The 144,179-nt window shown below is 38.9% G+C and overlaps 2 protein-coding genes across 2 annotated transcripts; one reads left to right on the top strand and one right to left on the bottom strand.

The window, feature by feature from the left end:
* Positions 1-28,094: 28,094 nt before the first annotated feature.
* Positions 28,095-51,257, top strand: BMP3 (bone morphogenetic protein 3). Its single transcript, XM_053463209.1, has 3 exons — positions 28,095-28,823; positions 45,592-46,466; positions 50,441-51,257. Exons 1-3 carry the CDS (start codon positions 28,550-28,552, stop codon positions 50,630-50,632), a joined length of 1,341 nt encoding a protein of 446 aa, XP_053319184.1. The 5' UTR covers positions 28,095-28,549; the 3' UTR covers positions 50,633-51,257.
* A 7,969-nt stretch (positions 51,258-59,226) lies between these two features.
* On the bottom strand, positions 59,227-116,205 carry PRKG2 (protein kinase cGMP-dependent 2). Its single transcript, XM_053463236.1, has 19 exons — positions 116,084-116,205; positions 111,954-112,505; positions 101,718-101,884; positions 99,869-99,982; positions 97,765-97,870; positions 97,171-97,234; positions 91,467-91,544; positions 82,229-82,323; positions 79,638-79,703; positions 79,422-79,520; positions 79,105-79,249; positions 78,308-78,444; positions 77,595-77,684; positions 72,457-72,598; positions 65,174-65,337; positions 64,194-64,316; positions 63,081-63,143; positions 62,451-62,517; positions 59,227-59,681 (listed from the first exon to the last, which is right to left on the bottom strand). The coding sequence occupies exons 2-19, from the start codon at positions 112,490-112,492 to the stop codon at positions 59,586-59,588; spliced, it is 2,355 nt and encodes a 784-aa protein (XP_053319211.1). The 5' UTR covers positions 112,493-112,505; positions 116,084-116,205; the 3' UTR covers positions 59,227-59,585.
* Positions 116,206-144,179: the final 27,974 nt, after the last annotated feature.

Below are 144,179 nucleotides of genomic sequence, written 5' to 3'. Positions count from 1 at the left end.
GAGCACACCCTTAAGGCCCAGGACCAAGACATGCCCCTCTCACCCTTACCTGCTCTACCCAGCTATCCCCCGTCACTGCATGCCGTCCAAAAGCTTCGCAATTGCGGAGTAGGCCAAAGCCGCGTCCTAAATTTCCAGCAAAACCCAATCCAGTAAGTAGCTTGTTCCGCACAGGGGAGGAGTAGACACCTGCAGCACTGTAAAAACCCCTCCAACTGTGAACACTTTGCTCCAGTGTTCCAGAACTTTGGTTCTAGAATCTAGAATCTTGTCCCTGACATCCTTGGACAGATCTTTGGTCTTGGTCATGGTGGAGAGTTTGGAATCTGATTGATTGATTCTGTGAACAGGTGTCTTTTATACAGGTAACAAACTGAGATTAGGGGCACTCCCATTAAGAGAGTGCTCCTAATCTCAGCTCATTACCTGTGTAAAAGACACCTGGGAGCAAGACTTCTTGATAATGGATAGGGGATCAAATACTTATTTCACAAAGTAAAATGCAAATCAATTTATAATTTATAATGTGCCATTCTGGATTGTTTGTTGTTATTCTGCCTCTCACTGTTCAAATAAACCTACCATTAAAATTATAGACTGATCATGTCTTTGTCAGTGGGCAAACGTACAAAATCAGCAGGGGATCAAATAATTTTTTCCTTTACTATATATATATATTTTTTTTTTTCTCATTGCCTTTTGGTTATAATACCATAATATATATTTACGATAGTAAATGGTATTTTAAAATCCCCACTAACTAAAATATATATTCTAAGTCCCTTTAATACCGCATCTACTCGATGATAAAACGACCCCCCAAAATCTGAATATTAATTTAGGAAAAAAGAAAAAGCCTGAATATAAGAGGACCCTATAGGAAAAAAGTTTTACCAGTAAATGTTCATTCATGTAAACTATGTAAACTATTTTTTTTAATAAAAGCTATGATTGATAAAAATATTTTGTTTCTTTTCCTTTTATTTTGCAACCGTCCCCCCCCAGTTATGCACATCTGCCCCCAGGCTTGCCCCAGAAATGCCTTATACCCCCTATATGCCACTGTGCCCCATGATATGCCTTTTAACCCTCTATATCCCACTGTGCCCCATGATATGCCTTTTGACCCCCTATGTGACTCCAGAAATGCTTTATACCCCTATATGCCACTCTGGCATTTAGGGGGTTAAAAGGCATATTATGGGACAGAGTGGCATATAGGGAGGTATAAGGCATTTCAGGAGTCAGAGTGGCATTAAGGGGGTTAAAAGGCATTTCATAGAGCACTCTGCCTACAGAAATGCCTTATGCCCCCCATTTAACCCCCCCCCCAAACTTACCAGTGCTTCTGACTCCCGTTGTGTTGTCCGGGCAGCAGGTAGATGTCTACGCGATTCGCGTAGGCAACTTCCGCTGCAGCCGGAAGGAGGTGCGGCTGGCAGCGGGGGTTCTCTGCGTCCATCGCGCATACACCCTCCGACTGTCAGAGAGAATTCCCCGCACAGGTCTCTGATCTCTGACAGCCGGAGAAGGTCTGCGCGATGGATGCAGACAAACCCCGCTGCTAACCGCACCTCCTTCCGGCTGCAGTGGAAGTTGTCTACGCGAATCTACACGCTGTTGTCTACACGCTGCCCCGGCTACACACCAGGGACTCAGAAGCACCGGTAAATTGGGGGGGCATAAGACAGGAGGATCCAGGTCCCCTGCAGCGCTGCGGGGGATCTGGATCTTAGTCTCATAGTTAGACCTATTTGAGGTCTGATTATAAGACAACACGATTATAAGACGAGGGGTATTTTTCAGAGCATTTGCATCTGGAAAATACCTTGTCTTATAATCGAGCAAATACGGTAATATAGCAATAAAGTAAAGCAAGAACAACCTTCTGTTCATTTTCACTTTTTAATAATCATACATTACATGAATTATGATGCTGTTAATATCATTATTTGGATTATAGAAATAAATACTTTTTTTCTACATCTGGTCAGCTCAGACTGAGGGACAATTGTAATTATACAGAAATGTAACTAAATTTATGCGTTCTAAAAAATATAAATAACAATAACAAAAGTGTTGTCAGATTCCATTATGATTTAATCTCTAATGTGTCACTTCATCTTCAATCAAATATACGATGGGATCATATCTGCATGAATGTAAAACAAATATAGAGAAGATACTGTGGTGTAAAACTTTTGCAGTCTTCACTAAAGTCTCTTTTTTATCCAATGTGTAGAAAACCTTTTTTGAAGATTTCTGCACACAAACAAGAGTAGAGAAGAAAAATTGAATGGTTTAATTGCTGCAGATGAACAGGCCACTATCACGTCTATTCCCACAAGGGTAAGGTGATGCAACAGATCCTAAAGATTCCCCATTGAAAAGATAAACTCCATTGCATTACATTACTATTTAACTACTATATGTATGTATGTCAATACTTTTCACTGAGGGAAAACTATTGAGTATCTTGCTTTTCAAATAACTGTGAAACCTACAGATGATATTGGCTTCTTTTTCATTAAAAAATAAACACAGCTGAGGTAAACACTGTTGAGTTCATTGAGGAGAATAACCTGTGCTGGTCAGGTAAATGGCTGAAGAGTAAGTCATGCTTTGCTCTGGTATTTCTAAAGCAGGCCTCTACAAATCCCAGGCGCCAGGTCGCCATGGCGGCTGAGAATTTTCTACTGGCACCTAGGTCAGGGGCGTCCAACGTGCGGCCCTGCTCACGGCAACCGGCAACAGACTTGCTCCAAAAGGGTGGAGCTTCCCCTGCAGGAGCCAGCACCAATAGAGAGACAGGGTGAGGGACTATCTTGCCATCTACCACCTCTCTCATTCTCCCAGCCACTCCCCCGAGTCTTGACACGATCTAGATAGGAGTGAGTTGTGATGTGTGGTGGCTGGGTGTGATAGGAGTGAGTTGTGATGTGTGGTGGCTGGGTGTGATAGGAGTGAGTTGTGATGTGTGGTGGCTGGGTGTGATAGGAGTGGGTTGGGATGTGTGGTGGCCGGGTGTGATAGGAGTGGGTTGGGATGTGTGGTGGCTGGGTGTATTGTCTATTAGATGTGCTGGCTGGGGGTCGTAGGAGTGGTGTGTGATTGGAATGAGGTATGATTAGAGTGAGGTGTGATAGGTGTGCTGTAAGTGAGGTTCGGCAGGTCAATGTACAAAAGAGAGCTTTACTAGGGCTGCAACTAACGATTATTTTCATAATCGATTAGTTGGCTGATTTTTTTCGATTAATCAGATAACAAAATGATTTTTTTTGCTTATTTAAAATAATTTAACGAATAAATTGGGTGAAAAACAAAGAGCAGAATAAAAAAAACTTTTTTGAAAATACATTTCATGTTTTTATGCACATCTGGGCCCAAGCTTGCCACACTGCCTCCTAGATATGCCTTATACCTCCTATAATTGCCACTCTGCCCCCCCCAGATATGCCTTATACCAGGGCTCGACAAATCCCAGGCACCAGGTCGCAAAGTGAGGCCTGCCGGACTTCAATGTGCGGCCCGCGTGAGCAAGGCCGGACTGGCCCTGCTCACAGTGCAGCACGGTGTGTGCAAGGCGATCGCCTAAGAAAATTAAAGCGGCCGACGTGCACACACGGTGGTCATACCACCTCACCTCGCGGCCACACCACGTGAACTGCAGACCCGTGCTGCTGAGTGGCAGTGCCTCAGTGAGGCTCTTCGTCCCGTCCCTTTCAAGACGTGACGCTCAAGAGGGCGGGGCTCACAGAGGAGTTCCTCGGGACGAGGAGAGGATCGTCACATTGGAAGGGAGCGGAGGAAAAAGAAAAGCGAAAATGTAAGTATTTTAAAAAAATAGGGGTTCAAGGAAAGTTGACCTATATTTAAGGGACATCATTAATTTTTGTCTTTGAAAATAAAACTTTGTTAGTTTAAAAAAATAAATTCCTGGCTCCTAACTTTTTTAGCTAGCAAAACAAATGTGTCAAGCCCTGTTCTAAAGTACTAATAAGGTTTGCAGCATTACAGGAAGACTCTTGTTTCCATGTATTGGTTTGCATGCTTATTGCAGTCTGTTTTGTATGTACTACAATACAATTCTTAAATATGTGCGCATTTCTGGACATATCCGTCCGTCACATATGAACATTGTTACTACTACTGGGTTCTCTGTCAAGTCCACTTTACTCTAGATCCAAATTCCCTTCTAAGATACCAAAGTAACTAATAATTACTATTAGATAATTATCTGAATGTGATACTTTTGTGGGTTTTTCAACAGGCACCCCAAATAGCACCTTTTTATTTTAACTTTATATTCCAAAGATATAAGAATAACATGACTGTAACTACATATTGAAGTTCCCCCTTGTTTTATTCAGAAATGCAACAAAATTCTCTGACATTTTAAGATGCTTTTGGCTTTATAAAGAAGGGTTACAGACCATGTCACTATTACACCACAGGTTATGAATTCAGTATAAAGTTACAGGAAGATCACCTTTCCTGGTGGTAATATATCCATCAGTGCCACAGCTTAAAGTGTGCAGGTCAAGTGGCTAAAGTCATGAACCTTCTAACCAGCACAGAGCTCCAGGTCATGAAATAATGTCATTCCACTGCATGTGTCATTAAGTAGACAAGTGCTGACAATAGCAAAATAATTCACACTTCAAAAAAGAGTATATATTGTTTTTACATTTGATTTTTTTGTTTTTCATTTAATATTATTTAAACTAACACATAACATGCAATTCTCTTACTTACCCAGAACAGCAAAGTAAAACTTGGTTTGATTCTTCTTTCAACTCATTGTACACTTTTCTGAATTGCACTCAATTTTGTAAGCTGACAACAACATTTTATTTTGCTTTAAAATCCTCTGTTGAAAGACTTAAAGTACTACGGTGTATGATGAGGCCTATGAATGTTTTATACACAGCTGAACATTACACACATAAAGAGCAGTTGCAAAACCTGAATAAGATATGTGAATCCACCTAGGTTAGAATATATGCATTTTATTTTATTTTGTAATATAAAATATTATATATATATATATATATATATATATATATATACACATCCATAAAAGGAAAGTATCATTTAAATGTGTGACACATTTAGCACAGATTTCTTGGCTGCCTTAATCCATTTGTGACACATTTTAACTAGATGTGTATATACTTAAGTCTTTTTTCAACTTTAGTTTATATTACTTCATTTTTTTCTATCCTCTTTAGTTTATATATGTGGGTGGGACTCTTCACATGGAAATTAACCAAAGGAAAAAACAACTTGTTATGATTCCTGATTCCACACTGTTTTGTAATAGGATCTACATGGTCAATGCAGAAAATCGTCTTATCTATGCAGTCAGCAATTCTTTGACCATCTGACCATCACCCTCTGTTTAATTTCTGGACTCACAGTGGATACTTGCTGGCATTGTACCAAATAAAAGATTATCAATGCATGATAAATAAACAGCTGTGATTTAAAGAACCATGCAATATATGCATGGATTGAAATAAACGGTTTTCTTTTCTTCCTGCAGTGATAATTTTATAAGAACTAAGTAGGAACTCAATTAACCCCTTAATGACAAAGCCCGTACATGTACGGGCTCAAAATGCATTGTTTTCAATAGGTTTAGGGACCGCCCATTGTCCTTAAGGGGTTAAAACAGCTTTGTAGCAAAAAACATGCTCAGTGCTCACAATGAAATCCTATTTGCTTTACATTAACCAAATGAGATGGCAAGCCACCACCAAAAAAAACACCAGATGAAATGTTCTACACTACACGGAATTCAGCATTTTCTTTGTTCATAGGAGTGTTTTAAGTTGTTAATGAAATAAAGAACCATTTGTTTTTTTGTCAATAATTTTTAAATACATTGGAACATGTGAAAGGAAAAGCATGTTTCCATTCTTTTTTTCATTCCTGCAAATTTTCATGTGTTATTTCCCTAATGTTAACCTTCATCTGTATTTTCTTTAAACTGTAACACTCCCCTAAATGTTGACACGTTGCCAACAATAGTTTCTCTTGTATTTTCAATTGTAACACTGATACTACATTTATACAGCCGTTTTTATTTGTTAATTATTGCATTTATATTTTATTTTGGATCAAATATTTTTCTTACTGCAATTCACAAGTTAAACTAGTTTTTTTCTGTTACCAAAATAAAGGACATTTGCCCTTGGATTTCCTCTCATCATACTTTGACTTTGCCACCCAACTGGATGGATTGAAGCGCCTTTCAGAGGAGTTAGACAAAGGTAAGTAGTGGTCAATAAAATGACCATGAGAAATATGAGACAGAAAGGTCAAAGGTCAAACTACATTGGACAGGTGGTGGGAGGAAACTGAACAGTTCTGTTGTATATTGCATATATCACTAACACATAACTAAAAGAAAGATAAGCCCATATATATATATATGCAGAAATATACCGAAAGTAGTTATGGACAGTTTTAGGGCCTTTCAACTTAAGTCATTTATGGAATTAAACTTAAACAGACAGTGGTCTGTTCACCTTATTTGTATGCAACAAGATGGGGCTAATAATAGTGTTCCTTCCTTGGTTGGTTCTAGTATAGACTTATAGGAAATGGTTTAGAAGGAATGGTATATGAGTTTAGAAGAGAGAGAGTGAGGACTCAATAGTAGTGTTGGGATCTATCTTATTTCAGCTACCCTAGTGCGTCTGAGCAGCAGTACTGAGATACGACTACTACAGCAACACAGGAACACTTTGCAGGGTGCAAAAGCTAACCAAACTATGCCCCACCTGGGGTGTAGCCTTCTGGAACGAAATGCCCCTGGGTTATGGAAAGTGTCTGAATCAACATCATATTCCAGTGCTTTATTTGAAGCTGTGCTTAAAGACCATGAGGGCTGCAGTCTCTGTCATAAGCTCGGACAGAGTTGCTGGCCACTGTACTAAGAACATACTGTAGTATGGGCCAAGGGCCAAATAAATATTAAGGAGAGCCCATACTAGAGGAGGAGGGGTTAAGCTGTAAGTAGAGTGATGGGGAATTCTAAAGGTGAGTTAGGGATCATAGAGAGAGGGAGACATATGCTTGTGAATAAGAGCAGGGTAAAAACTGAACAAAAGTACTGTGAATGACCAAGATACTAGATATACAATGCAGTATTTGAGAAATATAAATAAAAATATGATAGCAATATATATATATATATATATATACATATATACTGTATATATATGTGTGTGTGTGTATGTATGGTATAAATAGAGAGAGAGTCATTTACAGCAAATACAAATTATTTTCAGCTTGCCCCTGTATTATTACACTATAACCCCTATATTATTACACTGTAATTTAAACAGTTGAATCTCCTTTGCATGTATTCAGATAGAATCCCTGAAGTTTAGGATAATTGCAGTCTATGTGACCTTTAAACCTATAGCCTAGCCTGACCCTTTAAGCTAAGGTTAAGATCAGGAGTGTTAAAAATCCAATACCTCAGGCCACATGCATGATGGTTTTTTAGGATAACACTTACTTTGTCATACACAAGGCTGTGCAGCTGTTTGTTTGTTGCTAATTAACAAATTCCTAGAGCTCTAGCTGAGTTTTAGACCTTAAATTGTATTCATTTTCCATGTTTTGAGCTTACAGGCATGTAGTCAGTTCTCCTAAAAGTACCACTCTCTACTACCAAAACATTTAGAAAATGAGTTCGTGAAAAATGAAAAGGAAACATTATTCCAAAATCCACATAACATGAGGTTGATATGGGGGAAAAGCACAGCAATAAAAATCCCAGGCTGTGAAAACTACAATCTCTGGATACTTAACACCTTAAAATAATGACAAAACAAAAAGTCCCATGAGTCTGTTAGCTAAAAATATATACCTTAAATTGGTAACATCTCTGCAACGTAACGTTAGTGATTACATTATGCGACAGGAGTTTATAAGAATAATAAGCCACAATAAACATTGGGTGATAGATAATTGGGGAGTGAACTGGCATTATTATAATGCCAAGGCAAAATGCAAGAAGATATTTATCCGCCTCTCTGTATTTCTGCATAAACACTTTTTGAGAAGCTGCAGGCATGTTTTATAGTCACCAGTTATTTTACAAGTGCACTTGGGGCCTTTGTTGTTAAATTCAGAAATCTCAAAGATGAAAACCTAAGGATAGATCCCCAGCGCAGGATTTACTGTTCAAATGGACATTAAAGGAAGAAAATAGTCAGAAGCCTATTAATAGGAAGTACTGTAGAGGACTTACATATCACTAAACTAAACTGAGGCTGTCAAAGATACTCGTAGTTTACAAAAAAATAACTGATACTTAAATTTAAATGTCTAGTTACCTGCAGGGTGAAGCCATGCCTATTAATATACATGTTATGAACAACTCCTGAACAAGTTTGGTTTAGATGGGTACTCTTAAAAAAAAGAAATGGTAGGATAAATTAGCCAGCCAGTGGGTTATATAATTCTTTGCTATGTGCTGAAAAGTAAGCCAATGCAGGTCCAATGCTAGAGGTCGGTGTGCTGGCTGCAGTAGGGCATGAGCTAACCTGGTCCATCTCACCAAGTCTGATCAAGAAGCCTGTTCCATAGACAGGGGCCCTTGAGAGAATTGTTCTTGTAGTCATTGACATCAAGCAGTGAATATATGAACTTACAAAACACACCATAAATTATGCTAATGTGTTTTATTGCAAAAATTACATCAGTGATATTATTAATATTATCTTTTATTTATATAGTGCCAACATATACATGCCTTACATAATGAATTGTCAACCCAATTTTACTAATCTAAAATAGATTACAGATACAGTGTTTAAAAATTGAGTTGAATAGATATCAACATTAGTTTGTATGTTAGCTTTCTTTAATAAGCCAGACAATTTATACTGTTAGTAATACCTGTTCTAGAGTATGGCCAGCAATATTTTCAGAATGATCCTTTTCCTAGAGGTGTTGTAGACATAACCTTGGGTTCCTAGACGAAATGTTGGGTTCCTAGAGAAACCTTATTTGGCCTATTTGCATATTTACCAGAAAGAGAATGGTAAAGTTACCAATTATTCCGTTATATTGGTTAATGTTGCAGATATAATTAAAATACACATATAATGAATAGGTTATATCACAGACAGAAAAATAATTAGCATTACAGATACATGTAACCCATTGTATCTACAATGTCAAAGTTAACATATTATACTTTAGTTGTAACTTTCATATAAATGATTTTAAAAATGTATACATCAATAATTTATAAGTATTAGATTTCTGCCCTGAAACATTTTTCTCTTTTCTGTGAAAATCTTACTTAGTGGACCCCTTTCTAAGAAGACTTTTTTCTAAGTGTCTGTTTGCCCTGGAGTACAACTGATGTTCCTTTGTTTGACAGTTTTATATAGAGACAAAGTGCATCAGGAAGAATCTCTCTTTTGCCATGTTTAACCTTAGGAATACAGAGTAGTTGCTAAGATGAATGAGTCTCATTGTTCTATCTGTCTACGGGGTGTCTGAGTGAGAGAGGTGGGGGGGAGCCAATGCAGTGCAGGGAGCTGTTCTCAGCTGAAAAAGAAAACAAAAGCACAGGTGCAGAATTTATTGAACTACTGCAGGTGCAGGCCTTTATACCATATACAGTATTTACAAAGAGGAAAAAAAACACTTCTTCAGGCATTGCTTTAAAGTCAGATGGATGAATAGCTTCATCTTACCAAAGCAATGCTCCCAATTTGTTGATATCTTTCTTTCTGTCTCTGAGAGATTTTTTTCCATCCCATTCAGCTGGTGGTCTCTTTTTTTTTCATTCTTTATAAGAAAGGGTGTTTTCTAGATACTTATGGAATTGAAAGTATGAAATAAAAAATAAAATTACATTTTCCTCCGCTTGCATCATTTTGAAAACAAATCCCTCCCCTCTAAATAAAGTTATTTAATGTTTAGCAGGTTCTAAAACCTGAAAAAAAGTATAGTACTTAATAAAATATCTATTTTTAAAAGATGTTATGTAAGTGAGAGCTTGTTTATATCGTTGTTGTCTTACTTTCCTGCTGTATTCAGGATATTTATTATCCAAACAAATATTAGTTCTACGAACCTGCTTAAAAGACCCAAGTCACAATCACCTTTTCTATCTATAAAACTCCCTTTATAATCCCATATTTAATTCTTAATTTGTATTATGCCCTTTGCCATGGACATACATTTCTACGTGGGAGGTGTCTACATCATTTGTCATAAGCAATAACTGCCCTCGTTAGTATGTTAAGATCATAGAGCAGATAGGTCATTTTCTTCTTTTCTATGATGGTGAAATCACATAAAATAACATTTAATAAGCTTTAACAGTTCATATGGTCATCTATCAGTGCTTGCTAGTGTATCACCTGACCATTTGTTTTTCTTTCAAAAATTCTTCACAAATATAAAATGTTTACATGAGAAAATACTTATTTGGGCATTTAGCATGATATTTTATTTACTTGGCGTGCTGAGATTTAATCATGCACAAACGTATTCATGTTCAATTTATTACAGCACAAAATAAATAATAAAATGTTAATTAATAATAATCAGATACTAATTTGTTTTATTCCATACATAGGGTCTGCTGTATACCAGCTTTGTTAACTCAGCCTTTTATACTTACAAAATCAATAATATGTATACAGTAGAGAAGAGGAACAGCTATCTGGACAGTCTACTTCCACAGCTATATGCTAAAATAAGGAGGAGAACATTTTTAATAGAACATACAATTACTCTTCATAACACCCATATAACTATGAAGCCTGGATTTATAAGTTAGGCAGAATAAATATTACAGATCGTGAAGCAGGTCAAATAGAAAAAATGAAATTTTGCAGTCCTATGTCCAATTGTTCATAGTTGTCCAAAGTGTGTTATAGAAATTCTTCTCTTAAATATTCATCAACTTCCTTACGTAAGCACAGTTTTCAACTGCAGCATTTTTTAAATATAGGAATAATATATTTTACAATGCTAACTATTTATGTCTCCAATTATAGAACTGAAATCCCTACAGGAAATGATTGCAGCAAAATTATTTATATATTTGTGCAAATTTGTGCCTACTCTGAGAGCTAAACAGCCAATCAGCGAGAAGGATATTCCTCAACATGCTACTTTTACTGTGGTAATGTGTGTTTTACAGCATGAGGGTTGTGTATATTTGCATATATTCTGGCTATGCTTCAAAAAGCTTTGAAGTTTATTATTACAACCATATTACATAAAACACATGTACACCGTTTTATTTTGTGATATGTCGAATCATGTGTCGGAAGTGTAGATTTCGGGTCCACTTGAAGTCTAGACTGTTATTTCTGTGGAAACACAACAGGTACACTTCAAAAGGGATTTGTTTAATTAAGTTCTGGAATGAAGACATGATGTTTCTTCTTTTAAATTAAGTTTCCTCCTGACACAAGATGTAAGTAGCTACTAGTAAACAGCAATTTTAAATGGACTACAAGATTCCTGTATGAACATGTTTACATTTGCACAATTACACTTTAAAACACTATAACAACACAAATCCCTCTTGCACCCTGCCAGACTGATACATCCTGCTTTTATTATGGCTACACAAATAGCCCTAGACATATTATGGTTCAGCACAGCATTCACTGTCAAAGCATAACTTTTTTTACTCTTAATTTTGTAAATTAAGGCCTTAGATGTTTTACAGATGAAGCAAAACCTTTCAAGACCTGTCATCTCTGAACCTGTGTCCATCAAAAAAAGGTTCTTGATTAAATGTAGAGGGGAACTGAGTCGTGTGCATTGACGTGTAAAAATAAATGGTGCCTTTAAAATGTGCTATTACGTTTAATACATAAACATCAGCTTTTGGGACGGTTTGGGTGTGTGTGAGATAAGCTATCTGTTTTTACAATGTAAGTTCATTTACATAGTAAATCAAAGGCTCCAACCGAGATCGGATAGTCTCCAGGGGGTAAGACAGCTGATCAGAAGGTGCTGTATTTGCACATAGATGTGTGTATATTTTCTCATAGACTATCTCCTCCATAACTGGCTTATACAGCAACTCTCTGGAAAGAAGGGTTGGGTGAACCACTTTCTGGGAGGTACACAGGATTCTGGGATAACTCGTTACTCAAGTGTTTGTGTATGTTATGTGTTTTATAACCTGTAACAGTTTCCAAATTCAATATCAATTTACATTTTTCTATACACTTGTGTTTGTGCTTTATTAGTCACACATTCCCTTAAGAAAAACCCTGTAAGATGGTCATAATTTCGTAGACGTACACACCTTTAGTAATGTATCTAGTGTACACAAAATCATTCCTGTGTTACTATAATAAAGGCATAATGGGAAGAGAATAAGCACTGCTGGGTTATAAGTAAGTCAGATGTTGAATTGGATAAAAACACTACTTTTATTAGTATCCACCAAAATCCAACCCTGATATATACAGTAATCTTAATCGAGATGTGTACCAATGCTTCTTAGTTCTGAGGATGCCTAAAAAATCATGCTTTCTGATTCATGCAGAATCCTCCATATCAACTGCACCTCTCAGCTATCTGTCTGAACACATCTCCTAGCACGATATGCTACAGCGCTGGTTTGATGAACATGTATGAAGAAGTGGGGATAGTGCTCCGGCCCAAACAACCACCCCTTACCAACCCACCAACCACTTACCCAATAATACACAACTGTAGACAACTGTATATGGATGAAACAGGCCACAGCTTTATTATAAAAACACAAACCATACTGTGTTAGCCTATTTTCAAGAGTAAGCACACTTATAAACAATAAATATTTACACAGAAAAACACCCCAAAACTAACACAGTAATAATAAATTAATTCCCTGTTTCCATACTTGAAACCACTGAGGTACTCACACCCCCCCTTGTCCAACACAACAAACCACTCCCTGTGCTGCCATCTACTAGTGCTAACCACCAGCCGACCATAAGCTCGGTGGGCACAACCAAGGTCATTGACCTTACCACAAAAGGTTAGGGGAGGATAGAGACGCGCCTTTCATCCTTAACAACACCTCCCGTATCCACCAACACCAATTCCTGACCGGCAAGCACACGCCACCCACTTGCTGTGACAAAGAAAAGAAGTGAGAACAGGGAAATGACATAAGAAAAAACAAGGGGAGGGAGGTGACTGCTAGACGGTTAACAAAATGGCAATGACTTAGGTCACCCAAAGTTCACCCCTATATCCCCTCTGAATGCACGCCCCACCCTGCCATGCACCCACCAATCCCTACGCACTCACCCACACTCGTATATGCAGGGCCGGCCCAAGGCAAAATGCCGCCTGGGGCGAATTTTAAAATGCCACCCCCCCCTAGCTACCCTTCCTCTCCCTCCGTCCCTGCCGCCCCCCCATTATCTACCCTACCCCCCTTGTACTTACCTTTCAGCAGTCCTGCGGCGAGTCTCCCTGTTCGGTCTCGGTGCCGGCTTGTAATGTTGAGCGCCGGAAATCTTGCGGCACTCAGCATTACAAGCCGGCACCGAGACCGAACAGGGAGACTCGCCGCAGAGGAGAGAGAGAGGGGCGCCGAGCGGGTACTGACAGCTTGGTAAGCGAAAACCACTCGGCGCCCCTTTCTCTCTCTTGCGCTTTAAAAAAAAAAAAAGGGCTTGGGGCGGCGAAGTGCCGCCCCTTCAAAAGTGCCGCCTGGAGCGGTTGCCCCACTCGGCTCCATTGTCGGGCCGGCCCTGCATATATGTGCCCTGCACATTAAGCTATGCTAATTCCCAGGGGCCTTCCCTGATGGGGGTCTAACCTATGTGCGCGTGCACATTATGCTTATGACTTTTCTGTTTGTCTGTTGATATCTGTATTTAAAAGAATGTTTAAGATACTGATATAAACCAGACGCAATAAAAAAAGCAAGCTGTGATTTACAGGCCCTTTTTACATATGTCACTGTTAGGCTGATGCCTGGAGAAAACATTTTATTTACGAAGATATTATCTCATCTCAAACTTCCTACAGCAACAGCACAGGGAAAGAAAAAGGCTGGAGCTATTGGAGATGCAGATGTCTGTACTGTAGACCACAAGTAAAAAGTTTACAGGGAGTGGATAGCAACTGAGAACTTAAGGAGTGGTTGTGGCCCATAAAATTATACCACATGCTTAACAACCAGTGTTTCCTATTGAAACAATTATTGTGTAAAAATAAAATGGTCACCAAAGTCAGTTTTAAATCATGGGCCTTATGTGCAGAAACATTACAAAATTGTAGAACCCGTAATAATATTAATTCTGACACTAGCATCTTACACCTTTAACTAAATGTACTTAAAACCCTGTCACTGAAGCACATGTTTCCTTTCCCATTTGGAAGCAAGTCTGCATAGGTGCAAATAATTTAATTTTCCTCTTTAAACATCTGTCAGATTGAACGAAACAGGAGAACAACGTCTCCTTGTAAAAACACGAAAAAGAAAAAAGAAACCATGGCTCAATACATGGTTTGTTCGTGATATGACATTGTGACAGCCAAGGGAAAAATCAGTAAAGGTCAACAGGACATCAAAACTGTGGAAATTTCCAGCAAAAGCAGTTAAGACAGTTAATGATTACTACAGGGGCCTTGAGAGAGTAAGAGTATATTTCAGTGTGTGTTTAAATGACGAGAGGGCACATGAATAAAAGTGAGCAGTGAAAGGTGCATGTATGATTGAATAAGGAAATATCCTACAATTTCAGAATTACTTTTATCACAGTTGTGTATTATTAAACATATCCTAAAAGGGACACTGTTGCAATCGCACCTTTTGCCATGGCTAAATTAATTTATTAATTAATAACTATGTATGTATAAATGGTGCATTTTGTTTGTAGGTGTTTTTATTTTGGAGATATTTACATGAAAAGTTCAGCCTCTGGCTGGGCCAGAGTTGTGTCATACCTGGGTTGACAAGCAGCTAGAGCAACTAATCTGAATCCTGAATGATAATCCCTATATTGTGGGTGAATAACACAGCCTTCTACCTACAATGCCCAGCATTTCTGAGTCTGACACAACAGAAAATTGGAGGTCTATAGGGCAGTAAATTCATTCATACAATGTTCTTGCAGCCTGTTCACTAATGAAATAAGGAACATAATAATAATATTTAAGTAGCGAATTTAATACCTATAGTATTGTTGAGTCTTTTTGAGAATACATTTGGGCGATATCATTTCTGAACTGCAATTTAAAATGACAAGTCATCTAATGTTAGTTTTTAAACCTAAACAACACAAACCATTCTCCTTTACCAGAGGAGTGTTAATATCACTACAGCACACCTTGGACACACAGGACTCTCCTTTCAAATTGTGGACAGTGGGCAGGTAAATAATGCATATTGCACATTCTTGTTTGATGAGAAATTAGATTACCCCTCCATGACCATTTTCACTTAGGTTTCCTAAAAAAAAATAAAACCAATCTCAACAAATATCAGAACATGCGGATGATTGTCCTAGCACAGAAAATCTGAGAAATAATCCCTTGAATTCCTTGAAAAACAATTATAAACATTATGATATACCGGTAATTATTATTAGAAATATAAATACCGGTATATATATCCTGATCTCCAACATTTTGCAACAGATTATTACATTTGAATGTAAGAACGATACAGTCATTCATATGATAACGTTATTCTCATAATTTAAACCCAGGCTGGGTACTGGAAGGATAAAACAGATACACATAAATCCTGTCTGTACCTCCTAGTGAGAGTGCCTTCTGAAAACATACAAGAGGCTTCTGTCTCGCAGCTATTCATGCAAGGTTACAGGTGCAGCTTATCCTTGCCCATCTTTAACCCCTTAATGACAAAGCCTGTACATGTACGGGCTCAAAATGCATTGTTTCCAATGGGTTTAGGGACCGCCCATTGTCCTTAAGGGGTTAACAATCTCTGAGGCAGTGAGAAAATTGTTTACAAGATGTAATACTCCACAGCACCACATAATAACATTTAAAAAAAACAATACGGGCCATCAAAAGTACTTGATTTTTTGTATCAGTTACTATTATGGTCTATTTATTTGGAAATCAATATATGGTATATATCACACAAATATGATATATTTTAGTGGTAGGTAGTTTAACCCTGAAGCTCTTATTCATTTCTGAATATAAGTGCTAGATAATAATAAATAGATAAAATCAAAAGATGTTTTGGGTCAAGAAAGTTTTCCATGATAAAAAGTTTAAAAGGGGTCTATTACCTTTTGTAGGTTTTTAAGTAGATTAATGTATGAAAACTACCTATAGTCTGTGCTTTTGTAAATCAGTTAAGTTTAGAGTTACTTGGGTTAAGTGCGAGGGATTTACCTAAGGGAAACTGGTATCCATGGTAAAAAAAAATACTAAAACCAGATAACCCATTAAGTTCCTATTCTGAGGTCCATATTCTTCCAAAAATGAATGTACCAAAAAACAAAATAAAAAAATTTGTCTGAATCATTTTTGGCGCTCATTAGTTTTCCAACTTGTGATGTAAGATTTACTGGTTTGTAGCTGTCTGTGTCTTCTCTGGTACCTTTTTTTATGAAGTGATACTACAATTGCCGAATACACAGTTCTGACACTACTGCTGTCAATAGTTAAATAAGTCTGCTAAAAGTTTTGCAACGACACTCTGAAGTTCTTTTAATTATTTTGGCTTTATTGAATCGGTTATACATTTGGCTATATTGCATGGATATTTCAGTTTTTACTTTGGAGAGTAAAACTTCTTACGCTCACACGCTTTACATGTTTCCCTATTAATGACTATTAATGCATGTTTCATTCACTAATGAGCACAGGCATACTTAGTATGTAGCAATAAAGGAAGAAATAAATAAAAACCTAAAAACTAGATCCATCTCATTATTAGACAGTTTGCTTGTTTAGCACCGAGTAAAACAAAATGCTATAAATATTTTGTTATATTCAATATTGTTATAACATTTACATAGAGCAAAAATAAGGCTTTTAGCTAATGTTGGTTTCAAGGTGTTATTTCCACTAATGGATAAAGCCGATCCTTACATTACAAGGATTTCAACTGTTCAGGCACATCGAGGATGACACCACGCTGCACACCTCGGGGGTCAGTCATTCCCCCGTTCCTCCAGTAAAGTGAGGAGGTGTATGCGAAGGCTCCTCCATTTTGCAGAAGCGCTTCAGGAGGCCTAGAGCTGATAGCAGTGGGAAGTGGACAAAGAAAGAAGACAGAAGACTAAGAAGAGGCAAGAGAAAAAGTGGAACTGCAGAAAGTGATTTGTGGAGAAAGTAGGGAGACTTTGAGAGAGAGTGTGTGAGAGTGAAAGAGAGTGTGAGATAGCATGAGCGAGAGTAAAAGAGAATGTGTGAGTGAGTAAAGGAGAATATGAGAGAGTGTAAGAGAGCATGATTGAATGTAAAAGAGAATGAGTGAGGGTGAGTGACAACAAAACCAAAAGACAACAAAAGGGCAGAAATTGACATTTGGACCAAAAACTAAACAAAAAATTGCCTGAATTGTTTTTGGCCCATATATATATAGTCGATATAAATAGTTTTGCACTCCAACTAAAGTGTGGGTGCATTGGAGTGTTCTATCTAAATAGTTATATTTTTGCAATACTACACTATATTTGTTTTTTGTTTACCTTTCTTTTTTATGCTTATATCCTTACTACACTACAGTATATATAATTGGGTAAAATATTGTTTGTTGATATGTTATAAAGTATTTGTGATTGAGGGAAACACATAGATATTGGTGCTGCTCTTATATGTTAGAGGCACTGGTGTATTTCACGTTAATATCAACTTATCACACATATAAAAAACCTAAAAGGCAAATATTTCAAACATAATTGATCTTTAAAAGCCAACATGAAATTTCACTGTCTAAACTGTAGTCTAGACTATTCTTATCTCTCAGCAGTCCAACCTACTTGTTAGCAGGATGATTACAAGCATGGCTGTCTAGTTACCATTGCAGCGTTTTATCTCAATGATTAATCTGTGGGAATCTGTCAACTTGTACAAGTACTTAGTAAGTACTAATAACATCTCACATTGACCTACTGTCTCATTTATCATAGCTTCAAACCTATACAAGGTTACATATTTAAAAGTAGCACCAAAAAAGTCTGATTAACAATTTAATTAAGTGCATCTTTTTTTATCTGTAGAATAAACATTGTAAAATAATTAGATTGCATGCCTGACACATTCTGGAAATAACTAATGTTCACATTAGAGCTTGGTGGTGGATTGAGGGCAGCCTTTTGATCTGTGCTTGTTTACAAATCCCGCTCCTTGCCTGATTGTCCCATTCCCCCCTCATACCTATTTGTGGCAAACCCAGCCATTGTACGGCTAGCCCTTTCCCGCCTGGATCCTGCCTCTAGGCCAGTATATGTGGGAAGTTCCCAGCTACTACTACATTTTTTTTCTTTACATGTAATTTAGTTTGTTATGTTTTATCTCCCAAACCCACTACAAAAATCATTAATCAGTTTGACTTTATTGCGCTGACATAAACTAGAGTAAGTGTAACTTAATTTATTTTGTGTAAGATGTACACAATAATCAGATATGGGTATGTTATTATCCATTAGCACTAGTACTAGCACTTCAGTGACACAAATGGTCTACCAAATGGTAGGATACTTAAATCTTGTGAAATAGAATATGCCTGACATGTTTTATTGTTACAAATTCATAAAGTGTAACAAATCATAAATCAAGGATTCAGTCATGTTACCATTTTTGTTGTTGTTCTCTGTTTTACGTATTCCACAGTGTGCCAGCCTGCCAGCACATGTAGCGCTCTCAGCGAGCAATGTTTTTCACCTGTGTACCAACTTATGCCTGGAAGTCACGGTACAGTCAAAATGTAGACATATTCCCGATTGGTCACTCGCACAGTATCTCCACCTTTTATGTGCCTTTTGGCTATTTTGTTTAAATGTCTCTGTCCCGCCATAACTTGCTGCCCCATTCTGATTGATTGTTGTTCTGCTGATTGGCAAGAGATATTGGCAGACAATTTTATTTAGGTTTCTATGTTTGTTTCACCTGGTAACATTGTCCTTAATCCCCAATAAGTTTTTTGCTGCTTCCTGACTGGCATCATTTTTGTGACGTGGTTTTTAGGAAACATTCTGCGTAGGAGCCACTCTGAGTGGCTATGCATCTGTATAGCCACTACAGATTGGCTCAGAGGAAGGTGGCAACACAGGTCAGAGACCCACCAGTCTAACTGGCTAGCATTTTCATGTTACATTTTAACATGCTCTTAGTGGTCGCTTATAGAACTGCAAGTAAAAGATCTGCTACGTACAATATGTGGACACCTCACCATCACACCTGTATGAGCTTGTAGGACATGCCACTACAAAACCATGGGCATTAATATGGAGTTGGCCCCCTTTTTGCAGCTATAACAGCCTCCGCTCATATGGGAATGCTTTCCACAAGGTTTTGGAGTGTTTCCCTTCCAGTCGAAAGAGAGTTGAGAATTTGTGAGGTTAGCCATTGATGTTGGACAAGAAGGCCTGGCTCGTAATTAGTGTTCCAATTTATCCCAAAGGTGTTAAGTGGGGTTAAGGTCAGGGCTCTGTGCAGTGCCTCCACAGCAAACTTGTTAAACCATGTTTTTATGGGTGTTGCTTTGTGCACAGGGGCATAGTCATCCTGGGAACAGGTAAGGGCCTTCCACAAAGTTGGAGGCATACTATTGTCTATAATGTCTTTGTATGCTGTAACACTAACATTACCCTTCACTGGAACTAAGGGATCTAGCCCAAACCCTGAAAAACAAACTTTGCATTCCGGTAGGTATTATTTATCTGGCATCTACGGAACACCGATTGGTCTATCAGACTTCCAGATAGTGAAGTGTGATTCATCACTCCACAGTACACATTTCCACTGCTCCAGAGTCCAATGGCAGTGTGATTTGCAGCACTCCAGCCGACATAGTGATCTTAGGTTTTTGTGCAACTGTGCGGCCATGAGGACAGGTGATTGAGCGGGGCCACTCTGTGAGTGTGTAAAATCTACCACTTTGTGGCTGAGCTGTTGTTAGTCCTAGACGCTTCCACTTCACAAATAGTAGGATCAGGGCAGAAATATCACAGATTTGTGGCAAAGGGGTCATCCTATGACAGTGCCACATTTAAAGTAATTTAGCTCTTTAGAATAACTCATTCTACTGTAAATGTCTGTCCATGGAGATGGCATGTGTTTAATTGTATATACCTGTTAGCAATGAGTGTGGCTGAAACACCTAAATTAAATAATTAGGAGGGGGTGTCGATATATTTTGGTACTACTAGCAACTCCCTTGTCCCCACCCCCTGTCACGGATGCACTGTCACACATATTTTTACACACTCACATTTGCACAAACGTGCACACACTCACTAAAACACACTTACACCATCATGCTAACACACACCTACACACTCATGCTGTCAGGACTCGTGTAAGCAGGTCCGGTAGGAGCCCAGTTGCAGGGGATACCTGAGCCTCTGTCTGTACCCCATGATGCATGATACCGGACAGGATGGTACAGACAGGCTTAGAGAAAACACACACACACAAAAGGCTAGATATTTAGGAAACAATCTATATTGGAGTGTGCTGGTTGATCTGGTAATACAAACAGGACTGGTTTACACACAGCAGAACAAGACACGAACAGGATAAGGGCCATATTTAATACACAGGTTGGAAAGTCTCTTAACAGGGCACTGTGGCAGGGAACACAGCTGAATTCTTATGAGGAACGTTGTGGCTGGATGGCGCCTTAGACACGTATAGGGAACAGGGACCTCAGACTCAGATCTATAGCTGACCTGGCTGGGGGACTGGAGACCCTCACACAGGGCACATGGCAGGAAGCCCTCAAGCAATAAGTAGTGATAAAAAAACGAGCCAAGTCGGTAACAGAAGGACACAGTCAACACGCCATATCAGGTATCCAGGAGAATGGTCACAGGCAAGCTGGGTCAGTAACAGAAGGACGCAATTACAAAGCCAAATCAGATATCCAGGAGAATGGTCACAAACAAGCCGAATCAGAACCGGAAGATCAGTAGGATACACTCCAATGCAAATGCCCTGACTGGAAGGCAGAGCAGGTATATAAGGGCAGGGCTAACACTAACATGGCTCAGCTGTCCAATATAATTAGTATTCTATTAATTCTAGTAATTAGTTCCCTGAGAGGGAAGAGTGACAACTAGTGGCTGCAGGTAAGCATGACGGTAGGTATAATTATCACATAGTCAAGACTGGCAGGGTGGAATCCTGACACACGCAAAGACATACACACCTACATATACATATTCATGCTTCATCACATACTTACACATATACATCCATGCTCACACACTTACAGATTCATGCACACACACACTTATATATGCACTCTCATTCTTACATGCACACAGCCATTCATAGATACATACTGCCTTTTTTACCCACTCACTCGCCCCCTAACCTCACTTGCAGCTTTCTTCAGTGTGCAAGCAGCTTCGCTTTTACTTCAGGGTAACATGACCATGCTACCTTCCTATCTTCCAAGTAGGTACAGATTTGTTCACTATCAAGGGTCAGTCCAACCCTGCTTCTACTTCATAAAAGTAAACTAATTTAAATTATGATTTTTAAATATTCAATTATTTACCTGAAGAAACTACTGTTCCCCCTCAATCGTCCTGGTTTTGCCCCACTTTATGGCCAAATACATTTCCTTCAAGCCAAGGAGCTAGTGGGCCAGGGAAAGAGGCAAAAACCATACATTGGGGAGACTGTGTGAAATTCCTCCATGCATTTGCTAAGAGTGAAGGTGACAATTTAAAAGGGACACAGCAATCATATGCATATCCCTAAAAACCTACTGAATCCAATTATAAAACATTTAGGTTGATACAACAAGCCTTTGATTATGTCATGCCATCAAGTATTATTAATTGTATTCACTTAAACAAGCTTTCTTTAATTATATATTTTAACACATTAGCACAGACAATAGCTTATTATAAATAATATAAAATGTAAAGTAATTATGTAAACAATGTATTTTTCATATGTTCTAGATATGCCATTGGATTTTATTAAGGATTATAGCAACCCTTAAGTCCTTCCCATTACCCTAGAGCAGTGCACTTTAAGAAATTTTTAAATGTTCAAATTGCTCTGTTGCGACGAGAAGATTCAAACAAGAGATTTGTATAAAAATGTATAGCTGTAAGGTAATAAGCCATTAGCATTTCTATTGGATTGGGTGGATCACATAGCTTTTACTAACTTGGTGGTCTTCAAATGCTACACACAAAAAACTGGCGTATTATTAAAAATAAAAAGCAAAAAAAAAAAGCAAAAGAATGTATTCGTTTTATCTTTTGCGTGCTGTAATCATGGAACATTTATCTGTGCCAATGTTTCATAATTTATTAAATGCCCCAAGGGTGCCCACCTGTTCTCTGTTACCAAGCCTTGTTTAGCAATTCATGTCTTCCCGTAGAAACAGTATCTCTTTAAAGAATAATAACATTGAGATAGATAGATAGATAGATAGATAGATAGATAGATAGATAGATAGATAGATAGATAGATAGATAGGCAAATAGATAGACAATCCAAAACTGTAGAATTGTATCTGTAGATAAAGATAAAATTAATCTGTAGATAAATTTGTGGATTAAAACACACAAAACGTAGATCATCAATAGTGAAGGGCATACATTTATTGAAAATTGGCTTGCATGAATCTCTGGGCTGCAGAGAAGACTTTGACGTAGTTAAAAATGTGGTCTTTGCTAGTTTCTCCATAAAGGGAGCTGTGGAGCCCAATACTGAGAGGGTGGTGGATAAGTGGAGCAGCCTCCCAGTAGAAGTGTCGGAATTTAAACATGGATGAGATGCCTATAAATCATACCTTACAGTGGGGGTGCGGCCTATAATCGGGGTTTAGCGTAATTCGTATCGCCCGACGCCCGGGACAGGTGTTTTTTTTCCTTTTCTTTATCAATTAGCCCTGCTGCGGGCAAACAGCAGGGTAAGTATCCAGATTCCCAGCAGCTCTGCAGGGGACCTGGATATGCCTCTCTGGCAGCCAGTAGACGTCTGTGAGATGCAGACAACCCCTGCTGCGGCCGGCACTTCCACCGGGGTTTCTATGAAGGAGCGCCGGCGTTACATGACCTTCCTGTGTTCCACCATAGAAGCCCCAGCGGAAGTACCGACCAGCAGCGGAGGTTGTCTGAGCGCATCCCATAGACTTCCCCCGGCTGCCAGAGATGAGGATCCCCCGTAGTGCTGCAGGGGACCTGTATCCTCCTCTCTGGAGGCAGATATACACCGGCTGCCCCCACTAGGCACCAGAGAGTCTGGGGATGTATTGGTTAGTTGGGGGGGTAAGAGTGGCATATCTGGGAAGCAGAGTGGCATATCTAGGGGGGGCATAAAGCATATCAGGAGGCAGAGTGGCATATCAGGGGGGCAGAGTGGTATATCAGGGGTGCATAAAGCATATCAAGGAAGCAGAGTGGCATATCAAGGAAGCAGAGTGGCATATCTAGGATAGCAGAGTGTCATATCAGGGGGGGCATAAAGCATATCAGGGGAGCAGAGTGGCATATCAGGGGGGGCATAAAGCATATCAGGGGAGCAGAGTGGCATATCTAGAGGTGACAGAGTGGCATATCAGAGGAGCAGAGTGGCATATCAGGGGGCAGAGTGGCATATCAGGGGGCATAAAGCATATCAGGGCAGCAGAGTGTCATATCAGGGGAGCAGAGTGGCATATATGGGGGCATAAAGCATATCTAAGGGGCATAAAGCATATCTGGGGCAGAGTGTCATATCTGGGGCAGAGTGGCATACCAGGGGGGCATAAAGCATATCAAGAGGCAGAGTGTCATATCAGGGGAGCAAAGTGGCATATCTAGAGGAGAAGAGTGGCATATCAGGGGGGCATAAAGCATATCAGGAGGCAGAGTCTCATATCAGGGGGGCAGAGTGGCATATCTGGGAGCAGAGTGGCATATCTGGGGGGACAGAGTGGCATATCTGGGGGGCAGAGTTGCATATCTATAACTAAGGTGCATTATGAATTAAGGGGGACCTTAAAATGGCTATTGGCTTTCAAAATGTCTCTATATAACCTATGTGGCCTATGCTACATAATAGATACCTATAATGTTAAAATACATGTATTCCTGTTCATTAGATAAAATACTGTTTTACCATTCCACTAATGTGTATTTTTTCTTTAAATATAAATGTATCTTTAAAATAGCACCAATCTTTAAGGGTATGATGGTAGTTAGCATTAATTAATTAATGGTAATTAAAAGTATGTACTGGTGCTTTTTAGATTGATTGTGATTTTTTGTTATGTGACTCTGGTATTACTCTGGTAATAATTTGCTTATGTTTTTTTCATTATTAATAAAATAAACATTTATTATTAATGTTAAATGTATAATTTGTATATATTATAAATTTATATTTGTTATTATATAATGGTAATTACCATTAATTAATGATAATTAAAAGTATGCACTGGTGCATTTTAGATTATTGATCGAGATTTTTTTATGTGACAAATGCAATTGATAAAACATCAAAAGAGGCATCACAGATTTGTAAAAGAAAATATACTTTTAGAAAAAAGGTGAAAATGGCATATACTAATTCGAGTCAAATTGTTTCTTGATGAACATGCAGTTTTCACCTTGTTTCCAAGAAGTAGATGTAAAAAAAATTGTGGCTCTTTAAATGTTTTATTAATAGCATTTGTCACATAAAAAATTCTCAATCAATTATCTAAAAAGCACCAGTGCATACTTTTCCAGACTTTATATTGAACACTTTGATTAACTGCTTTTCATATATGTATTTGCTAAACAACTTGAAATTGTTCAAAGTGCCCTTTTTACAGTAGTATAGTATAGTAGTATAGTATAGTAGGTTGAAAAAAGACCTCAGTCCATCAAGTTCAACCTTTCACACATATCTAGTTCTAAAGTTTATCCAAAAGAAGGCAAAAAAAACCCTACTTGGGGCAATTACCAATTATGCCACAACAGGGGGAAAAAAATCAGATTACTCCCTGGATCAACTTTCTAATACGACTGTCATTTTAGCAGTTGTAGCTCTTTATGTTATGCTTAACCAGAAAAGCATCCAGACCTTTTTTTAAAAATATCCACAGAGTTAGATAATACAACATCCTTAGGCAGAGAGTTCCATATTCTTATTGTTCTTACTGTGAAGAACACTTTCCTATGCTGATGCTGAAATCTCCTTTCCTCAAGTCTCAACTGATGACCCCGTGTCTTTTGTAGAGACCTCTTGGAGAATAGATCACTAGAGACCTGTTTATACTGACCTTGTATGTATTTGTAAAGTGTGATCAGATCCCCTCTTAGACGTCTCTTTTCAAGTGAAAACAATCTCAGTTTTTCTAGTCTTTCTTCATAACTAAAATTCTCCATTGCTCTAATTAACTTTGTAGCGCGCCTCTCCAGCTCTATAACATCCTTCTTTAAAACTGGTGCCCAAAATTGCACCGCATATTCAAGGTGAGGCCTCACCATTGCTTTATGAAGAAGTAAAATTATATTTTCATCTCGTGATTTAATACTCCTCCTTATGCATGGCAATACCTTACTGGCTTTTGCAACCGCTGTATGGTCTCCAATTATAGTCCTCATTTTCTGCTTTTCCCAATGCAATGCCCTTAAGAGTGTAAGTTGCATACTTAATTTTTGGTACCTTACACTTATCTATATTGAATCTCTTCTGCCACTTATTTGTGGTCCCCTAGTTTATCCAAATCATTCTGAAGAGACGCTACATCCTGATCAGACTTTATAACCTTACCTAATTTTGTGTCATCAACAAACACAGACAAGTGACTTCCAATATCTATTTCAAGATCATTAATAATTAAGTTAAAGAGAACTGGACCCAAGACAGAACCCTGAGGCACCCCACTCACCACAGTTGTCCAGCTTGAGAATTTACCATTAACAACAACTCTTTGCACCCTGTCACTAAGCCAATTTCTAATCCAAACACAGGCATTTTCTCCAAGACCTATTTGTCCTATCTTATACAACAACCGCTGGTGTGGAACAGTGTCAAATGCTTTTGCAAAATCTAAATAGACAACATCTACAGCAACACCCTGATTTATACACTTACTCACAACATCATAAAGTGCAATTAAATGGGTCTGACATGATCTGTTCTTCACAAAACCGTGCTGACTCCGACTGATGATATAATTGTTCACAATATATTCCTATATTCCTAGATGTTAAGCTTACAGGTCTGTAGTTCCCAGGATCAGGATCAGATTTGGATCCTTTTTTAAAAACGGGAACTACATCAGCTTCCCCCCCAATCCTTTGGTACCATTCCCGACTGGAAAGAATCTTTCAAAATCAAAAACAGTGGTCTGGCTATTTCTTGACTAACTTCCGGTAGTATCCTTGGGTGTATCCCATCTGGAGCTTTGTCTACTGTAAGTTTACTTAAATGTTTAAAAACCTTATCTGGAGTCAGCCATTCCCACAATTGATTTAAAGTTTCTGTAGTGCTGAATTGCCAGTCAGCAGGTAGTGGCTCTTCTTTGTTATATACAGATGAAAAAAAGGCATTTAGTATTGCTGCCTTTCCCTGATCGTCACTAATTAATTTACCATCTCCAGATTTCAAAACACCTACATTGTCACTCCTAAATTTGTGGCATTAATGTACTTAAAAAATCTTTTTGGATTTGTTTTACTCTCCTTGGCTATCATCTTCTCATTGTTAAATTAAGCCAGTCTAATAGCCCCTTTGCAAGCTCTGTTGGCATCTTGATACTTGACATATGATGCCACTAAGCCCTCTGACTTGTACAGTTTAAATGCCAATTTCCTTTTTTTGCATTACACTTTTATTCATCCACATTGGTTTTTTGTTTCTTTATTTTTTGTGGATTTACTTCCTAATGGTACATGTGTAGAAATATATTTTTGAAGTGTGAGTTTAAATATACTCTACTTGTCTCTTAGGACAAAGAGGTCATCCCAATTAATTATCTGCAAGCATGTCCTTAACTTGTTAAAATTTGCAATAAATTTTACTTATTTATGTGTGACTGCCTGATTCTGTGTGTGTGTGAGAGAAAGACTGCCTGAGTCTGTATGTGTGTGTGAGAGAGAGAGAGAGACTGTCTGAGTCTTTGTGTGTGTGAGAGAGACTGTCTGAGTCTGTATGTGCGTGAGACTGCCTGAGTCTGTATGCGTGAGACTGCCTGAGTCTGTGTGCGTGAGACTGCCTGAGTCTCTGTGTGTGTATTTGAGACTGCCTGAGTCTGTGTGCGTGAGAGACTGCCTGAGTCTGTGTGTGTGAGAGACTGCCTGAGTTTGTGTGTGTGAGAGACTGCCTGAGTCTCTGTGTGTGTGAGAGACTGCCTGAGTCTGTGTGTGTGAGAGACTGCCTGAGTCTCTGTGTGTGTGAGAGACTGCCTGAGTATGTGTGTGTGAGAGAGAGACTGCCTGAGTATCTGTGTGTGTGAGACTGCCTGAGTCTGTGTGTGAGACTGCCTGAGTCTGTGTGTGTGTGTGTGTGAGACCGCCTGAGTCTGTGTGTTTGTGTGTGTGAGGTTTTTATTTTTTAGTAAGAAAGCTCGGAAGTGGTAACTAAAGAAGTGAATCCCACTACTGGCCAGGGGTGATTGCTAAAAATAAGCCAAATTAGCCACTTTACATAAAGACTCAATTTTCACTCACACAAACACATACACACACAAACATATATCTAGACTTCATGTCTTCAGCATGTACTGGGTGAGAATCCTTCACACTTTAGGTGTTCAGGAGGAGTAAAATGTTATAATAATAGAAAGGTTGGGCGGTATCCACTCAGCAAAGGGTGGAGTTTGAGAGGTGTGGTTGTAGGATGAATGTAAAGGACCAGCAATAAGAACACGCAGGCAATCTGCAGAGCAGGGACAAGACGGAGAGGCAGAAGAGTGAACGGCTGCACACTTGGCTAGCGCGGGCTTTGCAGGTTGGTCACACCAGGGACCCACGATTAGCTGCAATATTAAACTGGATCAACCCCAGGAATCGCTCACAGAACCACCGGCAAGCAGCGCCTCTCGGAACAGTCTGAGCGCTGGCCAGCCGCGGAGATCACAGATACCGAGGCATCGGGGCAGCCCTGACACTCAAGCAGAAGTCTTCCAAGTCCACCTGCACGCACTGCTGGGACTTTTTCAAACTTTCCTAGAGCATCTCCCTTGAATACCAATCTGGGATTTCTTAGCCATCAATTAACAAGGTTTTAAAAAAAAAAAGAAAAACTTTCTTTTCTGGTGTTGCTTTCTGAAATCTGTATTAAATTGTGAAGACTGAACTGTACATTGAGAAGGATTGACATTGTAACATTGGTGGTCCGCATACACGTTTTGCATCTCGCAATTACCCTCCTTTGGGCATATCTAGGAATGGCACGTTGTGGTACTTTGCTACTGCTGTGGGTGTGCTATAGCCTGGGTCTAGGCTTTGGAGCGCTGATGAAGGGTGGTATAGTGGGTGCCGGGGTACACCTTGGAGTAGGTGATTCTGCCGTTCTACCTCTGGGAGACACAGTCTCGGAGCATATGTTACGGCTTTATGATAAATACCGCGGTGTTGGAGGAAGAGGTAGGGAGTCTTCATCACCGCATCAGATCCCTCTCCAGGACGGGAACACAGTGAGGAGCTTCAGATCACTGAGCGGTGAGTACATCAAGCCCTTGACTGACGATAACAATAAATGGCTGTGTTTTTACGAGCCAGGGAGGAAAATGTTTTATTAGTCAGCTCCTTGACACCCTGCATAATGAATTCATTAATTCGCTTTGCGCATCAGTTATACATACTAACCCCAGTGAAATAATAGTTACCAATAGATCGCGCTTCATTTTCTGCAAAGCCAAGTAAGAGATCGAAACGAGTCTCATCACTGATGCCAATTTCTATTTTTTTTTAGCCCGAGGGTTCCCTTTTAAGATCCATACACTGCTGACATTGGACAGCATTAGATTCCGCCACATCTAGTTGCCCGTATGGTTAAAATATTAAAAGCAGCCTTTAAGCTGCTTGGCACGGTGGTTGATCAGAGACCCCATTGAGTTTAGGCGACACCCATTACGTTGGCAGTGCTGGCAGTGTATCGTGCTGTGTATATTGTGGCTGTTAACAGTCAGTAAATCATCCTAACCAGTACTTTGACACTATTTACCCTTTGGCTGCCAAAGGTCACAGCACAACAGTACTGATGCACACTGGCACTTGCAGGGCTACTTGCTCATACAGTAGGACACACAAAGTCCTCGCTTAATTGTTATTGAATGACACTAATGTAAAACTGCTAGGACTTAGTGTTTGGTATAATGAGAATGTTACATTTGGAGCAGTCAGATTTTACATTTAGGTTTCCATGGTGATTGCTCCACACTTGCACTTTACACATAACTCGTATGTTGCCAGTTTAAATAAATCTATGACGAAACTCTTAACTGCCCCAAAAAAATGTTTCAGTAGTTACATAGTTGATGATTGATCACTGTCTGTGATATATGTTTATATATAAAATTAAGTGTTAGGCAGTAGACATTAAAACACATAAAACAAACGGCAGCCAGGTAACTCTTATGTTGAGCTACAACTCCCATGATCCTCAGCATGACTTAAACTAGCATATGTGGGTTTATCCGGCCCTGCTTATTTTGGAATATCGCATAAGCAAGTATGTATATGTTAACAGCTGAAGGAATACATTTATTACTGTGGAATAAAATTCCCATTGCGTGTAGCCGGCTGTTTTATGTTCCGATCCACTGGACCTGGGGAATTAGGTGCTGCTGCTTTCTAACACCCAGCTAAATGATCCCTAATGAACTTGCTTAGATGCCTTTCCAGATGACAGTAGAAGTAGTGTCTGGCAGCTAAAAACAAAACAAACCCTATAATCCATCAATATTTAATAGATCATGTGAAAAAAGAACAATGCTGATAAATCAACAAGTGCTCTTGGATAGTATATCATTTTTCACTGTTTGTGATACGATGAGGGGTTCATTTATCCCTGGCATTGTGCCCCGGGTTACAGATGTTAGCCCGTGCACACTTTTAAACCTGTCAAAGCAATGTATGCTGTAAGTGTCATAACCCTATTTGTTTCTCTTACAATACTCACATTCACCGAATAACTGGAATGCCTGCCGGCATGTGTTTCTTATGGTAACGCAGAGATATTGCATCTTGGCAGCATATTTGGGAAAATATCAATTGATTTGTAGCTTTAGTTTAAGGTGAGGTTTCAGTTTTTTCCTTCCTATTCTCTAGATAGACGGTTATTCCGAATCTCTCATAGTAATTCTGCTAGAGTGTAACATCAATATGAGTACCAAGATATTTCGTTGATATGTCTTGTACAAGATATTTAACTCAAACTTGTTAAAAAATGTTATATATTTACTGACGTTGTAAATGCATATGCCTTTTGCTGAGGATTATTAATGGATATATAGATCAAACAAAAGCTTTTAGTTCTATAGATGAATGTCCACCCAAAATATGTATTTTTGTGTTATCGAAATTATTCTTAAGATTAAAAAACGAACAACTCAGAATATAAAATGAAAGTATATTTTTCAATATGTGTTCTAGAGTCAATGTCAATAAATAATTGAATTATTGAATTGTAATATTGAATGCACTTTGCAGCAGGTAGATAGTTTGGGAAAGTTTGCTTTCTTCCTAGATAGAATGATCTAAAAGAGCAGTGCAATGTTTTGCTCTCTGTGGATGTCAAACAGTTAATTTTGTCTCATCGCAGAGAGAAACAGGAATAGATTATTTGGGAAAAACATACTGTGAGCTGCAGGTGCAACCATTCCATATACTTTTTTCTTTCTTAACCATTTTACTGCTCAGCTGAACATGTTAGGGACATGCATGTTTTTAAATTGCATGTGATACAACGAGGAATTATGTATAAAGAGCAGATCTGATGAATCTGTAAAAGTTGTGCAGCCAGGAAGAACAGTATGTTGGTTGCTATGGAGATTGCGTCACTTTAAGCACTTTGCTTCAGATTTTCTCCCTGTGGATAAACCCCTTGTCTTCCCTGCACTAGGATTTCTTGCCACCACGCACAATGTCACAAATTGGGGTAGATTCACAATGCTCTAAATAGCTGGATACATTTCAAATTGAGAATGAAACTCCATAGTATACGATTTTAGTTTTTCCAAAAGGGAACTTTCTCTATTTTTTTTTATTTTATGATATCACTTTTTGAAGGCTTTATATCCCCTAACCTAATTATGCTTAGCCATGCAACACTTTCAATGAGAAGTAGCATAAATCCCTCAAACGACTAACAGCAGAACATGGGTAAATTGACAATTATTTTCATACATGTTTACAATGAGCATTTCTGGTGCAAAGTAGCAGTGAGCCAGTATGTCCCATTAAGGACAAAACAGCTGCCCATTAGGTTGACCACATTTTATTTCTGCCACTAAAGAACACACTATGAAGCACATGAGATTACACACACAGGTGTGTATAAATATATATGCATTAGACATGCATTTTTAACTGCATAATATGTACTTATCTCTTTGAAGTAAAGACCGTGATTGAAATATGATTTCAAAATAACAGCTGAACTGGCAGTTAGTTTTCATTCTTTAATATTAGCCCCTGCTGCCGATATATCACCAAATTATCACCAAATTCTCTTTGTCCCCTCATTCACTAAGCCATACCTCTCTTTTACTCACTCCATGTAGTTCAGGTATAGATAAAATAAACAACACATAAAACAGGATTTGCATGTATAGAGCAACTGAATAAGACATACAAACCCTATATTTGCAGGTATACATAAATAATGTATGGAAACATAGCATTCCAGGTATAGATCAACTGGAAATTACATGTAAACTCAGTACTGAAGGTATAGATCAAATAAACAACACATGGACACAGCATTGCAGGTATTGATCAACTGAATAAGACATACAGACACTGTATTTGCAGGTATGCATAAATAATGTATGGAAACATAGCATAGCACACAAACCCAGCTCTGCAGGTATAGATCAATTGATCCCTAAATTATAGGCACAGATCACAGGTTGTACACCCCAAAGGCCAGCACTGGCGTCCACACTGTCCACATAGAACCTGACCAGCACCCAAATTACACACACAGGACTTGTCATCTTTGTCAACAAAAAGCAAAGCATTAGTCAACTTTGTCCCCAAACAGTCTGGCCTGTGCCATCTTTAACCCATAAACACTCTGCCTGTGCCATCTTGGTCCCCGAGGCTCAAACACCCTGCTCGTATCATCTTTGCCTTTCACTAATTCACACTTTCATTCACATAATTCATTCACACAGTCATTTATTCTCTCACTCATTCACACAATTCATCCGCACATTAGTTCTTTCATTCTTTCACTCATTCAAACAATTCATCCACACATTAATTCTTACATTTTCTCACTCATTCACACATTGCATCCACACATTCATTCTCTCACTCATTCTCTCTTTATCTACCCCCTCTCCCCCCCTTTTCTCACTATATACCCCCCTTTTTACTATCGACCCTCTCCTCCCCTTCTCACTATATACCATCTCCACCCTTTGACGTTCACTTATCTTCCAGGAGTCCGCTGTGCGCGAGGCCTCTGTCTCCCTGCTTTGCCTGCGTGGAGACTGAGGGATGCCGAGTGAGAGGAAATCTCCAGGAATATTTCTTTTTATTTCCACAACGATTGTTATGTTTTTAGTATCCTGACTCAGAATTATAACTATGATATATTATATATTTTTTTTTGCGTTGTACTTAGAAAGCATCTAAAGAGCCATTTACCTCTTCGTCAACAAATTATTTCATCATTAACCATGAAGGAGTCTTTAAATGAGGTCCATGATGTGAGTGGGAGGAGAGTTCTTGGAAATTGTTGTTTTCTAAAATTATACATTTAAGATGCTGGTCTTAATTAGAAACCAGACATCTGTGAAGCTCTCAACCACCATCTGATGCTTTAGCAGTGATACAGTGTTAAATACGACTCATTATTTAGTAACATATTTCTGGAAAACATGGAAAAAAACATTGAATTCTTCTGATACAAAATATTTAGTCCTAAGCATCTTTCCTGTACAATGATTAACCCGCATTTTGGCACACTAGATTGTAGTTTAATCAGTACTTTGGAATAACTGCTTCCTTCATAGTGTTCTTAAAGGTAAAGTAAAGCCACTTAACAATTCCTATATAAGAAAGGGGTGGTTTGGGCATAGATATTTTCTATCTTACACTTTCTAAATTATTTTAGGTTGGAAATTCAGCCGGACTCAAGCTGTTATAATAGTTGTTTTCTTCTAAACTGAAAAACAGATAAATGCACCTGTATCCATAAAATTAGACAATTTTACATTTAAATTATATTTTTTTAATTTTACATGCATTTTAATTTAATTAATTTAAAATGTTATTTTTATTCATTCTAAATATATTTTAAGATTAAAATGCTGTTCTGTTATATATGAAAACTTACATTTCACCTCATAAAATGTTCTTCAACGTGTCGTGTCTCTTGATGGCCAGTAGCTGAAAGTGTATGCTAAGTGTGATGTTACTAGTAGATGTAGAAATTACAAGAGGTGGAAGCACAACAGTCAACACAAGCATAGTGCATCTTGGATTTAGCTATAGGTTAAATTAATCCTTCAAAGCCATCCTTAGATTAAGTAATGTTCACCTATCACTATTCTTGGGAAATAATCCAGATATAGACTTTGTGAGATTGAAAACATCTTTTGGTTTCACATATTTCATGGTTCAATTGTGGCCTGTAGAAAACTTGTGATGTTCAGTAGGCCTGGACATTAGTCCCCTCTAAGGTGAGGGGGTCTGACACTGACGCCAGTATCAGGTGAACCGGTAAAAAAATGTCAAGAGTTAAATGTTAGCACTGCAGGTGGAAGAGGTGTATCCAATAGTTAACACCTATTTGTGGAAAAGTAAATAGGGCGATGTCTACATGGAGAAATTCCTGCTGAATAGGCATGTTATTTTAACATCTAATAACTTTCTATTTTATCGGAACTTATATGTTTAGTGTAGATAACAATGAAAGTAATATTGGTGGCTCTTTTTTATGAGAATCATATGTCTTGGTACATTTTAAACATATAACCTGACTTATTGAAATTACCTATTTGACCCACCATATTCCCAAATACTGAATATGGTCCTTTTTAAGACGTTTTTGTTTCTTCACTATATCTCAGTTGATTCATAATACTAAACATGACATGTTACAAATGTGAATTGATCTGTTAACGCCTAGTGTTTTTTTAACAGTACGAGCAAAATTAATATTATAAGTGCCTCAAAAGCTTCTAGACATACTAACGATAATGTCATCCCCACAGACCAGCCCTCCACTGCATTTAACAGAAACAATTTGAGTAGCCTACGGAGGTTTTGGGGGAGGGGAAGAAGCTGTGGGTAAATGTCTCTTTAAACACATATGTTTTTAATTTTGTTCTTTAAATACACATCATCTATTTAAATTGTCTGAACGTCTTTCCTTAAGAACATAAAACTTCAGACGTTGAATATGTAACACCTGCTTTGAATCTCAACTCCCTTATCATCTTGATATGCAATACATTTTCCAGATCTCTGGACATGTTTGTATGATGGGTGGGAGTATGTCTTTAGCCAGTTCTCCAAGAACTTCATTTATAGGGAATAAAATCACTCACCCAGTTGACCTTGGAAAGAAACTAAATTTTCACCAAGAGCGATATATGAAATTGAATACTGTCACTGTTATTGTTTTATATAGCGCCATCATATTCCGCAGGGCTGTACAATGAAAACTCCTCATGCTTTGTTTTCTACGTATTCACAACTGTATATTACAAATTATTAGCCACCATTGTCATAAGTGATTTGTACTTTCTTGAATCTTGTAAGCATACCCAATAGAAAAGTTTTGAATAGCATTACAAGAATGCTTTAACCACTGTCACTAGTATACAGAAATGTACCAAGAGTCCTATATAAATAAACACTAAGTTTGTTTGCTTAACCAGTCCCAGTTGGTTAAGTACTGCTTAAACAAGCTGTACCACACTTTATAAGTTATGTTAATAATTATAGATTCCAATTACATGAGCAGGAAAACAGATTCTCTCTAGTCTCTCAGATTCTCTCTAGTCTTTTCCAGATCAGAATACTGCTTGTTACATATCTTTTTTATTGATATATGTATTACTTTAATTAATGATTCATACACACTATGCTAAAAGTTTTAATAACCACAGGCAATTTAATTTAACCTGCATTATTCCATTATTAAAATTGTGCATGTACTTATTCATCTGACATCATAGTGTTGAAACTTTATATTAGGTAGAGGACATTAAAAATCATCTTTTATGCTAAAACAGACTTTTGAATTACTTGAGTCATTTGAGATTATGGTATTTGTAGGCTTGATTGAAGTCAAATTGATTGATAAAATAATAAATATCATTATAAAATTATTATAATAAATATTGAAAAACACATGGGCGCCTCTGTAGTTCTTAGTTGATTCTAGGGCTGTTTGGACATTCGTGATGAAAGGATTTTGATCTTGTTTTGCTGGTTGTATGTCAATAGTTCTGTTCTCAGAGATAACCCTAGCATTATTATTTATTCATAAAGCAGATTTACAGCAGTTCTTTTGGGCAAGGGCGATTACTGCTGACTTCTGGGACGTGATCAAATCTAATGAGTTAGGTTTCTCTCCACTTCCACCCTAAACAATCCTGTTTGGCATTAATAGTCATTGCACAACTCTAATAAAAGTATTGCAAGATGTAGGAAGAAAAACTATTTTTCAATAACCCCAACTATTGATGTATATATCATGTATAAATATGTCATCACAGTGCTTCTAAAATTTTTATGGAAGCTAAAAATATTTCAGTAACAAAAACATACAGCATGATCTACCTTCATCTTTTAATATTATATAGGGTTTACTGTTTTAAGGTACATTGGGGCCTTAATAGTTGAACCTACCCTTTGCAATTCTATACTTATTTAGGGAGATATTGCATAATAATAACAATATTCGGAAGAACTAGTTATGTGCTGACATCTAATTTGTGTCAACAACCCAGCTGATTGTCTGGTCTATACGTATAACAAACCAAACAAACAGCCACATGCTCAGATTTTGAATTAAATAAAATTACCCTGTGTTTTCCATTGCAATACAGCTCCATATAGCCATGGACATTTAGCCTCATTGAGCATTTATTTTATAACTATTATGTAAGGGATATTTCTAAACAATCTCTACAGACAGCCGAGATGGTATATGTTTACGTTTTTATCCTGTATGACAGCACGATACAATAAAATTCTACAAACTTAAGTTGTGTCCCTTTAAAACTGCATGTGAAGTAGTTGCTATCCATCTTTCTGGCATCTAGCCCAGAATAATGTAAACAATGTTAGGTGCAAGGGTATAGCGCATGAGAAAACCACATATGGTTCTAGAATAATTGCTAGCAAATGTATAGCTCCAGAGTATCTGCCTTAACATGAAGTTAACCTTCACTTTAGGCTTGATATGTTTGAAATCATGGTTTGTCCTTAACATAGTGTGTTATCATTGGCACAATGGATATTTAGGCAAGCTATATATGTTTAATAGTGTCCCCTTTCAAGGACAGGTTTAAGGGATGTCTTTTTTTATAGATGAAACTTTATTAATGTGTATTTTTAATTGTCCTGTGGTTTTGGAACATTGGGCATATGATGCTTGCTACAGCTTTGTGGCTGGGCTTCCTGTAACATAGAGAGGGAGTAGAGTATATGACCAGTCATTAGGAGACTTAAAAGTGAGTCACTTCTGACTTTATCAGCCTAAATTATCTATATTTTAGACAATATATATTGATATATATATATATATATATATATTTTATCCATATGGTAAATAAATTGCACTGCATACCCCCTGCCATAAACATTAAGGTATTTATATCTTTACGCAAAGTAAGTGTGCACTTTTTGAATCTTCCAACAAAAAACAAATAGTACTAGGGTACCTTACTTTGTGGACGCATCAGCATTTAAAACAGGATTCAAGAGTAGGCATGAGTTACCTGCCGAATCATCTGAAAAATTTTGTTAAAGTTAAGTATAGTATTTTTTTCAAAAATAGTGGAGTTTCATGTGGCTCTCCCATCCCAGTCCTCATCACTTCAGGTTTGATGAGAAAGCCATTTGTCCCTGGAGCTATTATTTCATACTTGTTCCCTGTAGTGAGCTATAAGTAGCTGAGCAAGATCCTTACCTCACCAAGGAGTGTTTCCAGTTTTAAGGCGTACTGCACTTAAATGTCATATGCTTGTTTTGTCAAATGGAGTTGCTAATCACATGAAGTAGTGCAAAATATTATGCAAGCCATTTTCATGACAAAATTAAATACATGAAAGCAAGGAATACAGAAGACTGTATTTGTAGTTTTGTACTATAGAAAAAGGATGGAAATAGATGCTGTGTGGTCCAAGAAGTTATGATAGTCAATAAACTTGTCACTGTCCTGGACAAAATATTTCCAAATGTTGCCCCAACAGCAGAATTTGTAGTGAAGTAGTAGGAAACATGTGAATATTGTATCAGTGCATTCATAGTGGATAAAAACATCCAGATGGATAGTACTATAGTGTAGTATGTGAATAAACATCTGTGGTTGGGTCCGTAAGTGGAATTTTCATCTTAAGGAGTACCCTGATGACCATCATCACTGAAACCACTTTTTTTGCAAATTACAGGCATACCTCACATTAATGTACACAATGGGTTCCAAAACATCTATTTAAAACAAATATGTACTTAAAGCGAAGCACTACCTTTTTCACTTATTGCTTGCACTGGGTCGAACTGACGGGCTGCCGTCATGCTGTTTTGTGGTCATTCTTGAGAAGCGAGCGTACGTAAAGAGGGGAATGGTTGTGCTGCACCATGTCCTTACTCGCCAGTGTCCTTAAAATGAATGTCTTAAAGTGAGTTATGCCTGTAAAATATGTTCCACAAGCTGCACTGCAAGAGATTGTTTCTCATTAAGGGTGAGATGTGTCGGATAATTGCTCCATGTCATAAAAAAACTTGGACAACATTGTACTGCAGTGTTTTAAAAACCCCATGGGCATATTAATAACAATAAAAAAATAGATATTAGAAGCTCTGTAATATTATAACTATGGAAAACTATTGCATAACAGTACAGAACAGTTTTTCTTTCCTAATAACCCCAAGTTTACATTGTCAAGACGTCGTAGAAATCCATTCATTTCTAAATTCAGAACTAAAGCTTCCTCTGCCTAGATCCTAATCTCAATTACTATTTATCGAGTCCCTCATGAAACAGTTACCATAAGTTTTGTGATGGATAAAAGCTTATTAGACCGTGTTGCAGCTTTTTGTTTAGGTTTATCCAGTTTTCTTCCAAGAAAACAAAATCCTGTGTCTGTAGTTTGTTTACATACTCTTGAACATTAGGGATTGTACACCAGAATATAAGAGAAATGTTTTTTGCTTTGTAAATTGATTTTGACAACCTTTAAGTCAGTCTAGATAACCTGTTGCCTGTGGGCATGTAAAGCATTGCCTCGCACACACAGAGAAAAACAACAGTGTGAGCTTACCTGACCTTTTTTTCCCTTCCTTTTTTGCAGCTGTAACTTATGCCGCAAAGTGGGACTAAGCCAGACAAACAATAATTTTCTTTTCACAAATAATTGCATCTAACAAGCCTGTAAAAGATTATACATGTCTTTAAAGAGACATCCTAGCCAGGAATTCTGGAGATAAATGGTTTAAACTGTCTGTAAAATATTGTTATTGAACATCACAGGGTTGCATGTAATAATGAGGATTAGCTGAGGAGGGTCCCGGTCAATCAAAACTCAGAGTGGTTATCATATGTTCATGTTTTCAGTTAGAATTTTGTGGCTGCGTACTATGGAAATAAGTTATTGTTACAGCAAATGGCTAACGCTTGCTGGGATAAAAAAAAAAAAAAAACTCTGTCAAGAACAAAGTAAATATAAAATACCCAAATAAGACTTAGCTAATTTGTGGAACTTACTTAGACAAGAAATGCTAGCTAGCTATGTAGCTGTGATTTTTGCCAACATGCTGTTTAGTGGAGCCTGGAGCACCTGGGCCAGGGGGATGAAAAAATATGAAAAACGTGTCTGGTGCCTGTGTAGGGTGCAAATGAATTTGAGGGGAACATGGCTATGCCCACACTGGCATTCTAAATGGTCCTTCTTGTCAGTGGTGCCAACTGGTTGGCCATGCTGTTTAACCCCTTAACATCCATTGACGGGTCAGACAACTCATGCAAAAACGGTCAGGTGACGACCTAGAGGTCTCCAGACCCTCTAGAGAACTCTGGCTCCACTTGCAGGTTGAATACAGATACTGCATTCAACCATGCAAGTCAACGGAGCCCTGCTTTCTAATCACAATGTGATTAGTAAAATATTTTTTTTTAAAAAAATTTAAAAATGGGAAAAAGTTCCAGCAAAATTTTAAAAAGAAGTCCAAAAAAAAAGTTTATTATTATGAGCAAGTGCTAATTAGTGCTGTATCTTCCCAAAAATCTTCAAATGGAAAGAGTTAAAGTAAAAACATTTCAAATTAAAAAAGAATGAATGGTTGGATGGGGTGGCCCAGGCTCAAAGATAGGGCATAGGTACAGACTGACCAAAATGGGGGGGCGCACATGTGGCCTTTTAACCCCCAAACACCAGACAAACCCATGCATAGGTGGTATCACTATATTCGGGAGATGTTGCTGAATACATATTGGGGTGTTGTTTGATAGTGACGTATACCCGGAGCTATAAATTTATACCTGAAGTACAATTTGTGTGAAAAAAAATTACTACCACAAACTTTGGCAAAGGCTGGTGGTAGAATCTCATGCATGGTTTAACTGCAAAGGTTAAAATAACAGTATTTGAAATAGCTTGGGGTGTCTAGTTTTCGAAAATATATGGTTTAATGGGGTAGATTGTATTGCCCGGCTTTAAAGATACCCGAAATAGCACATGGTGCAGGATGACCAGCTTTGGGAAAAAAATGGTTTTGAAATAGCAAAACGTTACTTGTACTTATTGCCCAATAACTTGCAGGAAAAAGCAATAAAACATAAAAAAATTGGGTATTTCTAAACTCAGGACAAATAGTAGAATCTATTTAGCAGGTTTTTTCATTAGCTTTTTGGATAGATTAAAAGATTTTTCCAAAAAAGTGAGAAAAGGTTTTTTTAAAATTTTTCATCATATTTTATTTCTTTTTTTATAGGAAATTAGATAATATGATCAATAACATGGTATGGTAGAAAGCCCTTCTTGTGCTGAAATATATAATGTGTGTGGGTACACTAAATGAGTGAAGAGAAATTTACATCTAAACACGAGCACCGCAAAAGTGTTAAAACAGCCTTGGTCCCAAATGGTACAAAAAGTAAAAAACAGCCTGGTCCTTAAGTGGTTAATGAAGAAACCTTCATATTTTGTTTTGGCTTGTAGTCATTTCAGAAAATACTTTCTGAAAATGATATACAGTACTGTGCAAATGCTTTAAGCAGGTGCTGATAATCAATACTGTAAAGTAAGATTGCTTTCAAAAAATTGGATCATTGGATCATTTGACAGAATGCATAGTAAGTAAACAGAACAATTTTTTTTCAAAATTTGGTGTGATCACCCTTTACACTATGTAATCAAAAATACCTCTCCTAATTGTAGGTGTTTTAGCCACACCAATTGGGTATATAAAATCAAGAACATAGGCATGCCATCTCTATAGAGAAATGTTGACGAGTTCAGAGTGGAAGAACTTGACTGGCTTGCACAGAGCCCTGATCTTAACCTCATTGAACACCTTTGGGATGAACTAGGATGACGATTGCGAGGCAGGCCTTCTCATCCTGGATCAGTGCCTGACCTCACAATTGCTCTCACAGACGCACTCTAAAATCATGTGGTAATCCTACTCAGAAGAGTGGAGGCTGTTATAGAGCCAACTCCATATTAATGCATAGAATGAAATGTCCAACAACTTCATATAGGTAGGATAGTCAGGTGTCCGCATACTTCTCATTGTAGTGTATGTATATGTCTGTGTGTGTGTGTGTGTGTAAGTGTATATATATATATATATATATACACACACTGGCAACTTTGTACAATTTATCACAAATTAATCAAATATATCATCAGAGTAGGCTTGACAGATATGTATTTTATTTTGCTGCATGATGTCAGAGCTGCTCCTGTCTTGCCCTGATGATATCGAAGCCCAAAACAGCTGTATGTAGGTGGCATACTCATGCTAATGTACTTCCATCCCTTGGCTATGCTCAGATCTGCGTATAATCTAGCAAGTATTTGAAAAACAGGTAACTGATAAGGAATTAAGAAGTGACATACCATATGTCAGTACCGGAAGGGCTTCGCTTAAAATTCATAGGGTGTATTGGAAAATGTACACTTTTATGAGTAGAGCAGGACTTGAAATTTCCAGTCATTTTTCTATTACATTATCAGACATACTGGTATTTACATTTTAAATTTAATGTATTTTTCCACTCATTGACACTTATTGAAATCTGCTCTGTCCCGCTTTAAGGTTCTGTAAATCTGTACATCTTTTAGAATGCGTCGCCACCTACTGGCACGCATTTCATTTTCAGCTACTTAATACAGTAATTACATTGTAAAATGTACAGCGTATCCCAGGGGACAAAGTTTTCAAAGACCATATATAGTGTATGTACAGAAGGAAAATTATTTTATTTTAAGTAATATTACAGCTCATAAAATGACTTTTGTGGTTATTAGACTGGTATTTGAGCTCTAATATCAATTTACCCAACACTCCCAAATTCTAGGGCAAATTCACAAAACAATCATGTGGGGAAATAAGCCGTTATTTACAAAAATCAGAGGTAGCCAATATGTAACTTTCCAGATTGTATTGAGCTACACATTTTATTGCCTGCTGAGGTCCATGCCCCCTTACTGTGAAAAAACACAGCTGTAGTAGAAGGAAAGACACGCTATTTATCTGCATATGCTATTCATTTTGTCCACTTTAGTATCTAACAGTTAAAGTGAATCTGTACTTTTTTCTAGTCCAACATTTTACTGTTCTGTACACTAAGTAAATCTATAGGAAGTTGTTTATGGATTTTAAAATGATATAATAAAATATATAATTATATAATATAGGTTAGCATTGACAGAAACCTAATTTTGTTCCAATAAAACTTGTTTATATGCAGACCTTAGTAAAACCATTGTTGTCAGTCATGTATTGTTTTGGCTGACCTTCTCTCCCAGTCACTGTGGCTGATTTTTTTATGGTAATGCTACCTTCCTACCTAGAATTTTAACTTGTCGGGCTGGGTGATAAACAATGAGTCATTGTTTACAACAGGCGGAACAATAAGGAGCAGTTATGAAAACTGTCAAAAAGAGAGCTGGAACATGGCCTACAAAAAAATGTAATGTTTTGAAGAATAGATTTCCCTGCTTTAACCTTGCATTTTGCCTCCCGCTCTGAACCCCCAAGACTTGCTTACTCCCTGATAATCTAGTACCCCATCTAGCTAGCAATGCACTTGAAGCACTTGCTGTGTTACCCAGGGCACTCAGCTCTTGTTGCTCTGCAGCGTCAGCACAGACTTGGCAAAAAGACTAAGCTCAGTGCTCCGCAGCAGACGCACACAGACCTGCAAGTCTGTGCCGCAGCAGTAGGACTGGAGGTCACATCGGCAGATCCAGAGCCTAATCTTGTAAGGAGCACTTTTTCTATCCGCCACCACTACAATAGTGTTTTGGGTTTTTAAAGAATGGACAATTGTTTGTATCATGTGGTCTTAACATTATTAATTAAAAAGTAATAAAAGACTAATATACTAAACAAAACACTTTTTTTGAAATATGTTTTGATTTTAAGAGAAATGCCACCAATTAGCAAATTAAAAATAAAAGTTTCAAAAGCATTGATTTCTTTTTTTATTCATTATATCATTTTTTTCAGACAACTGCATATTATCTAGTTGCATATGTCATAGCTTTGTTTATCCCTTCCCGCCTTATCATACTGTCTATGGAAACAATAGAATGCCCCAATCTTAATCACACATGAGTGTGTAAGTGTTTGTGTCGGCATGAGTGTGTATGCGTACGTGTCTGTTAGTGTGAGTGTGCATGTTTAGTTTTATGAGCATATGTGTGTGTTAGCATAAGTATGTAAGTGTGTGTATTAGCACAGGTGTGTGTAAGCGTGTGTTAGGATGAGTGTGTATGTGTAAATGTGTGTGTTAGCATTGTTCTTATATGTAAGTGTGCATGTTAGCATGTGTGACCGTATTAGCATGAGGTTTTATTTGTAAATCTATATTTGTTAACATTAGTGTGTAAATGTGTGTGTTAGTTTATGCATATTTGTAGACTGTGTATGTATTTCTGTATGTTACCGAGGGGGAGGCGCAAGAGGCCAATGGGGCCACTTGGTTTTGTCTGCACCCTGTGGCAACAGGTTCCAGCTCTCCCCTCATAAGGAGTGTTTGTCTATTAGACTGGGATAAAATGACACAATGAGAACACATACAAATGGCTAATATACAGCTGAAATATAGCTGAACATTTTTGAAAATATATTTCAATGTGGTACTAGGAATAAAAAAATTATGAAGTAACTGAGGCTTTTGTTACTTAAAGATTGGAACCAATGATATTGTGATCCTAGTTTATTCACATAATGTATTTTGAAAGTCTTTTAAGATCACTAAGCAAGATAATGTTACTCTAATATGAGATGAACCCAATCCACTTAGCTGATACCCCTAGCAGCTTCTCCGGTCTCAGGGGTCTCATGTAACTCACATTATGTGACCCTTCTGTAGTAGGAGGTAAGCAGACATGTGTCAGGTTGTATGGAGAGATGTGTACGTGTATGGTGTTAGAAAGGGTGTGTGTTATTGTATGGTATTAGATTGTGTATGTGTAGAATATTAGCATGCGTGTGAGTATATGGAGTCGGCATATGTGTGTGAGTGTATGATGTTGGTATGAGCGTGTCAGCATGTGTGTAGGCTAGTGTACGGTGTTTACATGAGTGTGTGTGTGTTAGTATTTGGGGTCAGCACATACTATATGTGTGTGTTACTGCATGTTAGTTTGTGTATCAGTGTATGGTGTTAGAGTGTCAAGGTGAGACTAGGATTAGTGGTGCCAGGGAGTGGAGTAACATAGTGTGGATATGTATTTGCATGTATTTGCACATACAAAGGCAGTAGAAATGGAGTTATCATTAAAAGATGAAAATTTGGTGCCTGTTTTCTAAAAACCAAAAAAAACATTTGTCTCGAGTAACATTTTTTTATTTGACAGTTTAATAATGCCCATTTGTCTAGAAATCATTGGATATGGTGTGAAGCAAGAGGGGAGCATGTTACCGCCTTACAACATATTGAAGCTGAAGCTGATATATTCATCCACAAGAGTTTTTTAAATATATCTTTAAAATTACAGTTGTGAGGGTATGTAGGCTCTGTGACTGTTTCACATTCTTTGGTTTCTATCCAGTCAATCTGAGGACCTCAAATATACATGTGCTGAACCTTATTTATATTTTCCATGCAGTTTTTTTTTACAGCCCTCTGGTGTTGCTTGATGTTTGCGTCTATTTTACTGTAGCGTTCACAAGTGTGGGTGTAGTCACAGCCTGTAGAGGGAGGTTGGAAATACTGATAAAATGTGCTTTATTTTTGTGTTGGTGTTGTATCCAAGGAGGTTAACAAAAAAATCTTATTATTAAAAGAATACATATAAGTACACTTTGTATTAAATATAAGCAGATTATAAACAGATAGAACACATCAACTCAGGCATTCCAGGCTAAGTCCTGTGACCTATCCAATATTTTTGTTTAATTATATCACTGTATGTTAATACATGTGATAGCTGTGTCTCCTTTATAATAACATTTTGCACTTGTAAATACATGGATGGATTCCTTAGAGTTTCAAATTTCAGTTTGTATTGTTGCATAACAATTTGGAGTTATCCTCAAGAACAAAAAAATCAAATTGAATAATGATCACACATTGGGTTAAGTACTTCTCTCAAAGCTTTAACACTGATTTCTAACTTTTAAACATCTTTGATTTTTTCTTATGATCTTAGTAAGTACTATGCTCCGTTTTAGGGATTTTTAAAGTGGGACCATAAAATCAAAAACTAAATCCATTTATGTCAGTTTCAATGATGCTGATATGCAATATTTTCCAACACAGTTTTTAAAATATTTTTTTGTAATCTACCTGTCTCTGAAAGTATAGATCTTTTTTGCTAATGCCATATTGTCATTTTTATAGGTGAAGTAGAAAATCAACACATTTTCAATTTGACGTCCTTGACGACGTCAGAAAACATCCTTTCAGCTACATTACATTATTATCTTGGAGATCTGTTAAACACCAGCCATCAGTGTCCCCATTCACTATTTTGCCTTCAACATGGGCATATGAAACCAGAGATATCCCTGGAGCTAACTGTGTGGAGTTTTACATCATTGGAAAACCAGACCAGAAACCTTGGACATTTCCTCATCAATGTATCTACACTATACCGGGACACTTGGCAATGGAAAGATATCACTCCTGTTCTACGTGATGCAAAGCACCATGGTGAGCTTCTTATTGGAATCAACATAACAACAGATATGCCAAGACAGAGGCAGATCTTAGGTCTAAAACCCTACATCTTGGTTTACGCTAATGACTCAGCTATTTCAGAGCCAGATAGTGTTGTTTCTAGCTTACATGGCAAACGAAATCATCTTACCCGTAAACAACATCAAGGGGCAGAATTAGTGGAGCACAGAAGAAGACGATCCACGGATGTTCTTTTGCCCTTACAAAATAATGAGCTCCCAGGAGCAGAGTATCAATACAACGAAGATGAAGAATTATGGGAAGAAAAGAAACCCTACAAAAAAGTAAGACCGTCTGAAAAAGGCAAAAATAAGAAGAAGCTGAGGAAGGGTGGACGACAGAAAAGCCAAACACTTCAGTTTGATGAACAGACTCTTAAAAAAGCTAGGAAGAAGCAGTGGAATGAACCACAGAACTGTGCGCGACGCTATCTCAAGGTAGATTTTGCTGACATCGGCTGGAGCGAATGGATTATTTCCCCTAAATCCTTTGATGCCTATTACTGCTCAGGTGCATGCCAGTTCCCAATGCCAAAGGTACGGTAAATATTTTAATAGTATTTTTAAACTGACTTTTATATCTGTATATATTTTCATGCAGTGCTGGGCAGAAAGGGGAACATTTTTTATGAACTGTATAGGGCTTTTTTTTAATCAATAAAATATCCCAGCTGTTTTATTAAGAAGCCCTCTGAAGCTGTAAATAAGTAATATTTTTATGCCTGGTCTGTAAGTGTAGTTGTTAAAATAGTGAGATTTGGGGAGGGGGGATGTTTTATGTATAGGAAATTCTTGTACAGTATCCAAACATGAATGCTTTTCTTGGTTGTAAAGTCTGACCTTTTATTTATTCACTTTCTACAGATTTTTTCTTTACCCAGTATTTCACATTTTTGTGCCCAATAAACTTATTGATCACTTTTTTTAAGTTATCAACTTGTGGGGATTTGAAGCAATACTTGAAACTCTGGTATTAAATGTATAATAACACGCAACAAAGTACATCATAGAATTAGCTGCAAATTAGTTACATGGTTTTTGCATCTGGAATGCAAAAAAGACACTACCACTTACACCTATCATCCATAACATCATGACCACCTGCTGCCAAAACATCCCTGACCCGTCGAGGCATGGGCTTCTCTAGACCTCTGAAGGTGTGCTGTGGTATTTGACACCAAGATGTCAGCAGAAGATCTTTTAAATCCCGTAAATTGCAAGGTGGGGCCTCCATGGATGTATCCTGGTGCCCTGTGTTCTTTAGGTAAGCGATACGCACGCACCTGGCCATCCATGTGATGTAAAAGAAAATGTGATTCTTTAGACCCGGCCACCTTCTTCTATTCCTCCATGGCCCAGTTCTTACATGCTTACATGCCCATTGTAGGCAATGGACAGGGGTCAGCATGGGCACCCTGACTGGTCTGCAGCTACACAGCCCCATACACAACAAATTGTGATGCACTGTGTGTTCTGACACCTTTCTATCAGAACCAGCATAAACTTTTTCAGCAATTTGATCTACAGTAGCTCGTCTGTTGAATTTAACCACACGGGTCAACTTTCATCCCCCATGTGGAATCAATGAGCCTTGGCCACCCATGATTCTGTCATCGGTTCACTTCTTTTACTTCCATGAGCCGCTTTTGATAGGTACTGATCACTGCAGACCGGGAACACCCCACAAGAGCTGTAGTTTTGGAGATGTTCTGACCCAGTCATCTAGCCATCACAATTCGGCTCAGATCTTTACGCTTGCCCATTTTTGCTGCTTCTAACACATCAGCTTTGGGGATGAAATGTCCACTTGTTGTCGAATATATCCCACCTGCTGACACGTGCCATGATAACAAGAGTGTCAGTGTTATTCACTTAACCTGTCAGTGGTCATAATGTTATGGCTGATCGGTGTATGTCTTTATAATATCAGTAAAGTACAGTCAGCAACTAATTCCCAACAGCCTGCTACAGTTGTTATTATGACACATAACAGAGGGGGGTACAGTGCCCAGGCATTGGTTGCCAAAACTTGCAGAAATCATTCAAGTTGAAAAAAGCTGTCCTAGTGCCCATTAGTTTTCAGATCCGGATCACTATGTGACCTTTATCGAGGAGAACAATCAGAGTGATACATTTTTTTGCCTGTCCTCCACTCCATGATTCATACTTCTACTTTGTGTATGGCTTTTTTATCGGTATAATTGAAAATGTGAATTGGCTTCCATTCTTACTTGTGACATGGGGTTGGGTGGAATTGGATATTGCACATGTTTTTAAGAAGCAATATTAAATTCTACAGTTTACAAGGAGAGAAATTCTGGATTTAGTTTTTGCATTTTCCAAGTTAAAAATTTTGTCCACCTGTCTCTTGTGGAAATCATAGGACTCATTACAACTTGGGCTTGGTGCCTAAAATTTCATTATGGCCACTTGACATTGATTGCATATCAAATTCCTTTTTCTGGTAAATAAAGTTTTTAATCATTGAAAGAGGCAAAAACTGTTGCTAAAGTGATTAAAATGTAGCATAATGATTAATGTATATAATGGATCCATAATTATAAAAAAGTAATAGTTGTTTCACATCACTAGATGTAAGGTCAAATGTTCCCTTCCTCTGTTTGTGCCTTTGGGTATCCATCATCCCTCATCTGCTAAAACAACTAATGCTAGGTTTACTTTCTGTTGAGCTTTCAGTGCTCCTAGCCACTAATCTGCAACTCTATGCTTTCATCTGTCTAGTAATCTAACCAAACAGCTGCTGGTGCTCATATTCTTTACGCTGCCAGTATTTTGTTTGTATTTTAGCTATATCTTTTCATGAAAGACCAGACTATCGATATCTAAAACACTTACTATTGTTTGCCATCGGTTTGTATCTGCTTTCACCAAGAGTGACCAACTTCTGTTTCCTTGTATAACTGGTCATTCCCATACCTGGGAACTGTCCGTGTTTGACCCGGAGATTGCCGGGTGAGCGCTGCTCCTCCGGTTCTCTGGGTCAAGACCCGAATCCTCCGGGTCGCGGGAGCGGGTCTTGACACGCCCCGCTCCCTGCCCATTTTTTTTCTTTTAAATGGGGGGTTTTCCCGTTGCCGTCAGCGGGAACTCCCCCGACGCCAGTGGGAGCTCCCCAGAAGTCTAAAAGGGCTGGATAAGGTTTATGACTGGTGTTATATGAAAAAGAAAAACTCAGTTGCTCACTGATAAAAAATATTTAGTGAATAAGCTATAATACCCCAAGGCCATATTCTTTTGGATGCTGGTAAATAAGACATTTTAAAATTAGCCATAGGGCATTAAGTATTAATGATAAAAAAGTATTAATGATAAAAAAAATTAACCTACACCTTCCCAAGTAAAACCACTTATTAGCATTTCACCCAGATACCAATTCAGTTTCCTTTTGTTTCATTGTCAGAAGACTTAATAGCATCGAAGTTTTGAACTACGATATTTTTTTTGTTATATGTATTAAGTAGAACGATGAGTTGTATTTTGAGAAGAAACACGTTGCAAATGATTATTTTGATTTAACAATTGTATTTTGTAGAATAGACACATTGCTCCATTGCGTATTCATATAATAATAAAAAAAAAATTTAAACCAATTGCAGAGGTAATTGTTGTGGTCATCCAGTAAATTGTAAAGTGTTTTGTTTTTTTTTCTCTTGAAGTGGTGTTCATTTTTTTTTATCTACGGCAGGGGTTCTCAAACTGCGGCCCTCCAGCTGCTGCAGGACTACATCTCCCATACTCCTGAGCCAGCCCCTTAGCTGAAGGAGCATTATGGGAGATGTAGTCCTGCAGCAGCTGGAGGGCCGCAGTTTGAGAACCCCTGATCTACGGCATCTGTGGGTTTGTCAATCGGGTCACTGTTTTTATAGTGTTTATAGTAAGCCAGATGGAAATAAGTTTAGCAAAGCCAAGTTCTCATTGATGACAAATCCTTCTTGACAGTCTTGTGAGAGCAGAACATCTGCATTCACTGTTGGTATATTCAATTGTATAGATCTCACAGATCAGTGAAAATCCGTGTGATGCAAGGTGGCCTTACTTATGACAGGGCTTATTCAATAAGAGTAGCTGATTAACTTCATACACTTAATCCATATTTTCCTATTTAGTTAATTATGATAAAATTTGAAATATATTTAATTTACAAGAATTTTTTACATTATGGGACATAATTATATTTGAAACAAAAACATTTTTCATAGTAAAATGTTTTTTTTGCAAAGGACTGCTTGTATCAAGCTTCAGATGTTGTACTCTCGTGCTTTACAGTACGTAGGTATGATAGGTTTAGAGACCAGATGTGCAAATTGAGACGTTCCAATTCTTATCCAGTTTTTGTCCCCCAAATTGTACCTTACTTTGCATTTGTCCTACCCTGAAAGGCATATATACCTTTGTGTACCTGTGTAGCGTAGCTATTAAAAGTTACCATTTCTTTCATGTCTATACACCACATGAATCTTTTCTCAATGTTTTCTTACTTGCCTTTACAGTCTTTAAAGCCATCAAACCATGCAACTATCCAGAGTATTGTACGTGCGGTGGGTGTGGTCCCTGGGATTCCTGAGCCATGCTGTGTTCCAGAAAAGATGTCTTCTCTCAGTATTCTCTTTTTCGATGAAAACAAGAACGTTGTTCTGAAGGTGTACCCCAACATGACAGTGGATTCTTGTGCCTGCAGATAACAATTCATGCGACTTAACAAAAGATTGCCATATTTGCACTTTCAATATACTGTGTTAAAAGTACTTCTGGGAAAAAAAAAAAAACTATTACAATTATGAAAATCACGAGTGCTCATTATGGATCTACGCTACTAGCCAAAAATAAACTTGGATCTGTTACAACTGCTTTATACTCTACAAGAAAATTTGCTCTTAAATAAATATTCATCAATTGTTATTTTTCTTCTTCTAGAAAACTTCCAAAAACATGACTATTTTTATACTGGAGACAACATTAAATAAAGATGCCCATAGCTGTCCTGTGCCTTCTGAATTTTGCCGATGACTTGGCAATAAATCTATTCTAATCTTTTTCATATACCAGTAAATGCAGATGCATTTCCATTTCTTTGCCTTAATTGTCATAAATATCTGTTACAGATATTTTAATTTAAGTGTTGGAGCCTGTAGGTTAAATGTGGAAGAGCAAGTGATATCATCACCTACTGCCAAGCGGCTCTAAGGAATTTTTATCCGTAAAATATACAATTGTATGTTTTAGTCACAGTCTCATGGTTATTCCTTATGAGATACCTCTAGTCTTCAGGGTCTTCTGGAGTGTTAGGCCTGACAGGATATTAAGGTATATGCATAAACTATATCAGGAACATGACATAAAGAAAAATGTTTTTTTGGGGGCTAGCACTTTTTCAGGGACTGCTGTATATAAGCAGTAAATATGTTTTTTTTTACAAATATTAAAAACACTCAAAAAGCTACCTGCTCAAAAAAGATTTGTAGGGCGTATTGTCATGGTGTCATGTTGCCTGCTCATTTTTCATACTGGACAAATGTTAAAGATTTATATGTGGAAAATACATTCTATACATTTTATTTATAGGAAAAAGGTGAAGTATTATATATATAAAAACAATCACCATCTACAAAGTATGTGTTTATCGTCCTATGAAACTTAAGATAACCTGGAAAGACTTTGCTGTATTATAATCAAGTTAATAACTGTCCTCTGCATTAAATTAGTTAATTACTAATTTACTTCCTATTGCTTTCAAGAAGTGTTCCTAGTCATTGGTTGATCAACAAAAGTATTTTTTTTTCTTTTTGTCTGCTGAAAATTAGAATTGCATTCTTAATGGTAAAGTGTGTGAATCAATTACATCTAAAATTGTGAAACTGGATTATGCTTTTGAAAATGATTAATTTTACTCTGTTAAAATATGTTTGATTGACTTATCATGCTTGCAGCCTGTGTCTGCATACAATGCTATGGGAGATATTTAATGCTTTGTCAAAATAATGATTTTTGGGATTGTTTTTCAATACGTGTTTGTTGTCGCCAGGCACTGACAGATTGGATTTGGGATCCAGTGTCGTAACTTTCTATTATGATATTAAACGATATGCCTGTACTCGGTAAGGTGTACCTTAAGAAAATCAAATATGTAGTGAATGCTTGCTGACTGTCTTGATTTGGATAAGGCAGTCCTGATGTGGGCAAGGCATAGATCCAGCTGTTTGTGAACACTAGTGACAGGTTGTGGATGGGCATAATGTAGATGTGGCATGACATTACGATTTCAAGCGTTATTTCCTCATGGAATCAAAAAGATTGGATGTTAGCACACGAGTGCTATATAAAAACATCACGGAAATTGACAGTTATAAAGGAGGAGAAACTCCTTTTATTGTCTCACTCTAAGGCATACCTTGGGAGGTAGCACTACTGCAGTGCATGCTTTAAGGACAAGACCTTGTTGGAAAGCAAAAAAAACTATAAAAGGGAGTCCCAAAGTAAATACTTTGTATGTTTTGAGGCCAAAACAGAGAAAGAAATGGTCAGGAGGGAGTGAAAGATAGGGTTGTGAAATGTATTGGCTTTATTGGCCATGTAAGCCAATATAGCAGTATCACATACAAGGTCCTAGGTTATCCAGTTTTGGCCTACTACAAACCGGCTTAGTGAATACAAGCATAGGGTTGGATTCACTGTTTCCCCTCTAAATGCTTTATGCATGCTGGGGGGAACAAATCAACCTATATTTTGGTTGTAGGGAAAGACACTGATGTACTTTAACTATACATTTTCCAAGTTACCTGTAAAAGAAATCAGCTCCCAACCAAGTGTTATCCTAGTGAAAATGACCACTGCCTGGTGTCCATAAGTTATTTTCCACCAGGCTCCCAAAAGTAACATAGTTACACACAGAAGTAGGGTTTGGCTAGGGTTTGCGTGTGTGTGTGTGCTTAAGCAGTTGCTGATTGTTGTTTCACATGGTTCACATAAAACTTTCAGTGGCACAATTATGGATCAATAAACCAATAAAATAAACAATGCATGCGATGTATTCTTCATATTAGTTTTTGTACCCAATTATTTGTATATGCTTTGAAAGTGACTAAATATTACATTACTAAGTAATAAGTGGGTGATGCTAAATACCAGTCTCTCTGCCTATAGATCAAGAGACTGCCCAGGTAATCAGAAATCAGCTGTCATTCCCAAGTATGCCTGGCTACTAAACAGCTGTTAGAAGCATTGAAATTCTTGAGTGACTGATATAGCTGCTGTGGTTGGTGTACAGAAATTATGGAATTCTAAAATGTATTTATTAGTTATAATAATCTGTGGACACCATTTCATGTGTTTATTAAGTATACTAAGATGTGAAATGTAGGATGGGAGGTGGGATATCTGTTTTTATAATAAGGTACCACTGGTATGCCGAGGGCTTGCGTTTTGTGGCACATGTATTTTCTAAAAATTAGGGTTTGCAAGGATACATAATTTATTAGCTAACAAATTTTATTTTTTTGTGAAAGAAACAATACATCAAAGATAATATAGCTGCATGTGTATGTTTCAGTTCAGTTTTGTTGTAACTTATAAATCTCAGCTAGATTGATTTCATATGATTTATAATAATTTATGATCGACCTTACAGTTTTCCTGGCTTACCAATCAAATACCAGCTTATTGTCATGGGGAATGACCCATTCTGAAGCCAATCCCATAATGAAAAAATGCCTAATAATTTCCAGGATACCTGTAAGGGTAAGACTTAGTCACATTCCTGTTTTGCCTTGAGAGAGATTCAAATAATAATATTCTACAGGCGTGGATGGAACGACCAGCTGTAACACACAATCTAAGGTTATGCTTATTTTTGCAAAAATAAATGATAACATTGATTTATTATAGTATACTTTAAAATTGAGATAAAAATAATGAGTCATTGACTCTATTTGGGTAAGGGGTTAATGCATACTGCATATTTAAGTAAATATGAGGTTAACTTGTTTGGGGTCTTTACCTTTTAGGTAGGCATAATTTTATTTTAAAATATTAACATTATGTGCTGTTCTGGAGCCATATTTCATTAGTGTATTAGGGTTATGTTGCAGAGTGTCTAGTTTTTAACAAGATGTAATTAGATCATAACTTGGACACTCAGACCTGGAAAAATTAATGGAATGGACCTTACTTTAAATTGCCATATGTTAGTGTCCAATATTTTAGTTATGGCCATATGGCACCCATATTGCACCTACCTCATTAATACAGGCCTTGTAGCTGACGTGGAAGAGAGAAGAAACCTTTTTCTTTAATGTTCACGTCTGACACTTTGTGACAGGTGCCTCTTTAACATTTCACTGTTAATCAAATGTGTCTGGAGGGCTCCTCTTCCTTTTACATATAGTAGCAGGAAAGTCTGTGTCGTTAGGACGAAGGTGAGGGAGATAGGCTTTTCATGTTCAGTTATAGAGAACTAAGTGGGGAGGGTAGAGCTAAACACCACTCATCTCACCTGGAAGGAGGCTTAGTATTCATTGGCATATACAATGCTCAATATCTTGAGGTCCAACAACATGGGTGCAAGTTGGTGAATACATTGTTATATTAAAATAAGTTTATGTTAATGTTAACTAATTTAAAGATTTCCTATGGCCAAGACATACTTATTTTTAGCACTGTGAAAACCAAAGTTGTTCATTTACCATGTAAGCCTTTATCACAGAGGCACTGAGATTTTCTCTTGTTAAATACCGGTAGTTTTATTTTTTGCCAGGTTAATATAGAACATCAGAACAAATAATGATAAGCAATTAGAAATAAGTTTCTGTTAGTAAGTTTAAGCTTAAGAAACACTCTCATAACAAATACAGTTTCCTTCTCCTAAGGGAATACTTTATGTCCTAATATCATATGTTCTTATCAGTATGCATTGGATAAATGGGTTAAGCCATCTTGGTTTTTTGGGGGGTAAGATCAACAGTAAGCAGATATCCACTTGATAGTATTAGCCTCTTAGTTTATAAACTAGAAATGTTTCATAAAAACTGAAGAGTGAGTCATAAGAAGATGTACTGTGATGTACAGAAAAAGAGGAATAAATCACAGGTGTGTAGGAAGCAAATTTAAGCCTATTGGCTGCAATTTCATTTACAAGTGGGCACCGGCTGGATATATACCTTACACTCTAGCAGCATGAAGTCATTTGCCCAATTTTCCAGATGGCCAGTACGGGGAGCTTGTAGCAATAATGCCTCAACCTTCTGACAGTGTAGGTGTAAAAAAGGTAACTAACACTTACTATTAATAGAGTTCATGCTCTAAAGTACTTTTGAGCATTGGTAGAAGTAACTGTTTCATACAAGGAGAACATGAAGATAAGGTTCTGACTGCATCAGGGTGGATGTGGTTATATAACAGGAGCCTCTGTTAAAGCACTGGACGATGGGAGTGCAAAAGTGTCTTTTTTGGCAGGGATGTGCATATAAAAACTGTAATATCCACTGATTAGCAGGGGGACGAGAAACCAGGCTTGTCCAGCCAATGAAAATGCTCTGCTTTTTCCCCATTGGCTACCGAGTGTTTGTTGATATATTTCAACCTATCCCTATGTAGACCCACAGGCCTATTGTATTTTGTTTTTATAGGAATCATGCACCATACTATAACAGAAACTGAAAAAAATATAATATAGAAAATTCCAGTCAGGGCATATGTTATTTTTCTAACATAACAATTAAATTATCACTAGTTTATTGAATTTTTTTCCAAGACGACAACATTGTCAGCCTTATTTTACACTTACTATGCGTAAGGAATAACTTTCATGCTTTACATATACACACTTTAGGGCTGCATGTAACCTGAGTGCTAAATATGATGCTAACAGTGACATTTGTTATATCACGTCTGAATATTAGTGTAAAAATAATGCTGGTAATGCTACTAATGTTTAATACTTAGCTCAATTTGTTCTCTAAATATATAGACACTTTAATATGATTGCATGAAAATTATGGGATCTGTTCTCTGTTTGAAATCATCCTATTGGGCGATATGCCTCATTGACATGCCACAGCTTTCAAAGGGACAGTTGGATAGATTTCCCTTAAAACTGCATGAACTAATGTAGAACGCTTGGGTATGATGTCATATTCGAGAGCTCTTCACAGCTCAGTAAGTGACCCCTATGAATATGTTACTATAAGGCAGAATATGGTTTGGCTAAAGAGTACCGTATATAGTGGTTGAACCCTTTGATGTGTCAAGCTGTGCATATTTTTGTAGTTAATTTCTGTATATTAATATGGTTTTCCTTTACCTAGAGGAAACAAAACATATTTTGTGAAGTGGATACAATCAAACGTATGCCCTATTCAAAATACTTATATATGATGATTAATTTAACATGGCTGTACTCTCTTAATTACCACAAAACCTTCAATATTTTTTCACTGCAATAGAGGTATAATTTAATGATTATATGAACTCCCTCACAATGAGGGGGAAAACCATGTACATACATGAATTTAATTATTTCATTTAATACTTAATTATTTTAGCTTTTAATATCTGTATATACTATTTAACCATATACTACATGCTCACTTTAGTTGTAACAATTATTTTATTTAATATGTAAGTAAACAATTATGTTGGATTTTTGTGACTATTTGTTTTTAATGTTTAAAAAACCTACTAAAATTGTAACTGTTTGAAGAAGGAAAACAATGTAAGGTCCTCATTTTCCAATGAAAGTCTTTTTGAAATCTATTTCTCTGTGTTTTTTCTTTTGTTTTCTATTGTTTGTCAAAAAAAAAGAATATTCTTTAAATGTTGAATGTTAGATGACAAATGATGTGTATGCAATAAGCATTTCAGAAAAAAAAATATATTTTATATATGGAAAGAAACACTTAAAAACCTTTCATTTATTGGTTCATCAAGATGTTCCAAAAAGGAACATTTTGGTTAAACAAACTAAAAGAATATTTAAAAGACATTATATATATATATATATATATATATATATATATATATATATATATATATATATATATTTATTCACAAATGCATTATAATAATGTATGCATATACTTTGACAAACAGATATCACTGAACAATTCCACTTTCACAGGTTTGCAAGTACATGAAGGGAATAGTGTACGTGAAAGGAAGAATTGGGACGCTAAAATCACAAATGCATAATTCAAGTCAGTAGTAAATAAAAATCAATGCATTAATGTAATTTGTAAATTTGACTTTGCTTAGAATGTTTATCGGAAGAAGGGACCACTGAGGAATTTAACTCTACCTCTTGCTGTAGGAACACTTCTTGGTGACCAATACAACAATACAGTGGGGCAAAAAAGTATTTAGTCAGCCACCAATTGTACAAGTTCTCCCACTTACAAAGATGAGAGAGGCATGTAATTTTAAAACAGCCCCAAAGCATGATGTTTCCACCCCCATGCTTCACTGTAGATATGGTGTTCTTTGGATGCAACTCAGCATTCTTTCTCCTCCAAACACGACGAGTTGAGTTTCTACCAAAAAGTTCTACCTTGGTTTCATCTGACCATATGACATTCGCCCAATCCTCTTCTGGATCATCCAAATGCTCTCTAGCAAACTTCAGATGGGCCCGGACATGTACTGGCTTAAGCAGGGGGACACGTCTGGCACTGCATGATTTGAGTAGTGTGTTACTAATGGTAGCTTTTGTTACTTTGGTCCCAGCTCTCTGCAGGTCATTCACTAGGTCCCCCCCTGTGGTTCTGGGATTTTTGCTCACCGTTCTTTTGATCATTTTGACACCACTGGTTGAGATCTTGCGTGGAGCCCCAGATCGAGGGAGATTATCAGTGGTCCTGTATGTCTTCAATTTTCGAATAATTGCTCCCACAGTTGATTTCTTCACACCAAGCTGCTTGCCTATTGCAGATTCAGTCTTCCCAGCCTGGCGCAGGTCTACAATTTTGTTTCTGGTGTCCTTCAACAGCTCTTTGGTCTTGGCCATAGTGGGGTTTGGAGTATGACTGTTTGAGGTTGTGGACAGGTGTCTTTTATACTGATAACAAGTTCAAGCAGGTGTCATTAATACAGGTAACGAGTGGAGGACAGGGGAGACTCTTAAAGAAGACGTTACAGGTCTGTGAGAGCCAGATATCTTGCTTGTTTGTAGGTGACCAAATACTTATTTTACCGAGGAATTTACCAATGAATTCATTAGAAATCCTACAATGTGATTTCCTGTATTCTTTCCCCCCATTCATTCTCTCATAGTTGAAGTGTACCTATGGTGAAAATTACAGGCCTCTCTCATCTTTGTAAGTGGGAGAACTTCCACAATTGGTGGCTGACTAAATACTTTTTTGCCCCACTGTATTTATAATAATTATCCAACCATTATAAAACCAATATATAATGTGTGTGTGCACTAAATGAGTTAGTGGGCACAGTTGAATAAAGACATAGCACAAAAACTGCTCTGGTTATTTAGTGCAAACATGGTAAAACAAAACTCCCGGTCCTGAAGGGGTTATTATCCATGGTGTTTATCATACCTGAGTATTTCGTACAGGTGTTCCACCCTATGAATCAGGGCCCTTAAGCTTTCTATCTAGTGTTCTTAATTTTTTATTGTAAACGCAATTTAAAATATATATATATATATTGTAAGGCTGTTAACCCCAGGGAGATGATTAGCATGGCATTTGTGGCGCAGGTGCTATGGAAATCATACATATGGGTCACTGGGGTGGAGCAATTGGAGAGCAGGGTGGGCCAATTCTGTGGAAAATCTATACCGGCTTTTCCAGGAGGCTAGAAGTCTGCAGGATCCGGTCCGGGATTCCTATGGGGCCTGCATCAGGCACAGGTGCTGGGCATTAAAAACCCCTGGAGCCCGATAACCAGGGAGACTGTTGCAATAATTTCCTAACTAACTGTGATATTCAGAAATGCAAATGAAAACAAGCAAAAGACTATTGAACCAATTTTGCAACGGTTTCAATGAGGCTTGTGCATTAGTTTGTCTGAGTTGGTCAGATGTAAAGTACTGATACTGAAAGGCAAGCTCACTGGACACTTTTGAATGTTTTTATTTTAAATACAAATGCAATTATTGCAATTAGTCAGCCTTTACATTATAACAGTCAACAAATAAGAAAAAAGTGCTATTTGCAACAACTGGAATTTGGAGAAAATGTGCATTGTTTTCAACTAGACATAAAATCATCAACAACGATCTGACACAACAATTCAGTATCCAGTCTGAATCACACATGAAACTTTAACTGACTCCCATGATTTATTTAAATAATAGAATACTGATAGGTCGTACAAAACATAAACATAATATTTTTACAACAAAATATTAAGCGTTATTGCCATGTTCATAAAAAGGTTTTCGATTTAAAAAAAGGTTTGCTTTAAGGCTTATATTGACAGTTCTCCGCAAAAATGCTATGCGGAACTATGTGGTGTTTGACATTTAGTTTAGGTTTATGTGTTAGATGGTTTCACCCTATTGAAGCTTGAGTTATATTGCTGGAAATAATAAATCTAATAAACGTACATATTACACCAGATTTTTCAGAGTAATCATTGGTTTATATTTTCCCTTTAAATTTCCTTCAGTCAAATATTATTCAGATACTTTCAGAAATCTTGATCCCATCCTGACATCTCATCTGGGGGTATCTCTTCATCAGGTGGATAGTTGTCAAAATAGCTGTGATCTATTGGTCCTTCAAGCTGAAAAAAGAAGTGTTGATATTGAATGAAATCTATACGTACAACGAATAAACAATGTTTCTCAATTCCATGGCAATATTTAAGAAGTGACATGCAGCAGTTTTAGGAAAATCATTGCCATGATGCTTCCACAATATACATGATGATCTCAGTGTTTTAAATCTTCTACATGACTGATGCCATATACGTTTGAGCAAAGCTTGAGAAATGCTGTGAAATCACTTAAGAGCTATGATGCTTCATCTAGCCCACATCCAATCTGTTTATGGTGGACACGAGCAATTGGATCTATAGATTGTAAATGGTGGTGTGTTACAATGATTACGATGGACAAAACAATTAAGTTTACTTTTCAGCAAACAATTACTTCACATTTACTTATATAATGCCAGCAGATTTCATAGCAGTTACAATAGGGCATAGTAAAACAAAATGACAATTTGAAATGACATGCTAAAACATTCTTGTACAGAAGAAGGTGTTTGAGGGGAAAAGTGAGGCAGTAGGAGAGGACTGCTTGGGTGAGGATAAGCCAATTGACGCAATGACGATACGAAGAGGTCTGTTGATCTTGCAGGTGGCTTATTTAGGTTGCTAAAGAGAAAAGGTGGGTTTTTAGAGAGCATTTGAAAGAGTAAGAGCGAAAAATTCTGACAGAACAGGGTAGGTTAAAGTTAATAATTGCCCTGAATCTAAACTAAATGGCCGCCTTTAATGTGGGGCAAAAGCCTGCCCTGTGCCTTATCCCGCCTTTTGAAGACGCGACGCTCAAGGTAGCGGGCTCACACGGAACACGTGACATCTGGAAGAACATGTCGGAGAAGAGCAGTCTGCAGGGAAGAAGCCAGCAAAAAAGTAAATATTCAAAAAATAGTTATAGGTGTTTGGGTGTCGGTGTGGCAGGGCCTGACTTGGTGTGTGTTTGGGTGTCAGTGTGGCAGAGCCTGTCCTGGTGTGTGGGTGTGTCAGAGGCTGTCCTGGTGTGTGTGTTTGGGTGTCGGTGTGGCAAATCCTGTCCTTGTATGTGTGTGTTTGGGTGTTGGTGTGGCAGAGCCTGTCCTGGTGTGTGTGTTTGTGTGTCGGTGTGGCAGAGCCTGTCCTGGTGTGTATGTTTGGGTGTCGGTGTGGCAGAGCCTGTCCTGGTGTGTGTGTTTGGGTGTTGGTGTGGCAGAGCCTGTCCTAGTGTGTGTGTTTGGGTGTCATTGTGGCAGAGCCTGGCTTGGTGTGTGTGTTTGGGTGGCAGTGTGGCAGAGCCTGTCCTGGTTTATGTGTTTGCTTGTTGGTGTGGCAGAGCCTGTCTTGGTGTGTATGTTTGGGTGTTGGTGTGGCAGAGCCTTTCCCGTGTGTGTGTGTTTGGGTGTCGGTGTGGCAGAGCCTGACTTGGTGTGTGTGTTTGGGTATCAGTGTGGCAGAGCCTGTCCTGGTGTGTGTGTTTGGGTGTCGGTGTGGCAGATCCTGCCCTAGTATGTGTGTGTTTGGGTGTGGCAGAGCCTGTCCTGGTGTGTGTGTTTGGGTTTTCGGTGTGGTAGAGCCTGTCCTGGTATGTGTGTGTGTTTGGGTGTCGGTGTGGCAGAGCCTGTCCTGGTGTGTGTGTATGGGTGTCGGTGTTGCAGAGCCTGTCCTGGTGTATGTGTATGGGTGTCGGTGTGGCAGATCCTGTCCTGGTATGTGTGTTTGGGTATCGGTGTGGCAAAGCCTGTGCTGGTGTGTGTGGGTTTGTGTGTCGGTGTTGCAGAGCCTGTCCTGGTGTGCGTGTGTGTTTGGGTTTCGTGGTGGCAGAGCCTGTCCTCGTGTGTATTTGGTCATCTGTTTCCTGGCACTTTACTTTCTGTAGGAATACATTTAACTATTTACTTATCCAGAGATGAAACGCCCTCCTGAATTTGTAGTCACTTCAGAGGACAAAACTTTCTAGGCCCAGAAATCTGCAAGTTTTTGTTATTAGTAAAGGTTTTGTGTTATTTATTCTATTTCAATCTGCATATTTTATTAAAAAGGATTAATTGCACTAAATTGTGGCTTCAGGCATCCCGTATATGATGACTTTTGTTTAGTGTACTGGTGTACTCCCAATCCTTTCGCATAATATCAACATACATTAGAAAATCAGGAAAAGATAGGCATAGATGGTGGACTGATTCTGTGGCGCAACGGGCCACTTGACTAGACTTGCCCCCCAGGCCCTAGGCTCCCAGCCCTCCCCTGGTCGTTATACTGTGCTGTCACTACATCCCGGCAAGCATAAGTAAAGATGTTTGAGAGTAGAGGCAGAAATGTGTTTGTTAGCTGTAGAGGGTTAAGGTCACTTAGATTTTGGTAGGTTTGTAGTGGTCTTTTAGGTAGAGGATGTATAGGAGGCAAGGTTAAATGTTAGCAGGATGTGGTCAGACAGACAGAAGGCAATGATAGAGAACTATGAGATTACACAAATGTGAGAGAACACCAAGTCAATTTGGTGGCCATCAAACTGCGTGAGGTAGGTCGTCCATTGTGAGAGACCAAAAGAGGTGATAAGTGTTATTAGTTTAGCAAAAGCAGAGAAGGATCATAAATTTGGATATTTTTACAAAGCATCAAGAAATGTGTGAATGTTGGTCACAGCTGGAGATTCCAAATTTCTCCACATGCTATTGCTACTATATAATGGCACCAGATTAAAGTTATACCTTTAACATCCCTAGATAAACCACTGAATCTTTTTCTGTGTTTTTTGGCACATACACATGGAAACACGCATGCTAATATTAAGAAAACAATGACAAACAATACCTTTGGTTTTAAAGGTGACGGAAGACTCCTAGACCTCAATCCATCCCAGTCAAAACCATTAAACCACCTGAAAAAAAATAACACCATATAATGTATATTGTTTTAGATTGCTGCTTTTAATAGCTGTAAAAGAAAATGTTACATAAATACAACACATGCATTTCCTTCAAGTTGACAGGGCCTATAAAAGTCACATCAAATGTTAAATGAGTCAAAAAAGCTACTTTCATGCAAAGACATTTTGAGCATAATAACATGAATATTTGACCAAACACATCTCCTGCATGGAATATAGCTAGGGGTTTTGTGAAGGAATGAGAAAATGTATATGGAAGGGGGGGCACCATGTAAATGTAAAGATATCTCTCAGGTACCATATGCATTTAAGTATGCATCACAGTGCATTATGGCTGAAGTGTCCCTTTAATTAGGAGAAGGTGCATCAAACTATCACTTTGGGTATATTATTCTATTCTTTGATTTTAACAATTAACAATATTGCATTTCAATTTTAGTGTAATAGATAAATAGGCTTAGTTGTTCATTATAACAATATAAATTGTTTTATATGCTTAGAATCTTTGTATAGTAAATGTAATAAATATAAAAATCACATATTTTACACGATACCTGTGTTTTTTAATATCAGATATACCATTCTTCATGTATCCTAGACGTTCTGCAGGATTCTGCCTGTAAAACATTACATAATAAAATGTTAATTGTTTCAATAAGGAACGACACATCTTCGTCTATTTTGTTTTAAATTCCTAGTGACATGGTAGTATTTTCTAGTTACGTTCCAATGCAAAAAAAAAAAATGTTTTGTTGCCTTAAGCAAGATATACTACTTTTATTAGTGACACATACTATATTAATTTGCACATGCTAAATGAAAAAGTTAAAAGAATAAATCAAAAAGCCTATTTGACTCAGGTCACCACATCAGGTGATGCAGATTGTTTTTAAAACTTGCCTTAAAATAGTGTTGTTATATAGTGCTATGTACACCAGCAGAAAAAAAGCTAATTTATTTAGCAACAAGATCCCTAATCCCTTTAGAGGATATCTATGCTTAAAGATTTTCATTGAGGTAATGAGTTGTGTTGAGGGCTTATTCACAAAGGCCTAAGCTGACCCAAAAATAACTACATGATAGTAATACTGGTGAATTGTCTGAATATAATTGCCTAAATATGAATGAGATCCTACTTTATCCAACTCCAAGTGTGTATTTGCCAACAACTTTCCTTCCTATGTGGATTTTGAATGTGCTACTTGTGGCAAAACGGACACTTTTTAGAGGTTACCATAAAAGACACCTATAGTGTAATAGGACCCGTTCTACTTCCAACAATGCCCTGTTCCTGTTTTGTCTTTGCCTTCATCCTCTGTCTTTCAAAAGGACACAAAAGAAGTGACTTTTCTTCTCAATGCTGCATTTTTTTTTAAAGTTTGCGGCTCAATTCTCACATCCATTAGGGATAAGGAAAATTGACACAGCTGTTTTGGGCTAAGAGAAGATGGAGTCATTAGTCATTGGCGATACACAACCTTTCAGGGCTTCAGAGGTCTCTCCTTCAGATGCAAAGGTATCAACTTTAAATTGACTTGGTCACATGCATTAGGTAAAAACACACTCTGCCTATTATGTTTATTTGTATATGCAAGGTCATTTAAATATAACATATACATATATTATATGCATATTGCATTAAGTATGAAGTATTAAAAGTGTTTTACCTGCATAGACGGCGAATCAATTCTTCAGGCCGTCTTGTTATTCTTCTGTGAAACTCGATTTTCTCAATGCCTTGAAGAATCAGATTGTAGATCATCATCTGGTCTGGCCCCGTAAAAGGAGGACTAGATAAAAATATTTCAGATATGTATATGTTATGAGGAAACCACATGAAATTAATCCTGCATAGGAATATATAAAAAGAAAAACAGAACTGTGCATTTCTAAGCTCTTTGCTCAGCTGCAGAAACATGTAAAGAAAACATTTTTTCTTGCCCACCATGGAAATTTAAACTAAAGAAAGAAAACTCACAGCTAATACACTGTTTATTGTTGGAAATTTTTACTGTGAGTGCTGCTCCACATATTTCTACCTTTACACGCAAATCTTTCGACAATGAAGAGACCCAGGGTTGTGCATGCTTGCGTAGATATCTAAGGTTGTGACGGTCGGTCATATGTACATAATAGACCATAAACTTAGGGCTATAATACACTCTAAAGGGGCAGGAAAATTATTATTTTCTATTAATTTATAATATAAATTTAATCTATGGACAGTCGTACCCTTGTTAATTTTATATACATATGATGTCATATCTCACTGAAACCATAAAGGGAACACAGACAAAGGTATACGGTGAAGAAAAAACAGGGTTTTCACCACCTTGGTCAGTGAAAATATTAATATTATGTGTTTAAGTCACTAAAGAGAGAGTTGGCAGGGCCATTTTCTGGGGAGTTTCAGCTTGGTCCTTTATAAAGCACAGTGAGTTACAGCACAAGATCTGCTTTAGTAAATAAACCCCCATAGGGCAGGTTAGCCAAATACTAAGATCTCTCTGATTGGGCCACTAGAGGCAGCCCTGTCGGCAGAAGATGAAATGTATTGGGGCTCTAAAAAGTCCAGGGGTGTTCTGCTTTTGTACATATTCCACATATAATTAAACATATACAAAATATCTATTTTGCAAAAACTTACTTTCCTGTCAGGAGTTCATACAATAAAATTCCAAGGGACCAGAAATCAACACTAAAGCTGTGTCCTTTGTTTAAAATGACTTCTGGAGCCACATATTCTGGTGTTCCACAGAATGTCCATGTCTTTTGCCCTGGAAATATTTTCTTAGCAAAGCCAAAATCCACCTACAACACACACACATACAGTATATGGATAGGCACATTTTACTGAATCACGATTTTCTCGTTCATAAAAATTGTTGACATATCCAAACTTTTCACTTACACAGCTCCATGGAACCATCTTTTCTTTTTTTTTTTTTTTTTAGCAGAGGCCCCCCTAGGATCCACTGGGTTACCACTAGATTTGGAGAAATCATATTTTTACATGATGTTCTGACAGTTGGGGTTTGTCAGCAGATTATTTCTATGACTATGTTTTTCTGGTGTATTGTACTTGAGACAAGTTATTACTATCCAATGTTCAAATGTGCAAGGTGGTTTCCAGACTTGTGTATCTGCCCGATTAAGTTGCAAGAGTTGCATGATTGTGCATTATGTTGGTTCCTGAAGTCCCTTAGTTTACCCTGGTCGCAGCTTTCAAGTACCGCATTTGCTTGAATATAAGACAAGGGTTTTTTTTCAGATCAAATAGAGGTCTGACTATAACCGCTGCAGGGGACCTGGATTCTTCTCTCTGACAGCCAGTGGACGTCTGCGCGATGCGTGCAGACAACCTCCGCTGCTGCCGGCAATTCCTCTGGGGCTTCTAGGACCGAGCGTCCACCATGGAAGCCCCAGTGGAAGTGCCGGCAGAAGTGGAGATTGTCTGCGCGCAGGGGAGGGCTGGCAGTCTATGGCCTGGGGGGCAAGTCTAGTCAAGTGGCCCGTTGTGCCACCGAATCAGCCCACCATCCATGACCATGTTTTCCTGATATTACATGTTGATCTAATGTGATGGGATTGGGAGTACATCAGTACACTAAAAAATAAGTCATCATACATGCGATGCCTGAAGTCACAGTTTAGTACCACTAATCATTTTTAATAAAAAAAATGGAGTAAATACACAAAACCTTTACTTTTCCTCTCACTGATTTCCTGGCCTAAAAAGTTTTGTCCTCTGAAGTGACTACAAATTCAGGAGGCGTTTGATCTCTGGATAACTAAGAATTATATTTGTTCAATGCATTCCTACAGAAAGTAAAGTGCCAGGAAACAGATGACCAAATACACAACAGGACAGGCTCTGCCACACCAGCCCCCAAACACACACACCAGGACAAGCTCTGCCACACCGACACCCAAACACACACCAGGACAGGCTCTGCCACACCGACACCCAAACACACACACACGCACACACACACACGCCAGGACAGGTTTTGCCACACCGACACCCAAACACCCACACCAGGACAGGCTCTGCCACACCAACATCCAAACACACACACCAGGACAGGCTCTGCCACACCGACACCCAAACACACACACACACACACACACACGCCAGGACAGGTTTTGCCACACCGACACCCAAACACCCACACCAGGACAGGCTCTGCCACACCGACACCCCCATCAGTACGGGTTAATCTACACGAAGTATAAAAATGCTTTCCACACTGGTTTGTTTTTGTGTATTGATGCCCCAGCCAGGCCGCCCCCCTTTGGTTTTAATGTATTCCCCCCAAATCCTTGTGTATTGCCCCACGTGCATTTGTGCCCCCAGCCAGCCCCCTGTGTGCATTTATGCCCCACCCCCTTTGTATATTAATATATGTGATGCCCCAACCCCCAGCCTCCCCATTTTTGTATTTAATTGTTGTCCCAAGACAGCCCTCCTTTTGAATATGGGTCTCCTTCCACATATCACCCCACTATTTTTTTAAATACTTACTTTTTTTGTTGCCTTCCTTCCCCGCAGACTGCTCACCTCCAACTGTTCTTCTCCCTGTCACCAGGAGCTACTCCGTGTGAGCCCGTCCCCTTGAGCATCTTTAAAGGGAGGGGACGAGGAGCCTCAATGAGGCACTGGTACGGCCGAATCTGCTATTTAAATGGGCGGCCTTGCGGCTGTTCAACTTAGATTCAGGGCGGCCTGGGGGGCAATTGCCCAACCCACCCCTGTCTGCGTGCAAACATTCTAAATTAAAATTGCTTATCCAGGGTTTAGCAGTAAAGGCTTTCCAGATGTACAATTACCATAATCTTCAGCACACACAGCAATTTAACACCTGTATTGCCAGCTAATTCCTTCTTGATTCCAAAATAACAAACTGATTTCTTGCTGGATCATCAAGTTATCATCAAATAATCACATCTTTATAATGAATTACAGTGCCGGGGAAAAAAGTATTAGCCCTTTTCCTGATTTCTTCTATTTTTGCTTATTTGTCACATTTAAATGTTTCGGATCATCCAACTAATTTTAATATAAGACAAAGTAAGTAAACACAAAATGCAGCTTTTAAATGCTAATTTGATGTATTGAGGGTAAAGAGTGGGCTTGCTTGTGTGCTTTGGATCATTGCCCTGCTGTATAACTCCACTGTTCTTGAGCTTTAGGTCATGAACTGATGGTCAAAATATTCTTCTTCAGGATTTTCTGTTAGAGGATCCATGGTTCTATCAACTAAGCAAAGTCGCCGATGATCTGATGCTGCAAAGCAGCCCCAGACCATCATATTACCAACTCCGTGTTTAAATGTTGGTATGATGTCATTATCGTGGAATGCTGTGTTAGCTTTTTGCCAGATGTAACGGGACTCATGTCTCCCAAAAAGTTCTACTTTTGACTCATCACTCCATAGAATATTATCCCAAAAATCTTGAGGGTCATGAAGATGTTTTTTGGAAAATGGCACAAGTCTTTGTGTTTTTGGTCAGCAGTGGTTGTTGCCTTGCAACTCTCCCGTGGATGCCATTTTTGTCACTTTCTTATTCTGGAATAGTGAACTGAAGCAAGTTAGGCCAGCAGTTCTTTACATGTTATTCTGAGTTATTTTGTGACCACCTGGAGTCGTCAACACGCTGTTGGAAAGATTTTTGTAGGCCACCCACTTCTGGAAAGATTCACCACTGTTCCACCTTTTCTCCATTTGAAGATAATTGTTCTCAAAATGGTTTGATGGAGACACAGAGCCTGAAAATGGCTTTTTAACCCTTTCCAAACTGATGGACTTTGTTTCTTATCTGTTCTTGAATTTCTTTAAATCTCAGCATCATATTTCACGTTACAAGACAGGTTCTATGTAATTGATGTTTAGATTTAATAGGACGGTAATCATGTCTGGGTATGTCTAGTGACATTTAATTATTATTTGGATAATACTAAAGGCAATTACATTTTTACATAGGGCCAGGTAGAATTGGATAGCTGTTTTCCTTCTATACAGTCGTGGCCAAAAGCTTTGAGAATGACACAAATATTAATTTTCAACAAAGTCTGCTGCCTCAGTTTAGAGGATGGCAATTTGCATATACAGAAAGTTATGAAGAGTGATCAGATAAATTGCAGTCATTTGCTAAGTCCCTCTTAATCCCAATAAAACATTTCCACTGCATTTCAGCTCTTCCCCCCAAAGGACCAGGTGACATCATGTCAGTGATTCTCTAGTTAACACAGGTGAGAGTGTTATGCTGATTGAGTTAGAATAATGGACTGGAAGCTTTAAAAGGAAGGTGGTGATTGAAATCATTGTTCTTCCTCTTTTAACCATGGTTACCTGCAAGGAAACATGTGCTGCCATAATTCCTTTGCACAAAAAGGGCTTCACTGGTACGGATATTGCCGCTAGTAAGATTGCACCTAAACCAACCATTTATCGAATCATCAAGAACTTCAAGGAGAGAGGTTCAATTGTTGTAAAGGATGCGTGAGGATGCCCAAGAAAGCAAGCACCAGGACCTTCTACTAAAGTTGATTCAGCTGCAGGATCGGGACGCCAACATTGCAGACCTTGCTCAGGAATGGCAGCAGGCATCTGCACACACAGTGAGGCGAAGACCTTTGGAGGATGGCCTGGTGTCAAGAAGGGCAGCAAAGAAGCCACTTTTCTCCAAGAAAAACATCAGGGACACTGACATTCTGCAAACAGTACAGGCACTGGACTGCTGAGGACTGAGGTAAAAAAAAAATCTCTGATGAATACCTTTTCTGATTGTTTGGGGCATCTGGAAAAAAGTTTATTCTGAGAAGGCAAGGTGAGCACTACCTGTGTCCTGTGTCATGTCAACAGTAAAGCATCCTGAAACCATTCATGTGTGGGGTTGCTTCTCAGCCAAGGGAGTGGGCTCACTCACAATTTTGTCTAAGAACACAGCCATCAATAAAGAATGGTACCAACACATCCTTCAAGAGCAACTTCTCTCAACCATACAAAAATAGATTGATGATGAACAATGTCTTTTCCAGCATGATGGTGCACCTTTCCATAAGACAAAAGTGATAACTAAGTAACTTGGAGAAAAATTGAAATTGAAATTTTGGGTGCATGGCCAGAAAACTCCCTAGACCTTGATCCCATTGAGAACTTGTGGTCAATCCTCAAGAGGCAGGTGGACAGACAAAAGCCCACAAATTCTTACAAACTCCAAGCATTGATTATGTAAGAATGGGCTGCCATCAGTCAGGATGTGGCTCAGAAGTTAATTGACACCATGTCAAGGCGGATTTCAGAGGTCTTGAAAAAGAATGGTCAATACTGCAAATATTGACTCTTTGCATAAACTTAATGTAATTGTCAATAAAAGCCTTTGACTTATGAAATGCTTGTAATCAGTGGCGTCGCTACAGGGGGGCAAGGGGGGGCAATTGCCCCCCCTAGTTTATTCCTTGCCCCCCCTGTTGCCCCCCCGCCGAATTTGTAACCCCTTGACTGCTAACGACGGCATGGTGCCGTCGCTAGCAGTCCCAGTCAGGTGCTAACGACGGCACCATGCCGTCACTAGCACTACCTTACCTTGATGGAGGTCTGTGGACCTCCATCACCACCTACCCCGGCGATCTGCCCCTCAAACTGAAGGGCATCACCGGGGCCACCCGATCTGCCCGGTGACGCCTCGCGCAATGACGCGATGACGTCACCGCACAACTTTATTAACAACTGACAATTGTCAGTTAAACAGGTATGGGGGCATGCTGCTTAGATGCCTGTATCTCAGGCATCTAAGCAGCTACATACCCCCAACATATACCATTGGAAAGGTAATCGCCTCGCCTTTCCAACGGTATATAGATAAATATATATATGTAAAAAAATAATAAAAAATATTAAGTTAAAAAAATAAAAATGTAAAAAAAATGATTTAATTTATTATTAATTAAATTATTTAAACATAAAGTAGTGTAACTTTAAAAAAAAAAGTTTAAGTATTCTAGCTAAATGATCACTGTGGTAGCCAATGTTACCACAGCGATCATATAGCTATAAAAAGTCACATTCCCTTTTTAAAAATGGCCGATACTAATTTTTAATCCTATGATCCCTTTGATCATGGGGTTAAATTTAGCCAACGGTAGAGGGAGGCAATTTTTGAAATCCCGATGAACTGCAAATATTATTAAAATCAGCCATTTAGCCTGTGCGGTACGTGAGTAACCATCTCATCCTTGGAGCGCCTTGCATTTTTACTGCAAAACTTATTTTTGCTGTAAAAGTGATTTTTTTTTCTCCCTTTACCATCATTTCGTTGGGATTGTAAGGGGAAAGAATGGTGTGTGCTTCTGTGAGTGAATGTATGGAAAGTATGGTGTGTGCTTCTGTGAGTGAATGGAGATATGAAAGGTGTGTGAATGGTCAGTAATTAGGGTTGAAGCCTTGACGTGGCATTACTGCTCACGTAGGAAGTTAAATTATGGCACAAAAAGTACACATTTGCAAAAACGACATCCCTTGGCGCATCAAATGAGGGGCTGCATGTGTTTCTAGTACAAACCTGGAGTGCGCAAGACACAAATGAACATGTCGCTATGGTTAGAAAAAACATTTTCTAGCCAAAGCGACATATTCCATCATTATTTGTGCACTCAACTTTTGTCCTAGAAATACATGTAACCCCTCATTTGAAGCTCCAAGGGGTGTAGTTTCTTAAAATGGATGAATTGTCTGAATGAGGGAGAGTATCAGTTAATATGTGGATGAGTTGTCTGAATGAGGGAGAGCATGAGTTAATGTGATTGTGTGTATCATAGATGTATAATTGTGGAAGGGCAAAGATGGCACTAGCAGGATGTTTGAGCCTTGGGGACCAAGATGGCACAGGCAGGGTGTATATGGGACAAAGATGGCAAATCGTATGTGTGTTATCTGGGTGCTGGCCAGGTTCTATGTGGGCAGTGTGGACACCAGGGCTGGCTTTGGGGTGTGCAACCTGTGATCTATCCCTGTAATTTAGCGGGTTTTAAATATACCATTAATGCCGTGTTTTTATGTGAATTCCAATTGATCTATACCTGCAAAGCTGGGTTTTTGTGTGTTCTTCTGTATATGCTATGCTATGTTTCCATACATTATTTATGTACACCTGCAAATACAGGGTTTGTATGTCTTGTTCAGTTGATTAATACCTGCAATGCTGTTTCCATGTACTTATTTGATCTATACCTGCGATGCTACGTTTCATATATTATTATTGTATACCTGCAAATACAGGATTTGTATGTCTGATTCTGTTTATTTGATATATACCTTCGGTGCTGAGATCACAAGTGAATTTCAATTGATCTATACATGCAAAGCTGGGTAGCACATTACTTTTGGCAATATATATATATATATATATATATATATATATATACATATGTGTGTGTTTTTTCAGTGGTATGATTTAATGGTGGAAATTATTAATGCCCCCCCAGTTTGACTGTGGTATCTTGTGTGCCCCCCCTATATATTGTTTCTAGAGTCGCCACTGCTTGTAATTATACTTCAGTATACCATAGTAACATCTGACAAAATATCTAAGAACACTGAAGCAGCAAACTTTGTGAAGACCAATACTCAAAACTTTTACATGAAATCATTTAAAAATACATTTTGTGTTTGCACATGATCCTTGGACAAAATCCAACAAAACATTACCCGGGCCTGTACAGTTTCACATAATCCATACTCTACCTTGGATGCCATACTTGTGGACATATATATATATATATACTCACAAATATACACCCTTGGCAGAGAGTGATTTATTTAAAGGGTTGAATTCTAAATATGACTATAGAATAAAATGTAAATGTGCCCAGCCTCTTAGGGTAAAATGTAACACAACCTCTGGCACTCAAAGTGTAAACATACATACCAGTTTCACATATCCTTCTGAATCCAGCAGTAAATTTTCAGGCTTTAAATCTCGATACATTACTCCAATTTGATGCAGGTATTCAAACGCCTCAGTAACGCACCCAATGCAAAACCTTGCGGTGGCTTCATCAAAACTACCACTGGAAACAAAGTAAAAATATGTCTTACTTTTAACAAATGGACACAAGGTGTTTTTTTCCTTGCAGAGAAACAAAAAAGTCTGAGCATATTTTGATAATGACATTACAGGTAGTGAAAGCCATGGAGAGAAATGGGGTAATTCAATAGAGGATGCAAAGGGGTTTCTGTCTCTTTTTTCCACACTTATTATGTTGGATATAGGCTCCTTGTTATCCAGAGTTGGTAAAGTGGCCTTGTAGAATGGTGATGGGTGGCTCCCAGTTCCTTGGCTCCTCTGCGGTGGCTTCTACTCCTGCTTCAGTGGTGCAGTCATAAAGCGAGATGATGTCTATGCTTTCGGAGTGGTTAAGTCCACCTTTGATGTCGAGCATCAGCCCAGATCAGTACACAGCATGCAGGGGCCTTTCACGGGTAAATGGCATGTAACCTGGGAGTCAAGGGAATCGGCAGGGCAAGCCTTCCATGGATCAAAGGTAGCTGTGGGTAGCTGGCACTCTTCAGAGTCCAGGGATCCTCTTCCCTCCCAGCATCTTCTTTGTAGGCATTTTTAGCTATCTCCCTTTATGGCTCTTCCTCCTTGTCTTTTCCATCTGCTGGGTCTCCCCTTACTTCCCCCATTGTTCTGGCGAGATTGATGTAGGCAGAGGGGGGATGCAGGCCTTGCATAAGGCATCAAGCTAGAAGCTAGGCCTATGTTGGCAGTTGAGTGCTCATTTTGACAAGCTGTGACAGCAATTCCTGTGACGTGGATGGAGGCACTTTGGTGGATGCTTGACTCCAGTGTTTTGAAAGAGCAGACAACGTGTGGGATGTGGCAAGGGCCTGTAGGCCAGAACAGGGCTTAGTGGAGGAACAGGCCATGTGCTTCAACATGGCCAGCTGTTGCTTGGGCTTGTGTGATATGCCTGTTCTGTCTGGTGTGGGGGTATTGGGGGTCCAGTGGTTAGTATGGGTGGTATGGAAGGTAAGCTAGTTAGTGGGGGTAATTTGGAGTGATGAGACCAAAATAGAGCTTTATGGTCATAACCGTAAGTGCTATGTTTGGACAGGTCAACAAGGCCTATAGCGAAAAGAATACCATCCCCGCTGAGAAGCATTGTGGTGGCTCACTGATGTTTTGGGGTTGTGTCAGGGCATGGTGCGAGCAGAGCACAGCACAGAGAGACAAGAGAGATGGATAGTCAGTGAAGGAAACAAATGCAAGGACTGCCAAAAGTATTCCAAACAAGAATTTATTTTACCAGATCCAGATGGCTTGGAGTAGCAGTGTAGAATCATACAATAGTCCAGATAACGTAGCCAAGGTCAAGGGCAGAAGAATATCACAAATTCAAAAAAGCCAGGGAATCCTCAGAGAAACAGGTATAAAGCAGAGCAAATATGGGAAAACAGGATACAAGGAACAAGGCACAGCTTGGTCAAAGTAAGCAAGCACTGTTTGAGCAGGGCTGGGGGGTTATATAGCTATGCTAGGTTTTGACTCCTCCCCTCCTAGAGCACCCCCCTCGTATTATCTACTCTTAGAGTGGAGCTGTCCATCTTTACTATCCCCCGCCATCAGGTTGCAGGACACGCCCCTCCACCATCAGCAATGCGCTCGTACTCTCTTTTCGCAAGGTGCCAGGGATGCGGCCTATTCCGCAATCGCATGGTCCCCGGGCGGAGGATCTGGCGTCTGGGTTTGGATGCAGATGGAGGAGAGCTCTTGGTCTAGCGTTTTAGTGAGTCAGGGGCCTGACAGGTTGTGTGAGCTCTAAAGGCACAGAGAAAATCAGTTATCAGAAAATACTGGCAGACAATTCGCATTCTTCCACGCGAAAGCCGCACATGGGACACTCTTGGACTTTCTAGCATGACAATGACCCTTATCCTAAGCATGACCTGGAGGCTTTTTTGCCATTATGAATTGGCAGCTATGCCCCCGGGACCTCATAGACAACTATTACAAAAGAATGTACACTGTCATTGATGCTAAAGGGGACAATACAAACTATTAAGAACTAAGGGGAAACAGACTTTTGAACAGGAGTCATTTAATTTTTTGCTTTGTTGCCATGTTTTGTTTTATGATTGTGCCATTCTGGTATAACCTATAGTTGAATATGAATCCCATAAGAAATACCGTATTTGCTCGATTATAAGACGACCCCGATTATAAGACGACCCCCCAAAATCAAAATATTAATTTAGGAAAAAAACAAAAAGCCTGAATATAAGACGACCCTATAGGAAAAAAGTTTTACCAGTAAATATTAATTCATGTAAATTATTTTTTCATGTTTAATAAAAGCTATGATTGAGAAAAATATATTTTTTAAATTTCCTTTTATTTGCCAACTTGCCTCCCCCCAGTTATGCCACTCTGCCCCCATAAATGCTATATACCCCCCTATTTGCCACTCTGCCCCATGATATGCCTTATACCCCTATATGCCACTCTGGCATATAGGGGGTTAAAAGGCATATCATGGGGCTGAGTGGCATATAGGGGGTTAAAATGCATTTCTGGAGGTATATAGGCATATCATGGGGCTGAGTGGCATATAGGGGGTTAAAATGCATTTCTGGAGGTCCAGAAATGCATTTTAACCTCCTATATGGCACTCAGCCCCATGATATGCCTTTTAACCCAGCATGTACTGGCTGCCTTGGCTTGATAGGAGTGTGATTGCTGTTAGCAGTTTGATATAGATATATATATCTATATCAAACTGCTAACAGCAATCACACTCCTATCAAGCCAAGGCAGCCAGTACATGCTGGAACCTGGGGATGATAGTAGTGGGATTACAGCCTCCCTATGCCATGCTACAACCCCCACCCCCCTTACACATCCATGCTATCACACACAAACACATTTAAATACTCATTCATTCCATTAATCACACATACTTCACACATTAAACACACATTAATCACACATACTTACCCAAAAACCCTCCCCCACCCCCTTACCTGAACTGCAGATGTCTCACTCGAAGACTTCTGCAGGGGACCGGCTGTAGAGCAACTTCTCTGGCCCCGCCCCCAGAGGAGGGAGGGGGAGATAGAGCTCTGTGAGGACGCTGCAAGCTTCCTGTCCTCCTGCTTCTAACAGAAGAGACGCTGCTCGCGACCGGTAAGCAGCATGGCCCCAGCAGACATTTTTTGGGGGGTCTGAGAAGACGACCCCGATTATAAGACGAGGGGTATTTTTCAGAGCATTTGCTCTGGAAAAAACCTCGTCTTATAATCGAGCAAATACGGTAAAAGAAATGTGGTTTGCCTGCTTACTCATGATTTCTTTAAAAATGGTACATATATTACCAATTCTCCAAGGGAGAATTTTTTCAATTTCGAGCACAAATGTATTTTGGTAAGGCATATGTTGATGGGGGGTCAATTTTCACTTTTTTAGGGTGTGCTTGTTAGGATGAACAGAGCTGGGGGTGGTGGTACCTTAGCTAAGAATATATAGGCGTCAGAGGTTTCACTAGCTTTTTTGACACAGCACTCCAAGACAGACAAGGCTGGTAGGGGGTTTTGGGTAGTTCTGTAAGTGCCAAAGTGCTTTGTGTGTCCAGTCCGGCTCTGTTTTGTCTCATTTTCAATTTATGGATAGTGTTCAAATATGCAGAGTTTGGAGCTCTTGCAGCAAGATTTTAGATTCCATTCTTTTAGCATTGGCACTGCCACTGAAGCAGCAAGGTGGAGTCTGTTGGAGCAGGCGATAATGCACTTAGGATGCTGTAACTCTCGAAGCTTCAGATCTTACATTTGTCCATCGTTTTTGCAATAAATAAAATTGATGTTGGGGTGGAGTTGTAATAATCGGTTTGTTTTTGTTCATTTTTTTCTTAGGCAGAGGATGCATACTGGTATGAATTCTCAGGTTTTTTGGACAGTATCTAGTTTTCCACTGAGGTGCAGGTGCATTGAATTATAATTCATGGTATGGTCTGGCAAAACATGCTCCAAGAAGTTGTGTCAAACACAGGTGGTCACACATCTTGATATTGTGTTGGTGCATGCAGGTGAAAATGACTTGTGGATGGTACCTATTCAACGGTTAATCAAGGACATTAAGTTTGACTTGCTAAGGTTGTGGTCTTGTTTCCTTTGGTGGACTGGTCTAAGATAGTCCCGCAGGAGGTATGGGGGATGGTGCGGCTCGAATAAAGGACAACAAATCAGTATCTTGATTTGTAGCTCATAATGGGGAACTGAATTGCATTATCTGCAGGATTTTGGTGGGTTGTTGTTGGATGACGGGATGCAGCTCAATAATATTGGTTTGGACATTGTTTGGGTAGGTTTTCAAGATGGTGCGGAATCTGCTTCGAGTGTTTTGGAAGGGCCAGGGTCAAGTTTAAGGCAGTCAAATCTTCTTCCGTGGTGTTGTCAGGGAGTCACAAAATATTGGGTACTGAGGAAAGTAGTAACCGTTATGTGTGTTTCCAGGTGCACTTAATGTGGTGGAAGTGTAGTTGCTTCTAAGCTGTTGTTTTGTAGCTAGTGGCTGGAGGGGTTAGGGTTCATTGTCAACACATGGTTTGTTAACCCCTTAATGACAAAGCCCGTACATGTACGGGCTCAAAATGCATTGTTTTCAATGGGTTTAGGGACCGCCCATTGTCCTTAAGGGTTAATGTGTTACATGAATTACTTATTTTTTTAATCCACTTTACATTTTTTCTGAATAAATGTGAGGCCATTCAAAAGAAATCAGATGTGAAGTGTGTTTTGATCAGAATTGGTGGGGAGTAGGATGGCAGGTGAAAGAGGCTGGTGTAAATGGTTAACGTAACACAGTAGGAAAAACAATATACGTTCACTGAAATCAATAGTAAAATTGCTTCCCTTGTACCTCATGAAGAGAACTCTGAAGTCTTTAACTACCATTTATATATCAATCAGCAGGTTAAAAACATAAAATCACTTCCATGCAAGGCCTTGCTTTAAGGAATGTTCTCATTTAAAAAGATTTCAAACTCAAGTGATACCCATAATTCTTACCTGTCTCTTAAAATGCTCCAAAGCTCCCCTCCAAGACATGCTTCAAGGAGCATATACACATACTTATTATCCTTAAAGGTACGATATAACCTAAAAAAATTAAAATACAATGTTTTCATCAAGCATAAATTAAGATATACTAAATATAATAAATATATGTCGTGCATTATTGTTGGATGGTTATCATTTACCTATAGTGAAAATATGGAATAAGACAAGAACCATCTGACCTTTCTGCTATAAATACTCAAACTTAATCAGTCCTTGGCCTCATTTTAGACTCAGGATACATCTAATGTCTGTTTAAATTCCCTCACTGAATTAGCATCTGCCACTGCTGGGAGGCTGTTTCACTTATCTAGCGCACTCTAGATAAGTACAGTAAGACTAAGTAAGACTTACATCCTCTACACATTGTGGTCCATTCACATAATCTCAAATAAGATTGCTAGTAAGAGTTTGCACCAGCAACCTTTTCACTTGACTGGCCACTTGAGTTTAATGGAAAAATCTCATTTTGAAATTATTAAACACAATTTGAAATTTAGACTGTTTAATTTGCATTTATAAATAACAGTTACTCATTCAATGGTTATGTGTTATGGTTTTAACACAAGAAAATATGCTCAGTTATAACACATGTTAAAAACATACACCTTTATGTACACTGTCTAAAATTGATTATACTCTTTAACATACAATGGTTTGCTTACTTTACAATGAATGGAGAACAGGCTTCTTCTAGAATATTCTTTTCAGAATGTATGTGTTCTTGTTGTCTGTTTTCTACTATGTGCTTCTTTTTGATACATTTCATAGCAAATGCTAAGTTCTCATTTTTCACTTTTACCTGCAAAAAAATAAACAATTTAATTCCACATCCACAAAACTAGGACTAGGCATTTTATTTTTCTTGTCAAATTATACAGTACATATACCACTGTTGTACTACCACCACCACAGTCGCAAACAATTTAGAAAAGGTTTTTTTTTTTTAAAAAAAAACCTGGCCGCGTGATCACGTAACACAATGCTGCATGATTAAAATATATTCTGCTAGGTTTATTATTTTTCCTTTGTTGTTTCATACACTACCCTCAATAAACTATAGATGGGAATTACCCTATCTTTTAATAGATACGTTGGTTCAGTGGTTGGTGCTTGCAAATCAACATTTACAAATTGTTCATTGTACATCATTTCTGAAAAAGATCAAAGCTTAGGTATCGCCAATGGTGCATTCTCTTAAAATAGGTAGCGATGGCATGGATGGATTGGCATGCTGTATGCTTGATTGATCTGTTCTCATATGTGGTCATCCTCAAAACATATGCTGCTTGGAGTGATAACTGACATCTAGAAAAAGTTCAGGTGGTCATTGGGTCCATGCTCATCTGAGTTTAAGCAGAAATATCCATAAAGATTTTGTGGAATAGGCGCTGCTGTGTACCATAGATAATATGTGAAAAAAATTTATATTCTTTTTAGTGTTTTATGAAGTAGACCTTACAAGTTCCACTCTTCCAAATCCTCCGACACCCAAAGTAGTGATAATGTCTAGGTTCTCAAAAGGAGATGAAAATCTTGAAACTTTTTCCTTCATCTGAATCATTTCCAAAGAAACAGCTGTCCCATGTTGTCCATTTGTTGATCCCCTGGAAAATGTACAGAACATAGCATTAATACAAATGTATTCAGAACATGAATGAGTTTTGCATATAAATATTTAAAGAAGAAGGAAAACAAACCAAGACTAGTTCTTTAATGACTAGGTAATATATTTCAGGATAGAAATAAAAGTTGCTGTAAACAGTATATAAGGCTTACTTTGCATGTCTTCTTTCATCATCGAGGGCTAGATTGGCCACATAACCTTCAAGGTACTTTTGGAGCTCTTCGTAAGTTCCAACAGTTTGATTAAACATCCTAAGTGATACAAAGTTTAATGTATTTAACTAGTCTTTAACTAATTGCACCTTACAAGCCATTTAAGGATGAGATGTTCATTTGTACTTCTACTTACTTATTTGTAATGCTACTTACTCTCGGTCCATGGCTAGGCACTCCACATCAGTATCTGCGATTATATTAGCTGACCTGACATCATCACTGCATGGATAAAGAGGCTGAAGGTATTAAGAGGATCTAACATTCAACCAATAAACAAACTGAAAACCGAAATATTTACAGCATGAGACAAACCCATCCCTAACTCAAAAATCAACAAAGAATTATTGTAAATTGTCCCGTACTTATATAGAACTTAAAACATTACTTTTATTACACAGAATCGTTTGGCCCATGTGGTCTGTTCATTTTTCCTGATGTAAGACTCAGATCTCAATCAGTCCTTGGTCTTACACTAAAGATAGCTTTATCACCCCTGATGAAGTGAGTCATAGCTCATGAAACACGTAGTGCAGGATCTCTTGTTGGAATTAACTTGGGGACGTGTTGAGGAGTGGGACTGCTCGCGTGGAAACCAGAGGCTGAACTTGCCCTTTCTTTGGCTGCTGAGTCAGGGAGCCCCTTTCCCTCAGTCCATTAGCTGAAACTGAGCAACGAGATATGGTGCCATTTCACGGTGCTCAGAGGTAGGCAGAAAGGACTGTGAGGAAGCAGAAGAGCTGTCAATGGCTTGTGGATGAAAAAAGGAGGAGGGCAGGGGTTTTGGGTGTGTGCATGTAAATATGTTAGTGTATACACACTAACATATTTACACAAACACATACATGTTTAAGTAAGTATGCTAGTGTGTGTTTAAGTATCTTTGGTGTGTATGTGTGTATGTAACATAGCAAGTGATGGCAGATAAGAACCATTCGGTCCATCCAATCTGCCCAACCTTAGTACCTGGCCTTATCCTATATGTAGCTTAGCCTTATGCCTATCCCATGCTTGCTTAAATGTCTTCATTGTATTAACATCTACCACTTCTGCTGGAAGGCTATTCCATGCATCTACTACCCCTTCCGTAAAGTAATATTTTCTGATGTTACCTTTAAACCTTTGCCCCTTTAGCAAAAGACCATGTCCTCTTGTTGTGGTAGTATTTAAATGTTTCTATCATATCCCACCTGTCACGTCTTTCTTCCAGGCTATATATGTTAATATCCTTTAACCTTTCCTGGTAATTTGTATCCTGTAATCCATGAACGATTTCAGTAGCCCTTTTCTGAACTTTCTCCAACATATCCTCATCTGGACATACGGTACACAATACTTCAAGTGAGGTACCACCAGTGCTCTGTACAACGGCAACCCTGTTGCAAATTTTTGTGTCGTCAGCAAAAAGGCATGCCTTTCCATCAAGACCTTCTGCAATATCACTAATAAAAATAGAATGGGTCCAAGTACAGATACCCTGAGGTACCCCACTGGTAACAAGACCTTGCTCTCAATACATTGACTACAACCCTCTGTTTTCTGTCACTCAGCCACTCCCTAATCCAACATCTAACATTGGGATCTAAACTCAGAAATTGCAGTTTATTGATAAGTCTTCTATGTGGGACAGTGTCAAACGCCTTACTGAAATCCAGATACGCAATGTCTACTGCACCACCTTGATCAATTACTTTAGTCACCCAATCAAAAAAATCAATAAGATTCGTTTGGCATGATCTTCCTGAGGTAAACCCATGTTGCTTTTGATCTTGAAACCCATGTGACTCCAAATGTTCAACAATCCTATCATTTAACATAATTTACATTAATGTCCCCACTACAGATGTAAGACTTACTGGCCTGTAGTTGCTCCCTACTGCCTTTTTTTGTGAATAAGCACAACATTTGTTAATTTCCAATCTCCTGGGACGACTTCCCTTACCAATGATTTGTTAAATAAATCCGTTAACGGTTTTGCTAGTACACCCCCAAGCTCTTTTAATAACTTGGGGTGCATCCCATCAGGCCCCATCAACTTATTTGTCTTTACCTTAGACAACTGAAGTAGAACCTCTGCCTTGATAAACACATCTACCCAATGACTAATTTTCATTTGTAAAAAATGAACAGAAATATTCATTCAGACAGTCAGCTAGATCTTTGTCGTCTTCTACATATCTTCCTTCTTTTGTTTTTAATCTAACTAATCCTTGTTTTACTTTCCTTTTCTCATTTATATATCTAAAAAATGTTTTATCTCCCTTTTTTTACTGACAGGGTAATTCGTTCTTCTGCATGTGATTTGGCAGCTTTTATAACTTGCTTTGCTTCTTTCTGCCTAATCTTATAGATCTGTCTATCTTCCTCACTTTGGGTATTTTTGTATTTACGAAAGGCTAACTTCTTGTTTTTGACGATCTTCAATAATTCCACTTTTAAATAATCCCATTTCAGGGTCATTTTATAATTGAACAAATACAGTAAGTACGTTACTGTGTGCGTGCATTAGTGTTTATGTAAATACGGTATGTTAGTATGTTAGCATTTTTTCTTACGCCACTTGTGTCCTTGACAGATATTAAAAAAAATGTTTGTTTTTTCTAAGATTGTAGAGGGTAGACTATTGCTGTTGGTATTATGACACAATTAGAGAGAAAAACATACACATAAGAGGATAACAAATCATCTTTGTGGGACTAATTAAGTGAAATCAATTGAAATAATATGGTAGCACATAATCTACAAACCTGATAAGGGCTTTCTCTCCAAAGTAATCTCCTTTTTCTAGTGTTTTAATTAATCGGGGTTCATGGTACCCTTCAGTACTCTGCGTAACCATTACCTGTGAAGACAAATATTATTTATATGAAACCGTATAGTTTAGATTATACAGCATGTGAGGTGTAATATCGGCATCAAACTTGTGTTTAGGTAAAACAAGATTTACAGTGGGCTGGTAATGTTAAATTCACAATGCTTTACAATGAAGGCTATATGAAAAATGACTGTTGAACTTGATTTTTACTGACCAAAACCTTATGTTCCCAAAATAAGTAGTTTTTTTACCCCATTTTCTGATGAACATTATAGATCCATAATCCAGAAGTGTTGGTTCTGTAAAAAGCTGGCAAGGCTCTCGGTGGCAATTTACAAAGTATCTTTATTGTATTTGAATTCTAGATGCTATGTTAGGTAGACAAAGAATTACTTTGTTTGAATATGGTAAATACTAAAGCAAACGTCTACATAAAAACAACACATATGAATGTCTGTTTTTGTGTCTTAAGCATTCCTTGCAAATATATAAATGAGGCAAACTTTTACATGATAAAAGAAATTATGTTTCTAACTCTGCATTTAGTTTTAAGATGCTTAAATAAATTAAGTGGAACAGTGCAATGATTTGCTAGGTAAGACATTGCTGCTAACAAACATCCTTTTTTGGTTTGCTATTAAATAAATTATTAAATAAATCCAATAAAGTAATTGAGTGCATGCTAACCTACACTATGTGACCCAACATCTATACAGTGAAGGAAAACATTATTTGATCCCCTGCTGATTTTGTAAGTTTGCCCACTGGCAAAGACATGATCAGCCTATAATTTTTATGGTAGGTTTATTTGTTCAGTGAGAGACAGGATAACAACAACAAAACAATCTAGAATAACACATTTCAAATAAGTCATAAATTGATTTGCATTTTACTCAGTGAAAAAAGTATTTGACCCCTTTGAAAAACATTACTTAGTACTTGGTGGCAAAACCCTTGTTGGCAATCACAGAGATCAGACGTTTCTTGTCGTTGGCCACCAGGTTTGCACACATCGCAGGAGGGATTTTGTCCCACTCCTCTTTGCAGATCCTCTCCAAGTCATTAAGGTTTCGAGGCTGACGTTTGGCAACTCAAACCTTCAGCTCCCTCCACACATTTTCCACGGGATTAAGGTCTGGAGACTGGCTAGGACACTCCTTTGTTGCCTTGGCCGTGTGTTCTCACCTCCACCTTGTCATGCTGGAATACTCATCCACGACCCATTTTCAATGCCCTTCAATGCCCTTGCTGGGGGAAGGTTGCTGACCACAACACTTTCCCCCAGTTCTCCTCTGAATCATTCAAATGTCCATTAGCAAACTTCAGACGGGCCTGTACATGTGCTTTCTTGAGCAGGGGGACCTTGTCGGCGCTGCAGGATTTCAGTCCTTCATGGAGTAGTGTGTTACCAATTCTTTTCTTGGTGACTATGGTCCAAGCTGCCTTGAGATAATTAACAAGATCCTCCCGTGTAGTTCTGGGCCGATTTCTCACCGTTCTCATGATCATTGAAACTCATACTCCTCTTTTCGGTGGCAAAGATGGTTTAGACAAGCCTTTTGGGTGCAAACATGGCACAGACAAGCCATTTGGGGGCACAGACGTTATGGAGGCATCACAGCAAACTAGCGACCACTCTACCAGTGAAGGCTAGGGTGACCACATTTTATTTCTGCTATTCAGGGACACAGTATGGAACTGATGAGACACACACACAGGCATATGTCACTGTATATATTATACTTGTGCATAATATAACCCTTGCTTGTCTGTAATGCACAGCTTTTCTTACATGGAATCAAGTTGTAAATTGTCATTTGAATATTAATTATGCTCCCCTGGTAAGGGTTTTATGTATATATATCATACATAATAACAGGGCCGGCCTTAGGGGTGTGCGACCACAGGGCGCCATGGCAGCAGGGGTGCCTGCCCGGAAATTAAATTAAAACATCAGGGTTTTTTTGTGTGTTTATTTAACATCCTCCATGTTAAATACATTTTTGTTACTTTATTTAGCATGGAGGATGTTCAATAAAGTTAAAAACAAACACACACAAAAACCCGATGTTTTAATTTAAGTCCCGGGCAGGGGGGCCGAGCGGTCGCTCGTGAAGTTTTCAGCAACCATTTGGCACCCCTCACTCTCCGTGACTCCGTCATATGAAGTCATATTCCGGTGCTCAGCTGTGAAGCGTGCACCACGGCAGAGCGGGAAGACGGACGCCTCCCGCTCCCACCGCAGGACTCCGGCAACAAGGTAGTAAGAATAATGAGAAGTACAGAGAGGGGGTAGATAGTGAGAAGGGGCAGAGGGGGCAGTGAGAAGGGGCAGAGGGGATAGATAGTGAGAAGTGGGGAAGGGGGTACATAGTGAGAAAGGGGGAAGGCAGTGAGAAGGGGGAGAGGGGGTACATAGTGATAAGGGGGTACACAGTGAAAAAGAGCAGATAATAAGGGGAGGGGCAGAGGGGGTACATAGTGAGAAGGGGGTACAAAGTGAGAAGGGGCAGATAATTAGATGGGGAGAGGGGGTAGTGAATGCAGTTTCTACTTCCTTTTCTGAAAAATGTGATATGCAATATTATGTGCTCATCACAACCAATTTAATGCAAATATCTGCAGATATTTCAATTTAAAATATAGGAAATGCTTTCATGCTCTGCTGAGAGTTGACCATAAAATACAGAACGGAAAGGGTAAGCAATATAGCCATATAACATTAGATATGATGTCCCGAAATTGGGGTACTTTGAAGTAGTGGCGGGCTAAGCGATATATGGCTGTATAGTGTAGCGGAATACCAAATATGTATACCTTTTTCGGGGGGATGGGGGGCGCCAGAGCAGTAGTCCGCACAGGGCGCCAGAACACTTAAGGCCGGCTCTGCATAATAAATTACTCTGTTAGTGAAGAGGGGTACAAAAGACCAATAAAGAAGAAACTAGCATGACCTGTTTATCCAAATATATTTTTTTAGTATAGTTGTACTGAGAAGACAGAAGATAAAGTATAGTATACTATATAGTATACAGTGCTCCGCCCATATCTGTACCAGTCCGGGCTAAGACTTAATTAGTGGAACAAATTCTGTTGTTACAATTCAGGATTGAGGAACCCCTGAGAGAGTTATTTTCAAAAGAAGAGTATTACCGTACTGGCACGATTTAAGGCTGTACTTTTCTCCTATTTTTTCTTTAAAAATAAATGTTTCTTTAAAATAGCACCAACCTATAAGGATGCGGCCTATAACCAGGCCAGTACAGTACTTCTGTTTGTGTTTATATATGTGCTGTGATAATGCCACATAAAATTGCCCTAACAGAACTGCAGCTGCTGAAATAATTTTCACCTTAGTAGTGTTAAAATTTCAATGGCAACAACACTTTTTAACTAAGAACCAGAATTGCAACTAAAACAAAGACAGAGTAAAACGTAAGCCAAGTGTTTAAGGTAAATATATGTAGGTAAAATGTCAACCTATTCACACCCTCTGTAACCTATTTGTGCAAATGGATGTTCTATGACCCCATGTAAACTAGGGCCACTGCAACAGCATGGAAGGTTGAAAGTAAAATTTACTGCTGTGCCTACATAGACAGAGTGTATGGACAGCTGCGCCTACATGGGTCCCAGTGTGGAGGGCTGCAAGGCAATACTTGGGGATCTGACTGGTAGGTGGTTGCTGTAGTAACCAATCACAGTGATCACAGCTGGTATGACATGTGTTTATAAGTACTGTCTCCAGCTCTCTCCCCCACTGATTATGAAGCATAGGGATAAAAAGCCAGATGTTGTATCAATCAGTGATTAAAAGGTTCTACAGTTATAATATATAACCAAAAGTTTGTGGACACTTCCAATTATTGAGTTTCATCCACAACTAACAGGTGCATAACATCAAACACAACATAGGCACATCTCCATAAACACACTAGCAGTGGGTTGTACTGAAAAGCTCAATGACTTTAAACGTGGCACTTTGCCACAGTTCAGTTTCTGCTTTGCTAGATCTGCCCCGGTCAACTGCCAATGCTATTATTGTAAAGTGAAAGTAAAAATCGACTGTCCTCTTTAGCAGCACTCGCTACAGAGATTAAGACAAATTAATACATTAGGTAAAAAAGGTCCTGCTCAAAAGGTTACAATAGAGATAAAATGTATATACTGTATATATATATGTGTATATATGTATATATATACATATATATATATATATATACATATATATGTGTATATATGTATATATATATATATATATGTATATACCGTATTGGCTCGGCTATAGGCCGCACCCGAATATAGGGCGCACCCTAAAAGTTTGGTGCTTTTTTAAAAAAGAAAAAGTTTTGTAATAGATATGCTGCCACTCTGTCCCCCCTCCCCGAGATATGCTGCCACTCTGTCCCCCCCCTCGAGATATGCTGCCACTCTGTCCCCCCCGAGATATGCTGCCACTCTGCCCTCCCCCCCGAGATATGCTGCCACTCCGCCCCCCCCTCCAGATATGCTGCCACTCTGTCCTCCCCCCCTCGAGATATGCTGCCACTCTGTCCTCCCCCCCTCGAGATATGCTGCCACTCAACCCCCCCCCCGACTTACCAAAGCAGCCTCCCGGGTGTCTTGTGAGGCCGGCGGGGGACACAATGTGCTTTAACAATCTCCCTTGCCGGGACTCCCCTCGTGGGAATTACCGGCAAGGGAGATTGTTAAAGCACATCGTGCAGACATGCCGGCAGCGGAGGTTGTTTACGCGCATCGCCGCAGCCGGTGACCGTCTGCATGATGCGCTTAGACAATCGCCCGTGCCGGCACTCCCCCCGTGGAAAGTGCCGGCAGGGGAGGCTTTCTGAGCGTATCAGAGAGTAGGATGCAGGTCCCCTGCACCGCTGCGGGGGATTTGTATCCTAACCCTGCTGCCTGCCCGGCGTCCGGAACTGCATGTCCCGGGCGTCGGGCGCTAGACCCCGAATATAGGCCGCACCCCCCCAAGACTTAAAGTGGGGGAAAAAAGTGCTGCCTATATTCGGGCCAATACGGTATATATATATACCGGTGGATATATATATATAACACCGGTTGAAATTAACCTGTTAAATGGTTCATGCTGAAGGTTGAATCCAGTGTCGCCCTTTAACATTAGTAACTTTGAAGAACGAGCTCACAATGCTTTTATGGTTAGACGAGTTTATTGACCGAGCCTCGGTTTAATTACAGATATCCAAACATCTAAACTTAAGTGGCTGCTTAAGAATGAAATATATATATACATACACACACATACTCAGAATAGGTCTGGACTTTGCCACCAATATTTACTATTCAGCAATTGTTGAACTCATCAATCATATAACCTTAATTTTTTTGGCTACTTCTACCTATCACTCGTTTATATGTGCCCTCCTACACACTATCGCCAAAACGGCTTGTAATGGCGCGGCTGTAAGTAAAGACAAATGGACGTATCATGACAAATTTTTAGAACTTTTGCAGTTTTCATCAGTTTCGTCGGAGATGGCTCTCGTTATCTTTGATTCGTACGAACGCACGAAAAGGGCAACCTCTAGATTGTAAGCTCGTTTGAGCAGGGCCCTCCTCACCTGTTGTCTCTGTAAGTCAAATTGTTATGTTACCTACTACTTGTTTTGTCCTGTCTACCCATTGTACAGCACTACGGAATTTGATGGCGCTATATAAAACAATAAATAATAATAATAATAATAATAACTCATTAAAGCTAAAGTTCGTGCCAAAATGAATGCACACGTCTACTTACAAATCAAACTAATACATGTACAATGCAGGAACAAATTTCATTAGAACACATGGTTTAGAATAATTATGCATTTAATTAATAACTACATCTGTGATATTTTTCATTCCACTTCCAGCTATTAGAATTTCTATAGATGATCGGCACATATGTTTCTTTCTATAGCTTATGCCATAGTCATTATTTCATAAACAGGAATAGGAAGGTTCATTATTTAATGAAGTGAATAAAACAATACTAAAACCCTGTTGAATTATGCCTAATATAAGTCTCTTCCCAAACCATAATATTATTACATCTGTGGTCTTTAACCCCTTCGCGACCTTTGCCGGTTCAGGACCGTCATAACAAGAAGGTCACTAAATGACCTTTGACGGTCCTGAACCGTCAAAAAATTAAATAAGCTTAGAAAGTGATCAAGGATCACTTTCTTCGCTTAAACGGCCTTGCTGCAATGCCTCGATGTCGAGGCATTCAGCAAGGCCGAGATCGGCATCGGGGGCCATGTCTGGCCCCTCCCCGGGGCGTCAACAGCCGCCATACATTGTATGGCGGCGGACGCCCGTTTTAAAAGCGTTTAGGAGGCGATCAACGATCGCCTCCTAAACTTAAATGGTGTCGCTGGAATGCCTCGATCGGGAGGCATCCAGCGACACCAAACACTTACCTCTGGGTAAGTAAACACTTACCAAAACACTTACCTCTGGCCGCTGCCGGTGATCTTCGCCATCAAGTAAGATGGCGGCGGCCCGGGAACTACAACAATAAAGACGAAAAAGTTCGCTAGAGGGTCTCCAGACCCTCTAGAGAACTGGCTCCACTTGCTGGTTGAATACAGGTACTGCATTCAACCATGCAAGTCAATGAAGCCCAGCTTTCTAATCACTATGTGATTAGTAAAATATTAAAAAAAAAAATAAAAAATGGAAAAAAAAAATAAAAAAAATGTGCTAACATTTAAAAATAATTATGCAGTGATGTCACTAGATGAACCATCCAGTACCAGCAAAATGTGTAAAAAAAAATATAAAAAAAGTATTAAAAAAATAAAATAAAATTAAAAAATAAAGTTTATTATTTTGAGCAAGTGCTAAAATTTCTCAAAAATCTCAACAAAGAGTTAAAATAAAAGCACTTCAAATACCCAAGGGGTGTCTAATATATAAAAAAATGGCTGATGGGGTAAATTGGAGTGGCCTAGCTCACAGATAGGGCATTGGTACAGACTGACCAAAATGGAGAAAAAAAGCGCACTTCCCAAATGTGGCATTTTAAATCTGAAACAACCCAACAAACCCATGCATGTGGGGTATCGCTGTACTCAGGAGATGTTGCTGAACACATATTGGGGGGTTGTTTGACAGTGACATATACCAGAACCTGTATATCTATAACTAAAGTACAATTTGTGTGAAAAAAAAAAAAAATAATTACTATGACAAAGTTTGACAAAGTGTAGTTCTATAATTGGTGCATGGAAAGGGTTAAAATAACAGCATTTGGAATACCCTGGGGTGTCTAGTTTTCAAAAATATATGGTTTGAATGGGTTAAATTGAGTTAACCGGCTTCAAAGATATTCCAAAGAGGAGATGGAGGCAGAATGACCAAATGACCACCTGAATTACGCATGCCCCAAAAGTAGCCTTTTACCAGCCAAACAATCTGACAAACCCATGCATGTGGGGTATCGCTGTACTCAGGAGATGTTCCTGAACACATATTGGGGTGTTGTTTGACAGTGACATATACCAGAACCTGTATATCTATAACTAAAGTACAATTTGTGTGGAAAAAAAAATAAAAAAAATTACTATTACAAAGTTTGACAAAGTGTAGTTGTATAATTGGTGCATGGAAAGGGTTAAAATAACAGCATTTGGAATACCCTGGGGTGTCTAGTTTTCAAAAATATATGGTTTGACGGGGTTAAATTGAGTTAACCGGCTTCAAAGATGTCCCAAAGAGGAGATGGAGGCAGACTGACCAGATTTGTTAAAAAAGATTTGGAAATCATAAAACGCTGCTTGTACTTATTGCCCTATAACTTACAAAAAACAGCAAAAAAACATAAAAACATTGTGTATTTCTAAACTCAGGACAAGTAGTAGAATCTATTTAGCTAGTTTTTTTACTTGCTTTTTTAGGTGAGTAAAAGATTTTTCAAATAAAAGTCATAAAATGTGTTTTTTTTCAATTTTTCACCATGTTTTTTTTATTTTTTTTATAGTAAATAAGATGATACGATCAAAATAAAGGTATCTGAAGAAAGCCCATCTTGTCCTGAAAAAAACAATATATAACTTGTGGGTACACTAAATGGGTGAGGAGAAAATTACAGCTGAACACAAGCACCACAAAAGTGTCAAAACAGCCTCGGTCCCACAGGGTACAAAACGAAAAATGAGCCCGGTCCTTAAGGGGTTAATTAAACATTCAAGCTCATAAAAAAATAGTATTGAAGCAGTTATGGGTGGCTTTATTATACCACATCTCATGCTATAAGTACACATTTCCCTTAACCCAAATTTATATGAAATTTAAATACCGTATTTATCGGCGTATAACACGCACTGGTGTATAACACGCACCCCCATTTTTGAACAAAAAAAACTTCATCAGAATCACTGCTATCTGGGAAACCACACACACACAGTAAGACACACACAGTAAGACACACACACACTCAGACACACACACCCTAACCCCCCTTCTCAGGATCTCCCCTCTCTCTCCCTAACCCCATCCCGGTCACTTACCTTCAACTCCTGTGTTGGAAGCGTGAGGCGTTTGTCTCGGGTGCCGGCGCTTCACCAGAAGAAGACTACCTACTGGAATGCATAGTGCCTACTGTAAAGTTTGGTGGAGGAGGGAAAATGGTCTGGCGCTGTTTTTCAGGGTCTGTGATATGGAATGCTAAGTGCGAGCCAGGCCTTCTCCTCTGCAAAAATGCTTTTTTTTTTTTTTTTGATGAATGGGCACAACTACCCACAGACACACAAAATTGTGCACGTGAGAGGGTGTGAAAATGAGTGACAACAAAGTTTGTTTCCAAATAGGAAAACTCCTACAAATTTCATCGAAACCAAAAGGGTAGGAAAAATAATTCATTGGCTGACCAAAAAACTAAATGAAAAATAATTGTTGGTCCATGTTGGTCCATGTGTATACAGTATATAGCTTTGAAACTGTATGTGTTTTATTATTGATTGTGTATGTCTTCAAGAGGGAGTGTGCAGCCCCTTGGGCTAGAAGGTGCCAGCCCTCACCCGACAGCAGTATGACTTATCTGACACCAATTTATGTACACGCAACAAAGTATAGTGAATTTGTACATCACCAGTGTAAATAGGTATATATTGATAATATCGTAAATTGCATCACAACTTTGGCCTTACCTTTCCATTAGCAATGATGAAAAATGTGCTTCCTTCCTCACCTTCTCGGATAATGTAATCTCCTTTTTCATAGTATTCCTGAAAAAGGAGTAAGATAACCCAGAAGACATTAGACCTTTTTATATTAAAAGAATTAGCATTAGACTAGCTTAGGAGGCAAATAGTATAAAGGTTAATGGTGGGAAGGTCAAAGGAAAAAAAATAATAATAATTGTTTTGTCCTGTTGCAGTACCCTAAATGTAACACTTTTGATGAGCTTCCCAATTTCAGAATGCAATGTATACCGTATATAGGACATTGAACATCTTTGGACCTCTAAGTGGATTTTGAATGTCCATGTGATATATTTTTTTTATCTGCCCATAGATGACTTACATAACATATATCCAGTACCATATAAATGTTATAGATTAAAGAACACACATACACAGGTATACTGTCTTTGGTTCCTGTTTTCCAGGGGGCTGACTAAATTCGCTTAACCAATGATAAATTGTAAATCTTTAATAGCCTATTATATTCTTTTGTAGTGATTTGTTTATTGTGGCACTGAACGGTTCCTTAAGAAAACCATAACTTGTTTTACAATTTATATTCTTATATTTTCTAATAAATTACTGTAATTAAGCAACATCTTAATCTGTGAGACAGAAGCAAAAAATAACAAGTTAGGCTATTCACATATGATTAAAGTAGTGTAGAATATGAAGCAGTCAGCTCCAGTGTGTGACCCTAAAAATATGTAAGATTACACTGAGATTGGATTAAAATAATGGGGGTCCAATCCTAGTTAACGTCTACCTGTCCGGCTCTCAGCTTCCTAGCCAGGAGCGTCCCTGAGGCATCCAGCGTGGTCACATAACAAATGGTAAGTGTCCCTGTAGTAAAAGCACCGAAGACAAGGCTCCATGTGAGGTAAGATGGAGGGGAAATGACAGCAAAAGAGTGGGAGAGAGAGATAGTGAGGGACAGACCTGAGGGAAAAGAAAGACCATGAGAGGGGGAAAGAGAGAAACAGAGTGTAAGTAAGTGTGTATGTATGTATATGTATAGTGTTAGGATGTGTGTGTGCAAGTACAGTATCTAACAAAAGTGAGTACATCCCTCACATTTTTGTAAATATTTTATTATATCTTTTCATGTGACAAAATTGAGGAAATGACACTCTGCTACAATGTAAAGTAGTGAGTGTACAGCCTGTATAACAGTGTAAATGTGCTGTCCCCTCAAAAGTGTTAAAGTGTATGTGTTAGTGTATGGTGTCAGAGTGAGAAATGTTGGGAGTAGGCTAAACCCACTCAAGGTAGACCCTACCATCTACAGGAATTAATAATTAAAAAGGGGGGATATTTCACTGTCCCCATGACAACGTAGGCTCCCCATGATGCAAGTGCCGCTGCTTTCATTCACAGAGGAAACCCACAAGCATGCATATTATTTTATTGAGCCTTACCCCAGATCTTTTTGAAACTTAGCAACACCCTTGGTTGATGGGAAGTCACCCTGAGAAAACCCCATGTTTTACATGGTAACATGAGGATCAGCCTTCCATACTCAGCATTAAATCTACTGACCACCATTTAAATATTTTCTTAATATATTATGTCTTTAAGTTTCTTTTTCAAAATGTTGTAGAAGCTCTTCATATGTCCCTACTGGCATGAACTAGTTCAAATTCTAATTTTGTTTTGTTTCAAAATAGGCCATACTGTTTTATACTTTTAAACACGTTCCTGTCAACAGCCTTAATTTTTATGTATTTAATTTCAGAATATATCAATCAGGACACACACAACTAAAATCTGACATACCGTAGGTAGTTAATGTAGCCCTGTCTTTTATAATGCCATTTCAATTTTTTTTCCACAAAAGCTTGTATTTTACAGCTTTATAGATGTACATGTTTTTATAGATTAACATAAGTAATATGTGGTGTCTTATGTCAGTTGTATTCATGGCCGCCATCAGAAATCTTGGCGGCCAGTACATGCTTAACGCTTGGCCCCCCATGCCTCTCCCATCAGCCCACCCATGTCCATCCCATTGACCCACCTTTTGCTCAACCCACCGGAGTGCCTTGAGTCCTCCCATAAGCACACCTTATGAGGACAGGGGAAAGCCAAGGGCTAGTGGTGTCAAGTCACAACTAACCCTAGGCTCATCCCTGACACTCCAATACCACACGCTGACACACAAACTCATAATAACACAATAACGTGCTAACAACAACTACTAAAACACATATACTCATCACCGACAAATTACTTCCTATTCCGGCGCTCTGATTGTTGTTCCTAAGGAAGCGCAGCTCACAGCGCTGGCCTAACAGTAAATCCGGAAGGGTGGTAAAGCTGGTGCTACGGGCCCATAAACAACATTTATATTGTAACATTGGTGCAAAACATTGGGGTAAGAAGAACTGTATACTGTCAGTAATTATTATTTTCATCTTTTCTACATGATGCAGGTGTTAGACTCTGCCACTTTTAATAAATTATTTTTAAACCAGATATAAACAGTGTTAGGAACAGCTAAGCTACATGAGGTAGACCACAAGCAAATGAAGATTAACCTGTTGTAAATAACTGATATTTGTGTCTGTACAAAACATTTTAAAATGTTTAAACCAGGACTATTTAAACTAACGTGGAATCTGCAAACACAGCTGTTTCTAAAAAACAACAATTAATAACCAAATAAGAAATAAAAGTTTGTCCATAAGTAGGTTTGATACATTTTTTATGGAAACGTGTAAAAATAGGTAGTTTGGTAAAAACACTTCTTTGCAAGTTTCAGGCAATTAACACATCATCAGCCCTGAAAAGACTTTATTTTATCACAAATGATACTCAATTTAAACTCAAGACAAGTCCCATGCTACATTTGCATCCATAGGCACCAATATAGACAGCGGGGACATTTGTTATTCCATTGGTAAACTCACACCCGGACCTTACATAAGTCCCAGTGGGTCCATGAGACCCAGGCGGCACTTTGATAGTGCAGCAATTTGCTGGGGCCTGTATGCTTTTGGCAGCATTTCATTCTTGCATCCAGGTACCACAATGTCCTGGCCTAGCTCTGGATAATCTCATTTAATTTACACTTTTTTCTTAATTGGATGTAAGGCAAATATAGATCTAAAAATAAGAGATGTCTAAAAATGAGTAAATCTGTTATCAACTAAAATATTGCATTAAAGGTTTATCCCTTTAAGGACCGGGGGTGTTACATATAATGGCTTTTTAATAAGCACAGTTGTGCGAAACACGTTTGCTTTCCCTGTTTTGCACAAATAGATTTTGTCTCCATCACTATCGTATTGTGGCTTTTATCGATTTTGGACTACATTAACAATTATTTTTACTTCATAATGTTGCCTTTTTCCCCCCATCTATTCAAAGTTGATAAATACAAGGCAATACAGGGTGGTGTTCCCGTTTGATCTGAGAACCCGATTATGGAGCTATGGAGGTAAAGATCACTGGATCACTTGTGGACTGAGCCTGCTTATATAGTTGTATCACTTAAATATTACATCCTCACAAAACTGTTATTTAAGCTATTTACAGTCGCGATTGGCAGCAGAATTGCTGCTTGAGGAGTCAATCATCTGCACTTTGTCAAGGGCAGAGGGAGGCATATAACAGTGCACCAAACCATTTCTAACTACATTTGTTTGTTGTTTTTACGATATATATATACACACTGGATATGTATAGTTTTCATTTTCACTAATTTTCCCCCATTTTATTAATATTTTTTCCTATCGGTTTATTTAAGTAGGTATAGTTTCCAAAAAAAAGCGGGGATTATGCTTACAAACAAGATAGAAAAGTTGCAAAAATCTATTGGTCCTTAAGTGTAAAAAAGGAAAAAGTTGCCTAAGGCTTTTAGGGGTTAAAACACACAAGTGACAACATAGAAAGTTAAGTCCCACACTACCTAATAATATTAAATATATGCTTATCCCCTTCCTGCTAGCCTAATCTAATATATATAGCATACAGATGCTATTTAATTGTGGCTTTCGTGCATTATTTAATTAGCCAATCAAACTGCTAAAATGTGAACTGCATTAAAAGTAAAATGTTAGTTTAATTTATTAAAGATATTAACATAATAAAAAGGTAAGAAAAAACAGCTCTAGAAATGATTTAAATAATTATATAAAAATGCTGCCCGAAATGTGAAAATGTTCTCACTGTATTATTACTCTTCATTTTAATATATGGGACCCAAATAGAACTCTCCCTTGATTATTACATGTGTCATCCAAGTACTCTATTAAAAACACATTTTCCCCTTTTAAAGAAAAATGATTGAGCTCTTCAGCAAAATTACGCTGAATTATTAATTTGTAACATCTGTGTCAGTATTACGTTACATGGTCAGGTTCTCTGGAGGGATCAGATCCAAGAAGACCTGTTCTGAGTGACTTCATCATCCTAAACCATGAGAAATGGCAGAGCAAACACTGTATCATCATGGCACGGAATTAATAACCCACACTAGGGAATTTGTATGAAATACTCATTGATACATTACTGGTGTAATTTACACTTAAGTGCAAAATGGCCTTTGACTACTTGTCAATAGAAGGCTGCTTTTTTTCTTCAGAAATTATATCAGGAACACGGGAGTGACATAAAGTCAACACCTTGAAAATAGTTTCTTTCTGTTGAATCTTTCAGAAAGAAAGTGTGTGATTCCTGCCCACGTATTTCTAGTGGCTAAGTTCCATATTATGTTTCTAGCCAAAAAAACAAACTAACTAGACCCTCTTTATAAGTTGTTTCACGTGCATGTCAGTTACTGTTTAATGAGCCCTCTTGTTTAAGAATAACACATTCTTTTATTTTAGAGATAGAGAAAAAATTGCAATGGCATGAAATTGACCAACATAAGTATAAACTTTTACAGTCATTTTTTTCCCCAGTAATTACAACATAAGCAAATAAAAAGTTGAAATCTCTCTTCACATGAGTATATTTGTACTTACACATTTTTTTGTATAGCTACTTGTCTGTATGACACTGAGAAACGATTACTAGAAAAAACATATTTTGTACCATTGCCATATCATTTTATACGCAGCCATTACATACAGCAAAACAATTTATATAAGTTTAAACCTTGTCATATCAACATTCCACTTAACAAAATAAAAATAAAAAAACACAATCACTTAAGAAAAACTAACTAAAATATATCGTAGTTAATTTAATAGAAGCCGAAGCTAGAAGTATTTCTAGCACTGTTCGGCCACAGTGCCTGATCACTGATAAAGCAGTATAATTTGAGTGTAGAAAATCATTAACTTTTTTCCATTTGCTTTGAGAACCTTTAAAGCCTGGGTAATAATTTGGGGTGAACTGAAAATAACTGAACTCGAACAGATATCTGAGGAGATCATTGTTACAGTCAACTGGGAAAAATTACACCATGAGGCCATTTCTTTAACCACATGTTTTTCATTTAGTATGTTTTAGTCTTAAAAATACCCCCCATATGGCATGCATAATGTGTCCAAGTGAAAAAAAAAAACTATGCAGAGCTGTTGAACCTCCATAGTTCTGACATTTGGCCTGTTGATAGGCTTCCATGTTGAGGATGTGGACAATTTGGAGATAGGTTTGGAATTATCAACAAACACTGCAAAATTGTTCTATTTCCATTTGGATATGAAAATGAATGGCTTACCACTTCTAAGCAGTCAGCTACTTTCATCAATTTATCTTCTGGAAGCTTCTTCAATAAAGATACACTGTGAAATAAGAAAAGAATATATTGATTGATTCATTTGTTTGGTGGTAACCAAGGGTAATAAAATCTCATTAGGTTAGAAACCTTATCTAAACGTAGCTAAGCACTAAAAATAATCTGAACACTAATGTTGAATAAAACATCTAAAGTGCCTGTATTAGTTTTGCAATGTAATTATTTACTGCAAGCACTAGCTCTACAAATGAAATTAACATGTAGATATTTTCTTTGTTCTGGCCTTCTTACAAAGTTTTTCTGTGCTTTTTTTTTTACAAACTTTACTTTTATTTTGTAATAAATATAGGTATTTTAGATGTATAAATTCGCATCACTTATTTCAGGAGCAGAGAGTGAATGTCAGCAAATAGATCTGCAAGCCAGTTGCCCTGAGAAAGTAGAAAGTAAAAATAAAACTTGTAAAACACAAAAGATGCCAACGTTATGAAAAAACATACAGTAACAATTTATAATATGGCGATAGGTAAAATATCATCCCAAGTATCTATCTAATTATGTAACTTATGTTTTTACCTCTTGAGAAAGTTTCTGTGTTCTTCATGTCTTGTTTGAGTGGTCTTCCTCATAATGTTCTGAAATACTTCTCTGTCCAGAGCCCATGTTCTGACATGGCTGATGGCTTTAATAATATAGATAATAATTATTGTTATCAATAAGCAATATAAATACTGGATGAAAAAAAATGAATGCTCAGTTCATTAAAGGCTCTGTTTAAAATACTCTGCTAATTTAATTAAAAAAAAATCCAACTAAATGCATCATTACAAAAATAATTTCCAGTATTGATAACTGTCCAAACATTTCCAATGCAAAATTTTGCTACATTCACAATTTTTGTTCAGTGCCCTTGTCGTTTGGCACAGATAAGATATTGTCACTGAATGCACTATTGAAAGCAAAAGGTAAGAAATACATTTTTTTTTTTTGCATGTGTCATAGGCATACCTAAATTCTAAACTATTGTATTTTACCTGTATCAAAGCCGTACGACCTTATTATGCTATTTGAAGTAGTTATGTTAGTTTGATGGGGCAGATGTGTCCTTTATGCCAGGTATTTTTCAGGGTTCCATAAAGCAAACATGGTATTTATTTTAGATAATTGATCTGGGAGCTGCTTTCAAGAATTTGCCAGCCAGCTGTCTATGCCACTCGCACTAGTCAACTGATGTGAGGGGCCAAGCATTCATTCATAAATTATCACACAGAACTACTATAAGTGATATTATAAGAAAAGAGGCTTACATTTTTGGAAAAAAATAACAGGCATATCTTAAACAAAATAACCTGACTGTTTCCATACGCTTGTACCAAGTGATATTGGTGGGTTGGCAGTGATTTTATCCAAGAAGAGCAGAAACACTTCTTTCTCTTTTTCCACGGATCTGTCTGCATTATTCCTACCAGGTGTAGTACTTCTACAACAAAGTTGAGCCTTGGCTCTGCCCTGTCGCGGAACCACAACATCAGGTCGAAATAACGCTGCAGAGACCAGGGATGAGTGGACTACTGTAGAAAGCTGACGTAAGAAGACAAAAGAGGACATGAAGAACAAGAAGTGGAGACAAAGAGAAGGTAGGCAGACATTGACAGAGTGTGTGAATGAGCATGTAAGTGTGAGAGAGAGGGTGTGAGAGTGAGTGACAACATATTTAGGGAAAGGGAAATGCTCACCAAATTTAATCCGCTCCAAAAGGGCAGGAAACAAAGTTCGTTGTCCAAATTCAAATGGACCAAAATCAAAACAAAAAAGTGTACATATCCTATAGACACACGTATATTTGAATAGTGACATTTTCCATTGTTGATCACGTACAGCAGATGTCTATTGCAGAACAGGAGTTCCAACAAGGATTTTGTTTTGCTTATGAAAACCATGAAAACCAATGAACTAGAACAAGCCATTGATTTGAAAAACTCCTATGAAGAATTTCTGTTAACTAAGGGTAGGGAGTCGAAGAGTACCCACCCCTCTTTCCTCACCTAGTGGATGGGGGTAATAAAATAATTAACCCCAGAAGGTATACAGCCCACCTATATCTCCACTGCCCCAGCTGCCCCTACCAGTTCCCAGTGGAATGGGGGCATAAAATGTGAAATATAACATATGACAGGTACATTCCATCCTATAACTTCTCCATGTTATTTTAAAATTTACCCCAACTTAATGACAATTTGGAATTAATGAATACGTGAATTGTTAAGTCATCAAAACTGCAAGGAATAGCTGACATGTATGTGAATGTGGAAATTGCTCCTTCTGATGTAACTTGAGGTCAGGTTGGCATCCATATGGATGCAATGAGTGCAAAACAGGACAGGGGAGTTCTCAGGTGAGCTTAGGATTGGTGGGCTGTGGGAGCCTGGAAAAAGGAACAGAATGAATGGGGCATCTCTAAGCTATATACTATACTCCTTTCCCTTCTGTGTACCCGCTTCTTTGTTTGGTTTTGTCATTTTGTCCTCTGTGGTATAGTTGAAGGTTTTTTAGTGCGGTTTTCAGAGGCCCTCGTGTGAAGGCTGGATTAGGGACATATAGTTAATATGGTAGTATCTTGCGTAGTAGTCAAATATATATATATATATATATATATATATATACAATATAAAATGCTTACCTTTTACTGAAGCTGTTCTTGTGCAGTTGTATAATATTGCAAGCTCACCAAATGTTGTCCAGACAGGAATGGAAGTCAAAAGTTTGTTTTGCTGAAAAACTTCTGTTTTTCCCTCTTACAAATCAATGAGAAATAAACATAAGGTAAAAAGTGTTTACTGATGCGTTACTTTTAGAATGTACTTGTGTTTTATTTATTTACATTTAAAAGATGTACTTGGTGCTTTAGTGTTTACATTATAAGAAAGGGGAGATACAATAACTCCAGGCAGCCATATAGATATTTAATTCTAGGTTATAACAAATACGAGTACATTAGGGAAGGTGGTCTTAACCCAAATCAGGTTACAGTCTACAAGGCTGCAACACAGAGAAATGTGCAACAGGACGATTTCATTTACCACAGGGTATTAAGTATACAGAGGAATTTCTTGCATCTTTAGCCAAAGGTCTTACAGGGACAGTAATGCTCACTTTTGTCTAGATATATCAGTGGCATCCAAAAGTGTTTTATGCAGATGCACATTACTTGTTGTGCACCGTCTACTAAAGGAAACCGAAAAGTTCCATGCACATGTGTTTTCCTAAAAAAAAGAATTATTCGTTAACTGATAAAGTTAAAAACTCTGAAAAGAGCAACTAATAAAAACAAGCTGCAAGTACCAAATAAGTACTGAGAAAGAAACAAAACACCATAACGGCATACATGGTGGCCTGACACATTTTGTGTATCACCACATAAACCTCATAAGACATGTGGGCACGCAGCACAACAGGGTGTACAGTTCCCCAAGTGGTAGGGATTTGAACCATGTTGGCAATTGTCGTACGCAACAGTTAAGCAAGTTAATCAAGAAAAGGGGAGGCTTAGTTAGGGCACAAAGAGACAATACTTTATTTTCTTTAATCACACAGGGATATCCTATAATTTATGAAGACCTTTAGGGAAAAGACTTAACAATTGTTTATCAACTTGGTGGTATCAAAGTTTGAGTAGGGACTGAAAACTAAGTATCATACGGTAGATAAAAAAAAAAATTTATGAGAACAACAGGAAATAAAACGTCATTGCTACAATACAATGTTGTACATAAAATTGTATGCAATGTCCAGAGAAAGTGAAAGTGAGTGAGAAAGTTCACCAAGTTGAAAAAACATGACAGCTTATGGTTGACTATTTAAAAAACAGATTTTTATGCAAACTCACACCAGCTGAAAATACTAAGTCTAAACTAAAACTAAAATGTACTATTTCATGTTGTTTTTCCAGGTAAACAGGGTTATAAAAATATTATATTGAGTCCCCTTAAATCTGATAAAAACATGTTTGCCACATTTAAAAAAAATGTGCTAATACAACAGCATTAAATTCAGTGAATGGTAATTTTAAAATCTCCACAGAATTTAAGTTAAATATTTGTTTTGTACATGTGATTGTACCTCAATTTAAATTGCGTGCTTGAAATGGCCTACTAACGTCAAATCCACAAAATGTTTGCAGAGGTTAAGCTCTGCATATATAATGCAGGTAAACCAGTGAAATGCAAGCCCTTAAGTGTATTGGAATACCACGTGCGGTCAGTTTAGGCCCCAGGAATAGCTCTGGCATTACTATTTTATTTGTGTAGAGACAGTACTTTATTTGTGCGGACCTGAACCCTGCTTCCTTTTTAGCAGATATATTTTTCAAGTATACTTTATAAAAGCTGTGCAAAACCACATCACCTGCTCTGTATTTCTCCATGACTAGCATTAGTCATAGTCAATGCTAAACATTTCCTAAACCTTGTAAGTATCTCTAAGGGGAGATTCAACGGAAGACAAACTTGAGAACAGGGACAAATACGTACCAGCTAATACGAATATGTGACTTCCTGGTTCACCTTGCTTAATAATGTAGTCTCCTGGAGAATATGTTCTTTCATACATGCATTCGGCCATGTCCCGAACTTGATGAGGATCCAGTCTTTTTAGAAATTGATTCTTGTTTAATGCATCCATTATTAGCTTTTTCTTACTTGCATTTATGAGGCAAAAGAGAGAAAGAAACATGTTTTGTTTTGAGTTTATTTGTAAGGACCTGTTACTGCTGAAAAGGATACTCCAGTGTCCCATGGAGCACCAACACTAGTTTTTAAGTACTTTCATATGCATTCTTAAATCTGTAAAAAATAAATGACTTACCTTTAGGACAAGATGCAGCATACCACCCCTTGGGTGGTCCCCTTTTTTGCACCACTCTTGGCTGTTGTCCCGTTAGACTCACTGGTATTGCTTGGCAGTGGCTACGACCTGGCTGGCAGCGACTATGACCTTGCTGGCAGCGACTATAGCGCACATGTGTTTTGGCAAGCTAGGGGGCAGGGAAAGAGGCTAATGCCTATGGGGGGAAGAATGCAGAATCCCTTCATGCATTTGCAAAGGGGGAGGGGGCAAAACCAAAAATTAAAGGGTACCACTTGGCTATCGTATTGATTGAAAAGCAATAAAAGATTACAAATATCTTACCAGGGATACTAAGATCTATGGCAACATTTTCATATGAACTATTTTGTATTCTTAATTCTCTTTGTCTTCACCTCAACTTTACAAAAAACAATTCAGTTTACATGCACTAGGTTAAGTCACTTTTTAGGCAGAATACTAACGGTTGAGAATCCTTTATCCGAAATGAAAAAGTATTTCGGATAAGGAATAATTTGGGATAACGAATCTGTCCTCTCAGCTGTATCCACTCCGTTGTTGAGGCTTCCCACCCACGGACCCAGAACTCTTCCTGTATGTTGTTCAGGTTCCCCTGAGCACTTCTGGTCCATAAAAAGGGAGTAGAAGTGCATTGGGACCTCAGTGAGAAACCAGAACAATGGAGCAGACAGCAGGGAGAAGTCAAAAAGGAAAGGATCTACTGACTAGGTCAGACACCTCTTTCCTGCCCACTCCCTGTGAGTATCCCAGAATTTTCTTTATCTGAAAAAAATAATCAGGTTTCAGATCGTTTTGGAAAAGGGTTATTATTATATACCGTATTGGCTCGAATATAGGCTGCACTCCCCCCCCACACTTTAAATCTTTAAAGTGGGGGTGCGGCCTATATCCGGGGTCTAGTGCCCGACGCCTGGGACATGCAGTCCCCTGCCAGCACTTTGGGGGGGGTGCCGGCACGGGAGGTTGTCTAAGCGCATCGTCCGGATGGTCACCGGCTCCGGCGATGCGGGTAAACAGCCTCCCGGGTTGTTTACCCGCATCGCCGCAGCCGGTGACCGTCTGCACGATGCGTTTTACCTCTGCCCCCCCGACTTACCGGAGCAGACTCCCGGGTGTCTTGCGGGGCCGGCGGGGGACATCTACGCGTATACAACTTCCGGTTGTATACGCGTATTGCGTAGATGCCCCCCGCCGGCCCCGCAAGACACCCGGGAGTCTGCTCTGGTAAGTCAGGGGGGGGCAGAGTGGCAGCATATCTCGGGGGGGGAGGAGGAGGACAGTGGCAGCATATCTCGGGGGGGGAGGACAGTGGCAGCATATCTCGGGGAGGGGAGACAGTGGCAGCATATCTCGGGGGGAGGAGGGCAGTGGCATGCATATCTCGGGGGGGGACAGTGGCAGCATATCTCTTGGGGGGGGGAGACAGAGTGGCAGCATGTTTTTTTGGTGCTTTTTTAAAGAAAAAAACTTTTTAAAGTTTTCTTTAAAAAAGCACCAAACTTTTAGGGTGCGGCCTATATACAGGGGCGGCCTATATCCGAGCCAATACGGTATATAATAACAATAGATACAGCTAGCACAAGTGACCATCAAGTATGGCATGTACAAACGTGATGCACTGTCACTGCTGCTGTTCTGCATAGGCTTGAACCCCGTCAGCCAGCAAATCGCAAAGACTGGATATGAGTACAAGTTCAAGAGTTGAACTACCATCAACCACCTCCTATACATGGATGACATCAAACTGTGCGAACGAGACATCGGCTCTCTGATCCACCTGACACGGATTTACAGTGAAGACATTGGGATGTCATTTGGACTGGAGAACTGCAGCCGGATTATAGACAGAAGATATTTCAGACCGATGGAGTAGAATTACCAGCAGAGCACATAGCATACAGACCAGCTACAAGTCCCTTGGTATTCCACAGTCACATAGGAACCTTGATAAGGAGGCATGGAAGGCAGCAACATCCAAGTACTGCCAAATGATAAGGCAGATCCTGAAGAGCCAGCTCAATGGGAAGAACAAGATCTGTGCCATGAACACATTAGCCCTGGTACTTGTCACATACCCTGCCTGCATAGTGAGCTGGACAAAGGAGGACATGGAGGCTGCAGATGTGAAGACCCAAGTCCAACACTCTGTACACCATGGTTGGACCCAAAGACAGTACTATGTCACTGATAGCAGCACAAAAGCAGGCACTAAGCACGAAATCCATAGAAGCAGGCATCTACCGCACCAGACTGGACCCAAGGTGCAGACTGTGTAGAGAGGCTTCTGAGAAAGTCCACAGGTGGGGTGTAAGATGCTAGCAGAAACTAGCGTACACTGAACGGCACAACCAAATAGCTGGCATTGTGTACAAGAACATCAGCACAGAGTGATAGATGTAGTGGTGCCAAGTGACAGCAACATCAGGAAGAATGAATATGAGAAGCTGGAGAAGTACCAGGGCCCGAAAGAAGAACTAGAGAAGAAGTGAAGAGTGAAGGCCAAAGTAGTCCAAATGGTCATAGGAGCACTCGGGGATGTGACTCCAGAACAGCAGTGCTATGAACAACTAAGATACTGTGCATAAAACTCAAAGTCCCAGGCCCTGGACCCGAGGTTGGGGAATACACATACCACGCATAGGGGTGAGAAGGGAACTTGATTTTATTGTTTTACATATGCTATTAAGTGTGAGCTCTTTTGAGTTTTCTTTTATATATATATTGAACAATAACGATTCCACACACTAAACCTTAGTAATAGTGTTTACAGGTTAAATGACGTAATCTTTAGGTATTAAAACCAACCTTGAACTAATACCAGCCACCTTCACTTCCTATTCTAAGGACCTGCATGATTCCCCACATCTATTTATCTCCCTCCTATTGTTAACTTGCTGATTGTTGTTGATTGGTTTAAGCTGCCCTTGTAAGGGCTGAGAAAGGAAATAGGAGAGAACTTTAGGACAATAAATTGATTACATGTGCTACTTATGCTAACTAAGACAGAGAGCTAAATTTCCATTAGGTATACTTTTAATCTAAATATCTCTCATACAATAACATTGATTGCGAAACTGAAAAACGCAATCTATAAGTAGCTTTAATACATGAATTTAGTTATGCTAAAAGCCTTGGTGGTGACCGTTTTCCCACACATTTTAAGTATATCATATAATGACACACATAGTTTATGACTCCTTACTTTTTTAAAAAAAAAATCCAATCAAAGCAAAGGTGCTCAAATCTATAAGTAGTTCCTATGATGGAAAAAAGGATAATTTTTTCCAAATTGGGTTTATTTTGTGGCCTAGATACCCCACACACTATAAGCTTTTACATAAGTTGTTCGCTTTGCCAATTAAAACTACAAGCCTGGAGGCAGAAAAATCAATTAAGACATCACTATTAATCCTTTTAACCCATCCAGCAAAAGGTATGTTCAGTACTAATTGCTTTGTGGCTTGTGCAGCCTGCCAGCATATCCCCAAATGAGTAACAGCAGCAGCTAATTGGGATAAAGTCATTCAACATTCCATCTGGAGAACACTAAAAGACAGTCATTATTTTTTACGTAAGCAAACATGTTTTTTTATGTGTATTTAAACCTAGCAGTATTTTACAAGCTTCCGCTGACATATTTAATCAGATAGCCTTTGCCAGTTTTAGATAGCCTTGAATACGTATTGCAGAAATATGCTTCCTAGATACAGTATCTCACATTTTTTCAATATTTTATTATATCTTTTCATGCGACAACACTGAAGAAATGACACTGTATAACTGTGTAAAATTGCTGTCCCCTCAAAATAAGTAAACACACAGCCATTAATTTCTAAACTTTGGCAACAAAAGAGTACAACCCTAAGTGGAAATGTCCAAATTGGGCCCAAAGTGTTAATATTTTGTGTGGCCACCATTATTTTCCAGCACTGCCTTAACCCTCTTGGGCATGGAGTTCACCAGAGCGTTACAGGTTGCCACTGAAGTCCTCTTCCAGTCCTCCATGACGACATCACGGAGCTGGTGGATGTTAGAGACGTTGAGCTCCCCCACTTTCTGTTTGAGGATGCCCCACAGATGCTCAATAGGCTTTAGGTCTGGAGACATGCTTGGCCAGTCTATCACCTTCACCCTCAGCTTCTTTAGCAAGGCAGTGGTCATCTCGGAGGTGTGTTTGGGGTCGTTATGATGTTGGTATACTGCAGCCCAGTATCCGAAGGGAGGGATCATGCTCTGCTTCATTATGTCAAGGCACATGTTGGCATTCATGGTTCCCTCAATGAACTGTAGCTCCCAGTGCCGGCAGCACTCATGCAGGCCCAGACCGTGACACTCCCACCACAATGCTTGACTGTAGGCAAGACACACTTGTGTTTGTACTCCTCACTGGTTGCCACTTGACACCATCTGAACCAAATAAGTTTATCTTTGGTCTCATCGGACCACAGGACATGTTTCCAGTACTCCATGTCCTCAGTCTGCTTGTCTTCAGCAAACTGTTTGCGGGCTTTCTAGTGCATCATTTAGAAGAGGCTTCCTTCTGGGACGTCAGACATGCAGACCAATTTGATGCAGTGTGCGGCGTATGGTCTGAGCACTGACAGGCTGACCCCCCACCCCTTCAATCTCTGCAGCAATGCTGGCAGCACTCCTACGTCTATTTCCCAAAGACAACCTGGATATGATGCTGAGCATGTGCACTCAACTCCTTTGGTCGACCATGGCGAGGCCTGTTCTGAGTGGAACCTGTCCTGTGAAACCGCTGTATGGTCTTGCCCACCGTGCTGCAGCTCAGTTTCAGGGACTTGGCAATCGTCTTATAGCCTAGATCATCTTTATGTAGAGCATCAATTCTTTTTTTCAGTTCCTCAGAGAGTTCATGAGGTGCCATGTTGAACTTCCAGTGACCAGTGTGAGAGAGATAACACTAAATTTAACACACCTGCTCCCAATTCACACCTGAGACCTTGTAACACTAACGAGTCACATGACACTGGGAAGGGGAAATGGCTAATTGAGACATTTCCACTCAGGAGTGTACTCGCTTATGTTGGCAAGGTTTAGACATTAATGGCTGTGTGTTGAGTTATTGTGAGGGGACAGCACATTTACATTGTTATACAGGCTGTACACTCACTACTTTACATTGTAGCCGAGTGTCATGTACTCAGCATTGTCACATGAAAAGATATAATAAAATATTTACAAAAATGTGAGGAGTGTACTCACAGGGGCAGTAACGGGATTAACAATACAATAGGTTCCCAACCTCCACTATCTATTACTGACCGAAACCAGTTCCAGGGATGGCCGGGGTAAATGTCTGTAGTAAAGGAACTGGGGGGAAATGGGGGGGGGGGCAACATAATAATGCACCATGGGGTAGAGGGGTCTGATATTAAACTAAAACAATGGCGGTCACTCCCTGGTTGCAGATCCTGGCTGTCCGCCAGAGAAAATCCCCTCAGCAAGTGATGGGATGATATACTGCTGGGGGTAGCCACAGAAGTCTTTACAAAGTCAGGGCCCATAGTCTATAGGGAGGAAGCTGGCTGTCCAGTGGCCCCAGTGATGGAGGGTTCCGTCACATGCCCATATGTGCTTCTTGTATTATTTCTGATGTAGACAAAACTGTTAAGGTGGCAACCATTATACTGCATTATACTGCATTCTGTACCCCTTTAACAAAAGCAGATTATGTATCACAGTAGCACAAAACAATCATTCCATTCTTCTGACAGCCAGGTAGAAAGATTAGGTTTACACTTGGAGAGCTGAGCTTCTATTGAAATCAGTGGGAATAGTGACAGTCAATTACATGTTTGTTTGTTGGGAGCTGAGCTCAAATTGACTGCAAAGGGAGTGCAATACAGTATATAATATGCAAATGTACATACAAATGCTTGCTGCTTCTCATTAGAGGCAACTGTTTAACTGGAGTTAAATGCAGCATTTTCTAACTCTAATATGCAAAGAATGCATGTATACTTATGTATACAGTAAAAGGATATTTAGATATAATTTAATATAATTAACCTTAAGTGGATTTCAGGAGACATTTCCTGGGGCAAATTGTTACTAGGGACAAGACCTCTATCTGGGGACTGTTCTATGAAAACAGGTACAGCTAGTCACGTTATCCCAAAGCACAAAGGAAAATGTTTGCAGATCTCCAGCTGAACTGTATAATTTGAGACAAATACAAGCCAGCCTTATCAGGCACTCTATCGAGTACACAGTGAACACCGCAATATTGAGCATGTGGGGCCATAAACCTTATGGGAGTCAAACCTTATTAAGGGTTAGCACACTTTTAATGTCCGTGACAGGGCCACTATAGATGAATGCATGTTAAAGTACTCTGAGAGTACTACTGTATTATAAGCATTCTTCCAAAAAGGAGAAAAAAAAATGAAAACACTTACCTAACACAAAAGACCGAACCCTGCTGCTGTAATTTTCCTGCTTCCTACTGACTATGAAGAAGCCAATCACTGGCAGGAAAGTGCTACTAACTGAAATCAATTGGAGTATATTTCATATATTTCAACACATGCAGCGTTTCCCAAGTCAGTGCTGGAGCTGTTTATCATGTACAAGGATATGATTTTATCCCCCAAAAACTTTATCTGGAAAATATTTGGCTCTATGTGCTTTTGAAAGGATAACAAACGTTATGTTTATGATATATTTTTCAGTCAGGCAAACATAACTGATGTTAGATTGTAGTGATTATGTGGCAAAGCAAGATTATCAACATATAGGTACCCAACTCCAGCATTGCTGTCAACAGTCTCAAATCAGCACTCTTGACAACCAGGCTTATATACAGAATGTAAGCTTCCGAGCAGGGCCCTCTTTTCACCTAATGTATCGGTTTGTCTTAGTCTGTCAATTCTCATCTTGTCATACCCCTTGAATATACCGTGTTTGCTCTATTATAAGACGACCCTGATTATAAGACACCCCCCAACATTTGAATATTAATTTAGGAAAAAAAGAAAATATATATATTAATTCACTATTTATTCATATTTAATGCATTTTTTGTTTGTATTTCCTTTTATTTGTCAACCTGGCCCCAGTTATGCACATCTTCCCCCCAGATATGCCTTATACCCCCTTATATGCCACTCTGTCCCCTGAAATGCCTTATACCCCCTATATGCCACTCTGCCTCCCTGATATTCCTTTTAACCCCTATATGCCACTTTGCCTCCCTGATATTCCTTTTACCCCTATATGCCACTCTGCCTCCCTGATATTCCGAGCAAATACGGTATGTATTGTATTATGCGCTGCATAAATTGTTGGGGCTATATAAATAAAAGATAATAAGAATAATATACAGGTTGTCAGATGTCCCTGATTATGTCCATGAATGTCCTAATTATCAGAACTGCTGATAGCCGCAGATGCACACAGGATAAATAAATTAAAGAGAAGTCTCTGCTTACATTGCAGGCAGACTTGCAAATAACATCATGTGCTCATGGGTGTCCTTGGACAGCAGGATAGTATGCACCAGCAGTGGTTGATTGATGATTGGGCAAAAAATAAATAGCTGTGGCATGTGATAACAGGTACGTCCTACTGGGACGTAATATGTATGAACTGAACAATAGTTTAAGTGTCAATTTGTTGTTTTACTTTTCATATTTGGGGCACTTGTGATTTCTTTGACCCAGGGCCCTTTCGCTCCTGCATATGACATTGACTAATATATTTTAACATAGCACAGCTAACTTAAAAGTTCAAAATCAAACCAAAACCCCACAACAGCCTATTGCTATGTTACTGTTGCAGCCCAAATTTAGTTCAATATGTTGCTGGGAATTACGAAACAAGGTCACCACTGGAGACACACACAAAAAAAGAGCAACTCTGACTGCAAAATAGTGAAACATTACAATACAACCATGCCACTGGGCTGCATTGCAAGAAACTCAGGCAAAGGCCACACTCTAATAAAAACCTAGGCAATTTCATAGTTTAAAATTGTGCCCCCACATACAAGACACTGCATCTTGATATAATTAAGATGACAGACACAGAACAGAAAGAAGATTTGTAGGGAGAATTTGGGTATATGCACCACAGGAACCAGTGCTTCCCACAAGACTCATCACAGCCATAACTCATTCACATTGATCTTCTTCCAGTATAACTTTGTCTTTAGAGAAAAAAAAAAAAAAACACACACACAATTATTTTGTAATTTTTCTTAGGATTCCTTTTACAGGTTGGATGCCACTGCTTTAAAAACTATTTATGTTCAACAACATCACCAAGGTAAGTACCGTATTGGCTCGGATATAGGCCGCCCCCGTATATAGGCCGCACCCTAAAAGTTTGGTGCTTTTTTAAAGAAAAAGTTTTTTCTTTAAAAAAGCACCAAAAACATGCTGCCACTCTGTCCTCCCCCCCCCCCAGATATGCTGCCACTCTGTCCTCTCCCCCCCTGAGATATGCTGCCACTCTGTCCTCCCCCCCCCGAGATATGCTGCCACTCTGTCCTCCCCCCCGACTTACCAGAGTAGACTCCCGGGTGTCTTACGGGGCCAGAGGGGGACATCTATGCACATCGTGTATATAGCTCCCGGTGCCGGCACTCAGCGGAAGTGCCGGCACCGGAAGTTGTATACGCGTATTGCGTATATGTCTTCCGCCGGCCCTGCAAGACACACGGGAGTCTGCTCTGGTAAGTCGGGGGGGTTAAAATGCATCGTGCCGATGTTCACCGGCAACGGCGCATCGCCGCTGCCGGTGAACGTCCGCGCGATGCGCTTAGACAACCTCCCGTGCCGGCACCCCCCGTGGGAAGTGCCGGCAGGGGAGGCTGTCTGAGCGTATCAGACAGTAGGATGCAGGTCCCCTGCACCGCTGCGGGGAATCTGTATCCTGACCCCGCTGCCTGCCCGGCGCCCAAGACTGCATGTCCTGGGCGTCGGGCGCTAGACCCCGAATATAGGCCGCACCCCCACTTTAAAGACTTAAAGTGGGGGGAAAAAGTGCGGCCTAAATTCGGGCCAATACGGTAATATCACACAAATATAGTATTTTTACGTTTTAGGGACAGAAATGCTATGCTATTTTTTTTTATAAAAATTTTCAGCTATGACGCAATAGAGTTGTTTGAGTTTGTATTGTGAGGTGTTTACACATTTGACCTCTTTTTTTTACATTGTTATAATTATTTCACTAGAGATCCTCTTGTGATCCCCTTTATAGACTTTAGTGAACCCGCTTGTAAACATTGTAAGATCTCCCGCTCTAAGCACTAGAGCATGTGAATCAACGATTTTGTGCATAAATTAGGTCTTTCTGGTTTATTTAGTGAACTCACTCAGAAAGGACAGACACTGTTAGCACATACTAGGTAAATCTGTGTTTTTCACCAAGCAACCAGACAGCGATTTTGTAGTACAACACAGTCCTCTAGATATTTTTTCCCATATTCTACCCTATTTACACAAGAGGTTTGGCCACAGATTATCTCATTATGTGGTGTGACACATTAAAAGTGTTTTGCAACACAAACATATATGTAAAGTTATATTATTCCTAAAAACTAAATATTGTATTCCTTTAAATAGCAGCTATCAATTGCACTCAACATTTTCAGTGGTATCCTCCGCTTGGCTCCTTCCTATAAAGTTTATAAATAGTGGTTTCAGAGCAAGTGCATACAAAAACAGTTTCTCAAGACTTCAAAAAAGTTCAAATATTTTAAGTTTTAAGGCCTAGACATACTTTCTTACAATTATGCAAATGTTGCGCGAGCAGATTTTTAGTAAGTACTTAAGTTTTGATATGCTCAAGGTCAGATATATGAACAGTTGTTATTATGCTAATTCTTATGACAGAAACTGTGAACTTACCTGGAGTCTTTTCTAACACGCGCCTTCTCAAATGAGAATCTCGACTGACCAACGTGGTCATATGCTGTAGAGGTTGGTTCTGCAGAAATACCTTCCTTGGCCCCCTTACGTTTACTGTTGTTGAATAAGCCTGACAATGTCTTAAATGGTGATGTCTGCAATGTTTTGGATGTTGAGGCCTGCATGGAATTTGTTGGTGATGCTTGCAATACTCGAAATGTGGGTAGACGCGTAGCATTTTCTCCTTGAGAACTGATGACATCTTGCAATTTGTTAAGCTGGACACATTTGCTTTGAAGCTCTTCTGTAATTTCGGCAATCACCTGAGTCTGTTTGCTAAATTGCTCCTGCAGCTCATGGAGAACCTGCTCTTTATTTTTTAATTCTTCATTCTTCTTCTTCAGTTCTATTTCAAGTTCCCATACTTTACCTTTAACAACATCTCCATTACGGAGCTTGCTACAGGAACCTACAGAGATGTTCACCAGCTGTCCATCTGGCTGCCTTAGCGGCTTAGGTTTCATGGAGCCATTTCCCATTTCTCCTGATGGCCTACAAAAAATGACAAATGTTGTTTAATTAGTTTTCCCTAGTTGACAGTTTGACAGTTGAGTGCTCTTAGAACATTTATCTCCTGTTAAAATTGATATATATTGATTCTTTTAACTCCTTATAGATTTTAAAGAAATCTAAGTCTATTACTTTAGCTACTTCTTGTAAATCATAATTTTTGGAACCTGATTATATTTTCATAAAGTTTTAGGTTAGCTTCTCTAGTTCGTAATTTTATCATAAGACACTAGACAACTTATTGAAAAAAAGGTAAAACAATAATGTGCTTTCATGTGCCTAGCACTTAAAATGGTTATGTGTGACCTGCTAGGGTGCCTCTTTTGTAGTAGGTTAAAATAAATTACTGTTAGAAACATGCCTCTGTTGTTAAGCAAGGCATTTATTCATTGAATGCCTTGAGAATATGCCACCTAAACTTATAAGAGCAGATCCTTTGCCTCCTTCTGTACTTGTATGGATTCACATATGTAAATCTTACAGTTTTACTGATATTTGTAATTTTCACTGTCCCCTATTGTAATAGTGCCACCACCTCTAATATTTCTTTTTATGTTTACCACTGCTGTACATTTAGAGTTGCTTTAATTAAATAAGACAATTCAATTTCCGTGATAGTTGCAAAAGGTTAGACATTCCTGGTGGAACAAGCCAAATTGCAAATGATTTAAGTCAATTAGAAGAATGATCAAGAATGTGGCAGCTGCAGTTTAATGTTAATAAATGTAAAATAATGCATTTGGGATGTAAAAATCCCAAGGCAGAATATAGTACTGGGACATGTTCTTTCTGTGATAATTCTTTCTAAAGACTTAAAGGTAAGCAAACAATGTAATGAAGTGTCAGAAAGATGGTTCTGCCACGTTACAGATCTCTGGGTAGACTTCACCTAGAGTATTGTGTACAGTTCTGGAGACCCCATCCCCAGAAGGATATTAAAATATTGTTGGAACGCTACTAAAATGGTAAACGGCAGGATAAAAATTATAAGAAAAGAAAGAAAAGAAGAGAAAGGGAGATGTTAAATGCTTAAAGGGATTTAATAAAGTAGAGTAGAGTAGGGAAGATTATTTCAGGGGAGAAATGTTACAACAACAGGTCATAATCTAAAAAAATGAAGTTTTACTTTATTGAGGAGGTGGTAGATAACTTGAACAGTTTACCACCAGAAGAGGTAGAGGCCAATGCAGTGCAGGGCCAGGATCCACCTGGGAGCACAAATCGTATATCACAATGGTCTATTACAGCCCTAAAAGCCATAATAAAAATGCACTAAAATACATGATTCTTCATCTAAGTACCAAATAATTCTGCCCCTAACCTAAAACAAAAATGTCTCTTTTGCCACTTTAAATTTTGAGAGCAGCTATACTCGCAATTTTAATAAGACACAAAATTAAGAAAGGTACTATATGCGGACTGGGCAACATTAGATTGTGAACTAATTAAATGGTTAGTTATGGCATTGTTTTCAGGCATCAGGAAACATGGGATGTACTTCTATACTTATGATGATATGTTCCTTTATGTCCTATCATAAACATGTCTGTGAGATATTCTGGCACATTTATCTTCCAAAAAAGGACAGGGCTATTAATCTCACCATAAAGGTTTTTATGCCATCATTGCATTTGGAAACCAAGCTGTAAAATGTGCACCATAAGACATGCAAGTAAACCCCTTTTCCTCTGCTAAGAGAGAAAATAAATCCCTGATAAACCAAACATTTTATTCTGGCCTTTTTTTAAATGCATAATGTCATTGTGAAGTCTGCATTAACCATTTGTGGCATTGATTATTTACTATAATAAACCACAAAACATAATTGTACAAAATGTTTCAACCGTTGTTATGAAGCTTATGCCCATCATTGTGCAATGTGTAACAGAGCCAAAATACTGTTTATTTTCTTTTTTTGGGAGGGGGTCTACCATCATCATCAGATGGCAAACTCCCTTACTATAGTTTAGACATTAAGGGAGAGACCAATGGTACCACAATGGGCCCTACATAGTCATCATAACTCATCATAGTGGTGCACAAGCCTTGGACTGGTCAAGTCCACATCAGTTTGTCATGCGTAGGGTGCAAGGATGTAACATCTAAATTATATTAAAGCAAGTATGTAATACCGGTATATGGCTGTACACCTGGAGGCCTAATGAAAATATAGTGACCACTGCTGTTTCAGGGCCCTAGTTTGCTTGGATTCCTTACACTATTCAATTTGTATGTCAGCCTACCAGCTTATTAACCTAAATATTACATGGTTCATCACAAAAAACATATACAGTTATGGTAAACCAATTATTGGCACCCTTGAATATTTTGTAGGTTATCTCCTATAAAAAGTGTGTAGTGTAACAGCTTTAGTCTATATACTCCATCTTATGTTAGACACAGAACAGCACAAGATAAAACAATACCCATTTAGAAAAAGAAATGAGAGCGAAAGTATGAAAATGGAAACATTGCAATTAAATACTTTTTGGCATATTAGTTTGAAAAGAAGAGCAAGAATGTCATTACTGTAAAGTTGGACTAACCTGTAATAAATTGCCAGCGCATGTAAGCTCATATGGCTAAAATTAACCAATGATGGCTTTAATCGTTAAAAGGCCACTGTTATTCACTGTTCCTTTTTTACAATGGTGAGGACAAGAGAGCTTTCTGACAGCATCGAAATGCTATTATTGCTAAGCATAACAACTCGTACAAGCCCGCCTCCTAAAACCAAAATAAATCATCAATCACATTCACTGCTCTCAATCACAAAATAAGATGTTCTTTAACAATTATATTCGTTTACTTACTAATAAATCATAAAATGACCTTTTTATTCATTTATTTTGTTTTTCGTTTTTTTACTTCTTCCTCTTAGTGAAAAGTCTGATACAGATTATTTTATACAGGGCAGTTAAAAAGCTAATTTATCATGGAATACAAGGTGATGATTTTTATACTTCTCTCAACTAATCTTCTGAGTGTACAATATTTCTGTTGATAACGTCAATAAAAATGGAGCAATATAGGTAATTACTAAAATGGGGAAGTTCATGCTACAGATCATTTTGTTCAGTACTTTACTGTTCATCGTGCCTTTTCATTGTATGAAAACATGTATTTGACACATAAATATTATATAATAACCCAGATTTGGTTTAAGAAGATTGGTTTAAGGTTCTCAAGTGCAAAATCTGACTATTATCAATTATTGAATAACACAAATGTGGTTTATTAAGGGGGAAAAAACACTTGCACCAGTACATAACTTTTAAATTATTAGACCACTAAGGAACAATTCCTAATATTGACCAATTCCAAAAAAAAAATCCAGAAAAATAATAAAGCATTCAAAGTATGCAGAATTTATTTTCAAAACAGTCGCCTCACCTTAAAAAAATATTAATGTCATTTTAAAATAAAATGAACCGTTTGATAGCTAAACACTTTACAAACGATCTTTGCATTTCATGATTAACCCTTTCACCACCATAAATTATGCACCTGCTTCATAACAGGCTCATAATCAGTAATGCCAAGTGAGTGGAGACACTTACCTCTATTTAAGGTTATGGGTGATCCTACTTTTGTCTTTCTCTCATCAGACCATGAAACTCTTTCACATCGCTCTTCTCCTCTGGGCACAGGTCTGACAAAAAGAGAGAAGTGACACTGTTATGCTCTCCATTCAATAACACAGTGATCTGTAAGTGATAGGAGTCCCTTGGCAGCTGTGACTTCTTCTCCCCCCCCCCACCAATCCACTGCCTGGGTGGTGGGAGGTAGCAGCCCAGGGCGCGGCAGGACACCATTGTCACCCATGGGAGCGAAGTGATTATGTCGCATGGTAGGAGAAAGTGTACTCTGAGCAATTTATCTTACACACAGACAGCACATAAGATGCGAAATGATTTATGTGGAGCAGATCACTAAGGCCCTATACTATCGTTAGCAGCAGTTAGTGGTTTATCTAACAGGGCTCCATTAGTTTTAGGCTGGCATTGAACGAGTCAAGAGGAGGAAGCTGTATGAAGGAGTTGTGTGTGTGTGTGTGATGAATCAAAAAAAGTAAATATATTTATGGTGATTTCAAACCCTATAATTTTCTGTTCATCAGGCAGATGATTATTAATATGTAAAAATAAACTAGAAAATAACCCAAAGGGGTTTCAGAAAAAAGAAAGCTACTGTAAATAATATGAAAGATACAGTGCACTTACAGAACTTGATTGCTAGTGTCTGGGTCAAATAAACTGTTTACATACATGTTCAGACATAGTTTCTCAAATCCTGTGTTTAAGATATTATTGACTGCTACCAGCTAAAGTATCCTCATTTAAGGTGAACAGTCCCACTTTACAACCTAATGTCGTCACTCCTTCTTACCTTTCCTGATAGCCCTCTTTTTTGAGAGCCTAGAATGTTGGGTATGATTGTGTCACGCTGCTCTACATTATTTAAAACTCAATTATTCAAATAAAATACATTCTTCTTCTTCTAAATCTAACTAATACATATTTACCTATATATATATATATAAATAAAAATATATGCAAATTAATAGTATAGCCCCAAGCCCTCTTGCTGAATACCTAATTAAAGGTATATGATTGATTGTGAATTTGCAAGAGAGCTGGTGGGTGGTGGTATAAGATGATGGGTCCAAGTTATGTAAAGTAGTATAACGGCATTTTTAGAGCTGGAGTGGGCTAAATAATAGTTTTACACTTACGCCCGCTAAATTTCTTGTAATCACCATCCACGTGTGGTTTGTGTGCTGCCTGGGGGCTGATAGACACTTGAAGGACGCAGACACAGCACCGCTACAGACTTGCTACGCAGGCAGAACTCAGCACCCCGTGGCGGAGACACACGGAGACAAGACAGTCTGCAACATAGTGGCAGGACTGGAGGTCACTGTCTCGAGACTGGAGGCGGGGGCAAACTAGAAAATGCAAGGCCTCGATGAGAAGATTTCCCAAATATGGCCTTTTAGCCCCCAAACAACCCAACAATGGGGGGGTATCAGTGTACTCAGGAGATGCCACTGAACACATATTAGGGTGTTGTTTGACAGAGAAATATACAAGGAGCTGTAAATTCATATCTACTATCGAATCTGTGTGGAAAAAAAAAAACAAAAAATACTACTGCAAACTTTGATGAAGGCTTGTGGTAAAATGTGTACATAGAAACAGTTAAAATACCAGCATTTGAAATACCCTGAAATAAACTGAACTGACCAGCTTCAAAGATATCCCAAATAGGATATGTGGGCAGAATTTTCCATGTCAAAATTCCAATTTAAAAAATGCCCACTTCCCAAATGTGGCCTTTTAGTTCCCAAATAACCTGACAAACCCATGCATGGGTGGTATCACTGTAGTCAGAAAATGTTCCTGAACACAAATTGGGGTGTTTGTTTGACAGTGACATATACCAGGAGCTGTAAATTCACACCTGAAGTAAAATGTGTGTGGGAAAAAACGCAAAAAAGTTACTATCACAAAGCTTGACAAAGACTAATGGTTGAATTAGTGCATGGAAAGAGTTAAAATACTAGCATTTCAAATACCCGGGGGTGTCTAGGTTTGATGGTGTAAATTGCATTGGACGGCTTCAAAGATGTTCTAAATAGCACATGGAGGCAGAATTACCAGATTTGGAAAAAATGGTTTTGAAATAGCAAAACACTTATTATGTAATTATTGCCCTATAGCGTGCAGAAAAAAACTCATAAAAATATTGGGCAAATAGTAGAATCTTTTTAACAGTTTTTTTCATTAGCTTTTATAGTTGAGTAAAATATATGATACTATCAGACTAATGACATCTAAAGAAAGCCCTTCTTGTCCTGAAAAGAACAATGTATTACTTGTGTGGGTTTAGTAAATGGGAAAGAAGAAAATTACAGCTAAAAACGAGCACCGCAGAAATGTTAAAACAGTCATTGTCACGAAGGATACATCAAATAAAATCAGCCATTGTCATGAAGGGGTTAATTAGCTTTATTTTGTTTACAGGTCTAATTTACAATCATGTTTTGCTTGTTTTAAAGTTTCCACAAAGTCTAGCATGTGTCTATGCATGTATTTATTGAGACAAATCCAGAATCTAAAGTAACAGTATCAACAACAAAAAATGCACTGGTGAAAGTGTTTTCATGCTATCACATGCTATCTTTGTTGTGCACTATAGAAACAGGTAAAATAAAGAATACAGCCGATCGTAATTACATTTTTGTACCTTCTGGGTGATTGTCTTATCTTGGTGTAAAACAACTGAACTACACCAGTAAAATGAGTTATAGCTTTACTTTGTTCCTGAGAGGAAGCATATGATCAACTAACAAGGAAGAAGAGAAGTGAGATATAAAATAGTTACATATTAAAACTACTGTGCGCAATTGTTTATGATATCGTATTGATTCATGTGTGTCCTTATTTGTTGGCATTGCAGTCCACTAAATAATACTTCCTAAATTTCCTCTTCTGTCCCCCTTTTCAGGAGTTTTTATTTTGTATGTGTATAGTGGATATCATCTAAGTGTTCTATGTATGTGTGAACAGCAGAAAATGTGTTAATATTCAGCTTATAAATTGTAAATGTTTCTGGAGATTGGGTCTGCAGACAGGTCTGATGCAAGGATTTTGTTGCCCTAGGCAAAACCTCATTTTGCTGGCCCATTGGCTCCACCCCTTGGATGATGTCCTTGAGGCGGAGTCATGTAAGCACCCACAACACACATGCACACAAACTAATATAAACACCCACACAAACTTTCCCAGATTATCAAAGGCACACCCATACTACCATACTCATGTTCACAGACACATGTTCACACACTAACATAAACATACACACACGCTCGCAAACATACCCAGGAACTCACACTAACTAACCAGACACACATGCTAACATATCCAAATACCCCACACACACTAATATGCAGACACACTTTCACTAGATACCCAAAGACATGTTAACACACAAACATACATACACACTTCCAGTAACATACCCAGATACACATGCTAACATACCCAGAGACCCATACTAACATACCCAAAGACACATGCTAACATACCCAGACACACACATACTAGACAAAGATACGTTCTCACACAAAAAAAACCCTAACTACCCGCACACACAAATAAAAAAAAGACACATCTTCACACGCCCACACACATTTACTAACATACCCAGACAAAGGCACATGTTCACACACTAACATGACCAGACACAAACACACACATACGTACCCAGACAGACACTAGCATACCCAGACACACACTTACATACGCAGGCAGAAACATATTCACACACTAACATACACAGGCAGACATTAGCATACATACTCTGGCAGCCAGTGATATACATACCCAGACAGACACTAACACTAAAATACAGAGACACACATACATACCCATACACACACAAATATACATGCAAGCCTCTGCCATTCTCTCCTCTTGGGGGGAATTATACAATAATGTCAGCTGAGCACCTGCACATGTCTGACCAGAGATCTGTGAAGTGGCAGAACCTATTTCCTCCTTCTGCTACTAATGCCTCTAGCTATACAACCCAACACCCTTCTTGCTTTTTCTAATGATTTGTTGCATTACCTGCTTACCTTGTCCTCAGAAACAATTACTCCCAACACTACAGTTCTCACTGACATGACTGCTAATGCTATATGTTACATTTGGATGTTTACATCCCAAGTGCATTATTTTGCATGATAAACTCCTAACCCCAGCCACTACTCTAACCAAATCACATAAACAAGAGTGTCCCTCTTTGTCTTGAATGTTTGGGAGGCCTGAAGTTGGCGTACTGTTCAGTTTTCCACAAGACAGTCCTGATTTTTGGGCACTATCCCACCATGCTCCTCGCTTTTGAGGGCAATAAGGATTATGGTCCAGTTGGAGAGGTCCTCTTATCTCCCCTGACCATTCCATTGAGCTGTGAAATGTGTGGAAGACCTCCATCCCAGCTCCTATATGACCTATTTGCTACACTTTGCAGCTGAGAACCATCAGTTGTCTCTTTGGGTAAGGTCCTGAAATATTTGGACACTGACAAAATATTTGTTATTTTGGCTGATTACCAAAATAAATTCAAGCTATGGTTAAGTAATTAATATGAGCTTAAAGAGTAGTATCTCAGCTTTATTTGAGGGTGCTCACATCCAAAATGGAGAAAGGGTTTAGCAATTACAGCTCTTTAATATGTATCCCCCTCTTCAAGGGACCAAGAGTAATAGCAGGAATAGTAGAGATAGCAGAAAAATTAGAAGTGGCCAAATCAACTGTTTGCTACATTCCGAGGGGAAAAATGTGGATGATTGTAGGATCCTTTCCATGGTAAAGAAACACCGCTTCACATCATCCAGCCTAGTAAAGCACATTATTCAGGAGGTAGGCATATCATTATCCGGTGCTTCACTTTACGGATGCACAGTGACCCAAAACATACTGTGAAAGCAACTGTCAGGATTCGGCCAGGCGTGGCCGCCACTTTAAGGGGTCTGCCTGGAGTTGATCTCCTCTCTACAGCTTGCTGTTTTGTTAGTGTAACTGTATTTTATATACCTTTCCCTTATAAATCTGAGGATCTCGGTTCCTCTCTCCTCTCCCCATGTCCCGTTTGAGATATCCTATCCTTGCTTAAAGGAGAAGCGCTTGAGGAACTCGGCGCCTCACCCCATCCCCTATGTTCCTTGCCTGGTTCCCTGTCCCTTGTGGCGTCCTGTACCATGTACAGTATCTCACAAAAGTGAGTACCCCCTCACATTTTTGTAAATATTGTATATACACTGAAGAAATTACACTCTTCTGCAATGTAAAGTAGTGAATGTGCAGCTTGTACAACAGTGTAAATGTGCTGTTCCCTCAAAATAACTTAACACACAGCCATTAATGTCTAAACATTGGCAACAAAAGTGAGTACCCCCCCCCGGTGTCATGTGACTCGTTAGTGTTACAAGGTCTCAGGTGTTAATGGGGAGCAGGTGTGTTAAATTTGATGTTATCACTCTCACACTCTCTTATACTGGTCACTGGAAGTCCAACATAGCACTTCATGGCAAAGAACTCTCTAAGGATCTAAAAAAAGATTACCAAGACCCTGAAACTGAGCTGCAGCATGATGGGCAAGACCATACAGCGGTTTCACAGGACAGGTTCCACTCAGAACAGGCCTCGCCATGGTCGCCCAAAGAAGTTGAGTGCATGTGCTCAGCGTCATATCCAGTGGTTGTCGTTGGGAAATAAACGTATGAGTGCTGCCAGCGTTGTTGAAGGCGTGGGGGGGGGTCAGCCTCAGACCATAAGCACACTGCATGGCTGTCGTCCCAGAAGGAAGCCTCTTCTTTTTTTTATGTAACGTTTTGATTAAAGATTTTTTTTTTTGCATGTATAGCAAACTTTGTTACAGAATAAAGAAATGTGTTGGTTAATGACATAGATTTTACAAGGTCAAGGGAACACCGAGATCATTTCATTCTATGTGACCTCGATACTCCGTTTACAGAGTAAATACATCATAATGCCAAAAATACAACACAACATAAAGATTGAATATTTCAAGATAATCAGTTGCGAAGATAAAAGGAACAAAATTATAAGAAAGTGTAAAAGAAAACCAAAGTTGTGTATGCTTTCAGATATTTAAGGATTGATCCTGAACACAAGCATGGATAAATTATATTTCTATGTATATGTGTCATCTTTATTCTAACCCTCAACTTAATGATATTTGATAAAGTATAGCTAGGGATAATGAATTGCTTTTATGAATATGTTATTTATTTATTTTAATCATGCTCCTTTGATGGAAAGTTTTCCCATATTTTACTGAAAGTGCTCATTGTCTGATTGCCCATATGAAAAGCCAATTCCATTTTTCTAGTTTCTCTCATTCTTTTGATGATCAATGGTATGGTTGGAAGCTCCTCCCGAGTTCCATAATTTAGCTAAAAACTGTTTAAAAAGCATAAAAGCTATATTTAGCATAAAAGCTATATTAATCTAAACGGCCGCTGGGTGCTGATGCCGCTACTTTAATACTTTTAAAAAAAAATGTAATATGGCAAGCCGGATCAGCTATTAAATGGAAAAAAAAAGTATTAAAGCAGCGCCAGCCGGCGGCATCAGTACCCAGCGGCCGTATGCGATGGCCGCCAAGTGATGGGAGCAGCGTGAGGAGTGAAAGATGAGTGGGAGGGGGCGGAGCTTTCACCCCTCACGCTGCTCCCATCACTATGCGGCCATCAGACTGCTGGAAAACTAATCTAAACGGCCGATGCGTGCTGATGCCGCCGGCCGGAGCTACTTTAAAACTTTTTTTTGTCATTTAATAGCCGATCCGTCTTGCCATATTACATTTTTTTTTAAAAGTATTAAAGTAGCTCCTGCCAGCGGCATCAGCACGCATCGGCCGTTTAGATTAGTTTTCCAGCAATCTGATGGCTGCAGCGTGAGGGGTGAAAGCTCCGCCCCCTTGCACTCACACTGCTGGAGCACCGGATGTCGTGATGACATCCTGTATACATAGAAAGCAGTCTGCTGCTACTAGGGGGTGGAGGTCTAGACAAAACCCCCCAAAAGTGGAAATAGAAGGTTAGTAAACCAATTTATTTTTGTACAAGCTATATAATATTTTTTTTGTATTCGTTAAAAACAAAAAATAGGTATGTGTGTGTGTGTGTAAGTGTGTCCCCAGTATAACTTCTGTCCTAAATCAGCCCCCCCATGTCATTGCTGTCCCCATTCAGCTCCCCAGTGTCGCCTCTGTCCCCAATCAGCCCCTCGCAGTGTCACCTCTGTTCCCTTTCGACCCCCCATGTCATTGCTGTCCCCATTCAGCTCCCCAGTGTCAGCTCTGTCCACTTTAAGGTATGATCCTGGTAGGGTACTCATATTAGCCTTCACAATTTTCCCATAATCCTCAGCCATAATCCTCAGCCAGTATCATGTTTAACTGGCTGAGCATCAGGGGGACATTAGGTTTTGCTCTTTTTTTTTTACCATCCTTTGTTGCTATTAAATTTACTTATATTTAACCACATTTGAATCATATTTGTATTTTTATAATGAATATGCGTTCAGGAAAAGATGGGCATGTATGGTGGGCTGATTTGTGGCACAACGGGCCACTTCACTTGACTTGCCCCCCAGGCCTTAGGCTGACAGCCCTCCCCTGATAATGCGGATAGATCCCCAAAATCCCTATCTTTGGATCAATTGGAATCTGGATTTTTAGGATTTCACTCATGTGTTTGAATGACACCAGATTTGATATACTTGTGGACAGGACCAAAATATATGTAGATGAGTACCAATTTGGTTGCCTTTCCGCCAACATAAATTCGGCCTTTGGGGATAAAACGTGTGCAATTTCTCAGATGTGTAGTGCCACCTGTAAAGTATTTTAGCATGAAGTTCTGATAGTTTTATACATTTGGTTGGTCCTTTCAGTAAAGCAAATGATTGATCCCATTGTTCGTCATCTATTGTTTCTTCTATTTCTGTTGCCCAATGGTCTAAAAATTTCATTTTGACTGTAAAAGTATCAGTTAACAATACATAAAAGATACTAACCCTTTTATATCTGTTAAATTGTTTAGTTTCGATTCCATAAAAGCAATTTGTATATTAGAAAAAAATATGGAACGCTTCACGAATTTGCGTGTCAAGCCTCTTCTATAGATGATGCACAAGAAAGCCCGCAAACAGTTTGCTGAAGACAAGCAGACTAAGGACATGTATTACTGGAACCATGTCCTGCGGTCCGATGAGACCAAGATTATTTGGTTCAGATGGTGTCCCAGCATGTGTGGCGGCAACCAGGTGAGGATTGTACCTGTTTCCAACATGATAACAACCCCAAACACACCTCCAAGATGACCACTGCCTTGCTAAAGAAGCTGAGGGTAAAGGTGATAGACTGGCCAAGCATGTCTCCAGACCTAAACAGTATTGAGCATCTGTGGGGCATCCTCAAACATCCACCATATCCGTAATGTCGTCATAGAGGAGTGGAAGAGGACTCCAGTGGCAACCTATGAAGCTCTGGTGAACTCCATGCCCAAGAGGGTTAAGGCAGTCCTGGAAAATAATGGTGGCTGCACAAAATAGTGACACTTTGGGCTCAATTTGGACATTTCCACTTAGGAGTGAACTACTTTTGTTGCCAAGGTTTTGACATAACCCCTTAAGGACCAGGCTGTGTTTTACATTTTCTACCTTTTGGGACCCAGGCTGTTTTAACACTTTTGCGGTGCTCGTGTTTAGATGTAATTTTCTCTTCACTCATTTAGTGTACCCAGTCAAGTTATATGTTGTTTTTCCAGGACAAGAAGGGCTTTCTTCAAATACCATTTTTTTGATCAAAATGATTTGATGAAAATGTAAAAAAAAATCTTTTACTCTAAAAAAGGTAATGAAACATCCCGCTAAATAGATTCTACTATTTTTCCTGAGTTTAGATATACCAAATGTTTTTATGTTTTTTGCTTTTTTCTGCAAGTTATTGGGCAATAAGTACATGTAGCGTTTTGCTATTTTAAAACCATTTTTTTCCAAAGCTAGTTATTCTGCCCCATGTGCTATTTCGGTTATCTTTGAAACTGGCCAATGCAATTTACCCCATCAAACCATATATTTTTGAAAACTAGACACCTCAAGGTATTTCAGATCCTGGCATTTTAACCCTTCCCATGCACTAATTCTACTACCACCCTTTGTCAAACTTTGCAGTAGTAATTTATTTTGTGATTTTTATCACTAAGATTGAGCTTCAGGTATGGATTTACAGCTCCTGGTATACATCACTTTCAAACAAGACCTCAATATGTGTTCAGCAACATCTCCAGAATACAGTGATACCCATGCATGGGTTTGTCGGGTTGTTTGGGAGGTAAAACGCCACATTTAGGAAGTGCGCATTTTTTAACTTGGAACTTTTACATCTGCTCCTACTGCTCCCATGTCCTAATAGGGCCATCTTTGAAGCCGGCTAATTATTCCCGTCAAACCATATATTTTTGAAAACTAGACTCCTCAAGGTATTTCAAATGCTAGTATTTTAACTCTTTCCATGCATGAGATTCTATCACCAGCCTTTGCCAAAGTTTGTGGTGGTCATTTTTTTTGTATTTTTTTCACACAAATTGTACTTTGGGTATAAATCTATAGCTCCAGGTATACAGTGGGGCAAAAAAGTATTTAGTCAGCCACCAATTGTGCAAGTTCTCCCACTTACAAAGATGAGAGAGGCCTGTAATCTTCACCATAGGTACACTTCAACTATGAGAGACAGAATGAGACAACAAAGTCCATAAATCACATTGTCTGATTTTTAAAGAATTTATTTGCAAATTATGGTGGAAAATAAGTATTTGGTCAATAACAAAAGTTCATATCAATACTTTGTTATATACCCTGGCAATGACAGAGGTCAAACGTTTTCTGTAAGTCTTCACAAGGTTTTCACACACTGTTGCTGGTATTTTGGACCATTCCTCCATGCAGATCTCCTCTAGAGCAGTGATGTTTTGGGGCTGTCGATGGGCAACACGGACTTTCAACTCCCTCCAAAGGTTTTCTATGGGGTTGAGATCTGGAGACTGGCTAGGGCACTCCAGGACCTTGAAATGCTTCTTACGAAGCCACTCCTTTGTTGCCCGGGCGGTGTGTTTGGGATCATTGTCATGCTAAAAGACCCAGCCATCTTCAATGCCCTTGCTGATGGAAGGAGGTTTTCACTCAAAATCTCACGATACATGACCCCATTCATTCTTTCCTTTACACGGATCAGTTGCCCTGGTCCCTTTGCAGAAAAACAGCCCCAAAGCATGATGTTTCCACCCCTATGCTTCACCGTAGGTATGGTGTTCTTTGGCTGCAACTCAGCATTCTTTCTCCTCCAAACACGACAAGTTGAGTCTCTACCAAAAAGTTCTACCTTGGTTTTATCTGACCATATGACATTCGCCCAATCCTCTTCTGGATCATCCAAATGCTCTCTAGCAAACTTCAGATGGGCCCGGACATGTACTGGCTTAAGCAGGGGGACGCGTCTGGCACTGCATGATTTGAGTCCCTGACGGCGTAGTGTGTTACTGATGGTAGCCTTTGTTACTTTGGTCCCAGCTCTCTGCAGGTCATTCACTAGGTCCCCCCGTGTGGTTCTGGGATTTTTGCTCACCGTTCTTGTGATCATTTTGACACCACGGAGTGAGATCTTGCGTGGAGCCCCAGATCGAGGGAGATTATCAGTGGTCCTGTATGTCTTCCATTTTCGAATAATTGCTTCCACAGTTGATTTCTTCACACCGAGCTGCCTGCCTATTGCAAATTCAGTCTTCCCAGCCTGGTGCAGGTCTACAATTTTGTTTCTGGTGTCTTTCGACAGCTCTTTGGTCTTGGCCATAGTGGGGTTTGGAGTGTGACTGTTTGAGGTTGTGGACAGGTGTCTTTTATACTGATAACAAGTTCAAACAGGTGCCATTAATACAGGTAACGAGTGGAGAAAAGAGGAGACTCTTAAAGAAGATGTTACAGGTCTGTGAGAGCCAGATATCTTGCTTGTTTGTAGGTGACCAAATACTTATTTTACCGAGGAATTTACCAATTAATTCATTAGAAATCCTACAATGTGATTTCCTGTATTCTTTCCCCCCATCCTGTCTCTCATAGTTGAAGTGTACCTATGGTGAAAATTACAGGCCTCTCTCATCTTTTTAAGTGGGAGAACTTGCACAATTGGTGGCTGACTAAATACTTTTTTGCCCCACTGTACTTCACTATCAAACAACACCCCAATGTGTGTTCAGCAACATCTCCCGAGTACAGTGATACTCCCCATGCATGGGTTTGTCTAGTGTTTGGGGTTAAAAAGCCACATATGGGAAGTGCGCTCAGACCATTCATTTTTTTAAAATTAGACACCCCTTGGGTATTTGAATTTTTTTTATTTTAACTCTTTCCATGTCAAGATTTTTGGGATGATACAGCGCTAATTTTAGCACTTGCTCATAATAATAAACTTTTTTTTACAAATTTTATTAATTTATTCTTTTTGGACTTTTTTTACATTTTGCTGGAATTAGTGATTAGAAAGCTGGCCTCCATTGACTTGCATGGTTGATTGCAGTACCTGTATTCAACCTGCAAGTAGAGCCAGAGTTCTCTAGAGGGAGATTCCAACGTTGTTATTTTTTTAACAGTGCGACCGCCATCTTGCTAGTGGCCGCTCTCCGGAGCCGCCAAAGTGCGTCCTTGGGTGAGTGTTCGGTGTCACTGAATGGCTCGTGATCGAGACATTTCAAAAACACCATTGAAGTTAGGGGGTGATCCTTTAAAATGGGCGTCCGCCGTCATACAGTGTTTGGTGGATGTTGATGCCCACGGGGAGGGGCCAGTCATGGCCCATGATGCCGATCTCGGTGTTGCTGAATGCCTCGACAACGGTTAATCGTAGATCACTTTCTAAGCTCGTTTAATGAAATGACGTGTCAGGCACGTCATTGGTCGTTAAGTTTTTTGTGACGTACCTGACCTGTCAATGGACGTTTAGGGTTTAATGGCTGTGTGTTGAGTTATTTTGAGGGGACAGCAAATTTACACTGTTATACAGGCTGCACACTCACTACTTTACAATGTAGCAGAGTGTCATTTATTCAGTATTACATGAAAAGATAAAATAAAATATTTACAAAAATGTGAGGGGTGTACTCACTTTTGTGAGATAATGTATGTTTTTATTGGTTATGTTTAGAATCCGTGTTCTGTGTATTTATTTTCAGCTGTGTTGGTTTTGCTATATCCATGCCTCCCTCACCTGAATCCTATGTCATTACCACACCTGGCCTAATAAACAGGCTTCATATCCCTGCCTCTCGGTAACAAAGGTGAGAGTTCATTAAGTTGCTTTGGAGCTATAGTTCATGTCTGTCTCTTGGCTTTACCATTTTGCCTGTCTGTTACCTTTTTTGACCTGGACTGCCTATTGGATTTACCCCTTTTGCTTGCTACCTGTCCCAGACCCTTTTGGATTCTTACCTGGACTAGTCTAACTTTGTACTCCCCAGCTGTCTGCTTACTTTAATATACCTATATTCAAACATTCAGCTTTTGTCTCATTTGTGAAGTGTGTGTCTATCACTGTGTGCGTTCTTACACTCCTACGCTCGGGACTCCAACATCCAGTAAGGGCTGAGATATGATGAGCCTGACGGCAACCCATGCATTTCACTTGCTGAAGACAAACCTTAAGGCAGAAAGACCGACAACTGAAGAGGGCTACAGGCTTGGCAAGTCATCACAAAGGAAGAACCACAGTTTTTGGTCATGTTCATGCATGTCACATTTAAAGCAGTAATTGACTGCAAAGGATTCTTGACAAAGTTTTAAGAATTAACATTTTACTTATGATTGTCTTGATTTGTCCAAATACATTTAAGCCCCTGAAATAAAGGAATTGTATATAAAAATGGTTGTGATTCCTAAATGTTTTATACAATATTTTTGGTTCATTTCATTTTGTTTCATTTCAAATCCATTGTGGTGGCGTACAGGGTCAAAATTATGAAAATTGTCTCAGTGTCCAAATATTTCTGGACCTACCTTTACAAACAAAGTTGTCCCAGATGGACACCTGAAATGTTTTGTGTTTTTAATCATCTTGTAAAATGCTTAGGATGATCAGCTTTCCTGTTTATTAGTGGACCTTTATAAAGCGAATATTAACAGGATTTACCTCTGGGATGACAATTGCAAATTACTGAGGTATTTTTCTGTATTTTCCTGAATAATTTTTTAATTCTGTTAAATTTGGCCGTTATACCATTTAGAACATTTGGGATTACATGTTAATTCAACTGAATTCTTTGAAATGGCTGCTCTAAAGATCTTAAATAAAAAATAATGCATATAAAAGGCTGTAGATGTAGAAAATTATAGAAAGAACCCATTATTTAACACTAACAGTTTTCCAGGAGACCAAATGTTTTGTATCAATTGCATATTAAATAGTGGAAATTTTAATCCTCTATATTAAGAAAATTATACAATAAATAAAGATTATATTGCCAACAATCTATTCAATTACATAAGACCGAATTAAAAAACTAATACAATCAAAAATGTGTTGCATATGTTTTCTGACTTTTCCTAATTAAGTTCAAGTGGTAAGTGTCAGGATTTTAATATTCTTTCTATATTTTATCCTTAGTTGGCTATGGCAGTTTTTGCAGCATGTGCATTTTATTTCTAGGAAATGACGTACCTACTTAATTATTTAATAAACTTTAACACAAGGTTTGAATAAACTGAATTTTATAATTCAATGAGAATAAGTATGCACAATCTCTGTCACCCTAGTGTCTAGAAAGCATGTGTGGCTCGGGGCAGCTTCATGTCCCTTGCCCTTACTGTCCTTTTCTATTTGGTTTTATGGTAATCTAAGGTAAAACAGGGAGGTGCACACACCAAAACTATCTTACAAAATTACAAAAACAAAGTAACAATGGACAGAATGTACCTAAAAAGAGTACTTACACCAACAGGCATATAAAAAAGTAACATAAAAAAGGGAAAACCAGTGACAAGAGAGCTGCACCGTCGAGATCCCCCAACGTTTTGGTGAGGTGCCTTTTTCAATGGCCGGGAAGCATCGGGGAGTGATCAGTGGTATGGTAAATAAAGCCTGTTTTTTACACAAACATTAATAATAATATTGCAAACCTTATTGTACATAAAATTTCTGATGAACAGCATTTACTGACTATTAAGCTATAGATTTGGTGGACACATAGTATAGCAGTGACCATTGATAAAGTGTAAGCAAAAGTCCAAGTTATTTTGCTTCTATTTTAATGACAGACTTTCCTACAGACCATAATCTGCAATCCATAATTCAGAACAGAATCATGTATTACAAGTAAATTGTTCTACTGGGATGGCTGTGATCAGTAATGAAGGTGCAACAATATATTAAAAAATAATACTAGCACAACTGGCAGAGTACATAACAATGTGCCACGGGTTGTAACTAAACTATAAATGTAACTTTCTATGTCCCCTGTCACTGGTGCTGTGTGAAACATGATAACACATCACTTTGCTTCCCTAAGTCATAAGGTTACATAATAAAGGTTTAAGGACACGTTTTAGTAGCAAAATTAGATGGCACACAAATCAATGTTTTTATATTGTTATTTTTTATTATTTTAGTGCAACAGATATTCTCCTAAATTATGTTTTTCTACTTCCCTAGTTACTGGAAGGCCCAATCAAGAGCCTTTAAATTTGCAAGAACCAATATTTTCCTTGAAGCTTATCTAGGCCTGTGTAGGAAGTAGACACAGTTTATAGGGACATTATAATATAATTGGTACTATAGTTAAATAATAATCTTGCCAGAGCTTTATCATAAAAATGATTCTTGTGGAATACATAAATGAATAGATACACTGCCATTGTATCACACTTGCAAATTAATGGAGAGATTAATCACAATATCATGCATTTGCGTCCTCCATTGCCCCAAATGCATGAAATTTGGTTTGGTTAACTCAACTTCTGCCTGCCATTACTCAAACACGTGAATATTTACCATCATCCAACTCCTTTTCTGGCTCACACAAGAGTTCCAGGAGGTTTTATTGGATTTGAATTTGAGCCATTGCCTAATTGCCTGATTCTAGCAACTAAGACTGCTGCGAGTAGGCTGTTCTCGGAGGGGCAGTGCGCTGTAGGTTCTCTGAACTAGACAAGAAAGCCCTGCTCATCTAAATAGCATTAAAGGGACACTGTTCCAAGTAGGATGTTCAACAAAGAATAGATATTAAAGTTCATTTTAGGGGGAAAATAACCACTTACCTTTAGGTGCTCTTATCAATGGGATGTTAACCTTACCCCATAGCATTTGCCAAGTTTATCACTTGACAGTACATATGTTAGCTAAAACACATCTCTTGCACTGCAAATAGTCGGGGGATGGGAAAGGGGATAATGCATATTGGGGATTCTGCAACCCAAACATAAATTTAAAGGAACCACTCTTTATCAAATACATTAAAGAACAAAAAATGGCTGGATGATCCATTCAAATTGAGAAAAGCAAATTCACTCTTTAGTAAATTCGGACTATTGAATAGAAAATAGTTTTTCTCATTGACTAAATGCAAAGGGAATTCCTTTGCATTTAGGATAAGATATATTACCGGGTATGTAAATTGAATTCAGGCTGTTGAAATGTTGCGAAAAATGTGCTAAAAAATAAATAGGATTTTTGGCAGTCAACTAATCCAATGGGAAAAAAATGGTGTTATCTGCTCTGAAGAGCTGTACTAACTCTTGTGAAAAATATATGTGTTCTTCTATACAGCAGATTGCCTTTTAAACCTCTTTACGTATGTAACTGTATATCTTGTTTTAAAATTGTAGAAGATGAATAGGTCAGGGGGCATTGTAAAGAAATACATAAAGGTTAGGTTTTCAAAGAATGCAACAACATCTGGAGGTTTGGGTAGAGCATAATGGTTTGGTCAAGGCATTCCAGAGATGTAGTAAAGGAAGGCTTTAATGCGGGGAGGTAGTGTTTTTGTATTTCTGTATTATGTGCTTCTGATTTTTTTTATCGAAACAAAATTCTGTTGTTTAGTATTAATATCTAATTTTTTAGGCTTCTGGGAAACACAATTTGGTGTCCATCTAAAGGTTAAGTTGATGTCAGAAATTAGTGCATGTAGAGTCATCGAACAGCTGAACTCATCAAATTTTTATGATACTCTGACATTAAAGAGTAAGAGGTGGAATTCTATGCAGTTTTTCTGTGTCAATTGTTACCATCTGCTATTGCTTTTGTCTGCACATTTTCCAAAGCCTGATGAAAATCCCAAAGGCAGTGGACTACCAGGCCTAGATGACCATGCAGCTTATGTGTTTAAATTGGTCACTTTTGTGTATAACCTCAGTGTACAGTGCTGTGAACCTGTTGGCACTATATAAATAAAAGGCCAAGGTAATCGATGCTAAGCCTAGATATACTAGTTCCCTATACCCCGCAGAATAAAATACTCATAATTCATTAACCCCTCAGTGACTCAGGACATAATATTCCTATTGTTTATGTCCTGGGTCCTCCAGTGCCACTCTGCTGTAGCGGTCACCAGTGGAGTAGCTGATGTTGGCATCAGCCCATCAGGGGTTCTTCCACACAAGTGATCATGTTTTTTATTAAACTAATCATGTGCACATAAACCTTCAATGTTCAAAGGCAATATTAAAAACATTGGCTTTGTCTGTGTTCTCTTCCCCTCACCGTCACAAGCTGGGTGAGATTTATCCCTAGTGATCAAATATACTGATTTTTTTTTACCCTTAAGGGTTCATTTTAAATTTAGTAATAATAATTATAATAACAGTATCATTATTATTATTATTATTATTATTATTATATTAGTAAGTTATGGTTACTTAGCAAGACATTTTAGTGTCATGTTAGGGCTACGTAGTATATGATCAGACTAATTGTGGCTTAGTAGATCATTTTTTTTTTTTATTATTATTATTATTATTATTATTATTATTAAGGAGCTCCTACTTGATTCTCCTGAGGAAGCTACAGATTGATTGGCGAAATGCATTGAGAAGAACCACAGAATCATTGGACATTTGCCATTATCGTTTTGGACTCTTTTATTCATTGAGCGAGTTTGCATAACGTTGTTGTGCCAAAGTTATTTGTAAGTGCATTTCTATTTCTCCTTTTCTTTATATGAAGATACTGCACGATTTTGGCACTTATTCTTCACAGATTTTAAAAAGTTATTAAAGATACTTTTACTGAATCCTTGACGGGCCTGACTAACTTCATTCGTTTGTGAGTTATATTCGCACACAACTGAGTGTTATTTAGCAATGTTTATTTTTTTCTCCCGCATGCACATTCGCCCCGTTGTTTGTTGACTGTATATAAGGAGAAACATGAGATTATAATGTAATCATATTCTGAATTAGAAACTATAACACTTTCACACTTAGGTGCAGACTTGTGCAAGGGGCAGGCAGCATAGTATGGCTTGTACAATGGCAATAAGTGTTGCCTCAGAAAAAATGGCTACATGTTGGTGCCCCACTTTCCTGTTCACCTCCTGCAATTTAAAAAGTTCATACACAATTTAAAATACATATATTTATTTTTCATTAAATGTGAAACACTACTTCCATGACCCTCAGCCACAATGAGGAGAATTATAGTGTACGGAACTGGGTGCACCTGAGTTGCATGAACAGTTTTATATTTCTGTAAATGTGTATTTTCTCCCTAGATTGTTTCTTTTGTATATTTGAGTAATTTAGCCCCAATCTTATATGTCTACCCTTTAGTATGCTGTGTACATATATATTTACAGCTTTGCTAAAAACTAGCATATTAAATATTAGAAATCATGTGCACTTTTTCATCCCATTGTTTTCTCTTTCTTCTCTCTCCCACTTACTTTCTTTGTGATCTCCCCCTTTTTTCTCTCTTTCTCCTGCCTACTGCTGCTACTTCATACTGTGTGCCATGGGGTAAAGTTACTGCAACAGGAGAGCAAGAGTTTAGGGGCAGGATGCTGATACTCCATAATGTGTGCAGTTAGGGTGTGTGTGTGTGTGAGGCTGCTCATTTTTAGTGTGCATGAGAAAAGGGAAGGGTAGGAGTGCTGAAGGCTGCTCTGCATCAATAGCAGGTGCATAGTGTTGAGGAAGCACTAAAGCAGAGGCCTGAAGTGACAGACCTTGTCACTTTATTACGCCACGAGATGAGAAAACTAAGAGATGGGGAGAAAGCGATGTAAGGGCTGTGTATATGTGTGTGTGTTTGTAAGCTGGTGCGTGTATGTATGGGCAGTGTGCGTGTAAGAGCAGTGTATGTGTAAGAGCACTGTATGTGTAAGAGCAGTGTAGGTATTTGTGTGTTTGTAAGCTGGTTTGTGTATATGTGTGTGTAAAGGCAGGGAGGTGTGAGGGCAGTCTATGTGAATACACGTGTGTATTGACAGGTTTGTGTATGTGTATACGTTTGTTTATGGACACGTGTGTGTAAAGGCAGTGTATATGGGCAGGTGTGTGTAAGAGCAGTGTAAAAGAGGCGAGTAGGAGTGCTGAAGGCTGTTTATTCACACCATACACAGCACACACTACTATTCTGCAGCCCCAACATCCCCACAGTGTGGATGAGCCTCCTGCACTTCAACTCATTCCTATTGACTGCAGCACCTTCACCTTGTGACTCACCGAGCATGACCAACAATTCCCATGGTCACATGGCTATTATAGATAGAACTGCACATTCAAGAGACGAAGAATCAGGGCGGAAGCTAGTTGACATACCTTTATTAAAAAAAATAATGACAAACGACAAATATGCCAAAACAGGATCCAGAAACATAAACGTAGAACCAAGAGGTCAGGAGCCAGAACAGGTATTCACCTGGTAGTCACACAGGAACGGGGAGGACTCGTATTTGGGAACAGGCAAGGATCAGGAGTCAGGAAATGGGAACGTCAGCCAGGCCGGGTCATACACAGGAATCAGTGGTCAAAAAATCACTAATCAGGTCTGAAACCATGAAAGGACAATTAGCTACTGAAGCAGCTCAGCAATTAAAGACACAACCTAAAGGACGAGGAGGGGTTAACAGGGTTCAGAGGCATTAAGAGAAAGTGGGTGCGACCTAGCAAACTGAAAACCATGAGGAAAACCATGCAGGTAGGCCAAAGTCCTGACACAGCTAAGCAGTTAATAGGAGAGGTGAAAACCCTGACAAATGTCCCCTTTAAGATGTCATCAATACACCAAATATTGTTAGTAAAAAAAATGTGTATAGCATCTTCCTATTTAAAATTAATATTTTGAATATCGTATTGCTATCCTTGGTATTTTTTTAATGGAGGTAATATATAAGAGATATGACAGGTTAATAACCAGTCACATAGTTTATTTACAATTATCACAATTCGGGAGCTGTAAATCAATATGCAAATTACAGCAAGGGCCATTTTGTGGTTGTGTGGGCTATGGTGGGCTTAGCTTTCTTAATCTTAAACTTTACAACATAGCCAAGCTTTGCCAAATAGCAAAAGATTTGATTTCACAGTCCAATTTTTTTACTGACCGGGAAAGTTATCATATTTGGATGTCAGATACTTATGAAAACATGTCAGATTAGCTAAATTCCATAATAAACAGTCATTTTTGTTTTTGCCTATATTGTTGAATAAAGAATTCCAGCAGGCTCAGGCTGAACTTTTCAATCCAGATACAGGAGAAATTTACACCATACCAAACCAGCATATAGATCTAAATTGTCTATGTTTCAACTGTATAGTGTCCTTACCCCTTCAATAAAATACCAGACAGGAGATGGTGGCTTAGGGTGACTGCCTGACAATGTAGTAGGGCTACTTATGGGGCAAAGTTTTTAATAGTCTTCCATCTATTTTCACAAAACCCTCTATAGGGTTCAGAGCCTTTGGTCTCAACTTACCTTTTTGTGAAAAAAAAACCTACAATATGAACGTCTCCACCAATCTACCCAAAAATCTATGACCCACCAGGCCTTACCCACTTTAACACTGGGCTTTTAGATTCCTCTATTATGTTGGGTATAAAATGTATTTTGATCATCTGGCTAGACATATCTTCACCAAGTCTGAATTTATGGAAATCTATAATGCTACATTATCTATACCTAGAATGGCCTCTTGCTTCATTGGATAAAGAGAAAACCGGGATTTATTTTCTCTGTATGGAAACCATTTATTCAAACTTTACCAACATGGCAAAAAGACTGCAAACTAGCCACCTTTCAAGACACATAATGGAGATGCTGACAGAAACCAAACCTCTGATTGAATTGGCTGAAGCAGCTTATTGAATTGGCTGACAGCTTATTTTATACTTGAGTGAGGCATGAGACACATCCCTCCATCGCGTTATAGACATTTTTACTATTAATACAATCTGGCCATATCTGTTCTGCTTGTTTTGTTGCACTTCTCTTTTTTGTGTTATGGTGCTAGCTGTTGTTGCAGGGCCGCCATCGGGGGATACGACCATTACCAGTGTAATGAGAGATCAGGTAGTGGCACGCACTGCATGGAATGAGTACATTATGTACACATTCCATGCAGTGCTTGCCACTGTCTCATAAATCTAACAGCTATTGATTTTTCTGTGCCCTCTATTTCATACTCATGTCATCTTCTAAGGGCCAGGCACATCTAGGCCATTGTTGGTTTCGTAATACCAGAAGTCTACAAGTGACATAATTGCTGTCATGGAAACATGTATTATTTTGTTGTGTATCAGTGGCTTCATACCTTAAAATACATTTTCAAAAATTATGGAAAAAACAACAATATATAAGAAGGAGCAATACATTTTCTATGGTTGCACAGGCTTTAAGAAACAACACAAACAATATATGAAAGTGAGTGGTACAGTATACTGTATATTTGGTTGGGTATTAACAGTATCCGTTTGATTTGAAAGTGTACAAAATATTAACAGCTGTGAAAACATGACTCCTGTGTTTAGCTGAATGGGGTTCTTTCACACAGTTCATTCCGTTGAGTAGAGCAGAAGCATTAATGGTTTCATGCTGTTGGGATACATCAAACTGTAGCCTTAGAATATTTCTGTAAGAAACATATGATGGAAACCCAAGATTAGCGAGGTCAATTTTTAAAGGTACTCAGTGGTAGAGCGTTTTATTTTTAAAGGGTCTTCTTGCCTTGTAAATTTTAAATATTAGTTTAAAGAACTTCCTTAGCAGAGCCATTTGAAACCATATTGATGCATTTATATGAATAGTTTTTTCTTCCGGAACGTGTATGAGCTGTTTTCCCAGAGGTAGGCATCTAACCACAGTGAGACATGTGGAAGCCCCTGACGTGGGGTATTAAGTTAAATGCCTACCACAAAGCCTAGCTGTTTGTTGCAGGTCTGCCATCAGGGGTACGACCATTATCAGTGTAATGAGAGATCAGGTAGTGTAGGTGTCACACCCACCATCTGTCCGTTGCTGCAGCAAGATGCCTCCGCAGCCTCCCCGTTTGTTCACTGACCCGGTAATGAACAGGGTTGTCTCGGAGATACCTCCTCAGAGGGAACTAAGTGCAGTACAGGGGGGGGGCGGTCATCCCATGTACCTCACTAACTGGTGCTATAATTCAAAATAAAGAGACAAGCAGATCCCTAAGGAGTTGACCTTCTGTGACCTTGTGGCTGTTGCAGACCTGAAGCTATCATGCCCTGACTACGAATTCTCTTTAATCCTTTTTTCTCCTTGCCTACCCACACTGGGTATAGTAGTTAACCCTCCGTTTGGATATTAACTCTGCATTGCGGAGCCATGCACTACTCCAGCATCACTTACATAAGTGACAATACAACTAAGCTAAAATCATGGTTCCCTGTCATATTATGGTAACCTGCACAATGAAGACGCAAATCTAAAGGCAAGATTGACAGATCCTGTGGCCCATATAACATCTTCAGCCACTGTTGTTTCGACCTTAAATGTCCCTACAGCGTTAGAACCACAGGTACAACTACTGGCTAAATTCAGCGGTTTATTAATAACTTTGAACATATGTTCTCTTTGAAACCTCGTACCTATGCCACTGATGCTGTTAAGATACGGTGAACCTACCCACTGACTGCTACAGATTAATGACCCAGTAGTACATGACTACTCTGCGTTTGTGGAAGCTTTCTGTACTCCTTATGATGATCCCAACTGAGCCTCCGCAGCCTGTGCTGCTATTTGTTCCCTGACTCAAGGACGGTAGAAAAGTACATTACAGAATTTCGTTGTAGATACTAGATGGTGCAAGTTCACCTTGACAGATCAGTTCCATCTGGGGCTTTCTGATGCCCCATACCTGAATCACAGTAGTCATCTCAATTGACCATGCTTATGAGAACGTAAAGCAGACAAGCAACCAGCTACCAGATACCCACAGTATCTCTGTCTTTGCTCAAACTTTGCTTTTACTGCGGAGGGGACTCCCATATTACCGCCACCTGCCCTATCAGGCAGCGCACACCTATGCAAGTGGAGACCAAGAATTGCCTATCTTCTATGTCTGTGGCTGATCTTACTTACCTCTCTATCTTTCTTCTTCTATAGCAGGATTAACAGTGTCTGCGAGTACCACCTATCATTAATTCCAGGGCCAGCAGCAATAACTCTATTATGTACTTTAGGTGACAGACATCTTGAGCACCTAACCTTTGATGTAACCACATCACCTCTATTTTCAGTAATTTGGGGACTTCCCTGGCTCCGTTTACATGACCCCATCAGCCAGTGGACCACAAGTCGTCTTTTCTTCACCGCTCCATTTTGCCAAACTCACTGTTTAGGAAATACACTCATCTGTAAATAAAGGTGTCAGAATCTGTCCCTTCTCTGCCAGAAGCATACTCAATTATGCAGATATCTTTGACAAAGGTGTTATGGCATTTCTCCACCCTATCAGAGAATACAACTACACTATAGATCTGCTTCCTGGTGCAAAGATACCTTATGGTTGCATCTACCCATTATCCAAACCAGATTTAAGACTACATTGATGAAAAGGGTTCATTTGCCCATCCACTTTCCCGGCTGGGGCAGACATTTTCTTTGTGGGGAATAAAGATGGCCTTCACCCTTGCGTGGATTACCGTGAAGTAAATGCAATAACCATAAATAACCACTATCCTTTACCTTTGATCTTTGAATCTTGTGTGACTGAAACAAGCAACCTTTACAAAACTAGATCTAATGGCTTAGTCTGTATAAAAGAAAGGGCATGAATGGAGAATGGCCTTCCTGACCCATTATGGACATTGTGAGTATCTAGTAATGCCCTATGGTTTGTGTAATGCCCCTGCAACATTCCAACATTTTGTGAACCACATATTCCAGGACCTGCTTGATACATTTTAAGTGATTTATCTTTGTTTAATATTCTTATTTTTTCTACTACTTTGACGGAGCACCGCCAAGATGTCAGAACAGTATTACGACTGTGCACATACCACTTGTATGCTAAATTAGAAATATGAAAATTTGAAAAGAGTCAGGTTGATTTTTTGTGTTTCACCATCTCGGCCACAAGCATCCAGATCTATTTAAATAAATTAACAGCCATCACTGTCTGCCCTAGACCCCATACACGTAATGAGGTGCAAAGGTTCTTGGGGTTTGTAAATTTTTACAGAACTTTTCCAAGGTAGTGCTTCCCCTCACTCGTCTTACTTAAAAACACCTTTGCTTTCACTGGGATAATGCCACTGAGCAAGCTTTCCAGGATTTAACGCTCCAGTTTATATCTGTACCCATCTTGGTTCATCCTAAAGCCAATTTTCCTTTTATAGTTGAGGTAGACGCATCAACCATTGCAGTAGGAACAACGTCAAGGTCCAAAAAACCTTATTCACCCTTTTATTCTCGTAAATTACCAAAAATCCAAAAGACACAAGAGTAAGAACCGAAAGGTCGATGATCTCTCCAGTGACAGAGGACCAATAATTCCCATGACGTGTTGACCTCACAACATTTTCTAGCTACACAAAAGGAACCTAACAGCTGTATATGAGAATACTACCTCCATCAAGCACACCACACAGGCATACAAGATGCTGAAGTCACTTTATCATTCCACCACACTGTCAATTGGAGGTACTTCATGCGTGCCATGATACCCCTCTTGAAGGACATCTCGGAATTTCTGGAACCAAAGCCTAGTGGTGGCCCTGGCTCATGACCACTGTAAAATATTATGTCTCCTCTTGCCAAACTTCTCTCATACAAAAAAGTCTTGTATCACATAATCTCTGGCCTCCTACAACCCGTACAGATACCACAGACTCCCTGGTCTTTTGTATCTATGGAGTTTATTTTTATTTACCCACCACCCAACAACACCGTCCTTGTGGACAGACCTACTAAAATGGCCCATTTCATTCCCTATCCACACCTCCTGTCAGCACCAGAAACGGCAAACCTTGTTATTAAAGAACTTGTACAGCTTCATGGGGTCCCCAGTCAGATTATATCTGACCGAAGCTCACAATTCACCTCCAAGTTCTGGAAAGCATTTGTATGTGATATATATATATATATATATATATCAGTCGGCCCTGTCTTCCGAATACCACCTGCAGTCTAAAGGCCAAACAGTCTATTGGCTCCTGGAGGTTGACACCGTCATAGTTACCACCTGTCCCATGATGAAGCAAGATGCTGCCGCAGCCTCCCCTATTGTTCACTGGCCCGTAAATTAACAAGGTTGCTGTAAAGACGCATCCTCAGAGGGTGCTGAGTGCAGTATAGAAGGGGGAGCGGCCACGCCGTGTGCGTCACTAACTGGCACTATATTTAAATATAAAAAGACAAGCAGCTCCCTAAAGCGTTGCTTAGTTGTTGGCTGGTTATCCACCTATTATTTGGTGTTCCTAGTTACCTTTTCAACTTTTGGTTTACAGACTCCTGGCTCGTTTTATCAACTCATATTTCTGGCTGTTCCCTATCTCCTGCTATCGTGACCTGACTACAAATTCTCTTTAACCCTTTTGTCTCCTTGATTACCCACACTGTTAACTGTGCTACTGGTGGGGCTCTCCTCTGGGTATAGCTGTTAACCCACCATGTGGATGTTAACCTTGCATCATGGAACCACATTTTACTACCAGCATCACTTACGTTAGCGACAGTAGGTGTTAGGCTTGAGCGCCGGCCAACTCTTCATGTTGGTTTTTGTGTGTGTGGGGGGGAATCTTCGTATTCCACAAATATTTGTGTGTTCCTGTGTTCAGTTCTGGCATATATTCATGTACATTCTTCGTGTTCGTTTTTTTTCATAAACAGTTTTTCAAGCTGGACAAAAGCGGTAAATGGTGTTCCTCAGGGTTCTGTCCTGGGACCAATTTTATTCAAGATATTTATAAATGATCTTGCAATAGGCATTGAAAGTCATGTTTCCGTCTTTGCAGATGACACTAAACTCTGTAAAGTAATACAATGTGAGCAGGATATTACTTTGCTGCAGAGGGATTTAGATTGGGGGACTGGGCACACAAATGGCAGATGAAATTTAATGTAGATAAATGCAAAGTTATGCACTTCGGGGTAAGGAATGCACAAGCAACTTAAACCCTAAATGGTAGTGAATTAGGGATAACAACAAATGAGAAGGATTTGGGAATTGTTATAGCTAACAAACTAGGCAACAATGTGCAATGTCAGTCAGCAGTTTCTAAGGCCAGTAAGGTATTGTCATGTATGAAAAAGGGTATCATTATAAATATAATTTTGCCTCTTTATAAATCAATGGTAAGGCCACATCTTGAGTATGCTGTGCAATTTTGGCACCTATTCTAAAGAAGGATATTATAACACTGGAAAAGGTGCAGAGGCGGGCTACAAAATTAATAAAAGGAATGGAACACTTTAGTTATGAAGAAAGGTTAACTAATTTAAATCTGTTTAGTTTAGAAAAACAGCGCCTCAGAGGGGATATGATAGCATTATATAAATATATTCGGGGCAATACAAACCATGGTCTGGAAACCTATTCGTAAACAGGACTTTGCATAGGACACGTAGTCACACATTTAGACTAGAAGAAAGAAGATTCAGTCTAAGGCAAAAGAAAGGGTTTTTTACAATAAGGATGTGGAATTATCTGCCTGCGGAGGTAGTTTTATCAGAGTCTGTACACACATTTAAACAGCAACTCGATAAATACTTGCAAAAACATAATATTCAGGGATATAATTTTTAAATGAAGGGGAAACAGCTCCTTGATCCAAAGAAAGATCTGACTGCCATTCTGGGGTCAAGAAGATTTTTGTTTCCCCTAGTTTGTTGCAAAATTGGAAAGATCTACAAACAGGATTTTTTGCCTTCTTTTGGATCAACAGCAATTAACAGATATGGGAAAGGCTGAACTTGATGGTCGCATGTCTTTCTTCAACCTATGTAACTTTGTAACTATGTAACTAGGAATGACGTTGTAACGGGTTCACCAAGAAAGCTGTAGTAACTCCCAGAGATCACCCAGATGTATCCACCTGTTGGCATTAGTTTACACAGTGGAGTTCCAGCCTGTTTGGCAGCCATGCTGGAGCCATCTCTGAGTACCTTGTATGACAGGTCATTTTGTCACATATCTCCCCTTTTAAAAAGAAGACTGAACTGGGGCCAGACCCCAACCGGGTCTGCAACCAGTTCAGTCGGGGAGCACAGCTCTGTCGCTCCTAGAGTTGTGGATGCAGGGGGCTGGCAAGAGGCACCTGTCCCACTAACCAGTACTGGGGTCCATTTAGAGACTGGGGAGTTTGGGTCCCAGACAAGGACAACAATCCCACTCGCCAGGGCAGGGAGACAGGGTCCATAATCTGTGTGTAGCAGGCTTGCTTTCAGTCCTCTCCAGGGGCCCCAGTGATGGATAGTTCCGTCACACACTCCATCACATATCTCCTTTTTCTGGGGGAGACTGATGTCTGATAAGACCCCACACGGTTTGACGGTTTGAAGTCAGTCTGTATATCTGGACCACCACTGTCAGCCACAAATTGGTACTCCCCAAAACAATTTAACAAAAGAGCAGTAATCACCCAGCCGCATTCTGCTTCTCCCAAATAACGTAACTGCCGCTGGGAAGAAGGACCAAATGTGCCTTCTCCCTGAAGTCCTCTAAGTTGCTGGGGAGAAGACAGAGAGGCTGGGGTCTCTTCCATATGGGGTTCTGGGCTGACTGTTCGGCACCTCTGTGGACTGCAGGTGGCGACCATAGTCCAATCCACCTGCATGGTACAAATGTTTGCATGATCCACTGCGAGGGGAGGGAAGCCACATGTATCCCCTCCTGTATACGCCATCTGCTGGGGAGACATGTCGATCTGCCTCTCTCCCATTGCCAACACTTCTGCTGGGGTTACAGGATCCATAGAAATCACTGCCTCTAGGCAACATTGCAGGGGTAAAGCCAATGGAGCTGGGGTCACAGACGGAAGCGGGCAGAGGCCAGCAGCACTCTGCTCCGAGGGCAGTGCTTCAGCTGCATTTGTAAAATCCAGGGGCACTACTAACTCTGGGGCTGCCCGACCGGACCCTCCTTGGTTGCTGCGGTCAGGTTTGGGAACAAGGGGAAGGGGTGGACCAGCAGTGCTCTGCCTTGACGCCAGCAGTTCAGCTGGGGATCCGGCTGGGACATGCAGGGGGGGTCTTGGTCAGTTTCTGGGCCATATTGCAGGGAATATGGCAAACTATCTGGGGTGAGGGAAGGGAGCGGGCAGAGGCCTGCTGCGCTCTGCCTGGCTGTTTGTGCTTCTGGTGGGTTGACAATACTCACAGGATCCACGTCTATGATCCACGTGGCAAATGCTCTGAAAAATACCCCTCGCCTTATAATCGCGGTCGTGTTATAATCAGACCTCAAATAGAGGTCTGACTATGAGACTAAGATCCTCTTGTCTGGTAACACCCCCGCCCCCAAACTTAATGGTGCATCTGACTCCCCGGTGTATTGTCCGGGCAGCGGGTAGATGTCTACGCGATTCGCGTAGGCAACTTCCGCTGCAGCCGGAAGG

Source organism: Spea bombifrons, chromosome 1, assembly GCF_027358695.1.
Source record: "Spea bombifrons isolate aSpeBom1 chromosome 1, aSpeBom1.2.pri, whole genome shotgun sequence".
Lineage (NCBI taxonomy): Eukaryota > Metazoa > Chordata > Amphibia > Anura > Pelobatidae > Spea > Spea bombifrons.
The sequence above is the reverse complement of the archived record's forward strand: the minus strand, read 5'-3'. Positions and strand labels throughout refer to the sequence as shown.

What these genes read in the sequence shown, in the direction of transcription:
- BMP3 (XM_053463209.1), top strand. Translation starts at nt 28,550, where the DNA reads ATGGCACGTTGTGGTACTTTGCTACTGCTGTGGGTGTGCTATAGCCTG. An exon ending in GAGCTTCAGATCACTGAGCG is followed by an intron (nt 28,824 to 45,591) that starts GTGAGTACATCA and finishes TCATTTTTATAG; the next exon opens with GTGAAGTAGAAAATCAACAC. An exon ending in GCCAGTTCCCAATGCCAAAG is followed by an intron (nt 46,467 to 50,440) that starts GTACGGTAAATA and finishes TTGCCTTTACAG; the next exon opens with TCTTTAAAGCCATCAAACCA.
- PRKG2 (XM_053463236.1), bottom strand. Translation starts at nt 112,492, where the DNA reads ATGGGAAATGGCTCCATGAAACCTAAGCCGCTAAGGCAGCCAGATGGA. An exon ending in TATGAACTCCTGACAGGAAA is followed by an intron (nt 64,317 to 65,173) that starts GTAAGTTTTTGC and finishes ATTTTTATCTAG; the next exon opens with TCCTCCTTTTACGGGGCCAG. An exon ending in TCTGATATTAAAAAACACAG is followed by an intron (nt 62,518 to 63,080) that starts GTATCGTGTAAA and finishes ATTTTTTTTCAG; the next exon opens with GTGGTTTAATGGTTTTGACT.